Below are 144,179 nucleotides of genomic sequence, written 5' to 3' on the forward strand. Positions count from 1 at the left end.
TGAAAAGATCTATGCACCCTTATGTTCATTACAACACTTACAATATCCAGAATATGGAAACAACCCAAATATCCAATGGCAGATGAATGGGTAAAGAAGATGGGGTACATACATACATACAACATAATAAAATATTACACAGCTGTAAAAAGAGATCAATTTTGAAGCTCACTTAACTTGGATGGAGCTAGAGAAAACCACATTAAATAAAATAAGGAAGATGGAGGACAAATACCCAATGATTTTACTCATTTGTGATACAGGGAGAAAAAAATATGGAATAGCCAGTATTGAATGAGGCAAAACCTTTGGGTTTTGATTGCAAAACTGAAATTATCAAGCAGCAGGGGGAAGGGTTAGGGGATGAAGAGAGCAGGAGAGGTGACACAGGGATGGGGTTGGAGGGGAGAATCTTTGTTATACCAAAGCCATCAAAGTTAATACTATTGAAACCATATTACCTAAACAACACTAAAAAATAAAATCCACTTACTTAGGTTTGTTTGTATGGAGGCATAGGTTAACAGGACATCTGTGTAATGACTGTTGGGGTTTAAGGAGGGAGCACCATTTGCAGAACCAGGAGAATTGGAGAAAATCTACAGGAGGCAGATCCAATGACCAGAGTAAGTGGCCAGCAACCTTGGTGTGCCTGATACTGAACAGTTTCCATCCTAAGACTCTCAGTGTTCAAATTAGGAAACCCTCCTGTAAAGTTGGAATGAGTGAGTCTCTTTAAACATTCATACAGGGGGTGTGCAGGGACTGAGAAGGAAATAAATCATTTCTATATTCTAGCCCTGTGTCGTAAAGGCAGCAACTCAGATAAAGGCTACTTACCCACAACAATGAAATCTTCTCCCACTATGCAGGAGTCCCAAGAGATATTTATTCAAGGTAATTGCTCTGCCCCTAGAAACCCCATTCATTTATTCACTCATTCATTCATCCAATAAGAATGTATGAACCAACAGGCATAGTTTTAGGAGTTAGACCTCTACTGGAGGGGGTGTGCTTTCATTAGTGTGTGTATATGTAAGCGTTATTGGAAATTTTAAACAATGAAATAAATGAAGATGAATCTTGCCAATCAAGTGGCAGAAATAAGAGAGATGAATAAGATAAGACAGAAGCTGGGAGCTTTGGGCTGTGCATTATTAGTGGAGAGTTCTGAAGTGCTTCTCTCAGAGGCAAGGAGCATTACAGGTAGAAGGAGCTGCTGTCACAAAGGCCCTGAAGGTGGAAACCTGACGCTTTTCCAGGAAAAACTCAACAGAAGGCTTTGCCAGCCTAGCAAAGGAAATGAACCAACCACCAAGTCCAAGTTCCATTTTAAAAGACAAGCACAGTTAGATTGCTGGGACCCACAAGGCACTGATCTTAGCTCTTTCAGCTCTCTACACCAAGCTTCACCACCTCTAGCCAACAGGTTGAAGGTCTGAGTTTTCTCTCCTAGTACAACTGGAAATAAATCTGGGAAAGTGACTTGTTTGAGGACAAGCAAGTTTACATTGAAATTATTTATGAATGGACACAGGGGTCAACATATTGTGCCTAGGGGCTGGAGTGATAGCACAGCAGGTAGGGCGTTTGCCTTGCATGAAGCTGACCAGGGTTCAATTCCCAGCATCCCATATGGTCCCCCGAGCACCACCAGGAGTAATTCCTGAGTGCCCCTACAAGTGATCCCTGTGCATCACCGGGTGCAACCCCAAAAAGAAAAAAAGAAAAAAGAAAAAAACCCAAACAACAAAAAAGTTGTGCCTAAAGATGAAGACAGAGTTGTTTTTGAGGTTTATTAGTCTCCCGTGGCAGGTTGCTCAGTCTTTCTGTAAGATGTGCTCTCAGAGCCCACCGCTAATGTACAGGACAACATCTGCAGCCACACAAGCTGAAAATGAAACTGATCCATACGGCGGGTAGCCCTCGTAACCTTTCACAGGTTCCTGACCTGGTGTCAGCTCAGACATTAAGCTGCTACCGGCTGCAGAGGTCCAGCATTTAAACAAGAGTTTAAAGGGCAGAGGAAGCAAGTCAAGTGCAGCTCCAAGTATGCCGACCTAATAAAGGTGGCAGAGTTTGGGGGAGCAAATGCAGCTACAGGTCCAAAATATCCTAAACCTGCCAGCTCTTGGCTTCGACCCCTGGCCCCTGGCCCAGTGACTCACTGAGCATGGGTTCAAAGAACCGCGACGTGAGTGGCGATTCGGGGAAACCCAAAGAGTTAACACATCCACCACGCAGGGGAGGAGAGAAAGACCACACCCCGTGGGCGCGCTGTGCCAACTCCCGGGAGAAAAATTCTATTGGCATCTAGGAGGAAGGGAGCCAGCCCCTGGGCGCGGCCTGCAGGGGGCAGGCGATCTCCCGGGGACGCGGGGGCCAGAAGGCCCGAGCCGGTGCCAGTCCGCAGCCGCCGCTGCCGCCCGTGCCCCGCGAGCCCGAGATCTGCTGCCCCGCCAACATGTGCGCCGCCCGCATGCCGCCCCTGGCGCACATCTTCCGAGGGACGTTCGTCCACTCCACCTGGACCTGCCCCATGGAGGTACTGCGAGACCACCTCCTGGGCGTGAGCGACAGCGGCACGGTAAGCAGGGCTCGGGGTCCGGCGCCCTCCTCCCCCCGTCCCTCCCCCTCCACCCCCCTGCCGCCCCGACGGACGGACAGGCTTGCAGGGGCCGGGCGCGGTGCCCGCACAGCAGTGAGTTGGCTCGGCTGCAGCAGTCGTCGCGGCTGCCCGGGAGTTGAACTTGAGTGCTCGGTGCTGGGGAGACGCGGGGGAGAAGCCGGGCGCGGGGTTCGTGGGCTGGCCCGGGAGGAAAGTGTTCCTAGAAGCCCGCCGTGGAGCACGCACATCCCCCCAACTGGTTCCACCTGTGTCCAGGTTGCTTGGACCCCGGTTCCCTACCTTTCGCGCCCCTTGCCCAGTCTTTAGAAATTGCTTCTAAAATAGGATCTGGCTTCATTCATCTCCGTAGCCTGGCACCGTCTGGAGGCTCCGTACATTTAAATTTATGGGAAAGAAATAACAGAAGAGGGGGCATCGGATCAGCGTTGTTTAGCTCTTTCAGCGCATAGAATCAGAAAAAGCACTGATTTCATTCATCCGATCATTCAATCGGGGCAATTTGCTAAGGATTCAGACTAGTCAAGTTCTAATCCTAGCAAAATTAGTCCGAGAAATGTATGCCCCTTCCCCACACACACCCTTAACGATTTGCATCAAAGCAAGCCGTTCCGTTTTAAGGTGCAAAATGTCTACTACCCCCATAGCTTCTACCTTTCCCTTCCCCAAAGCCGGATTTTTGGTTACCAAAATAATCAAACGACATGGATACCTTTGCTACCTTCTATTTCCTGCTCCATACACACTGCAGTCTCATTAGTTTTAGAAGTGAAAGCCCTTCCATTTTTAAAAGAAAAAATAAAGATGGAGATGGGATATTCTTTTTTAGTGTCTCCCCAGCTACCGCTTTGGTTATCAAAAAAGTACACATATTTGTGATTCGTTGGCTTGACAATACTATTCCTGGCTAAAGAAGCTTCCTGGGCAGTGACAGTTGTGAATCGTGACTCTTATACTTGGGATAACTAAACCTTGTTTTCTTGTGGTGCTTTAAAAAAATATCTCCTCTGTGCATATTCAGGGAGCCTGCTGTTGTGTTTCCTAGGTGATTCAACTCTCAGAGCTCCCACCAATAGGGAGACTCCAGTAAACCCTGGAGCTGATGAATCATTGTTCTGTGCACCTTACCCTCAGGTTTCAGGGAACCCTAAAGCTTTGGACCACTCTGCAGCAAAGGAGCAGAGACTGCTGAGCTGGGGGAAGAGAAGTGTTTGCCTAATCACTGGCAGTGTTTCAATTCTTAGCATTCTTTTCAAAAATATAAATTTCCATATCTAGAATAATAATGAGCAGCATAACAGGAAAGAAAGTATGTTTGAAGGCTGGCTTTAACCAGGAATAAGAAAAGGAAGTAATTTGTCCAAAAGCAAATTACCTTTCCTGGAGTTTGTTCAGAGAAAGACTAAGAGTATCCCGAATGTGCAATTAGTAGTTGAATTCGGGTGTCTATTCCTAATGAAGGAGTGCACCGAAGTTGCAAATTTAACAAACATCCTCTTTCCCACTATCTACCCCAAGATAAAATTAACAAGGAGTCTAATATAATCAAATGGCTTAATTTATAGTATAAAATCCTCTAATCTGTAAATTTATAACTGTTCACTGCTCTCCTTTTTGGTGCAAGGTAATTGATTCCCCACTATGAAAAGGGAGGTCATGTCATAGTCTATGAGTATTACATATATTTCATATATGTTACATATGTATTTATAAAATGTCAACACTTGATTTCCCCATGTTGAAAGTGGAATGCTACGCATTTGAGGTTGTAGGACTAAATATTTTATTTATAAATTTCTGTGGTTCTAAGCAAAATTATGTGGTGAATCTTCATGATCTTTACATTTGTATAGAACTAAAACTATTCTTGACTCTTGGGATCCATCAGAAAAATCTAGAGTTTCCTATTAAAAGTTAGTTCTTTGGTATCATCTTCAAGAGCATCAGTTCATAGACTTGGAGTGGTCTCCAGAAAGCAGGGTTCCAACACAGCTCCTGGGAAACTAAGAAACAGATCACTTTGGATCACACAGACTTTTGGTGAGGACTGTCTACAGGATTGTGATGGAGTCAATTGTGTGAGGTGTAGGAAAGCAATTCTCTGTTTCAAGCCCAAGTTATAGGACTTTCTCTTCTCCGGCCACCCCTTCTCCTCTAGAACACATTCTTCATTGCATGTGATTTAATTTAGAACCATAGAATCATAATGGTATAATTTCTCAATTCAAGAGAATTCAAAATTGACTAATTCAAAATGCTCATCAGTCACCATTTTAGTATTAGGCATTTTGAATTCAAAGGTGGTGTTTCTGCTTCAGTAGCATGTCGTTTTTTTTTCCTAAGCTAGTTTCCAGCAGGCAGAATTCATCTGTAGATATTTAATTAATCCTGAAACTCTGTATACTCAGAAATAACTGTATTGCCTGATTCTTCCCACACACTACAAGGTCAGGTTGACTTTAAAAGAAGTGTAAAAATGCATTGGGTCAGTCAATGCACAGTTACCAGGAAGTAAGATTGAGCAGAAGAATCACATAAAAGCTAGTGTCTTGGTGTAGCAGCCAAGCACTTGAGAAATAGAGATCTGGATTCAAACCTGGGCACCAAGCTGGGGTTATGGCTCAGTAGCAGAGCAATTTACTTGCAGGTTTGAAGCCCTGACTTTGATCTCTGGCACTGAAAAAATAAATAAAACAACAAATCTGGTCTCCACTTTTTCCCGTCCTGATACCATGGAGAAGACCTCAGAGCTGTAATCTCTTTATTTGTAAAATCACAATGCCTTTTGCCAAGTATTAAATGAGATAATGTATAAAAATTCATGGCACTTTGTAAGATAACATTGGTTTGTTCTTTCTTCCTTGCTACAGGGAGCTTAGGTTTATCAGATCACACCCATCACAGTGCTCCTGAGTCACTCCCATTCCTCTGTGCTTATCTGTAACTTCTCTGTGCGCTCTTTCCCCAACTGGTCTATCACCTTTCCCCCCCCCCCTAATAAGACTCTGTTAACTTGTAAGGTCAGATCCTTCTAAGGACACTGAACTTGTATTGTAAGTTATATATTGCCTTTCTCCTCTCCTTATGTCTTTTGCATAGTTTATTTTAAAGCAATGTCCTTTCTGTGTAGACACAGGAAGACAGTTAACATTATGCTTTTGTAACTTGGGAGTTAATTGACTCCGAATAATATTCATTCCCAGGTATCTGCTTTCTTAACTTAAGCCCCAGTCACTCTTAGTTCCTAGCACCCCAAAAGCAGGGTCCTGATGAGGGACTGAATGGACCCAGGGCAAACAGTGAGCTACCCTGGCATTGAAATGGGCCAGGCAAAAGCACCACAATACTTAACTATAGGTTAAGAGCATGGTCATGGACAATTCTGTCATGATCCAAAAAGTACCTTTGAGATTGGGACCCTGCTAGGATTAGGAAAGACTAATCTGGCCTGAGCACTGGCCTAAGATCTATAGTGAGATGGCCCCAGGAGAGCAACCCAATAAGCTTAATGTATCTCTTACTGTGTCCATACAAAGTGATTAATATTATGAATGTTTATATGTTTATTGGATAAGGACAGGAGAAACACACCCCTGGGATTCCGCTCTTGGGTTGGTCATTCTGCTGGATGAGACTCTGTCCTAGAAGAAACTTCCCCTGAGGAAAGTACTTTACCCCTGTTGATTGTGACCACACCTATGTGTAAGCTCCAACCCCTTATGCTTTGGGATTTAACTAAGACTGTAAGAGTGGGCTGGGGGATCCAGAAGGAGAATGAAGTAGAAGGGGAGGCAGAAGCATGAAGGAGAAGTATGAAGGAGCAGGACCCAAGAGGAGGATGGGGGGGAGGGAATTGGGAGAGGCAGAAGCAGAGGGATATTCAGAGGAGAATGAAGAATGGAATAAACTGCAACTGACACAATCCAGCCTGGCCCTCATTTCCTCCTTCATCCACCCATTGCCATCAGCCTCCCCAGGGTGGAGGAATCAGTGTGAGACCACCGAACACAGGCAGCAAGAGATAGAGCACTGTGGCAGCCCTTTCGTAATTTAATTTTTGAAATTACACTGCACTAGTAGATACTTGGCAGATACCATAGGTATTTTGCCCCTTTATATCCTTCTGCTGTTAGCAAATTCTTAACCTGCTGCTTGCTGCAGCACTGTTGCATATTCCCAAATGGTGTCACCAGTGCCAACTAAGAAGTGAAGAAAGATATGGGCCAGGTTGAATTGTGTGGGAAGGGTATATGTGTGTGTGCATATGGGATCTCCATATTTCAGCTGTGCTCATGTCATTGACCCAGTGGAACACAGGGGTGTACCTGTGGACAAAAGAACATTTGCTGCCAGCTTCATTGGCATAGTATTTTAAGTATTTCTCCTAGTATTCTCAATGTTCAGAAGTCTTCCTGTGGATGGGAAAATTACATTTTGAGTTATGTCTTGGGATATGAATTGCATTTAGACACAGTGGTATAGCTGGATTTTGAATTAATACAATAAAAGCCTTATTATAATAGATTGCCTTTCTAATTATGTGTACTATATCTCCCTGAGATATTGTCTCTAATTCAGAGAATTTGCACTTCCATAAGGGAGCTAAGACTTGTACATATAACAAACGCAAACTGACTTTTGGACTAAAACCTTGCTCATTATTGGAAATCCATTGCTGAATATATGAAGTCTTAACCTCACTTTCAAAAAGTTGATAAAGTTAGGGAAGATTTAACAAAAACCTTTGTAACCTATCGAAATTCGAACTGTCTGGTATACAGGGAAAGTTTTCTTGAGTTTGAAATTTTTATCTGAAGGATGAGTAGAAGTTAAGAAATTAAGGCTAGATTAAAGAAACTTCTAGGTAGACAGTATGGGAAGGAATGAGTCAAGGTGCATGAGTCAAAAGTTCCCAGCAAAGGATAACACAAAATAAGACAGGAAAGGCAAACTGGACAAATATGTCATGGAGGGCATTGGAAATAAGGGGAGGATTGTGTCATGATCAAATTTTGCATGCTTTGAAGATCATTTGCACTTCTGTAAAGAATGCAATGAATGATGAGTTTAGTGAGGAATGGAAGTTAGATGGTGTATTGTAGTAGTTTAGGTAAAATAGGATGTGGCTTGGAAGAGAGAAGTCCTGTAGCCTGTTAGTTGCATGAGCTGCTATTATACGTCTGTCACATTTTACCTATGTAGATCTGATCAAGTAACTTAGCATTTATATTTCCAAATTTTCTCGGGTATAAAAATGTAGAACTATTATGATTTACTTCAGGAATTAAAAAGAATTTTTTAAACAGCAGACTCAATGAATGAATAAAGGGCATAGCATAATGCCTTACACATGTTTAATAGCAAATGTTTAATAAACACCATTAGTTATTAGTAATGGGACTGGACAGAGGTGGACAAAACTGGTAGATCGAGGCTGGAATGATAGCACAGCAGATAGGACATTTGCCTTGTACGTGGCCGACCTTGGTTCAATTCCCAGCAACACATATGTTCCCCCAAGCACCACCAGGAGTAATTTCTGAGTGCAGAACCAGGAGTAACCACTGTGCATCACTGGGTGTGAACCAAAAAGCAAAAACAAAACAAAACAAAAAACTGGTATATCAACTCAACTGGATTTGAAAATAGGATTAGAAAGATGCATGTAATTATAGTCATTTGTATGGTGGGACACCAGTTGACTGGTGTCAGGAAAGTCTTAATGAAGGAAGCAAAATTGAGCTACACACTCGAGACATAAGACCTAACTGTGCATAAAAGGACTAAAATAGCCCTGGTAAAGATAAGAATCAGTATTTTTTTAATTCTCAAGAACTGAGAGGAGTGAAAGTTCTATTTCATTTAAAACTGTATCATCATCTTGTTTAGTCAGGAATCCTTATAATCGAATCACAAATTGCAATGCTTCTGTGTCATCCTTCCCTCCTACCCCATCCTTTATCCGTTTCTTTCATTGTTGTTGATGATGTTTTTGTTGTCATGACCAGAGATTGTACACATACCTGACAGTGATGTTCCAATAATTTTAGCCATGGTGTTCACCACATGTACACACCTGGTTGTGGTACTTGTATAGTGAGCTGTAGTGCTCACCAAAGTTTGCATTGCCTTAGTTGTGGTACTTGTCCAAATGTTCACTTGGCTTGCTCTCTTAGTTGAAACATACAAGTTATGGTTGTGGTGCTCTCTGAGGGTCACTCTGATGCTCACAAGAGTTCACACAACTTTTTAGTTTTGTCCTTACTGGGAGTTGTGCCTCTTTTGCAGTGCTTCATACAAACAGCTGCCAGGCTTAAGACAGAACTGTCTGGACCATGCTCAACACATGTGGGAACCCAGGGATTTGAATTCATGACTTAATACTTCTTTTTTAAAAAATATATATTTTGGGCCACACCCCGAAGTGCTCTGTGTTTACTCCTGGAATCTCTTAGGGGAACCTATGTGGTGCCAGAGTTTGAACCCACATTAGCTGCATGCCAGGTAAACTCCTTACCCCCTGTACTATCTTGTCAGTCCCCTGACTCAGTGCTTTGCTAGCAGGTGCTCCAAGTCACTGTGTTATTCCTCTGGAACCTATCCTGTAATCTTGAAGTGGTCACTTGGGCTCTCATCCTTTCTGAAACTGCCAAATAAAAAGATTGGCTTTAACCAGAGATATGATTTATGTATCACATCATTTATTGTCTTGCTTGTCAATTCCTATTTTCTGGAAGGAAGATTCTTTGTTAACCACGCTCACGGCAGACATGCTTGCTGCCATAATATACACCTCCTTATTTACATATTGTGAATTTGATCCACATACTTCATGTGTCCAAGTATATGACACATGGATACATCATGGATTAAGTTAATCATGCTTATCATAATTCCACTGTTAGAATCTTATTTTCTGACAGGATGAGAAATTTTTTCGGAAGCTTCTGAGAAATATTTTCCCCTGTAACAGTTAGACACAGATGCACAAAGTGAAATCCTTTCTTTCTTTGACCCCTCATCTAAGAAGTACAGATAGTGTTGACATTGAGAGTATGAGGAAGAGATTTAAAAGATTTTAGAGGGGCCTATACCTCTTGAAACATCATGAAATAAATACATTAATAATATCACTGGGGGCTGAAACAATAGTATTGGGAGTAGAGCACTTGCCTTGAATGCAGCTAATCTAGGTTTGATTCCTGGCCCTCCCCTGTGGTGCCCTGAGTCTACTGGGAGTAACCCCCGAGCAATGCCAGGTGTGACACCAAAACAAACAAACAAAAAATTAAGAAATCACTGAATAGTTAACTATCCTGAAATTGCTACCAGTTTCATATTTTTTTTTTGGAGGGTGAATATACCTGGTGCTGCTCAGAAGCTACTCCTAGTTCAGTGCTCAGGGATCACTTCTGGTAGTGCTGAATCATGAACTGTGAGGGATTCAACCAGGACCGTTCCATATAAAGCATGTCTTTGGCAAGCATTCTGACTTTATGTTTAGTCATTTATGAAATGATGAGATGTCTTTATTGTCATTTGTCCTAGAAATGATGGTCTAGTTCACATATATTACACTGCTTTTTCAAAAACTACTAGTTTTTGAAATATATTGCTAGATGTCTTCCTCTTATCCTGTATTCTGTATTCTTATTGGTCACAAAATATAATGATCTTTTCAGCCACGCATATTATTAGTCAAACTCATCAATTGCCTTCTGACATTTCTTTGAACCATACCATTTCCTATTGCTATTGACCCTAATTAACCCTTCAGCATCTCTTTCTTAGTATGTTATACTCACTACTAAAAGAAAACACAAGGAAGTGGTGGCAAAACAGTCTCTGTCATAGATTCAAAGGATTATTATAGTCAAAATAATCATCCTTCCTGAAGCACTATACAGATTCAGCGCAGCTCCTATAAAAAATACCCATGACTTTTTTAAAAATTATTTTTAGAGACATAAACCAAACGCTGCTAAAATTTATAAGGGGGTTATACCCCAACCCCAGAGCCAAAGCAATCCTAGGCAGTAGGAAAATGGAAAGCTTCCTCATGCCGCATTTTAAATTATACTACTAAGCTATAGTAATTAAAGGAGTATGATACTGGAATAAAGATAGTCTCTCAGACCAATGGAGTAGAATTAAGAGTTCAGAGGTAGACTCAGTTATATGGATAGCTAATCTTTGATGGAGTATTTAGGTATATGAAGTGGAGCAAGGAAAGACCATCCAACAAATGGTACTGGGAAAACTGGTTATCCACATACAAAAAATGAACTGAGACCACTGTCTTGCACCATACATAAAAATCAAATTAAAATGAGAAACATAGATAGCAAACTCGTTTCCACAAGTTGTAAAGACTCAAAGACCAAACAGACAGAAAATAAACAAATAGAGTTACATTAAATTAATGGGGCTGGAGCAATAGTAGAGCGGGTAGGGTGCTTGCCTTGCACGTGGCCGACCCGGGTTTGATTCCCAGCATATCATATGGTCCCCCGAGCACTGCCAGGAGTAATTCCTGAGTGCAGAGCCAGGAGTAACCTCTGATCGTAGCTGGGTGAGACCCCAAAAGCCAAAAAAAATATTGTTGAAAAGCTTATACATTGGAAAGAACTGATAACTAGAATAAAAAGAAGCCCTATAGACTGGGCGAAAATATTTGCTCACCACTCATCTGACAAAGGGTTATTATTCCAAGATATATAAAACACTTAAAAAACTTAAAAGCAGCAATAACAAAAAATTTGATCAAAAAAGGGAGAAGAACTGAACAGACACTTCCTCAGAGAAGACATATAGATGGCAAATAGTATATGAAAAACTGCTCTCTGTCATGTATTGTCAGGGAAATGCAAATCAAACTAGCAATAAAGAATAAGCTCATGCCAATGTGACTGTTGCACATCAATAACAAATTACTGGCAGGGATGTGGGTAAAAGCAGCCCTCATCCACCATTAGTAGGTCTGTTGACTGGTTCAACCTCTTTGGGAAAATAATCTGGTCACTTTTCAAAGAATTAAAAACTGACTCTAGGGGCAGTGATTCCTTTCCAGCATCTACCACAAGGGCCTCAAAACACTGTTTCAAAAAGACATCTGTGCTTCTGTGTTCATCGCACATTCTTGCCTTGCACACATATATGTGTGTATGTATATATATATATATATATATATATATATATATATATGAATACTAATCAGTGAAAAGAAAATAAGAAATCAAGGGCCTAAGAAATAATACATAGGTTAAGGGGCTTACATATGGTCTCCTAAATTCCACTTGGAATAAGCCCTGAGCATTGCCTGGGTGTGTCCCAACAGGCCCTGACATACCCACCCCCACAAAAAAGGGGGGAAAGCTGAAATTATGCAGTTTGCCACTCTGTGGATAAAGTTAGAGGGTATTATGTTAAATACAGTCATCCAGGAAAAGAGGGACAAATACAAAATGATTGCCTTCTAATGTGGTTTATAAAGAAACTTCGTAAGGCAATAACAAATGGCTAAAGGTAACAGAAACTGAGAATTGGCCTACAGAATTGAGTTACCTAGAGGTGTGTGTGTGGTGGGGGGGAGATGGGTGGTGAATGGGAGGGAACCATGGATATTGGTGGAGGGAAGCTGTCACTCTGCTGGTGGGTGTGACATTATCACAGTATATATGAAGCTCTGTCACTAACTACTGTAAATCACAGTGCTTCAATAAAAATTGGAAAGAGAAAATTGACTTTTATTAGCTTTCTCGCCATCATTCTATCATTTGTTTGTTTGTTTTGGGGACACACCCAACAAAGCTCAGGACTTACTCCTGGCTCTGTGTTCAGGATCATTCCTTTGCAGGGCACAGGGGACCATACAAAGGATCAAAGCTAGGTCAACTATGTGCTAGGCAAGTGCCTGAATCTCTGCACTATCTTGTCAGCCCCATTCTATTATTTCTACTATTTGGGGGAGGATGGGAAAATCAATCTCTTTAGTCTCAGGGGAATATATAGTTCCAGGGATCAAACCCAGGTTGGCTGCATACAAGGCAAGCCCTCTACTTGAATGTACTATTGGGTATACTATGGCTGTGCCCCCACCTCCTTATTCTATTATTTCTGACACATTACTGGTGGTAGTTTTCTCAGAGCATGGGTAGTACTGTGCTCTTTTGCAGCCATCTGAGACTATCGCCTGAAAGATCAGAATGCTTCGTGAAGACTTCATAGGTCTGACATTATTTGTTCCCAGCCTGGTTTTCTAATACTTCTATCTCCTCTATTCTTCTCTCTGTCAAATGGGAGTCGGTGTTGTCATAATTGGCTTACATCACGATGTACCCATGAATCAAGGGATCTCCATTCATGTTCATTTTTCAGTTTTCCAGCATATCATGTCCTTTTTTACCTCTACTTTCCTTCTGTCAATTTCCCAGTCGGAAAAAAATCCCTTTTCACACCCCTTTTCACGATTACAATGAAATATTGCTTTTTCTTCCAAGGTCTGCTTCTCATGCCTCCTTCCCAATGGCTTCTCTGGTCATTGTCTTATAGTTGGAACAAATGTTCTCTTATAAAACCTTGAAATTGTTCACAAATCAATGTTTTCTCGACAGTTAAGTATGACTTCTGGAGTCAGACTATGGCATATTTAAATTCCTATTCTGCAAATGGTTCAATACAAGGGCTCAAGGAAGCCACACTGCATGATCCCTGTGGTGCTGGAGATATCCAGTGGTGTTTGGAAGCATGTAGGAATATACTGGTAATGATTAGTTGGCCATGTGAGGTCAGGGATCTAACCCTCACTGTCTCAGGCCTCAATTAATCAATTGACCATGCTACTAATTTTCAAGGGTATGGCTACATAATTGCTCTTTCAAGCCCATGTTCTCCCTTGAGCGCATCCTTCTCTCTCTGCATTGCCTACTCTGGAGAAGCTTGTGTTCTCTCTTGAATACATGTTCCTCTCTTTGTCTCCCCTCATCTGTTTCCAAGTAAATTTCATTCAATAAAAAGCTACCTCAACCTAAAGGATGACTCCAAGAATTGGAGTGCAGGCTTTGTGTGTAGAAGACCCAGGTTTGATTCCTGGTCTCACCAAGGAGAGTCCCCAAGCACTGTTAGAAATGAGCCCTCACCTGAGTTCCACCAGTTATGGTTGTAAACAGCCATAGAAAAAATCTTACTACAGGTCCCAGCTCTGCCATTCCCTGGACAGGTGTGTGTGCACGCGCATGCATGGCCTGTTGGACCCTCCCACCTAGCGCCCTGGTCCCAACTTTCTAGCTTTCCTGTTGGCTGTCCCAGCTTCGCCCTCCCGTAGACAGGTCATGATCTGTATAACCTATTTATTTGAAGAACACCCTGGCCATCTCAATCACTCTATGCCAATAGTCCATCAGCCTATTCTAATTTCACAAAAACTGTCGGTGAACAATAGAAGCTGTACAAGCCCTTCATAAAGAGAGCATAGCCTCATTCCTCACTAGAGATGCCACATTAACCAGGAGGAGCACCTGAGAGTAAGGAAGTATTCTAGAAGGGGGGAAAAAAACTACCATCATCGACTTAGCTCATCCAGAATCCCCCTGCAGCAAGAGGGAATAGGGATAGACAACTCTACTTCCATAACAATATGAAGAAACAGAGAAAATCCTCACCATGAAGAGAGAATGAAGAAAAGATTCCAGAAACCTCAACAGGGGCTACCCACAAATACGACCTCTCAGATAAAGAATTCAGAGAGGAAATCTTGATGGTTGATGTACTCAAAGGAACCATGGAACAGACATCCAATAAATTAAGGAAGGATATGAATGAAGCATTGGAATGGTCCACCAAGAAAATGCAGGAAGAAATGAGAGCAGAAATTTCAAAGCTACGAACGGAAGTCACACAAATAAAGGAATCGGTAGATAAATTAAAAATCTCAGTAGGTGCCCTCAACAGTAGAATGGCTACAGCCGAAGACAGAATCAAGTGAGCTTGAAGATGAGCTGCAGAAAGCATACAGACAACAAAAAAAATGGCAAAAGACCTCAAAATGACTAGAGCGAATCAGATTCGTAGGGGATGACCTCAAGAGGAACAACATAAGAATTATTGGAGTACCAGAAGCACAGGGAAGTAACCCCAATGAACAAACCACAGTTAAAGACATCGTTGCTAAGAAATTCCAAGAGCTGCAGAAGGCAGGCATCCAGATCCAAGGAGCCTAAAGAGTACCAACAAAAAGATACCTGAATAAAAAGACTCCAAGGCATATCATAGTCAGAATGATGGATGCTGTGAATAGAGACACAATATTGCAAGCAGCAAGGTCAAAGAAGGAAATCACATGCAAAGGAGCACCCCTTAGATTTACAGCAGACCTATCAGAGGAAGCCATCCAAGCCCGAAGACAATGGTGGGACATAGTGAAAAAACTCAACGAAATGAACACCTCACCAAGAATACTTCATTCGGCTAAACTCTCACTCAAACTTGAAGGAACTATACACTATTTCATGGATAAACAACAGCTCAGGAACTTCCAAATACTCAAAACCAACTTTAAAAAAGGACTAAAGGGGCTACTGTGAGACAAAAACCCTACAAGAACAACAAACCCCACGGAAAGATGACACACAACCCCATGACAATAATCTCTCTCAATGCCAATGGTCTAAATGCACCAATCAAGAGACACAGAGTGGCAAAATAGATTTGGAAAATAAACCCAACATTCTGCTGCCTACAAGAAACACACCTGAACAGTCAGAGCAAATACAGACTCAAAGTCAAAGGGTGGAAAATAATCCTTCAAGCAAACAACTCCTTCAAAAAAGCTGGGATGGCCATACTAGTATCCAACATAATAGATTTCAGGTTGAAAAAGATAGGAGGGACAGCGAAGGCCATTTTCTATTTATTAAGGGATATGTACAAGAGAAAGAAATCACACTCTTAAACATATACGCACCTAATGAGCGACCAGCTAAATACTTAAGACAACTGCTAATAGACTTTAAGGAGGACATTGCTAGCAGCACAGTAGTAGTCAGAGACTTCGACACCGCCTTATCATCTCTAGATAGATCTATAAGAACAAAACTCAGCAAGGAAACACTGACTCTGAAGGAAGAAATGGAAGAGAGAGGACTACTGGACCTATACAGGGCTTTACACCCTGAAAAGAAGAATACACATTCTTTTCCAGTGAACATGGAACATTTTCCAAAATAAACCATGTGCTATGCCCCAGGTCCAACTAAACACCAAGATTTATCTGCCTTAGTGGTGAATGAGATCTTGGCCTGCGAGTCCCTATAAGCGGGGATCTCAGGGGTAATATGGCTGTATCCCTCAATCAGCAAACTGCATGGTTATTATATCCTTTCTAGTTACTTGCTATCTTGTATATCCATCATTAGAAGTTACACACGCTCAGGGGCTGGAGCGATAGTGGGTAGGGTGTTTGCCTTGCATGCGGCTGACCTGGGTTCAATTCCCAGCATCTCATATGGTCCCCTGAGCATCGCCAGGAATAATTCCTGAATCCAGAGCCAGGAGTAACCTCTGTGCATTGCCAGGTGTGACCCAAAAAGGTGTGACCCAAAGAGCAAAAAAGAAGTTACACATGCCCATCTGTAACAAAAATATTCTTCCCTTCCACCACAATCCAAATTTTCTGGTTCATGTCCGGGGCATGTTTAAAACCCCATAGTCGTCACCTCCTCTTCCTTCCAGCCCTCAAGTCCACTACCCATCACAGTTTAAGCAAGCTGAAATGTAAATCTGATCACCACGTACTCACGGGATGTATGCTACTGGTTGTGTTAAACTGGGCACCCATTTTTCCATTGCATAGTATCCAGGTAATCTGATAAGGCTGATGAGGATTTGTTCAGTCCCTGAGCCAATGGCCGTTCCCATTTGGCTCCAGATGACAAGAAGCAGGGATATCTTCACATTAGTAGCTGAGTCAGGCATTGTGATGAGTCAGTTTCAGTTTTGGAGGTTGTCGGGTTAGTGGTAGCTTTCCAGTCATTCCATGCCTCTTCCTTCTCCCACGAGCTGGCTCTGCGAACGTGAGAGTGGTGAATCCCCAGACCCATACTGTCCACCTTCAGTGGGGGTTACAAGCATAAGGTCCTTTTGATCTGGGTTCTAAAGTCTTGCTGTTTCATCTCACCCATACCCAGTCTCCCGGCTCAAAGTCATGAGCTGGGTCTTGCCCAGAGATGATGAACATTTTTTTCATGTGCTTATTGACTATCTGACTTACCTCTTTGGAGAAGTTTTTATTTAGACATTCAGGCCAATTTTTGATTGGGTTGTTATTATTGTTATGTTGCATGAATTAGCATATTGGTTGGTTTTAGACTATTTACTACAAAAAATTATGACTTCCTACTGATTAATTATGAAATAAATCTAGCTTGGGTTTTCTTGTTCTCTGAATGATCAAACTTCCATGTTATAATTTTGTGTCTTTTATGTTCTATCTTCACCTTCTGTCTGCTGGATGAATACACCTTTCAGCAGTCAATTTAAATGTCATTTCCTCAATGAAAGTATCAGTGATATTGTTCACAGGCAGGACTGATCTCTGGATCCAGAGCGTCCCATTTCTGGTTGTTGTTCCACATTCATAACAATAACTTCTTGAAACTAGTTAACACTGGATGAATATTTAGGAAAAATGGCATTTTATTTTTCACCATAAGATAACCAGGTTGGAAAAGTTCACTTTAGGAGTCGACAAAATGTACAACTCACTAAAAATATCTTCTAAATAACCAATTGTTTGAATAAGAACTCTGGGTGTTTCTAATCTGGATGCCTAATACAACTAATTTGGCTACTGGGACCTGTAATTAGTTTCATGTTCTAGTGAATAATTAAGAACCACTTTGATCTGACTTTTGTGCCTGGCATTAGACAGAAGTCAGAGGAATCAGTTGAGATGGGAGATGCGTGCTGAAAGTAGATAATGGGCCAAACATGATGACCTCTCAGTATCTGTGTTGCAAGCTATAATGCCCAAAAGTAGAGAGAGAGTATGGGGAATATTGTCTGCCTTAGAGGCAGGGGAATGGTGGAAAAGGAGGGGTATACCTGGGATATTGGTGGTGGGGAATGTGCACTGGTGGAGGGATGGGTGTTTGATCATTGTGTGATTGTAACCCAATCTATTATTTCATGTAACAGTTACATGAAAGCTTGTAACTATCTCACAATGATTCAATAAAATTAATAAAAAATTAAGAACCCTGGAAGAGTAGGTTTTATTTGGAACTCTGAGCCCTCATAAAGTCCTCAAATGCCTTTAAATTGGACTCTGTTAAGAAGTTGAAATAATGGAAATTAAATAGTCCTACTTACTCTCTTTGGCTTTATATTATGATTTTTTAAAGAAGTATTCACATCTTCATGAAATGGTAATTTACTTGAAATGTTTCTTGTAAATTGCCACTTACAGTTTTAATCCTTGTAACATGGTAATCCCTCCATAAAAAATGATTTATTATCCATCTCGTGATCCTTATAGAGCTTTCCTTAGTTCTTTGGCAGCAAAAAAAGGCATTCAACAGTTATTTCTGAAGGAAGGAATGAATAGAATGGTCTGACATATTCCTTATACATGACTCTTTGATTCACAGATACTCCTGGTAGAGTACCCAAGAAAGAGTTAACAGTCTCTACTGATTGTAGATAGTATGTGTGATAATGCAGTACAAATGGTTACATTATTCATGCCCCCCCATACAAGGGGATAGTATTTTTTCCCTTTGTAGTCTTTAACCTCTGTGCGTAGTGGTCTCATGTAAAGTATTAACTTTTTTTTGGATATACAAAACACCAAGATAGCTAATTCCAGGTCCTTACCTCAGTGAAGATACATGAACTTCTCAAGCGGTAGGATAGTGGGAACTCAATAGCTCTTTGTGGGTCTGTATGCTTGAAGCTCCTGAACTGGTTATAGCAGATGAAGAACAAATAGTTAAAGGGCTATAGCAAAAGCGATAAAATTTATGCTGTATTTATACTCAGTCAATAATCAATGGATAAGTAAATACATTTAAAAAATGAAAATAGAGAGTGCCATGAGCATGCAAAATGAAAGAACTTAGCTTATTTTGAGGAGCTGCTTCAGGAATTATAAGAAAATGATATTTGAACTGAATATCTAATGTTCAATGGAAAAATACTAGGCAGAAATAAGGAGGAAAGGCTCAATGACAGGCCCAGGAGAAGCAGGAACTAGGAACTAAATATAGTGGGGATGAAGGAAGTGGTGGTGCAAATATATAAGAACACAAATAAACAGTAGCCTCATAGTCCTTATTATGAGGTTTTGCCCTTTACCCAAGAACAATGGAAAGCCAGTAAAGTGTGCCTGAGAGAGAAAGAGAAGTCAAATTTACGTTGTAAAAATATATAAACAGAAACGGTAAATTGGAAACAGTCTTGAGAAGACAAAGAAAATTGCTGGAAGAGATGACTTGGAAGGCAATTGTGGTAGATCCAACAAGAGACTGGTGGGTGGTGGTAGAGCTGGAGAGAAGTGCATGGATCTGTGAGACAAGAGGCAAAGATCTATGATATTGATAGATGGTTGAATATGCAGGGAGGGGGGCAAGCTTCCCCTGGGTTTGGGGCTTCTGTAACTGGCTGAATATGGTGGCCATCTTTACTGTTAGGAAATAGAGAAAGAGCCTCAGGCAGAGGAGAAATTTTAAAAGTCTGTTTTGGTCATGTTGAGTAAAGTGAGGGTGCACTTGTGACATCCATGAGGAAATAAATGTCAGGTAGGTGTAGGCCTGGAACACAGAGGAAATATTTAAGTAGGAGTTATAAAAACACTGAGAAGAAAACAGGAAGTAGATGAACCTCAGTGATTGAATTTGGAGTAGAAAAGATGAGTATGATGAAAAGGGCAATCCTAAGGTCAGAGGAAAACAATGGTAGGATAATACCAGAGATGCAAAGTTTAGGGCTACTTCAAGATGAAGAGAATAGAGCTGATGTTACTGAAAAATAGAAATAGGGGATTAATAAGAATAGATTTGCCTATTTCATAACCTGATATGATTGTTTACATTAGAAGACTTATTTTGGTGGGAATCAGCTTGGTTTGGATTTTGGAATGGGTAAGAAATGAACCTATTGATTACATCACGGACAAGGATTGATTAAGTGTGTAATATTTTAATATGTCATATGAGAAAAAGCACCTCTAATATTAATAAAATACAAGTAACTCATGTATATTTTATTCCTGTAGCTCTTATGTTATTTGATAACTTTTATATGAGTGTTTGCACTGCTGAAAAAAATTATGTAAGCTTTTTGTCATTGCCCAATTGCAAATATTTTTTGAGTGGATGCCAAAGCATTGACAAACATATATGTCAGAACTTAGCATTAGCTGTAACCATCTTGTTAATTATCTTCCTTATTTCTAAACATAATTTAATATCTGGAAATCTTGGCATTCTGCTGTTTTTATTTTCAGTTGTAGACTGACATAGTCAAGCTTTTCTCTTTGTTGAGATGAAATAAGTAGACTTGTAGTGGTGGAGGTAATATGGTATATAAAGTTGCTGATCTTTATATATGTATATATATATGTACATATCCAGAATATACCTGTATACTTAATGATACAAACCACTAAAAATGTTTTTATAAATGTCAAAATCAAAAACTGGTAAGGCATTATTTCTATGCAAGGTTGAAATTGTTTTTAAATTAAAACAAATAAACAAAAATAGTTTTTTTTATTAAAAAAAGTATTTTTTAAAAAAAGTATTTATTTTTAAAAAGTAGGTTTTTTTAAATTAAAACAAATAAACAAAAGTAGGTTTTTTTAAGACTAGGAGCAAATGTTTTTTAATTTCAAAAATGCAGTTGGGAATGTTAAACCATACTTGCATCCCTGGGATGAATCCTACTTGGTCATAGTATATGATCTTTTTGATGAGTTGTTAAATTCTATTTGCTAATATTTTGTTCAGGATCTTTGCGTCTTTGTTCATCAGGGATATCGGTCTGTAATTCTCTTTCTTTGTGGTATCTTTGGAATACTATGCAGCTGTTAGAAGAGATGAAGTCATGAAATTTGCTTATAAATGGATAAACATGGAGAGAATCATGCTAAGTGAAATGAGTCAGAAAGAGAGGGACAGGCATAGAGGGACTGCACTCATTTGTGGAGTGTAGGGTAGCTCCATGAGGCTGACACCCAAGGACGGTAGATACAAGGGCCAGGGGGATTACCCCATAGCTGGAAGACTGCTTCATGAGCGGAGGAGAAAAGGCAGATGGAATAGAGAAGGGATCACTAAGAAAATGATGCCTGGAGGAACCAGTTGGGATGGGAGATGCATGCCGAAAGCAGATGATGGACCAAGCATGATGACTTCTCAGTATCTGTGTTGCAAGCTATAATTCCCACAAAGAGTGAGAGAGTATAGGAAATATTGTCTGCCATAGAGGCAGGGGGAGGGTAGGAAAGTGGGGGGAATATGCACTGGTGGAGGGATGGGTGTTTGATCATTGTGAGATCGTATCCTAAACATGAAAGCTTGTAACTATCTCATGGTGATTCAATAAAATTAAAAAACTTAAAAAAAATTCAGTTGGATTCTAAGGAAGACTTATTAGACTTTTGTTTTCTCTAAGTTAATTGAGAAAATTCCATCCCCTCCCTCACATTCTCTTTGCATGTTGTATGTATGACTAGACAAATAAGATTTAACCCAGTTGAGAAAACAACATATAAATGAGTCACATTAAGAAAGAAAATGGCTTCTTTTCTGTTGCCGCGCGAGCTCAACCACAGAGGCAACTGAACTCCTTTGGACATGAGCAGCGCCCCAAAAATGCCTCCAAACTGTGTGATTGGAGCTACTGGCCCATGGGCCTCCAGCGGGGCACGGTTCTTCTCTCCAGGCTTCTCCATCATATGAGCACCACGAAAGGGAAGTAAAAGATTGCAGTGATGCAATTACCAAAATAATTTTCCCTGGACTTCATATGGAAATCCCAAACCGCGCGGCTGCTGTCTCCTGATATCTAATATCTCCTGATTGTCAACAACGTGAAAAGGTTCCTTTTCAGCAGATCTTACTGTGGGGGGAAACTCCAAATAATAGTACCGAGTTTTTTTGTTGAAATATTGAAGGTAATCAAAGTAGCAGCTATTTCTTTAGACTGTGAACTAAGCCAAAGCCCCACACTGGCCGAGGTGAGGAAATATCCTTCTTTCTCGGTTCTTTTCCCTTTTCTGGGAGAAATGCGGTGTGGTGTCCACTATATTATGAAGTCTATTAAGCAGGCACGAACTTAGAGGTGCGGGAATGGGAGGGGAAAAAAACAAAAAAAACTATATTCTTGGAACAGTGGGACGCTTGTGAAGTCTCGGGCCAATACCAGCGTATGCTCCGCCGAGACTCGACCCGGGTGGCCACACTTTTGAGTGGCCGCGATGTTGCTGATCAACCAGAACCCGGAGCCTAAATAGACTACTTCCGGTTCCAGAAACTACTTGTAACCATGTCTCTAGACTGAACTAAGCCATAGCCCCACGCCGGCCGAGGACTGGAAATATCCTTTTTTCTCGTAGGACGGCGTGGTGTCAACCATAATATGAGGACTATTCATTAAGCAGGCATGAACTTTGTGGCACGGGAAGGAGGGGGGAAAAACTCTATGTACTTGAAACAACGGGACTTTATATCTCTCCAGTTTCAGCAATGGAAAACTAATTATCAAATGCTGCATGGGCAGTAGGGCTGTCTTTCTTGGGGGAAAACTCCAACAATAGTGAATGTTGTGTTGAAATATGGAATGTAATCAAGGTAAAGTGAAAACTAAGTGAAATTTATCAATTAAGCAGGCAGGGATAGGGGGTGGGGGGCAGGGGGTGGGAGGTATACTGAGGTCTTTGGTGGTGGAATATGGGCACAGGTGAAGGGATGGGTGTTTGAGCATTGTATAACTGAGACATAAACCTGAGAACTTTGTAACTTTCCACATGGTGATTCAATAAAAAATAAATAAAATTTAAAAAAAAGAAATAAAATGACAACCTGTATGTGTATGTATGAATGGAAACCTATCGAATTATTCTTTTTTTCTTTCCGTCTTCCAAGAAGACTTATGCTAGACTTATGCCAATTAAAATGAGGGAAAGGAAAATGATGCATATAATCAATAGAGGAATGAGTGCTTCATAAATGCCAAGTTACTGAACAGTTAAAAAAAGTAAGAAAACAGAACAAAACACCTGGAAAGAAAATGAAATTACATTTGTAAATTTCTTTGAGGTCCCGTCTTCTATGTACACTCTGAATGCCCTTGCTTCTCTCCTTTCCTTATATCTATCCTTTATCTCTCCTTTATCTATCATCCCTTCTAAAAACATCTTGATTATTTTCGTTCTCACTCTTTTCTCCCTTCTCTTGAGCTTCCCAATTCACTCTGCACAGCCACTTTGACATTTAGAAACATGACACCATGTATCTTAGTTTCCCGTATGCATGCTAATTTATCTCCTGTCATAGAACAAACTTCTGAAGGCTGGATGGTACTATTGGAAGTAGCTTTCTGCTAATTCATGGTGTTGCTTCTCTCAGTCTTGCATACAATGCTTTGATTGGCATGCGCACTGTCACAGGTCCTTGGCTTGCACAGGCTCTTGGCATGACTTCACAGATATACCTGGAGGATATAATTTTGTTGAGGTGTGTGTTTTATAGAGATATGCCAAAGTCACAGTTGGTATGTATACTGGTCAGTCTCAATCAGCTGGTTTGTTGTTAGCACCCATGTACAATTTCTAGTCTCTGTTGGATTTGCAGTCACTATCATGAACTATTTGGGTGTATTTTTGTTTGTTTAGGGGGGTCACACCAGTGGTGCTCAGGGCTTACTTCTTGGGTCTGTGTTCAGGGATCACTCCTGGCAATGCCCAGGAAACCATATATGGTGCTGGAGATGGAACCTGGATCACTTGCTCTACCTGAACTCCAGCCCAACAATTAGGTTTTTAATAAAATCTCATAGTGTTCTTGAGTTTGTTAACAAATGAATATTTTCTACTCACAAAGCAATTTCTTTTTACTGGCATTGCTCCTGTCAAGCTTCCTGGGGGCTGGAGTGATAGCACAGTGGGTAGGGCATTTGCCTTGCATGCGGCTGACCTGAGTTCAATTCCCAGCATCCCATATGGTCCTCTGAGCACCACCAGGAGTAATTCCTGAGTGCAGAGCCAGGAGTAACCCCTGTGCATTGCTGGTGTGACCTAAAAACCAAAAAAAAAAAAAGCTCCTTGAAGGATGGGAGAGGTCTTGCCCACATTCTGTCCTCAGGGCGGTGCATATCTCCTGGTTAGTAGAAAATATTTGAGAAATGGATCAGAAAGAAAATAATTATTCTGATGAAGGCAAGAAAAAAATATAGAACTTTTGTTTGTTCATTCTTGGGCTACACCTGGCAGTGCTCAGGAGTTATTTCTGACCCAATGCTGAGAGTCACTTCTGGCAGTGCTTGGGGCAATCATATGCATTCTGGAAATTGAAGCTTAGCTTCTTCCATAAACTGCATGTGATCAGGGGCCCAAACAAGAGTACAGTGGATAGGGCATTTGCCTTGCATTGGTTGATTGGTAGATCCCTGGCATCCTATTTGGTCCGTCAAGGCCAGGAGTGGTCTATGAACTCAGAGCCAGGAGTGAGCCCTGAGTACCTCCAGATGTGGCCTTCAAACCAATTCCCTCCCCCCACAACCTCCTCCCCTGAGAAGAAAAGAAAATATTGTGCTCAGCCCACTGGGTGTGATCTCAGGCCGCAGATAATACTTTTTACATGTTCTGTACTGCTCATATCTTTTACAGATACCAACTTAATCACTCAGTACATTAAAAATCATTATGTCTCTCTTTTGCAGATAAAGAAATGAGTGTCAGAGAGTTTCAAGTTCACTTAATGGTTACATGGTAGAGTTTGGATTTCAATTCAGATGATCTGATTTACTGTCTACATGTTTAGCGGCACTGTTATGCAAGAAATTAAACGCTTTCCTGGTATAAAAATGTTTTGGGGTACATGGAAAGCCTTAGGGTATAGACACCAGTCTCTGCTGCAAAAAAATTTGTTTTCTTTTGACTATATTTTTTGACTTGCTAACAAAACAAAACCTCAAAACACCCTAAGGCATTCTGTCAATTTGTCAGAGAACCTTTTATAGCAGTTCAAAGCACGACATGTACTTTCCAAGATCACCAATTTACTTATTCTTAATCAGTCTTTCAGCAACACTATTAAGTTGTTACATGTCAGAGCTTTTGAGCCAGGTAGGTAAAGACTGGTTTGGGAATGGGAAAAACTAAGTGAGGCTGGCATCTTCACATGGCAGAAAAATTTGTGAGGCCAGTAGCTGTGCTTGATTTGAATTCCTTTTCTTAGCTTTCAGGGTTGAGTTTGTTGTACTAAGCAGTCAGTTTAGTGAAGCTCACAATATGTTGGTCGTGTGAAACCTAATGTCAAGTCTATTTAGAGCCACCAAGAAGAGAACATAAACAAGGAAAGAGAGTGTCAAGTCACGGAGGATATTTCTGGTTGGACTTAGAGTTTATTTTCTTTCTTTATCTTTATAGGGAGCTCCCCAGTGGTGCTCAAGGTCTAGGAGCAGTTCCAGGTGATCTTTGGCTCGGGTGCAATTGTGAATTACTGGTGACACAACCTGGTGATGGCACTTCTTGGGGCCTGCTTGCTGGTGCTGGGGGCCACCAGGGTCACCCCTGGTAGTGCTGCTAGTGAACCTGTGTGATGCTCGGGGATCAATCTCGGGGGTTTTCTCATGCAAGGTGTATGCTCCATTCTTTGTGTTCCCTCCTGCTCCTAAGATATTTTGTTTGTTTTAATTTTTTTTCCGATTTTTGGGCCACACCCAGTGATGCACAGGGATTACTCCTGGATTTGCACTCAGAATTACTCCTGGCGGTGCTTAGGGGACTATATGGTATGCTGGCTGGGAATCACACCCAGGTCAGCCGCGTGCAAGGATGCCATACGTGCTGTGCTATCGCTCCAGCCCCTATTTAATATTTTTGTTTGGGATCACACCCCATGATATTGGAGGTTGCTCCCAGTGTTCACGTGGTGTCAGAGATGTTCACGTAGTGTCACCTGGGTGTTCCACAAGCAAAACATGTATTCTGCCCATCTAGCAGTCTATGGTAATGATCTTGATTTTATTTTTCAAATGTACTTTAAAAAATTAGAATCTCAATCTCACTAGGAGCTAATCTTAACTTTGTACTTTAAAGAAGAATAGAATCTCAATCTCAGTAGAAGCTTAATTTGGCTTCTCTGAACACATTCTTTCTAGATCACTGTCGCTGTCATTGATTTGCCAGAGCGGGCACCAGTAGTGTCTCCATTGTGAGACTTGTTGTTACTGCTTTTGGCATATTGAATACCCCACGGGTAGCTTGCCAGGCTCTGCTGTGCGGGCAGGATACTCTCGGTAGCTTGCCAGGTTCTCCGAGAGGGACGGAGGAATTGAACCCAGGTCGGCCTCATGCAAAGCAAACGCCCTACCCACTGTTCTATCGCTCCAGTCCATTCTTTCTAGATAGCTATCATAATTTCTTGTTCACATTGGCTTTGTGACTAGGCTTTGTAAGCCAAATCTTGGAGTAAAGGCCGTGGTGTGACTTGGTGAAAAAGCCTTCCAAATTATGGGCATAAAGTCTTGGGATTTCTGTATGTAGAAATAAACAAGCCTAAAACATTGCCTTTTCATTCTCATTAAATGCTCTATATGACACTGATTTAATTTAAGAATAAAGACCAGTGCAATCCACTATAATGAGGAATTGTAAAATACTTGTTTTTTCAGAGGAAATTGAGAAAGCTTTGCAATTTGTGTAACAAAAATAAATGGAAACAAAGAAGTTTTTCATTTCACCATATATGATTGGGGTAGGGGAGACAGCATAGTAAGTAGGACATTTGCCCTGCATGTGGTAAAACTGGGTTTGATCCCTGGCACCCAGATGATTCCATGAGCCTTCCTGGAGGGATCCTTCAGCACAGAGCCATTAGTAAGCCCTGATCTCTACTGGGTATGGTCCCACAACAAAAAGAAACAAACAATAAAAACTATTTATGATGGGGAAAATAGTGAATACAGAATATACTCTCTAGCTCTGAGAGTTACATCCCTAGCTCTGAACCCCCAGGAAGATAATAATCTGTTGTTTTATGTACTTGTGCCCATGACCAACTGGAGTGAAGAGAAATGAGTTCTAAATCAAACATACCAAATGAAACATTAAAAACAATTTCCCTTGAGCTGGAGATATTGTATAGGGGTAGTATACAGGACAGGGCACTTGCCTCACATGACCCACTTCAATCCCCAGTACCACTCATCATCATCGAGCACCACCAGGAATGATCACTGAGCACCACCAGGTGTGGCCCAGAAAGCAAAATTAATTATTTTTTCTTTTTAAATATGGGGAAATATGACATCAATGCCATTGTCTGGGTGCCATAAAAATACTAGAAAATTGGATCAGACCCACAGGTTTTATGCTGTACTTATGACTCTCCTTAATTGCCCTTGAGGTCATGGGCTGAACCATTGCATTATATAGATTCAAGGGAAAATGAAGTACATTAGTATCTTTAAACCAGTACAGAACGAGGCTAGGACTTAATTACGGCATTTTTGTGGGCTGTAGAAAGGAATTTATGTGGCTCTCTCGAATCTCCTGAGCACCAGCAAGCTTGGATTAGGGTCTCCTCAAACTGCCTCCTTCGAAGGACCTTCGTTCCTAGTCCAGTTTCTTCTGGGCTCTGGAAGTTTGTGAATGTGGGGAGGAGCCACTCAGCCTGACTTGTCTCTCTGTTTTCCCCGGGTAGAGTTCTGGAAGAAGACTCAGTTTAAATGGTAGACCATCTGCCTAATCAACTCCTGAATGCTCCCCCAGCCCCACCCCATACACCCGTGGCCTCAGGAATAAAGACAGAACAACTTAGGAAAAAAAAAGAAGAGATTTAATTAATTAATAAGAAAAACAGGTTAAAATTGGAATGCCTGTGCTAGAAAAGGCTTGTTATTCATGGGACTGTGGGCTCATTGGTGCGCTCTGTCTGTCTTTCTTTCTAGTCTGTCAAGTTTATGCAGGTGGGTCTCCTGGGAGAATTCTTTTTTAGACCTGTTGGGAGTCACTGTAGCTTTCATCTGTGTTTTCTGCTCCTGTTCCACGTTCAACCTAGAGAGTCTTGTCAAACAAGCACACACAAAACAGCCTTGGTACATTGTCCTGTCATTTTGTAGCTGGAGGGCCCTTCAGATGATCTTGCCCATCTTATTTCTGAAGAGGAAGTCAACATCATTCTTTGGAGCATGTTGCTTTGATCGACTTATGGGTGTCACTCCAAGAGATCTAGACTGTTGAAAGAAGTTGGTCTCAATCTCCACCCAGTTCTAGCCCTTATCTTTGCTTAGCAGACAGTTCAGTAAAATAGTTGTACTTAGGGAAAGAGAGTGAGAGATAAGAGAGTAACTATACCCTTTAAAGAAAGGACTTACACATTCTGATTTAAGATGCAGAACCCCAGAATGGATTGTGCCTACCTGATTTGGGAAGCTGATTTGATAGGTTTTATTGATCTCCACACTGGAGATACTCAGAGGTTACTCCTGGCTTTGCATTCAGGAATTACTCCTGGTGGTGTCAGGGAATCATATGGAGTACTAGTGATCGAACCTGGGTCAGTCGTGTGTAAGGCAAATGCCCTACCTACTGTACTATTGCTCTAGCCCCAATTTGATAAGTTTTATTTTGTTCCTAAGAAGGCTTAGCTTGGGCTGAGAGTTGTTGCAAGTGAGTTGTCAAGGACTTTTAGGCTTGGGGATTTCTTTGGTCACTGCAGTCCTGTCAGGGTACATAATTCCTGTCCATTAGTGATCCCCAGGCAGCCTCTGGTTTTTGCCTTGTGCTGGCAGCATGGTGCACCTTTTAACGTTATAGTTTCTCCAGGCATTTTAAAAAAATTTTAATTTAATCTCTGTGAGATAGTCCTTTACAAAGTTGTTCAGGATTAGATTTCAGTCATACAGTGTTTCAACACCCATCCCTCCACCAATGTCCATTTCCCAGAACCAATGTCCCCAGTTTCCTCCCTATCACCCTCCACTTCCCCCACACCCCAATTAATTTTACCAGACCAAATTCAGGGCACTGATAGGTTCCCACTCTTCCTGCAAGTGCTAGGAAAATGTGTATGTCCTTGTCTTTTCCACTCTCTAGGGTCCTCTCCCTTGTATCCTGGTTCTTAGTTACTCCCAGAAATAGCCAACCTTTCACTTTAGTGTTCACTTCACCTTTTTACTTGTTTTAAGTTGTCCTGTCCCTCCTAGTAAAGACATTGTGTTTATATTGGGAGCCCACCCTGGTAATCTGGAATTGTCTGCCCATATGCATATCGAAATGTAGACATATCTGCAAACTTTCTTTTGCATATCTCCTGAATTTGGGATTTGGACTGTGCTACAATTTACTATTATTCAGACCACCTCATTGCTTTTAGCAGCGGATGGTAACTGCAGCCTAAAGGACGCCTTATTCAGAATGAAGTAAGATCAAACAGGTTGCTAGAACTGAGGGTAAAACCATGCATAAGGTGCTCCGGTTCAAGTCTCCAACACCATAGGATACCATCCTCCTAGTGGGTGGAGTAAATTCCAACTTTATATAACCTTTTTAGTCCTGTCTCTTTTTATCTTTTTATCTGCCTCTTTATTATTGCTTTGCTGTCTTTACTCACTTTATTAGATCCATAAATTAACAAAAAACTCCAAGATTTTTGCAAAGACCCTTCTCAGCCATCTTCTCTTCCCTAGACATGTTGGCCTATCACACTGCGTCCACTTTTACCTCTGCAAGGAGAATGCAATTTCTGCTTCCAGAGCCAGCCATTCTTGAGCTTTAGTCCACACCTGCTATTGAATAGCACACTCTCCCTCCCTCTCTCTCTCTCTCTCTCTCTCTCTCTCTCTCTCTCTCTCTCTCTTTTTCCTCTCTCTCTTTCTGCAAGTATGGTGTACTTTTCTGCAAGTACATCTTGCAGAAATGTGAACCTCACATTTCTCTTCTGTGGCTCCAAAATACCTCCTTTAGCTTTTATAGTTCTTTCCTTTTGTCTTGATTTTCACTCAAAGGCTTACTGTTAATATACTTGTTATGTATATTGGACTGGAGCAATAGGGCAGCAGGTAGGGTGTTTGCCTTGCACATGGTCAACTCGGGTTTGATTCCTCCGTCCCTCTCAGAGAGCCTGGCAAGCTACCGAGAGTATCCCGCCCACACAGCAGAGCCTGACAAGCTACCCATTGTGTATTTGACATGCCAAAAACAGTAGCAACAAGTCTCACAATGGAGTCGTTACTGGTGCCTGCTCGAGCAAATCCATAAACAAGGGGACAACAGTGCTACAGTGCTATGTATATTGTATAATTGTATATATTGTTATAAGTGTTATATGTATTAAAATATTGTATCTGTATTATATATAGCTGTTATAAGTATTATATCTATCAATTATTCCTTGCAGATCCAGTGAAGTACAGCAAATTATGTGAATCCTTCCCTAACTTCTGTTTTTCTTCTCTCTCTACTTTCCTCTGAACTGACCTTTGTGTCCACATTGACAAATCTTTCATATAGTTTAAGGATTTAACACAGAGTTCTAAGAGATATTTGTTACTACTAAACTTTCCTCCCAACTTATCATTCAATCATGGCTTTATAGTATGAGTGTAAGTAAAAAATGGACCTTTACATCCTTGTGGATTTGCCATATTAATGATACAGACATACATATATAAAATGATAATTATGAGTATATTTGAAATTACAACTGTAGTTAAACAATTGCTCAAATTTATATAATGTCTTTGATGTATCTAACATCATCCTAGTACATCTTGAATGACTTATTTAATCTATATTACATTCTCATAATTATGTTCTGTCCTTCACATGTGAAAAAATAGGCATAGAAGTATTTAAGTAACTTGTCCAAATTTATATAACCAGAAATAACTGAAGTCAGACAGCCTGGTTTCAGATTTTATACATTTAAGTAAATTTTGCTTTTTTGTGAGGAGAGGTGTGGGTTTTGGAGCCACATCTGATAATACTCAGGAGTTAATCATGGCTCTACACTCAGAAATAAACCTTGACAATGCTCAGGGGCCCATATGGGATGCCAGGGAGAGAACTCTGCTGGACTATGTGCATGCAAGGTAAACACCCCCAAATGTTGTGTTTTTAATAGGAAAGGGTGCCTGATGCTTTGAGAATCATTAATTTGGGATAGAAAGTATGAACAAGAATGGGGGTGGGGAATTTGAGCTATTCAGGAAAGAATTCCTAAGGACAGCTAAATTGAAATAGGAAAAGATGAGTTGGGTCACTTGGGCAAGTGGAAAGTAAAGGTGTTCCATGAAGAGTAAAGATCCTGTGTGAAGGCCCAGTTGTGGGAATAATAGTATGTCTGTTGAGTCTGGAATGGGATCACTTTGGAGGAGCAGAGAGAGCAAGGAGAAGGGCATGTGAAGACATGGCACAGTTTGAAATGGGAAAGCTGAAGGATAGGTTGGTACCATAGCCCCAAAGATCTTATGACCACAGGAAGTTCCCATAGGATGAAGTTTTTCCTTGATAGTAATGTTTTTCTTGATGTTACAGAAATCTGACCAAGAAACAAATCGGCACTTGGTGAGGTTAGCAGGAGGGCCCCAGTTTATTTACGCATAAGAACTTGAACTGGTGGTTGCCAAGAAGGATCCATCCTCAAATACAGTTCACAAAGAGCTTTTATACTCTTGTTTCAGGCTATGCTGCCTTTAGGGGAAACATTTTCCATTTAACATACACAATAATTGCTAATATATATAATTGGTACATGATTAATACAATTTACTTTGTTTTACGTTCCAAACAGACATATTTCTGTGACCTTGTTCCAGTTCAACTGACCTGATCAGACTTGCTCCCTTTGTGACTTACGACACATTCACCTTTGGCCAGCCCAGCTCCTAGAACAGGTCATTCAGAGGTTCTGGCTCTAATTTTACCATTTCACTAAATACAGTGGTAAGTCCATTGGGATTTTGAGAGGACAGAGAGAGAGAGAGACAGACAGACAGACAGAGACAGACAGACAGACAGACAGAGAGATAGAGCGACAGAGGAGAATTGTAAGAATCAATCAAGACTTGAAAAGGAACTGCTGGACACACTATTTTGGACATGTTGACTTTCTAGTACCTTGTGAAATTGTGAAATAAAAGGTAGCAAGGAACTGAGATATCAAGGAAAATGTTAGTTACATGGATTTGGAGGTTTTTTTTTTTTTTTTTTTAACCAAATCTAGGCTGGGTTTCCTAGTTTGAATGAGCAGTGAAATAAATAGCTTCTTTGTGGAAGGCGTGGAAGGCCCCAGCCCATGTTATTTTTATATTTTGCACATTTGAATGTGGGGCGATTTGATAATATGCCAGAATGGGAGAAATTAAATTTAAATATGTCTTTCTATTTTTTACAATAGTATACCATTGAATAACTTTATTCTTCAGTGATTGGAAATAACCTTCAAAACTTATGTTTTGAACCCATTAAAATGAAACTCAACTCAGGAGGAAGGTACAGTGGATAAGTGCTTGCCGTGCGTGCAGACGCATGGGTTTGATCTCCAGCATCCCATATGGTCCCCTGTGCCCCACCAGGAGTGATCCTTGAGTGTGGAGCCAGGCGTAATCCCTGAGCACTGCCTGGTATGGCACAAAAAACAAAAAACACAAGAAAAGGAAACTCGGAAAAATTAAAAGTAGTATGAGCAGTTTCTTCTTCCTTTTTTTTTTTTTGGTTTGCATCACACCCAACTGTGCTCAGGACTTACTCCTGTCTCTGTGCTCACTGCTCAGTAGACCATAAGGAGTGTCTGGTCAGCTGAGTGCAAGACTGGCACTTTCTATCCTATCTGTCCTCCTGTCCTTCTGATGTCAGTGGGCCCCCATTGGGTGACTTATGTGATGCAGGGAGGAGAGAGACTGCCACTTTCTCCCAATCCACTCTGCCACCCTGAGACCCAGCTGGGAAGACTAGGACTGATAAAGTCTGTGATGAGCCCCTGCTCAGCATGGGCCAGAGCCTCACCAGCTGTGAGTTCACACCTGAGGTCTGCTTGGTCTTCTTGGCACGGGAGTTGATCACCGCCGCTTGATTTCTCGGGGAGCTAGGGACTCAAGTTGGGATGAGGAATTGCTCTTTGCAGAAAAGGAAATATTAGTCCTAGATCTTATCCAGGGTTATCAGGTTCTTCTAAGAGTCTTGCCTTGCAGAAAATAATTTTAGTAGTATATTTGGATGTTTTTAAAGGGGAGGAGGGAGGAGTTGAGGAGAGAGAGAGAGAGAGAGAGAGAGAGAGAGAGAGAGAGAGAGAGAGAGAGAGAACACCCTCAAGAGAGAATGCGGGCTTCTCCAGGGGTGGAGAGAGCTCCTACACACACCCCAGCATTAGATAGGAATGTACAATCTCAAGAGGGGAGATGTGCTCTGGTGCCACATGTACTCAGCCATGTGGACACAGGCAGCACATGGTCTCAGGCAGCTTATTCACACCCTCTCTTTATCAGGGTAGCTTTTATAGGGTTTTTTCCACCCCCATAGTGGGGTTTTCTAGCTAGGTAAGAGTCCATTGTAAGGGTTGTTGCTAAGTGGGTAGAGTTGGGAATGGTCTTCTTTGAAACTCCTTTTCTTATTTATTTCTTTTGGTTTTGGGGTCACACCTGACGATGCTCAGGGGTGACTCCTGATTCTGCGCCCAGGAATTACTCTTATCAGTGCTTGGGGACCATATGGGATGCTGGGGATCAAACCCAGCTCAGCTGCATGCAAGGCAGATGCTCTACCCACTGTACTATTGCTCCCGCCCGAAACTCCTTTACTCGACCTTAGCTCCTGATGGATCTTCTCTTGGAGGATGGATTCAGTCTTCTCTGGTCTGTGATAGCTGAGAGTTAATTGGATTAAAGGAATGAAAGGCCCTTTCTGTGGGAGGGATACAGTCTCTTAGGGTCTGCTGCTAGATAAGATCTTATCAGGTCTTGCTTTCTGTATCCACAAGGGGGCTCAGACTCAGGACTGGTGACTATTACTTCCCAGAAATTTATTCCCATGATGTAGGGGGCCCCTTTCCTAATCTATCTGCCTACATCATTCTCTGCAGTGCCAGAACCATCTTCTTCAAGACTGCAATGTATCTCAGTGTTCAGATAATAAGAGATCATATTACCACTGCAAACAACATGACAAAGGAACCCAAAGCATTAGAATTTATGATCTGTTCCCATCTCTGTGGGTCAGGGATGCAGGAAGAGTTTGGCAGAGTGGCTTGGGCCCAGGACCTCTAGGTCTTTAGTAAGTCCAACTGTTGTCAGGACTGTCGTCCATCTGAAGGCTCAACTGAGGCCGAAGGATCCAAAGTCTAGTTCAGGTTCCATGTACATTGACTCTCAGCTCGACTTAGAGTTCCTTGTTTCTCCCCACCAAGGTGAGCTCCAGGGTTTCTTAAGCATCCTCAGAGCGTGGCTGGAGGTTTCCCTCAGACTAGCTATCCAGTACCAAAAGGATGGTGTTCAGGGGACCATAACAGGGTGCTGAGGATTGAATTAGAGTCAGCTGCATGTGAGGATAGGGCCTTACTCACTGTACTATATCTCCAATCCCGTAAACATATTTTAGGACCCCCCCCCACCTTGAGGTCTGGAATCTGAGAGGTGGATGGGCCTGTCCTCCCCTTTCTCATCCTATATAGGAATTCACTTGTACCACAATATTCTTGTGTCATTCAGCTTCTGCTTGGCACTTCCAAGGGGTTCACTGTGACACTGTGTGTACTTGGTGCTCCTGGCTTGGCATAAGGCCTTTTGGCACTATGAAGGTTCACTACAGGGTGAGTCAGTGGTGTCCCTTTCTATGTTGTTTGAATTGTTAGAAGCTTTTTCTATTCATAAAATTGCAATTGCCAAATATTCTCCTGGTGAAGCTAGTTTTAAAGCTCTACAGCGACACTTTCATGTGAAGATTTTTCTGTGATTTGCAGCAATCGTAGACATCTTAACTTCCTTACCCTTGAGCCCAAACACTATAGGTTACATTTAGATGTTCTTCTCATGGGGCTGGAGCTGTAGTACAGGGGTTAGGGCACTTGCCTTGCATGTGACTGGCCTGAGTTTCATCCCTGAATGCAGAGCCAGTATTTTGTTGTTGTTGTTGCTTATTTATTTATTTATTTATTTATTTATTTATTTATTTATTTATTTATTTATCTTGGAAAGTAGAACATTTTATTGGAAATTGGAAGAGAAAGGAAAGGGAAAAATAGAAAGAAGTAGAAAGAGAAAAGAAAGGAAAGTTCTTCCCCAGGTAGGAAGGAACTTAGTATAATATAGGACTAAGTTCTCTTGTGATTGTTTACGTACATGATTTTCAGAGGTTGGCAAGATAGTAGTGTGTTAAGGTGTGTCCCTGTGTGCAATTAATCTTTGTTCAATCTGTGGATCCACCCTTGGGCATCTCTGAAGGTCTCCACACACTGCCAGGTGATTCTGGATGCCCTGAACACTGCCAGGATGGAAAATTTATGATTCATGTACAAACCAATAGACTCCCTGTGCAGATTAAATAATATATTCCTATAAATTAATTAAAAAGCAAAACACATAAGAATTTTGTATTCTATTATCTTTATCATTAACCTTTCCATATATATGTTAATTTGTCTCTTTTTAAAAAATTTTTATTAGTGAATCACCATGAGGTACAGTTACAAACTTATGAACTTTCATGTTTTCATTTCGTTTACATACTCCACCAGTGCCCATTCTCCTCCACCAATGTTCCCAGTATCCCTCCCCCCACCCCCACCCCAACACTCACCACCCCACCCTGTCTCTGCAGCAGGGCATTCCATTTTGTTCTCTCTCCTGTGGGATGTTGTAGTTTGCAATAGAGGTATTGAGTGTCCATCATGCTTGGGCAGATCCAGTATTAAGCCAGTATTAAGCCCTGAACACAGCTGAGTGTGACCGCCTGAACCAAAAAACAAACAAAAAACTTAGTGAGTAGTAGTTTAAATAGTACTTGCATCTTGCTTCTCATTATATACTGCATAATGTGGAGTCTTGAAAATTGTCATTCTGCTTTATAAATCTGGATCATTTTTTAATATCACTATCATGGAGTCCTCATTGTGTTAAAATATTTTCTAAGAGTTACTTTCCATGCTTTTTTCCTAGTATCACTTCTGAGTGAACTTCAGCAGTTATTTTCATTTAAATTGATAAATTCACCCCTGCTAATTTTCAGCTGTAAATCTGGAAATTCTAGCTCAAACGACAGCATTGCCTATATGCCTGTGTTCAGCGGTGGTTGCAATAGTTCCCTTTATGTTATATTAAAATTTGGTATCATTTTTTAAAATTTTGGGGTCACACCCTGCGATGCACAGAGGTTACTCCTGGCTTTGCACCCAGGAATTACTCCTGGCAGTGCTAAGGAGACCACATGGGGTGCTGGAAATCTAACCCGGGTCAGCCAGTGCAAGGCAAACGCCCTACCCACTGTGCTATTGCTCTAGCGCCTCAAATTTCATTTCTTTGGGTTGTTACCTTTTTTTTAAACCTTTATCATGTTAATTGGTGCATTTTTTCTTTTTTTATTGTACCTTTTGTAAAATGACTTTTGAGTTTATTGATAAGCAGGCAGCAGCTACATGGTTTGTAATTTCTATGTGAATGGAGCACCCAATGCTCAGAGTCTCATCACTAGACTTTTTGTTGTTGTGGCTGTTGTTGTTTTGCATTTTTGGTCACACCTGGCAAAGGTCAGGGATTATTCCTTGCTCTGCACTCAGGCATTGCAACTGGTGGTGCTCAGGTGGGCCATATTATATGCTGAGGACTGAACGTGGGTCAGCTATATGCAAGGCAAATATCCTCCCTGCTCTATTATTGCTCTGGCCTCTCATCACCAGACTTTGGAAGAACTTCTGTGATCTGTCCCTTCACATGATGCTCATTTATTATGTACATAGTGATTTGCGAGTTGGAGAGTTAGAAATCAACTTTGGCCCAAGTAGATAAAGAAAATATGGTGCATACACAATGGAATACTACTCAGACATAAGAAAAGATGAAGTCATTCCATTTTCTGGTACATGGATGGATCTAGAGAGTATCATGCTGAGTAATGTTAGATAAGAACAGATATAGAACAATCTCTCTTATATGTGGATATAAAAAACATAATAATGGAATAACAAATGCCCAAAGAGAATCCAAAGATAATAGAAACAAAGAGCATGATAACTGATCCTTAGCAGGAAGCTTGCTACTGCAGTGGGATGGGCAGCGGGGTTGAGGGGTGAACACTATGACAGTGGTGGAGGGGAAAAAATTTCCAGCCTGTCATGAAGGCAGGCTGGACAGCGAGAGGAAAACTGGGGACACTCATGAAGGGAAGTGGACACTAGTGAAATGATTAGTGTTGGAACATTGTATACCTGAAACTAAATTATAAGTTTGCAACTTTTTATTCATAGTGATTCAAAAATTAAAAATTAAAAACAATTTTTAAAAGAAACCAAGTTTGAATTTATTTTTTGGGGAGCCCACACCCAGGGATACTCAGGGCTTACTCCTGACTCTGTGCTCAGGGGACAATCTTGGCATCTCCAGGAGATCAGATGTGGCACCAGGATTGGCTATGTGCAAGACTAGTGCCTTTTCCACTGCATTCTCTTTCCAGTTCCCCAATTTTTATTTTAATAGTCATATTGGGCTTAAGGTGCTTGCCTTGCACATGCCACCTTTGCTTCAAATCCTTGCACTGACTCACTCCCAAGCACTTCTGGGAGCACAGTGTGAGGAGTGACCACAAAAGTAATAAAATTAGTCTTTTTCAAAAAAGGAATTTTGAGCCAGTAAAAGAGAACAGAGGGTAAGGTACTTGTCTTGCACAAGATTGACCTGGATTTGATCCCTGGCACCACATATGGTCCCAGGAGTACCACCAGGAGTGATCCCTGAAGACGGAGCCTGGAGTAAACCCTGGGCACTGCTGGGTTTGGCCACCTCCCCCATTCAAATAAAAGTGATTTATAATTAATGCATTAGGGAGTGATAGCAGAGCAGGTAGGGTGTTTTCCTTGCATGTGGCTGACCTGGGTTCGATTCCTCAGGCCCTCTCAGAGAGCCTGGCAAGCTACCAAGAATATCTCGCCCACACGGCAGAGCCTGGCAAGCTACCTGTGGTATATTCGATATGACAAAAACAGTAGCAACGTCTCAATGGAGACATTACTGGTGCCTGCTCAAGCAATCAAAGAAAAGTGGGACGACAGTGCTACAGTGCTTTAGGGGCAATGAATTTGAACCAGATTGTGGAGAATTTTTTAAAAATTCATGGTGTTTCAAAAATATGCAATGACTTTTATTTTGACAAACTTGATCTTAATTATGGACAACTATTCCACAATGTATATCTTAAACTCAAGATCCTTTCTTTTTCTTTTTGGGTCACACCTGGCAATGCACAGGGGTTACTCCTGGCAGTGCTCAGGGGACCATATGGAATGCTGGGAATCGAACGTGGGTCGGCTTCGTGCAAGGCAAACACCCTACCCACTGTGCTATTGCTCCAGCTCCTCAAGATCCTTTCTTTCATCAAGTCTCATATATCTTTTTTTAAAGAGTTATAAAATACTTTATTAAATTTACAAAACTACATGAAGAAAACCAATAAGGCTTTACTAAATGACATGAAAACCACTTAAGGGACTGAAGTGATAGCACAGAGGGTAGGGCGTTTGCCTTGCATGCGACCAACCTGGGTTCAATTCCCAGCATCCCATATGGTCCCCCAGCACCGCCAGGAGTAATTCCTGAGTGTAGATCCAGGAGTAACCCCTGTGCATCACTGGGTGTGACCCTAAAAGAAAAAAAAATTTTAAAAAAACACTTAAGTAAATGGTGAAGATGGCATATTTGTAAGGAAAAACTTCAGTATTTTGGAATGCTGATCCTTTCTAATTTACTGTAATTTCTACCAAAATTACATATTTTATGATTTGTTCTCTGGTGAAAGTACAGGGGTAGGTAGTCTAGGTATGGCAGCTTTGTTTTTTTTTTGTTTTGGGCCATACGCGGTGGTGCTCAGGTCTCACTTTTGGCACTGCACTCAAGAATCAGTACTGGTGGGCTTGAGGCACCGTATGTGGTAGTGATTGAATCTTGGCAGCTGAATGTAAGGTAAGCACCCTTCCTGCTGTACTATTCCTGTGACCCTGGTTCGAAATTCTTTAATTCTAACTTAAAACAGATAATTGAGAAATTATTTTTGAATAGAATAGTGAGAAGTAACTTGTAATACCTCAACCATTATTATAATATGATATGATATGATATGGTATGATATGATATGATATGATATGATAATGGAGTAAGAATAATGATTCAGTGATAAGGAATGACAGACTAATCAAGAACTAGCTATGAACTATTGGTTTTCTATTGGGAAAACAGAAAGATCTCATTACCATACATCATCAAAAATCAGTTCCAATGAGATTTAAATTTAAAAATATCTAGAGATGTGGGAAATTTTAAATATCATTGTCTTGCACATTTGTCGTTCTCTTTCTTTTATTTATCTATTATTTTATATAATAGTACCAGTATTATTGTTTGTACTTGCATCTAGTTTTTTTTTCTAAAATATCAAATTTTGCTTCTATTCCTGTTAAGTTTCATCTTGTTAGTCTTAGCCTGTGGCTCTTTCTAAAAAGAACATACTTGATTGTACCATTTAGAGAACAGTCTGTCCCTTCCTGATCATTATCCTTTTCACATCTAGCCCATTAAGAACTCAGCTGGGACAGAGAGCAGTAATATGCCTGGAGCTCTCTCTACTCAACTTCTCTCATCTTATTAATCAGTCCTCTGAGTGGGAATATTCAATTCAGTCAGATATGCATGTTTCCAGCTGTGCTGAGATCCAGCCTGCATTTTTCAAGCTTTTCCACTAAAGTTAACTTAGAGGAGCCATCAGATACCTTTCTGAAATCTAAGCTCACCATATCAAGGGTTGCCTCTTGAAATAGCATTATGATTGCTGTGTCAGAAATTAACACCACCAATAATACCTAATTTGTGGAAGATGTTTATAGTTCATGGAGTATTTTATATCTCCTTTAAAATACTTTCTTATGGTTTTAAATGATGTTGATTGCACTGAAAGGGGATAGCACATTTGTGGATTTTTTCAAATTTGAGTTACAGATGCCTTTTTAAGGCAATGAATTTACACAAATATAGGAAGTGTATGGTGTTAACTGATTTTTAAAACTTCTTTACCCATCTTCTAAGTTTTACTTCTAGTTTTTACAATTTAGGAGAATTGTGAGTTACACCCACTGTTCTTAAAACTTTTTAATGCTATGTCTTAAATACCAGAATTTGCTGCTGAAATAAAAAATAGAATGAAAATATCAAAGTGCACTTTTATCAAAATGTAAACAATGACTTTCGAGCCCTATCATAGAAGAAATTAAGATATGTGTCTCATTCAGATGTGCCTTTTTTTTTTTGGCAGACTATGATGTATTTAGCTAATGAGTTGCCTATTGTTTTGGAAAACAAAGTTAATATGCCATGTATGTACAGTTTTGTTTATATTGTATATTTAAAGATTATGCTAATAACCTATATAATTTTAAGTGACTCGAGGCCTACAATACAGACTGCTACTTAACTAATTCATAAATTCTGAAGAAAAGTCTCATGGCAGAGGATCAACTACCTTGCCTTCAAAATCTAGTTATTTTCTCTCTAAATCTAGTATTAACTAAAATTTCAGAATCTTTTTATAGATTGGTAATATTTAAACCAGCAAATACTTAAAGCTTTATAACTTTTTAATCAGAGAAGTAAGTAAAACTTTTATTTGCCATTTGTACTCCAAAGTGATGAAAAACGTGTTTTCTTGACTATGTGGTAGCAGCAGTTAAGTAGCCAAAAAGCCACATTGTTTATTTACTGGTCTGTGGCCTTTTACTGTGCTTTGTATCAGAGTTCTTAACAAGATTAATAAATCATGCCAGTCTTAATTTTTAAAGGATATTTTAAAAAATATATAAAAATATACTTTCTATGATTGGTAATGTTTTCCATTGTATATTTTTTGCCCACTTTCATATCCCACTTCCTGTATGGTGATGCATGGATTTGCTTAGACTAATAACAAAGCACCCACACTAGGTATTATCTGCAACAATAAAATTTATTTCCAGTTCTGGAGAAACTGAGAGTTAGAGATTAGGTGCAGAGAGAGCTAGTTCTTTAACAAGGTCCCAAAGGAAGAATGTGCTGGGGGCCTGACTAATGATGTTTCTGCATATATAAACTCCCCATGCATGTCTCTGAGTCCAAATTGCTCTTATTCATAAGCACATCGGTCATATTATATTAGAGTCACACTTACTGGTTTCATTATAACTTGATTATATCTGTGAATATCCTATCTGTAAATGAAGTAATATCCTGAGGTACTAAAAGCTTAGAAATTTAACATGTGAATTTGGAGGAGCCTCAGTTCAACTTATCATAGCTTTCCCAAAGCATATTATATGTATTTTAAAGAATGACCCAAACAGGGATGATTAGATAGTATTTTCAGGTAAGATGTTTTCCTTGCACAAAGCCAAGCTGGATTTGTTTCCCAACCCCTAAACCTGAGCACTGCCAGGAGGGGTTCCCTCAGTACGCAACCCTGAGCACAGCCACCTGTGGTCCAAAAACAATCAAAAAATGAGGGAGAGATGGTAGCAGCTAAATTATCCCAGAAAGACCCTGCAGCCACCAGGTCAAGATCTCTGCATCAGTGCTCCATCCACCCACATCCAGCTCTTGCCACTGCCATAGAAATGGCCCAGCTTCAAGAGTGATCTCAGAGAAGCCAGAGGGATACCTGCACTTGAACAACTCAGTTGCAAAGCCCCTGAAGTTAATGGGCACATATGCAACTGCATAACACCTGCAAACTTCACAGAGCTCCCAGCCCAGGGGAAACAAGAAAATTAGATGGCAAAATTGAGCAGAAGCCCACTGAGCTCAGTGAGTGAAAACAATAGCACAGAAGGTCAACTCTCACCTAACAACTCAGTACTCAGACCATGGCTTCAGCAACACCATTAACTAGGTATATGTTTTAATAAGCAATATAAAGTAAATTAATTAGTGCCTACTAAGGGAGCAGGCTTAGGGGGTGAGTGTGAAGCTAAGGGAATTGGTGGAGGGAAGGGCACATTGGTGGTGGAACTGGTGTTGGAATATTGAATAGCTGAGACAACAACCATTGTTGACAACTCTGTCAACAATACAGAGACAACTGTATTGTCAACAGCTTTGTAAATGACAGTGTTTAAATAAAATAATAATAAAAAATCAAAAAGATCAGAATTTAAGGCACTTGACATGTAGCCAACCTTGATTTGATCCCTTGCACTGCAAATGGTTCTCTGAGCATCACCAAAAGTAAATCTTGAGCACCATTTGGTGTGGGTCACATCCCTGTGCCCTCGCCCTTATATATACAGCCAAACAGTAAGTCTTGCCAGCCAGCACCTTTATGCTTGATTGCATTTTTTCTATCAATAGCTATGTGCTGATTCAAATATACTGAGATAAACTTGAGATTAGTTGATATCATCTTTCACTTTGCAAAAGAATGTGTGACCCTTTTCCTAAAATCATTTTCATTTGACCATTTGTGGAATTTTCATTCTGAAGATGTCTTTCATGAGGTAATGAAAGAAATTAGTTGTCTCTTGAATGGATTCAAATGTAATACTCAGCTTTGTCTTAATATTTGTGGTAATTTTTAAAAAATAATTTGATTTTTAAATGATTTTTTATTTGATTCAGTGGTGAATTTGATCCATCTAAGTAATATCCTTATTCTATAAATTGGTAAGGCATCAAAGTGTTCTGATTTTTTTTTGAAGTAAATAGATTTTATTTAGAGGTTTCTGAGGGAAGGAGGAAGAGATAAGTGGGAGAGAGAATAATGAAATAACACGCTCATGAGAGAATGCGGGCTTCTCCAAGGGTGGAGGAAGCCCCTACACAAAACCGAGCTTTAGACACAAAGGTATGAAAGCATGAAAGTACACATCTCAAGAGGGGAGATGTGGGCGACACATGTGCTTGGGTGACACATGTGCTCAGCCACGAGGGCGCAAACAGCACATGGGCTCAGGCAGCATATGCGCCAAAGTGTTCTGATTTTTAAAGATGATTTGTATACCAACAGCCTTTAGGAACTATCAGGGATATATAAAAGTTACTTAGCACATTACTGACATCTTTTTTAGGGGGGTGTGGGATGTTAGGCTACACCTGGCAGTGTTTAGAGGTAACTCCTGGATCTGCCCTCAGGAATCACTTCTGGAAGTGCTTAGGAGACCATATGGGATCCTTGGATTTCTGCATTTGGGTGGTGTCTCAATCTTCTCAATTTCGAGAAGCACAGGATTTGGGATTTGCATGTTGAAGATGTTGGAATATAGATCCAAATATTTTAGGCCTAACATTGGTTTGTCATTTCGCTCTTGCCACAAGGAGCTTAGGTTTATCGGGTCACACCCATAAAGGTGCTCCCGAGTCAATCCCATTCTTTTGTTTATCTGTAACCACTTCTCTGTGCTCTCTTCCCAAACCAGTTAATCAGCTTTTTCCCCTAATTAGACTCTGTTAATTTGTAAGGTCAGATCTTTTTAGGACATTGAGCGTGTACTGTAAGTTAATACTGCCTTTTTCCTCTCCTTGTATCTTTTGAATAGTTTGCTTTAAAGCAATGTCCTTTTCATATGGACAAAGGAAGACAGCTGTTAATATGCTTTTATAACTTGGGATTTAGTTGGCTTCAAATATTATTCACTCCCAACTTAAGCGTTTCTCAACTTAAGCCTTTCTCAACTTAAGCCTCAGTTGTCCTTAGTTCCTAGTACCCCAAAAGCAGGGTCCCGAGGAGGGACTGAAGGGACCCAGGGCAAGCTGTGAGCATCCATATGGGCCAGACCAAAGCACCACGATTCTTAACTATAAGTTAAGAGCTTGATCATGGACAAATGCTATCATGATCCAAAAAGCAACGACGAGATTAGGACTCTGCTAGGAATAGGAAAGACTAATCTGGCCTGAGCACTGTAGTCTGAGATTGAGATGACCCCAGGAAAGCAATTCTATAAGATTAATGCATCTTTTACTGTGTCCATACAAAATGATTAATATTATGAATACTTATATGTTAGTTGGACGAGGAGAGGAGAAAAACACCCATGGGATTCTGCCCTTGGGTGGGTCATCCTGCTGAAAGAGAATCTGTCCTAGAAGCAGCATCCCCTGAGGGAAAGAACTACCCCTATTGATTGTGACCACACCTATGTGTAAACCCCAACCCCTCATGCTTGGGGATTTAACTAGGCTGTAAGAATGGGCTGGGGGATCCAGATCCAGATCCAGATCCAGAGCGAGAAGGAGAATGAAGTAACACCGGGGAGGAAGAAGCAGGAGGAGAATCAGAGGAAAACGGAGATGGGAATGGAATAAACTGCAACTGAGACCAACCAGCCTGGCCCTTGTTCCTTCCTTTGCCTGCCTATCGCCATCAACCTCCCCGGGATGGGGGAAGCGGCATGAGACTACCGAATTCGGGCGGTAGGATAGACAGAGCACTGCTGGCCCTTTTTGTTATTACACAGAAGGGATGTGCCCTGAGCTACTCCAGGGCTGGGCAATGCCTTCTTAAGTTTTGTTATTTCCTAAAAGTACTTTATTTGGGGACTGGAGTGATAGCACAGCAGGTAGGGTGGGTAGGGCATTTGCCTTGCACTCGGCCAACCTGAGTTTGATTCCTCCATCCCTCTCAGAGAGCCCGGCAAGCTACCAAGAGTATCCCGCCCACACGGCAGAGCCTGGCAAGCTACCTGTGGCATATTCGATATGCTAAAAACAGTAACAACAAGTCTTACAATAGAGATGTTACTGGCGCCTGCTCGAGCAAATCCAATGAGCAACAGGAGGACAGTTCTACAGTGCAGTGCTACTTATCTACCTGCAACACAATGACATTTGTTTATTTTGATTTTTCTCGTTTTATGTATATTTTTGGTTTTTCATTTGTGGTGCTTGGGATTAAACCCAAGTCTGTGCTTGCAAGGCAAGTGCCCTATCTACTGTACTTTCACTCCAGCCCCTAAACATTCCTTAATATTCCTCTTAATATTTGTTTGCCCATTATTTTCATGGCTAGATTTAAGTTATGGATGGGGGGGAGTAAGTAATATAACAGAGGTGATTTTGTTCTTGTTATCACATCATATTAGGAGTCTGTGATGTTTATCCCATGACTTGATGTTCACTTGGTTAGTTTACATTTATCAGGTCCCTCCAATGCAATGTTATTGTTTTTTTTCTCTCTAAGTTAAAATTTGTGAAGTATTTGTGAGACAATACTTCAAATGCTATAAATAATCATGCCTTCACTCCTGTGCTATCTGTATTTCAGATTTATCCTGTGCTTGTTGGGGTATAGTTTAATGTACATATATAACATGAACATATACTTGTATGTATGTATATATCTATATCTCCATATATATCAGTATATGTTGTATGTTTATTTTGTATATGTTAAACATTAAAATCCATGAATGACACTAGTATTTCTAATTCAAATCTAATATCAGAGTTTGGTTTTACTCACCTCCCCTTTTCATACTTATAGTTGCCTTTAATGAAGCCAGACTTTCATTAATCACAATAAATTTACATTCCTGTGTGATTTCTACCCCTTGACCCTGGTGACTGTCTCCTCACCAACCAGCCTTCCTGACTTTTTCTTCACCTCAGTTCCCTGGCTCTATTAGACTCCTATTTATGACCATCACCCTCGACCCAGTGGTCCCCAAATTCCCGGCCCCAATATGCCTACTGGTCTAAAATTCAAAAGAAGCTTTTAAAAAAGTCACCAAAACAGTTTATAATGGAAAAAGAAAGGGAAGGTCTATTTTATTTATTTTGGTATGGAAGACTACTAAAAATATACAACATGGCCTTGAATAGGCTTCAGTCTGGAGAGTGGCTCTGGTTGAAGTCTAGATTCACCACCTCCCAGCTCTAGAATCTTATGCAGGTACTTTAAACTCTGTGCCTCTCTTTTCTCAGCTCTAAAATGGGCTAGTAGTTGTGCCTGTCTCCTAGGGTTATTCTGAGCATTATTTAAATGAGTTAATTCATATAAAATTTTTAAGCTGTATATCTGAAATACAGTAAGTATGTTTAAATGTTGTTATTAGATATCCTATAATTTTAAAATGTACTGCTTAAATTTTTTAGTAAAAAGTCATTAAATGCCAGTGAATCATAATGATGCCTTTTGAAAAGATCAAAAGAGGTACTGGATACTTTTTTTTTCTATCAAAAATTTTTTCTTCAGACAAATAGAGATTTTTTCCACTTTTTAAAAAATTGAATCACCATGAGATACACAGTTATAAAGTTATTTATAATTGGGTTTCAGTCATAGGCTATTCCAACGCCCATTCCTTCACCAGTGTACATTTCTCACCTCCAATGTCTCCAATTTCCCTCCTGTTCATTCCCTCAGCCTGCCTCTTTAGAAGATACTTTTCTTCTCTCTCTCTCTGTCTTTTTTTTTTTCTTATTTTCCTTCTAGGCACTGTGGTTTGCAATTCTGTTACTGAAATGGTATCATGATGTCACTTTATTTCCTTTTGACACTCAGTTCTTGTACAAAGTGATCATTCTAACTGTCATTGTCATAGTAGTCTCTTCTCTGTCTTAGCTGCACTTCATCACCAAGTACCCCCCTCCCGCCCACTCCTCCCCACCCCATCCTGCACACACACACTCACATATGTGGCAAGATTTCTACCATGGACCAGTCTTTCTGGCCTCATTTCTATTGTCAAAAAATGGAGTTTTTAAGGCAACCGGGATATACACTTTTCAAAGAATGTTATATCAGGTCCTATAGTTAAAGAAAACAAATTAAAAGTTACTACTAGTTGAAAACCAATCTTAAATTAAAAATAGCTTATTGGAAATAGTAGTGTAAGTCACTAAGATAGTTTTTAAATCAGCTGACTGCCTGATTTTATGTGGCCAGAAAGTCAGTATAGTTTGTATGGTTTTAAATATTGGGCACAAAATAATATTTTATGATAAGCTAAAATTATATAAACTACAAACTTGATTTTTCTATAAAATTTAATTGGAACTGTGTTTGTGTATTGTCTATAACTGCTTTTCCTCTATAATAGCAGAATTCAAGAGTACAGAAGAGATTATTATGATAAAGAAAACCTAAAATATTTATTATATGGCCATTTATACAAAGTTTCCAATTGTGGGCTTATGCCATTAACAAACAGTAAGAATGGTTTAGAAGAATCTGGAAAGATAACTCAAGTGCATTAGATTCTCCTACCTTATCCTGGGTTGCTGGAAAATCAGTGCATCTGGTCTACTTTTTCATCTATGAAATTGGAGTATCAGATGGAAACAGTGAAGCCTGTCAAGCTATCTTTTGGTGCTCTTATAACATAAATTTGTTCAGTTCTGCCTTCACAGCCTCATGGTTGTTTTTTACTTTTTTTGGGGGGAGGGTCAAACCTGCACAGGGGTCACTCCTGGCTTTGCATTCAGGAATTACTCCTGGTGGTGTTCAGGGGACCATATGGGATGCTGGGAATTGAACCCAGGTAGCCGAGTGCAAGACAAACACCCTACCCACTGTGTTATCGCCCCAGCCTCCATGGTTGCTTTTTAAAAGCAATCGTACTTCATTTTCTCTTCCATTAATCTGTATGCTATGAATAGAAGTAATGTCAATTTCCATCTCTATCCAAAAGCTTCAGAAATCTTGCGATATTTTATCTGAAGTATAATTTACAAAATGAGATTTTACAAAATCCATTCAGTACCTGAGTGGCTTTTGTGTAGTGTACTGTGATATATATATTTCCTTGTTTTTCAGTGATTGTACAAAGTCCCCAATAGCAGATTACTCTGCTCCATAGCAACAAGCCTCTTGCCCAAATTTGCCATCTGGTGTTTGAAGCCTCTATCTTGTGAAGATTTTTATTTTTTTTTCATTAGCCGACAGTCATTACTCATCTGATTTTGGTTTTAATATTCCTGACATTCTCATTATTGCTCATCCTAAACTGTCACCGTTTCAAGTAAAAGAACACTTAGAGTTGTTTCCTTAATAGATCTGATATCCTCATCTGGAAAACAAAGGGGCTGGAGAAGGTTCCTATTCATCTACCAATTTTCTTTCCCTGGTATTCTAGGTCCATGAAACCTTTAATGTTGCATGAAAATGGATTCTTTCCTGAATGCACATTTTGCTCTTCCTTGTCTTTTACTTATGTAAAATCTGTTTTTATAAAGAAAGTATAATGCTGTCCTGTACTTAAAAAAAAACAATACAATGTATTAAACATCTAGCAAGTTCCAAGATTGCTAGCTTCATTCCCCAAATGATCATATTTTCTCTTCTCAATAGTCCTGTGAAGTATGTGGTTACTCTCAGCTTCATGCTGGGGAAATCAGTCATGGAGATTGAGACCCATCCAGGGTTTCCTAGCTGTTTTCATGGACCCCCAGACTTCACAAGCCCATGAGATCACTCTATTAATGTGCCATAAGAAAAATTATACAGGTACTAGAAAACTAGTCTTTATATCAAAACCATGGACCGGGCTAAGATTCAAACGTTGGGCAATTATTACATGCAATTACATTCAGTGTTAAATTATCTCATAATACGAGGTAACATTTCTATTCCACTTCTATGTACTCTAGACTTGGATTTCCATAACAGGCAAACAAAATCTCTTATCTACCTGCAATAAAGTGTACTTCCTATAAACAATTGTTTTTAGTAAAATATTAACAACAGAAGATGTCGGTGAGGAAGAAAATGAGCACTCTATTTTCAAGTTTACAGTTTCTCTCATTGTTAACTCCTTTCTGTTAAATTTAGAGAATTTTAAATTCAGACACTATATTCTCAGTTCTAAAATTTGCATTTGACTATCTAAAAATTGATCTTATAGCTCTATTATTTTTTTAAATGATTCTTCAGGGAATCTATTTTATTTTGCTGAGTTTTAGTAGTTTGTAGTTTCCAAGGAATAGCGCATTTTGTAATTTAAAAATTAATTTTAAGTTTTCTATTTATTTTTTTCTGCTTAAATAAGGCTCCTTATGCTCTTCATTTTCTAAATTCTTTTTAAAAAAAAATTTTTTTTTTGCTTTTTTTGGGTCACACCCGGCGATGCACTGAGGTTATTCCTGGCTTTGCATTTAGGAATTACTCCTGGCAGTGCTCGGGGAACCATATGGGATGCTGGGAATTGAACCTGGGTCGGCCCATGCAAAACAAACACCTTACCCGCTGCACTATTGCTCCAGCCCCCATTTTCTAAATTCTTGAGGTGAAAACATGATTATTTGAGAATGTTTCTTTAAAAAAAAACACATTTCTTTACTAATATGTATTTCTTTCTAAAACATTGTTAAAAATCTTTTTTCTCCTCTTCTCTTATTTTCTTCTGTTTATTCTGTTCTGTGCTTTTCTATTCTTTTTCAAATTAATGTTTTTGTGCTTTTGGGATAGATGCCAAGAAGTTGAATCACTAGGTCATGTAGAAGCTCTATTATTAGTTGTTATTGTTATTGTTTTTAATAAAGTCTGCATATTGTTTAAATACTGAACCAAGTGAAATTCTCACTAAAAGTGAAAGAGTTACTATAGAGTTTCAGAAATGAAGAATATTTATGCATTTTTACTTTTCTTTTTTTAAATTTATTTTTTTTTATTAGTGAATCACTGTGGAATACTATGCAGTATCTTTCAATGTAGGTCTTTCTCTTTCTGACTCATTTCACTTACCATGATACTTTCCATGTTAATCCACTTGTATGCAAAGTTCACGACTTCATCCTTTCTAATAGTTGCGTAGTATTCCATTGTGTAGATGTACCAAAGTTTCTTTAACCAGTCATCTGTTCTTGGGTACTTGGGTTTTTCCAGGTTCTGGCTATTGTAAACAGTGCTGAAATGAACATACAAGTGTAGGTGTCATTTCAACTATACTTTTTTGCCTCTCTGCGATATATTCCCAGAAGTGGTATTGCTGGGTCAAAGAAGAGCTCAATTTCTAATTTTTTGAGGAGCATCCATATTATTTTCTAAAAGGGCCAAACCAGTCGGCATTCCCACCAGCAGTGTAGGAGGGTCTCTTTCTCCCCACATCCACATCAACACAGGTTGCTTTTGTTCTTATGGATGTGTGCCAGTCTCTGTGGTGTGAGGTGGTATCTCATAGTTGTTTTGATCTGCATCTCCCTGATGATTAGTGATGAAGAGCATTTTTTCATGTGCCTTTTGCCTTTTGTATTTCTTCCTTGAGAAAGTTTCTGTTCATTTCTTTACCCTATTTTCTGATGGGGTTGGATGTTTTTTTCTTATAGAGTTCAACCAGTGCCTTATATATCCTTGATATCAACTCCTTATCAGCATTTTTACTTTTCTTCTTTGGATCAACAAAGGCAAACCTTGTATTTCTCCCTTTAAACTTGATCCCATTTAGTACCAGATGCCTTTTAAAATTGATTAAATTTGTGGTATAGTTTCTTTAAAAGATTTAGATATTTAGTAAAAGCAAATTACAATAACTCATTAATGTTTTATTCTTTTCTCTTTGTTTTAAAGATAGTGTTTTTAGAAGAATCATCCCAACAAGAAAGGCTGGCCAAAGAATGGTCCTTCAAGCCATGTGAGATAAGAGAATTGAGCCACCAGTAAGTAATAGTTTTCTTTCATATTTCTGGGCATCATGAACTAGTCTCCAATGGTAAGAACCTCACTTGAGAAACAGAGACATTTTTTCCCCCTTTTTGGTCACACCTGGTAATGCTCAGGGTTTACTCCTGCTTTGCACTCAGGAATTACTACAGACAGTGCTTGGGGGATCATATGGGATGCTGGGAATAGAACCTAGGTTGGCCACATGCAAGACAAATGTGCTACCCTCTATATTATTGCTCCAGCCCCGAGAAACAGAGACTTTTATTTAATGTTTTTTAGGCTTTTAAGGGAAATACAAGGTACATAGAAAAGGAAACTGAAGGAATGTTTGAGAACAAGAGACTTCTGTCTCTCCCTAATTTCTTAAACAACTAAGCATTTGTTTTCTATATGTAGGACTTGGATATGGAGGTGAAAATGATCTATCAAGTACTTGCTTTCATGGGGTTTATAGCCTACAGAAATACATAATGTGAACAATTACAGAGATAATTAATCAGAGCATTGATAGTTGTACTTTCTGTTAAGGAAGTGAAGCATTAAGAGGCAGTCTGCTGGAGGAGAGTGCAGGGGCATTTGGGAGCACCAACTGACATCATGGTTTTAGAATTGTCTCCAAAAGCATGTCTGAGCGATGATTTTATGTTCTACCAAGCTACTGTCAACACATTCTTAAGTGTACAAAAATGTGTTTGTTTCCTGTGATTGATCCTCTCTCTTCATAGTCTAATTGATTTCTTCTATAATATGGAAATGCTTTTTACAAATTTTTTATTATGATACTGGGATTTGCAATACAATTTATATAATCTCCGGGCAGCTAGGGTGGCCCTGATGACTGTCCCCCTCGCTGCCCAGGTTGGGTGGTCTCAGGACGCTCGCCCAGCCAGGGCGGCACGTGCCATGGGGAAGATGGAGGAGGAAATGAGGGCAAAGCCAGTTGATTTATCAGTTGCCATTTATTCCATTCTCCCCATGCGCCTATTCCAGTCTCTCTGAGCCCCCCATTCTAGTCTCACACTGCCTCTTATTCCTGGCTTCTCCTGTCTCTCCAGCTCATCTCCCGTGCTCCATCTTGCTCCCCTGCCCTCTGTTTTCTCTCCTCCAACTCTCTTGTCACTTCCCAACTCACCTATTCATGCCTAGCACTCTGGCACAACACTATACCCAGTCCATTAGCAAAATCAACATAAGAAAGCCCTTCCTGACTGTCTATCAGGCTCAAGAACGAAAACACCACCTAGAGGTATTCCTCTTCTCCTTAGTCCAATAACTTAATTGATATCTCAATTATTAGTTATTTTTTGTATTGACACAATAAGAGATACATCGAGGCCAATAGGACAGCTCTCCTGGGAACATCTTGCCATAGACTCAGACTATAGTGCTCAGACCAGATTAATCATTCCTAACCTTAGCAGGGTTCGAATCTAGTTATTACTTTTTTGGATCTTGACAGAATTTGCCCATGACCAAGCTTTTAACTTATAGCTAAGCATTATGGCGCTTTGACCAGACCCATTTCGATGCCAGAGTAGCACATAGCTCACCACTTGCCCTGGGTCCATCCAATCCCTCGTCAGGACCCTGTTTTGGGGAGTGCTAGGAAGTTAGGGAAACTGAAGCTTAAGTTGAGAAAACAGATGCCCAGGAGGTAAATATCATTGGCATATTATATTATAATTATATTATATTAATATTCATTAACTCTCAAGTTATAAAATCATAGCATTAACTGTGTTCTTGTGCCATACAAAAAGGCCATTGCTCTGAATTAACTATGCAAAGGACTTAAGGAGAAGAAAAAAACAATATTTACAAGTCAACAGAACACAAGAAAAGAAGTTACAAATAAACACAAAGGAATGGGAGCACTGTGATGGGAATAATCCAATAAACCTAAGTTTCCTGTGGCAAGGTGGAAAGGACAAACCAATGTTATCCTACAACAATTAATTCTATTTTTCATGACTACATCATTTGAACACCACATCCATCCCCAGCGGGCCTGCTTTCCTCCCTCCACTAGTGTCCCAAAGACCCTTCTGTACCCCCACTCCCATGGAAAAAAATTTTTGTTTGTCTTGAATTATTCCTGACAGAGATCAGAGGACTAATAGGGGATGCTGTGGATTGAATCCAGGTCAGTCACATGCAAAGCAAGTGCCCTACCTGCTGCACTATCACTCCAGGCCCTACCATAGTTTTATACAAAAGTATTTTTTATTGACTGCTGTAATTTAAAGTATTGCTAATGATAGTTTCATGCATACATTGTTCCAACACCACTAGACACACACCGGAAGGCCCACATCCTCCACCAAAATCCCAATGGTCTCTCCCAGCTCCCCATTTCCCTCAGCTCTAGTTCTAGCACCAACTCTTAAAGGCCATGCTTTTGACTTGAGGCCCAGTATGATGTCACCACTCCTTCAAAAATCACTTTCACTCTAAATTCTCTGTAGTTTATGCCATAACTTCAGCCTCACACACTCAAAAAAATTATTTTCTGATTTATTCCTATTCTTTGATTTTTCAAACTCCAAGTAAAAGCTCGTCTTTTGTCTTATATTCATATTTTTTTCACTAACATTTTTATTCAGAAACGTAGAAGATTAAAGGTGTCTCCCAATATATGTGTACCACCATCAGAGACATCTTCCTAAACTTAAGGTTCAACATGTCATAGTTTTATGCCAAAGAAAACCAAAACAGTAAAAAGAATTCTCAAACCCCATCCCTCTGGGATACAAAGTAATAAATGCACTTAATCTACTAAATTAAATATGGTCATGTTTCACTTAACAACAATTTAATGTTCTGAGTACTGTGTCATTGGGAGATTTCATCAAATGTCATAGAGTAATTATAGGAACTGGAGCTATAATCTACTACATGCCTTGTCTATATGGCATTATCTCTTAGACCATCATTGTCCGTGCTTTGTTACTGACTTCATTAAATGACACATGACTGACTGTATTTAGGATCTCTCTTAAAAATCTTTTATTTATTTTAAGTTTTGATTGGGTTAAAAATCAAATCACACCCAGCTGTGTGCAGGATTCACCCCTGACTCTGGGCTCAGCAATTACTTCTGTCAGGCTCAGGGGACCATATGGAATTCTGGGCATTGAACATGGGGCAATCAAGCAAGCAAGGCAAGCACCCTGCCTACTGTACTCTCTCTCTGGCCCAGACCTTTCATATTTCAACAGGTCTCCATCTCTCTTGCTACCTCCTATCCCTCCCTCCCTCCTTTCCTTCCTTCCTCCCTTCCTCCCTCCCTTCCTCCCCCCCTCTTTCTCCTTTTGACACACACACACACACACACATACACACATACACACACACCTTTCCTCATACGTAAGCTTTCAATAATTATAAGTTCTCTAATAAAAGCAATACATTTTATTTCTCTTTGAACTCCCTACAGGCTTAGCATACTTTACTCAAACTTAATAGGTAATTGGGAAATATTTAGCTGAATAATTCAAACTACAAATTTAACTATGTGAAGAAGACATAGCGCTATTCCACTTATGACAGTAAAACTCCCAAAGACCAAAGTCTCCTGCAAAGGTCAGTGATTACAGCTGAGAGGAATTCACACTGTATGTTCCTTTTCTGCACAGCTCCCACATTGTGGACCCATTTTAACATCTGTTTGTTGTACAAGTTACTCTGTTTCTGATTTCCATAGTGAATGAGCTGTTCTGACATAAGGAGAGTAGTGGCTTAGAGTACTAAAGGCAAATTGTCTGGGTTTGAGTCTTGGCACCAGTGTTAACTACATGAAAAAGCAATGTTCAATTTCTGAACTGCCAATTTCTTTTTTGCCAATGAGGATCATTACACTGCATGTCAGTTTAATGTAAGCGTTACACCTTACTGCTCATTTTTTATTATCCTTTCCAATCCAGGTACTGAGCTTACACACATTTACTCAGTCCTCACAACAGATCTCTGGTGCTACTACTATCTCCATCTTACATAAAGGAAAAGTGATTCATGGGGATTAGTTACCATGTTGAAAAATCCTCTCTCTTTCATAGTGGAACCTCAGTCCTCAATTCAAAACCAGGAAGTCTGAGTCAAGACTGAAAGGAAAGAGAGAGGAAAGGAAAAAAGAAACGAGAGAGGAAGAGAGAGGGAGAGAGGGAGAGGGAGAGAGAGAGAAGTAAAGTATTTGCCATAGAGGTAGGAAGGGGGAGAGAGACAGGAGGGACTGGGGACATTGGTGGTGGGACATACACACTGATGAAGAGAGAAAGGTGTTGGAACATTATATGTCTGAAAGTCAATTTTGTAATTGTATATATCACTGTGATTTAAAAAAATAAATAAGTAAAAATTAAATTTAAAAAATGTATGTCTTTAGTCTCTATAATAAACTGTCTCCCACAAATGAAATTTCACAGACATGTGGGCCCAGCTCCCATGCACACACAGTGATATGACATCAGTCACATCACCCAATGTCACCATCCTCATTCTTTTCATTCTAGTTCTCAGCTTTCAAAAGTAAAATGATTATAGCTACCCCCAATGTTGCTTTCTTCCAGTATGTAACTTTCAATTCAACTTCCAGTATGTAACCAATTCAAGTATGTAACTTGAATTGGTATTCTAAGGTATTCTTTTAATGTCAAGTTTGAGTGGAAGCTCCTTACATCATAAGTAAAATAGAAATAGATTAGTAATTACTCAAGGTAATGGCTGTGGTCATGGATACTGCTTTTTAACCACACTCTATGTGAGATCAGACACTTAATAGACACCAGTGAGCAATCAATCCAATTATGATTGAGGCTACAATTTTGCCCATTCTGTTTCTCATCTTCAATCATTCTTGGTGACCTGTGCAATTCCTCAACATTCTTTGAGACATATTGAAGACTTGATCATCTTTTTTCTGTCCCACAACCCCAACTTGTGAGAACAAAGTCATAGGATGAAATCAAAGTTTCACTTGTTGTGATGTATACTTACTTATACTTACTATTGTGTAACTATCACTTTGCTTCTTTGTGGGTTTCTTTGTTAGTTTGTTTTAGAGCCACACCTGGGGCTACACCCTGCTTTGTATTCAGGAATTGCTCCAGGTGGTAGTCTTGGGATCTGTTGTTCTAGAAATCTGCCTCCTACAAATAAAATGACACAGAGAGAATGCCAGAGTCAGAAGTCTTAGGCTCACAAAGCATGTGTTCAGCCCTTTGAACCCTCTTTTCGACCCTCAGTGCTATGCTTCTTTTCTTCAGCTTTGATTAAGGTCACAGCAGCCTTTCCATTGAGGGATGTAATCCTTCTGTAGTGTTTCATTCATGTTTATTCCCTGATCTCTAAATAATAAGAGGATTTACAGTTGTATGATTGCACCAGCTCTAACTTTGTGTGGGGTGAACAATTAGATCATTGTTGAGAGAAAACATGATTTAAAGATATGGAAAATGACTAAAGATGTTATTAAACTTTTTTCCTCTCATCTTAATTTCCAGTGAGTTCTTCATGCCTGGGCTGGTTGATACACACATCCATGCCCCACAGTATTCCTTTGCTGGGTGTAATGTTGATTTGCCGCTTTTGGAGTGGTTGGCCAAGTACACATTTCCTACAGAACAAAGATTTCAGAGCATTGACTTTGCAGAAGAAGTATATACAAGAGTCGTTGTAAGTATCCTACTTGTGAATATTGGTGCACTATGTTCCATTGTCTTATAAATGTTTGCTTCTTGGGGCAAATTTAAATTTATGCACTGTAGCACTGTAGTACTGTCATCCGGTTGTTCATCATTTTGCTCGAGTGGGCACCAGTAATGTCTCCATTGTGAGACTTGTTATTGTTTTTGGCATATCGAATACGCCAGGGATAGCTTACCAGGCTCTGCTGTGCAGGCAGGATACTCTCAGTAGCTTGCCAGGCTCTCCGAGAGGGACGAAGGAATCGAACCTGGGTCGTCCGCCTGCAAGGCAAATTCCCTACCTTCTGTGAGAGAAAGTTAAGATTAGAATAAATTGTGGAGAACTTTTTCCCACTTCTTTACAGTTCAGTGTGTTTGTGACTTTACTACACAGCAAGTTAAGAGCAAAGACAAAACTTGAGTGCGAATTCTTAAATTGTCAATCTAATGGATTTTCATTATTCTTTCTTCTAATTCTGTTTACTTTTATTGTGTGCAAGTGTTTAAGGAGAGTCTCTTGATTTGTTGGCTTTGTGACCATACCTGGTGGTGCCCAGGGGCTATTTCAGGCTATTTACTCAGGGCTTAGCCCTAACAGCACTTGGGGAACCTCCTGCGGTGACAGAGATTAAACCTGGGCTTCCTGCATGTATGTGCCCAGACTGTCAAATTTTCTCTCCAGCCCCCTAAATGTGAGTTTAATTAGCAGGTGTATTCTCCTACCACTACCAATCTAATTGCTGCTCCAGGGACCATATGGAATAATAGCTTTGGAAAATTCTGTGACTCATTTTCCCCATCTGTAAAAAGAGAAAAGAGAGATAATGATAGTACTCACTTCATAGGATTGTTACAATAATTTAACAAGCTAATATTTGTGAGGTTCTTAGAATAGTGCCCAACACATGGACACATAGTGTGGGCTCTTGTGTTTGCTTGTAAAACCACCCATGGAAATTTAAGATTAAAATTTCAAATTAAGTTAGAATAATATCACATTGTATTAGGAGTTCTGCCTGGAGAGAAAATAGAGGGATCCATATGGCAGGGCACGTGAGAATTGGAAGTGCATGAACCACTAGAGGGAACTATGGAGCTAGTTAATCATCGAACTGTGACTCTCCTATGAGACTGAAGCCTCTGAGTTATATCATCTCTTTCAAGAAACTCAGTCCCTTTTTTTCTTTTTAAAATCTTTTTAATTGAATCACAGTGAAATATAGAGTTGTTAGTGATTGGCTTTCAGTTACATAATGTCCAACACCCATCCCTTCACCACTGTACATTTCCCACCACCAATGTCCCCAGTTTCCCTCCCACTACCCCCCACTCTCTGTCTGTGACCTCCCCCCAAACAAAGATAAATTAATAATTAAAATATATTTTAACAATAGCTCTTGCCAAAAATCCTGGTAAGTCAAATTTAGATTATCCTCCTTTAAATATCACAAATTTAGCATGATATTACAGTTGTAAATTGGACTAAACTGAAATAAAGATGCTAGGGAATCTCAGAAATCAATATGCTATACAAACCAGTGTCTTTTAACCTTTTTTTAACCAAGCCCCGTTCTGACCTTGTTTCCTTCCTGTGACCCCTGTTCTACCAATTGGCCCTCTAATCTTATCCTGAGTCCCCATTTATGTGATTCTACCTGTGCTGTGGCCAAATTGCAGCGAAGATCAGGTATGACTCCCAGTTGAGAAATGCTGATGCATTGATGATTATAGTCTAGACTCAGAATCTTGAAATGTCTTGAAATGCTTTGCTCACTGACTTGGATATTGTCGGTCTGATTCTCCCTCCTATCTCATTTGCTGGTCTTTAGGGGTTTATAAAACTTCACTTATACATTTAAAAAATCATTTTCTTTAATGTATAGTGCTTTCACAAGAGATTTATTTTTACATTATAGGAAATTCTCTCTGTTTCTCTCTGTCTCTCTCTGTCTCTGACTCTGTCTCTCTCTCTCTCTTGCTCGCTTGCTCGCTCACTCTTGCCTTCTGTATTCACTTTTGTGCTCCATTCTCAGTCTCAAGTCATTAATTCACCTTACTGTTCAATTAGCAATTCTATTTATCTAAAGGGACTCATTTTAGTTCATTTTCTGTCTCTTGTGGCTAATTTTTCCACCAGTGCTCTTTTAATAAATGTTTGCTTAGAGCCTACAGAGATCCAAGCAGATCCTACCTGTTGGAGGTTGAATTCAATTTATGCCTCTGTGATAATGCTAGCTTTTCTCCTGGATTGTGATTCTGATAGAATCTTTCCTTGAGTGTTGCTCAGAGAATCTGAAACAACTGACTGGCAGCAAGGCATGTGCTGTTTCATGTGCAAAAGTATTTTAACACTTGAAAATATTGGCATAAAATCTATATTTCCAAATTCTCTCAACTATTGGCACTAAGTGGCATCACCGGGATCTCATTTGCTTCTTAAAAAAATGCAAATTGTCTGAAACTGAGTAGGAAATGGCTGTCTCAGACAAAGCATGTTATTCCCTATTATTTTAAGCCTGAATAATTCTTCCACCATGGGAGATTCTCTTCTTTTTTAAAATTTTTATTAGTTTTATTTATTTATTTTAAATTTTGTTGAATCACCGTGAGATAGTTACAAGCTTTCATGTTTAGGTTACAATCACACAATGATCAAATACCCATCCCTCCACCAGTGCACATTCCCCACCACCAATATCCCGGGTATACCCCCCCTTTCCCACCTCCCCCGCCTCCATGGCAGACAATATTCCCCATACTCTCTCTCTCTCTCTCTCTCTCTCTCTCTCTCTCTACTTTTTGGGCTTGCAACACAGACACTGAGAGGTCATCATATTTGGTCCATCATCTACTTCTACTTTCAGCATGCATCTCCCATCCCGACTGGTTCCTCCAGCCATCATTTTCTTAGTGATCCCTTCTCTATTCCATCTGCCTTCTCCCCTCCGCTCATGAACAGCAGAGCTTTTTTTTTTTAGATGGAATGAAAGCCACAGTCTGAGAAGAGAGAAGTTCTGCTCTAGGTCTCTGTGATGTGCGTGGAGCCCAGGTCTTGGTTGGTCTGGCTGAACAAGTGCTTGCCTTATGTGGTCAGAATCACAGAGAAATTGTTAAGTGGAAAGTTTAGTATCTCTGGAACATCAGGAGTGCGTGTATCAGCCTGAAATGTTCCCTGTTGCGAGTGATAAAGATGACCGACTCCCTAGGCCCGAAAAGAACAGATATTGTTTGTTTTAAAGGCTCCCAAACTTCCATGGTTCATGGAGTCCTGACACTAAAAGGAATTCATGATAGTTTTGTTAAGTGGTTAGTTCCAAAGAACTTATTTTATTTTATTTTTTAAATTTTATTAGTGAATCACCATGAGGCATAGTTGCATACTTAAAATTTTCCGTGTTTGCGTTTCAGTCATACAATGATTGAGTACCCATCCCTCCACCAGTGCCCATTTTCCACCACCAATGGTCCCAGCATCCCAGGGGGTGGTGGGAGGGAGATTCTCTTCTAATCTCTTCTATGATTCTTTTTCCCAAGTGTAGTTATAGATTTTTACTTTTACAGAGCTCTTTTCCTCTGATTTCCATGGCATTCTGTTCTTGTTTTGTGGATATCATCTTATTTATTTTATTTATCTTATTAATCTGAGAATACCAATCCTGGATTTTGTTTGTTTGCTTTTATTAAATTTCATTCAGACCATAAAGTTAACCTCTATCCTTCAAGATTTTTCTCTTTCTTTCTTTCTTCCCCTCCTCTCCGTTTTGGGGTCTTCCCTTCCTCTTCTTCTTTTGATAATAGTTTTCCTCCAACACCTGCTAAGCTTGGAGTGAACATTCATATTTAAGTATGATGCTCCACAATTGGAAAATCTGGTGGGGGTAGTGAATTTCATTATGGGGAGAACTGTGAAGGTAGCTAACAGCCTTTGGATCTATAATGTCATTGTGGGGACAATGATCATCCAGGGCTTTGTTTTGTTTTGTTTGTTGGTTTTTGTTTGTTTTGTCTTGTTTTACTTTTTGGGTCACATCTGAGCATCAGATCACTCCTGGCTCTGCACTCAGGAATTACTCCTGGTGGTGCACGGGTGGACCATATCGGATTCCAGGCATTGAACCCAGGTCAGCTGCTTGCAAGGCAACACTGTGCTATCACTCCGGGCCCCCGTCAGGCAGGTTTTCACATAACCCTTAACCCTCTTCCACCTATGCTTTGCCTTATCTTTCAGGACTTGTACCCTCTCAGTGTTAGCTAGTTTTGACAAAAATTTGATCTCTTCTACAAGGAACAGGTTAGGAGTCATTGTGGTGTGCCCGAGTTTCAGATCCTCAATTGCAGAGAGACCAAGTCCACACATGATAATGCAAAAGCAAAGGAACTTTATTACTAGACCAAGCCAGTGCTAGCTGGAATCAGGGTCCGAGACTCATCCAACACAGTGGAGTCTTGACAAGGACCCGACTCCAAATCTCAAGCAGTTTATATAGGGTTCAGAGTTAAGAAGCAATTTATATACTGGTCTATTTTTAGCATTGGCCCTATTACGATGGTGGTCAGCAAGTAGGTAATGGTTAGCAACAGTTTCTAAGGACTGTTGTTCAGTGACCCTTCATGACCGACCTGACCCAACTACCCACTTCCTTATCTAAACACATTACTCAACTGGGAGTCTACCAGAAACTGCAAGTCCTGCTCGACAGAAACTGAAACCTACTTGAGACTTAATGTTAGCTACAGCTTGTCATGGCTGCTGAGGAGCCTGCTTTTGGGCCTCACAATTGGTTGGTTTCAACAAGAAGGAGAAGAATCCCACCTGGGTTTAATGATCTGTATACAGAATTTCAGTCAGTTCCCGTGTTGACAGCTGCTTCTCTCTCTCTCTCTCTCTCTCTCTCTCTCTCTCTCTCTCTCTCTCTCTCTCTCTCTCTCTCTCTCTCTCTCTTTCTCTCTCTCTCTCTTCTCTCTCTCTCTCTCTCCCTCTCTCTCTCTCTCTCTCTCTCTCTCTCTCTCTCTCTCTCTCTCTCTCTCTTAAATCTCTCGGTTGCTTCCAGGTTCAAATCCCTGTTTTTTGTCTTCCAGGAAGACACTGAAATGTTTTCTCTGCTGAAGCTTCCTTTATATTTTTCTTATGGGAAAAATACTATTTAGTGGGGGAGGGTGGAATTTGGGGCCAGACCCAGTGATTCTCAGGGCTTACTCCTGGATCTGTGTTTAGGAATCACTCCTCGCAGTGCTCTGGGGACTATATGTGGTGCCAGGCATGCAGCCGGGGTTGATCATGTGCAAGGAAAACATCAATACCCTTTTTCCCTTAAAAATTGTATTGGGGGGTGTGGCCTGTACCTGGTGTTACTACAGTGTTTCCAAGCTTGATGCTTGGGGGACCATATAGTGCCTGGAACCAAAGCTGAACCTCCTACATGCAATGCGTGCATGCCAGCCCTTTGAGCCATTTCTCTGGCCCTTGTACTCCTTTGTTTTAGTGGGAATTTTCTAAGAAAGGGAGAGAGCTATATATGATTGATCTGTTAGGTTGCACTAGAAGTCTGTTTGAAGAATGTTTTGGAGTAGATAGAAAAATCCCATTTATTCACTTCCAGATGCCGTTAGGTTTGGCTATCCTTAAGTAATCCATAAAAAATAATGAGAGAATTAACATCACATTTTAAGAATTCTGTAACACAGAACTGTGTGAATTTGGGAAATTTTAAGTATCAAATTCTCCTCCAACTAACACTTTTAGATATAAATAGATTTGCCATTTACCTCCGCTGTATTTCTTATCAAGATGGCATAACTTGAAATAAAAGCATTTTAAAATTAAGAACTAGAATTCTATTTTCATCTGTATTTGCCATGTGATTCTTTTGGGCACATACGATTCACGAGTTTTTGTGGTTTATTTTTAGAGGAGAACACTAAAGAATGGAACAACCACAGCTTGTTACTTTGGAACAATTCACACTGACTCATCACTGCTTCTTGCGGAAATTACAGGTGAGGAGATGAAAGCAGGATTTATGGGAACATCGAGTAAAGATGGGCAGACCTTGCCTGGGAACAACACTTGTGAGCAGTCTGCCCTTTAATTGCTAGAATTTGAATGTTGGATTTCTCTTTTTTTGGCTTCTGTTTTTGTACCACACATGGTGGTGCTCAGAGCTTACTCCTGGCTCTGCACTCAAGGGTCACTCCTGGTGGTACTGTGGGACCCTATGGGGTGCGAGGGATCAAATCCGGGTTATTTCTTGCTATTGTAATTTTAAGTGATTTGATTTTTTTAATGATTTCCCTGAAAGACGTGTATAGGTGTGGATTTGTGTATTAATTTAGGACTTTGGGGAATGATTTGTAAATTCTGAGGCAACTGAGGAAACTAAACTCAGGGAAATGTACTAGATGTTGGTAACATGTGAAAGAGAAATTAGTTCTCTGTCCTTGAGGCAGTTAGAATGACTGGTCAATAGCCAACTATATTGATTAGTTGCTTCATGAGTAAATATTACTAGGTACTTGGCTTTGTGCAAAACAACACTCTACCTGGGTAATTTTAGTTCAACTGAAAGCACCCTTGGGATTAGTAATGGTTTCATAGTTCTAGGTGTATAAGTTGAAGGTCAGAGATGTTGTGTAATGTGCTTAAGTCACATAGATGGTGAGCACAATTAGATTTTATATCAATGAACCTAGAATTGATTTACAGAATAGTGCCTAGGGTATAACAGGTGCTCAGTAAAAACAATAGACATTACTACTTCCTAGCCAAAACAGTTTATACCAAAGTCCTGAAGAGTGACTCTTAAAATAAGTATTGCTATTCAGGAGGACACAGAAAGAAGTCAGAAATGGGTCAACAAGAAAATTCATGAAAGAGGACTTTCAACTGGGCATTAAAGGGAAAATTAAATTGGCAAAGATGAAAACAACTTTAAGCTACTTGGGAAGGACTTGGAACAGGTATTAGGGACAGGAGGCTTGGGGAAGCTAGAGGCAGAGTAGTTGAGGGGAGAAGTGAATGAGATGGAAGAAGAGGTTGGACAGATGTGGTAGTTCAGATCAGCTGTTCTTGGGCTGAGAAGTTACTATAGGGGATAAGGTGCTTGCCTGGCATGTGGCTAATCCCGAGTTTATTCTGGCATCTTCAGGGGTAAGCACTGAGCACTGCTGGGGATGGTGACAAAAACAAACAAACAAACAAAAAGCAAAAGAGGCCAGTGTTTCTCTACCTGTGGTCTTCCTGTGGCAACTGTCCATTGGTTGACCTCAAGTCTTCTGTCATGTACCCCCCACTCCCCACCCCTCTCTTACCCATCAATGCAGATTTTCACTTGAAGTCCCTGAGTTATTCTGGGGGCTTCCTGGGAACCATCTGACTTCTAGTTGAGAAATGTTGCTTTAGATCTTGGGGTGATTTGGATACACAGCAAAGATTCAAAGATGGTTTTGAATCAATAAGTTATGTGTTTCAGTGTTTTAAAGAAGAATAATTTAATGACTAGATATTAAAGTGAATTATAGAGGAAAGAGAGAGGCAAAGAGACCTCTGAAAAACTCTTATGACAGATGTGGAAATATTGTCAAAACAAACAAACACTAGAAAAAAATCAATGTTCCATGTAGCTTCAGCTTTCTAGATGAAATAGGATTCCTTTATGTCTACTACTTTGCTTAATGCTGAGAGCTGCTAGAATGTTCCCCAAGATAAATATGACATTTCTATAGCTAAGAATAGTAGGGGGTGAGAGTGATAGTATAGCAAGTAGGATGTTTGCCTTGCACACTGCTGACACAGGTTCAATCTCCATCTTCCCATATGGTCCCTCAAGCACCTACAGGTGTAATTCCTGACTGCAGAGCCAGAAGTAATCCCTGAGAAGTACTAGGTATGACCCAATATTACCACCCCCCCCAAAAAAAATAATAGTAGCAGTTAGGACCGGAGAGATAATACATCAGGTAAGGAGTTTGCCTTCCACATGGCCAATCTGGGATTAATCCTCCAGCACCTACTTTGGTCTGCTGAACCCTGCCAGGAGTACCTGAATAGTGAGCCAGCAGTAAGCCCTGTGTACAGTCCGATGTGGCCCCAGAACAAACAAACAAAAATAAAGACAGAAAAAGCAAAAAGAACTAAAAATAAATAAAGGAAAAACAAAACAAAACAGCAGTAGCATTTTATGTGAATGGACCTGGAGTGTATCATGCTGAGTGAAGTTATTTAGAAGGAGAGGGGCAAACACAGAATGATCTCTCTCATATGTAGTATCCTAAAGAAATGTAGTAGGGGAATGAAAAATGCTTAAAAGGAACAAAAACTGAGAACTGGTCTTCAGTGGGAAACTTAGCACGGGGGCATCAGCGCAATGTGGGGGACACTGGGAATATGGTGGAGGGAAGTGGACCCTCTGATGGAGTGTGTGGTGCTCAACATTTTTTGTATAAACCCTATCAGTAATAATTTTGTGAACCATGGAGCCTAAAATTTAAAAAATATTAAAGAATAACAGTATCTTTTCAAAATTCTGTGTCAGACACTTTATGTACATTATTTGACATATTATTCATACCCTCTTTTAGATAGAATACTAGCATAAGTGGGCTGAGAACTTTAAAAAATTAATATTCAGCATTCTAGGAGTAATTCAACGAATAAAGAGTAAGTGGAAAACCCTTCACTACTGACAGAATTTAGAAGAGCATTATTGTTGCTGCTGTTCTTAGTTTGATGACTTTTACATCCTTACATCTTCATACTGGTTTTTATTTAAAATGTCTTTAAAAGGTTCAGGAAAGGTACTGTTTAGGAAAGAAACATGATTTCAGATGTTTTTTTGTGGTGCCTCACAGATAAGTTTGGGCAGCGTGCATTTGTGGGCAAAGTCTGCATGGATCTGAACAACAGTATTCCAGAATACAAAGAGACCACCGAGGAATCAGTCAAGGAAACAGAGAGGTAGGTTTGCTTTACTTTGTCTATGGACACGTCCTCTGCTGAGCTGAAGAATGTGGAAACGCAGAGCAGATAACACTCAGTTTTGCCTGGAGTGCAAGTCTGTGTTCCTGCATGGGTTTTGCATAATTTTAGGAAAAAGTTCTGATTCTTTAAAAAAAAAATCATTATTGGGGTTGGAGCAATAGGATTCACCTTGCAGAGCCAATCTGGGTTCGATCCCTAGCATCCCATATAGTCCCCCATGAAAGGAAGTAAGGAAAGAAGGAAGGAAGGAAGGAAGGAAGGAAGGAAGGAAGGAAGGAAGGAAGGAAGGAAGGAAGGAAGGAAGGAAGGAAGGAAGGAAGGAAGGAAGGAAGGAAGGAAATAGGAAGAAAGGGTGGGTTATACTTATTGCATATCACATTAGATTTTAAAGCCTCTGGGAATTTATGGTAGGAATCCTAGGTAAAACCATCTGATAAATGAAAGATTCCTTTGTCTGTTTTTTTTTTTTTTACTTTTTTTGGTCACACCCAGTGATACAGGGGTTTATCCTGACTTTACACTCAGGATTTACACCTGGCGGTGCCACGTGCAAAGCAAATACCCTATCTTGTACTATTGCTCTGGCCTTCCTTTGTCTTTTTTTTCTTCTTCTTCCTTTCCTTTTTGTTTTTTGGTGCTCATATTCAGCAGTGCCCATGTACTATTCCTGGCTCTGTGTTCAGGCTGGGAATTGAACTGGGGTCAGCCAGATGCATGACAAACACCTTCCTTTTGTACTGTCTCTCTATAACTCCAAAGATTCTTTTTTTAAAAGTAAATTATCTTCCCTTTTGCTGTTCTGGAGTATAGTCTCATGTCTTCTGTACTTATGTACTTGATTTGCTTCAAGTGAGGGTGGCTTACACCTTCAACTACTTTTGTTGCACGTCATACTATTGCCTTGGATGAGCTTCATTTTTATTCTTTTTACATAATATTCAAGTATTCTACTAAGTGTTTTATTCCCCCTCTGTTTCTTTAATGGTATTTCTATGATACTTTGAGTATTGCTGAAAAGTTTAATGGGATAGCTAGAGATAAATAGAGGACCCATAATTTGCATGGTCACACAATAACCAAAAGATAGAGAAGAAAATTCTTTATATTTATTCCAGTCCTCCCTCCCTTGTATATTCTCTCAGAAATGGGGGCAGACCTACTGCCATGTGGACCTGGAGTGAGGGTTGCACGTACTATTCCCTAAGCATGTATGTGCCATCTGCACAACTTTTTCATGAGTATGTGTCTATGCTCATGGTCAACTTTGATTCTCATTCTATTCTGCAACAAAGGAATGCCAGAAGACAGGAAGTTATAGCTAGCTCATAGTTGCAGCTAGATCACACAGAACAACTTTATAGTCCCTATAGCTCTACCATCATGTAGATATAATTGTTAAGATCTCCAGTCTCCTCAGCATTCACTTCACAACCACCTCCAACTCCTTCCTTCAGCTTTATTCTAACATTCATGCCTAGTAGAATTCTACCATTGCATACAATGATGATCTTGTGTGACTGAGTAACTTACATTCATGGAAATTAGGATAAGAAAGAACCATGGCTTTAAAACACTTCTAGGTGCATAGAAACCCACAACTCTAATATCTACAGAGCATAACATTTTGCAAACTCCCCTAAATTGAGCTTAAACTAGTGCATTGATTTGAGTACTCTGGGAATAATTGGACTAGCCTAGTTGATGTTAGATGATAAAATTCTTTCCCTGTGATTTTGTACTCCATCTCTTGGACTGCAAGTAAAAAGGCAGAGTAATTGCTACTTTTTATTCTTTAATTAGAGGTGGTGAAACGTGTGCAGTTTTGGGAGCATTTGCTTGGAAATTGGGATCATGTTTTACCCTTTCAAAAACTTATTTGAAAAAAATTATTTCACCATTTTAAAAACTAAACCTTCTAACGTCCCAATTATTGCTTTATTTCAGATTTGTGTCAGAAATGTTTCAAAGGAATGTAAGTAAACTTGTGTACATCTTGAATTTGGATTGTCTATGCATTAGCTGAAAGATTAGTTTAGTTGTTTGGTAAAAATGAGTTAGTGTATGTTTGAATTATTCTTTGCATGGATTTTTTTCTAAGAACCTAGAATTATTTTCACAGTGAAATCATAGCTCTGTAGGATCAGGCATTTTTCATTTTTCTCCTGGCTTTACCTCCCTCTCTTCTAAGAGATATTAATTTTGCAGAACTAGTCTCAAGGGAGGGAGGGGATGAATTCATAGATACAGATAGGCTGAAGGGTGTAGGGTGGTGTGTAGCCACATTAGCACCAACTCTGACCTCTTACAGGCCCTGATCTGTCTGAAACATAGATCACATGCAGCCTTCGCACTCAGCCTCGATAAATAGATGTGGCAATATCTGGTGACCTGAGGTACTCAGGTCACCAGATATGTGGTCCCCACAATGTGGCATCCTGGTCTTGAGAAATATGGAGGGAGTGCTATTCCACCTCCAGCCCAAGCCTGCTTTATGTTTCGATTCTGCAAACAAGTCAGACCCATTTTCTTATCATCTTTGTGGCATGATGAGACACCACCAGAAATCTGAACATTTTCATCAGTACAATCTTGGACTAGACAGATGAAGCTTGTTGGATCCATATCCTCACCATTCTTCCCATGAATTCTCTCCTGCTTGGCACCTTGCCATAGGAAATTGCAAAGTCAATCCCTCAGGAAGACAGTTCTTAAGAAGGTTAAGGCACCAACTCTCCTATGTGGAAAAAGGATGAGTGTCTCCCAAGTAGTTTTCCCAACTTTCTCCTTTAAAACTTCTCCTTCTGGGGCTGGAGAGATAGTGCAGTGAGTACGGTGCTTACCTTAAAGTTTATCAATCGGGGTTCAATCCCCTACATCCCATGTGGTACCCCAAGGGTGCCAGAAGAGATTCCTGAGAGCAGAACCGGGAATAACCTCTGAGAACCTTGGGGTATGAGCCCACAAACAAACAAACAAAATACAATTACAGTTTCTCCTCTGTTTCCTAATTTTCTCAGATGACGCAGTCTAGGCCTTACCCAAATCTCACATAGTTATTGGGGTGGGGGGCATGGGTGGGGAAAGGATAATTTGGGATAAGATTGTCTTCCACCAAACTTTGTGCTGTAGAATATACTTTCCTTCCCCTGCCTTGAGCCATTTTCATGTAATTCAGAAATTTCACTGTTACCATGAAGGATTGTCCCCCATCTTGTGAGAGGACAAGCAGCCTAGGAACTGCTGCAGATTCTTTTCCTCCCCACAACTGGCTTCTCTCATTTGTTCTATTAGCAGATAATTCAGATACAAGGCATGCCATTGTAAAAACAGCTCCTATACTTATGGAGCAATTCTCACACTCACTTATATAGCTATAAATTACAAAAGCTGGATTTGAGAAAAATCACAATCTATTTAAGGATAAGTAACAGTCTTTGTGAAGAGAACCATTATTTAGAATAGTTCAACAGGAATGATGGTTGAAATGTGCATGGTTGTAATGAAAACGGCATGGTAGTAAATTGAAATGCTGCATATTCTTGCTATCATAGTTTCTTATCACCTGTCTTGTGATTTCCAGTATTCTAGAGTGAAGCCCATAGTCACTCCACGCTTTTCCCTTTCCTGCTCTGAAACATTGATGAGTGAACTTGGAAACATAGCAAAGACCCATGATTTGCATGTTCAGGTGGGTGTTTTTCTCCTGGTTTTGCAATCTGTCCAGACCTGATATCTCGGTACTGTGAATGTCAGCAGTAATCTCCAGCTCTTCTACATCTCCACTCCAGGTATTGGCTAGTAGGGCAGGAAGGCCCCTTACAGATGCCGTTCTGATCCAGTTCTTTAATTTTTCAGGAAATAAACCTAAGTTTCAAGTTTTTCTCCATCTTTCTTGATCAGACTTGGAAAAATAAGGATGTTGTAAGTGACCAAGCAAGAGCAGCAACCGACTGGTTAATGATTCTCTCCAGGATGCATTTAATGCATTTTCCCCCTATTTTTCTTTTGTTTGATATTTTCTCAGTGTTCCAGTCTTTCATTTTTGAAAGAGCCACCTATTATTTGAAAGGCAAAAAGAACGTAATTTCCACTTTACAAGACACATTAAAAAGCTCTTTTGTTCTGAGTTTCTTAATTTAAGATCTGAAACAAAACAAAACAAAAAGTGTATTTTACTTTGTCATCAAGCTGTTGCAATTTAGGAGTAAAACACTTTAAAAGAGCTCCCAGCTGGGATAGAGTTGGGAATTGGGAGGACCCATTTCCCCATCCAAGCTTCATCACATACTGAACTAGAACTTATGCTTCTGGGAATTGGCTATCATATGAGAAAGGGAAAATCAGAAGAAAGGCAAACTAATGATTCTTTAACTCTAATTTTTTTTTATTGAATCACCATGTGGAAAGTTACAAAGCATTCAGGCTTAAGTCTCAGTTACACAGTACTCAAACAACCATCCCTTCACCAGTGCATATATTCCACCACCAAGAATCACAGTAAATCTCCGCCTCACCCCCCCTACAACCCAGCCCCCCAACCCGCCTGTGTAGCTGATGAATTTCACTTTACTTTCTCTTTACTTTGATTACATTCAATATTTCAACAAAAAAACTCACTATTATTATTTGGAGTTTCCACCCCAAAAGTCAGACCTGCTGGAAAGGAAGCATTTGATAATTTGTTTTCCATTGCTGAGAATGAAGAGATATGAGGTCATATGACCACAATAACGGCCTCAAGGTTTTGGATTTCTGTATTTTAGTATTTTAGTAAATAAGTCCAGAGAAATTTCTGCCTGAAGTTGCATCATTGCTAGCTCGTACCTCTCTGCTAAATTATATTCCACATATGAGTGCAATATTTCCATGTCTGTCTCTTTCTTTCTGACTCATTTCACTCAACATGATAGTTTCCATGTTGATCCACTTATATGCAAATTTCATGACTTCATCTTTTCTAACAGCTGCATAGTATTCCATTGTGTACATGTACCAAAGTTTCTTTAACAAGTCATCTGTTTTTGAGCACTCCATTTTTTTCCAGATTTTGGCTATTGCAAACAGTGCTGCAATGAACATACAAATTCAGATGTCATTTCTACTTTACCTTTTTGCCTCTCCGGGATATATTTCCAGGAGTGGTATTGCTGGGTCAAATAGGAGCTCAATTTCTAATTTTTTAAGAATCGTCCATATTGTTTTCCAAAAGGGTTGAACAAGTTGGCATTCCCACCAGCAGTGAAGAAGAGTCCCTTTCTCCCCACATCTGCGCCAACACCGGTTGCTTTTGCTTTTTTGAATGTGGGCCAGTCTCTGTGGTGTGAGATGATATCTCATTGTTGTTTTGATCTGCATCTCCCTGATGATTAGTGATGTCGAGCATTTTCTCATATGCCTCTCAGCCATTCGGATTTCTTCTTTGGAGAAGTTTCTGTTCATAACATCACCCCATTTGTTGATTGGGTCGGCAGTTTTCTTCTTATGAAGTTCAACCAGTGCCTTGTATATCCTTGATATCAACCCCTTATTGGACAGGTATCAGGTAAATATCTTTTCCCATTCTTTAGGCTGTCTTTGCACTTTGATCACTGTATATTTTGAGGTGCAGAAGCTTCTTAGTTTAAGGTAGTCCCATTTATTTATCTCTGTTTTCACTTGCTTGGCCAGTGTGTGTCAGCTTTGAAGATACCGTTGGCTACAATGTCGTGGAGGGTTTTGCTGACCTTGTCTTCAATGTACCTATGGATTCTGGTCTGATGTTGAGGACTTTAATCCATTTTGATCTGACTTTTGTACATGGTGATAGATGGAGAGCTGAGCCCATTTTTTTTTGCATGTAGCTGTCCATTTTTGCCAGCACTATTTGTTAAACAAGCTTTCCTTGCTCCACTTCACATTTCTTGCTCTCTTATCAAAGATTAGATGATCATATATTTAGGGTGGTGTGTCAGAATATTCAACCCTATTCCATTGATCTGCAGCTCTGCCTTTGTCCCAGTACCATGCTGTTTTAATGACTACTGCTTTGTAGTAGAGTTTGATGTTGGGAAGGTTGATTCCTCCCATTTTCTTTCTCCCAAGAATTACTTTAGCTATTCGTGGGGGCTTATTGTTCCATATGAATTTCAGGAGTGCTTGTTCCATTTCTTTGAAGAATGTCAAGGGTATCTTTATAGGGATCACATTGAATGTGTACAATGCTTTGGGGAATATTGCCATTTTGATAATATTAATTCTTCCAATCCATGAGCAGGGGATATCTCTCCATTTCCTCGTGTCCTCTATTATTTCCTAAAGTAGCGTTTTGTAGTTTTCATTATACAAGTCCTTTACCTCCTTAGTTAAGTTGATTCCAAGGTATTTGATCATTTGAGGCACAGTTGTGAATGGGATTGCTTTTATCATGTCGCTTTCTTCTCTCTCATTATTTGCATATAGGAAAGCCATGGACTTTTGGGCATTTATTTTATAACCTGAAACTTTACTATACAAGTCTATTATTTCTAAGAGTTTCTTGGTAGAGGTTTTAGGGTTCTCTAAGTATAGTATCATATCATCTGCAAATAGTGAGAGTTTGATTTCTTCCTTTCCTACCTGAATGCCCTTAATACCTTTTTCTTGCCTAACCACTATTGCAAGTACTTCCAGTACTATATTGAACAGGAGTGGAGAGAGTGGGCATGTTTGTCTTGTCCCTGATCTCAGAGGGAAGGTTCTTAGTTTTTCCCCATTGAGGATGATGCTTGCCATAGACTTGCGGTAGATGGCTTTAACTATATTTAGAAAAGCCCCTTCTATACCCATTTTGGCAAGACTTTTCATCATACATGGGTGCTGGATTTTGTCAAATGCTTTCTCTGCATCTATTGATATGATCATATGGTTCTTATCTTTTCTTTTGTTGATATGATGGATTATGTTGATTGATTTCCCAATGTTTAACCATCCTTGCAACTCCGGGATGAATCCCACTTGGTCGTGGTGTATGATCTTTTTGATGAGTTGTTACATTCTGTTTGCTAATATTTTGTTGAGAATCTTTGCATCCGTGTTCATAAGGGTATTGGCCTGTAGTTTTCTTTTTTGTGGTGTCTTTGTTTGCTTTTGGTATTTGGGAGATATGAGACTCTTAAACTGTTTCGGATGGTTTCTGTTTTTTCAATTTCCTGTAAAAGCTTGAGAAGAACTGGCAACATGTTCTCTTTAAATGTTTGGAAGAATTCGCTAGTGAATCCATCTGGACCTGGGCTTTTGTTTTTGGGAAGACTTTTGATTACAGCTTCAATTTCCTTGATATTAATACGACTGTTCAGGTATTCCTGGTCTTCTTGGTTCAGCCTTGGGAGATTGTAGGAATCCAGGAATTTATCCATTTCTTCTAGGTTCGCTTGTTTCATGGCATACAGCTTTTCAAAGTAGTCTCTGATAATTTTTTGAGTTTCTTTGGTTTCTGTTCTGATGTCCCCCTTTTCACTTCTGATTCTGTTTTAAGGGTTCTCTCTCTTTTTCTTTGTGAGTCTTGCTAATGGTTTATTAATCTTGTTTACTTTCTCAAAGAACCAGCTCTTGGTTTCATTGATCTTTCAGATTGTCTTTTGGTTTTCCATGTCATTTATTTCTGCCCTAAGTTTTATTATCTCTTTTCTTCTGCCTGGTTTGAGTTCCTTTTGTTGGTCCTTTTCTAAAATCTTAAGCAGTGAAGTCAAGTTGTTTATGTAGCCCCTTCCTTCCTGAGGAATGCTTACAGAGCTATAAATTTTCCCCTTACCACAGCTTTAGCTGCTTCCCACAGGTTCTAGTAACTCGTGTCTTCATTTTCATTTGTTTCCAGGTACCTTTTGATTCCTTCCTTGATTTTCTTCCTGACCCACTCATTGTTAAACATCGAGTTGTTTAATTTCCAGGTGTTTGATTTGGTTTTCTGCATCTGTGTGTGATTAACTTCTATCTTCAGTGCATCATGGTCTGAAAAGATAGCTGATACAATTTCTATCTTCCTGATTCTGTTGAGGTATGTTGTGTGGCCCAGCACATGGTCTATTCTGGAATATGTTCCATGTGCACTGGAAAAGAATGTGTATTCCCTTTTTTTTGGATATAAAGCCCTGTATAGATCTATTAGCCCTATCTCTTCTATTTCTTCCTTCAAAGCTAATATTTCCTTGGTGGGTTTTAATCTTCTTGATCTATCCAGGAGTGATAGGGAAGTGTTGTAGTCTCCATCTTGTTGCTCAAGATGTCCTTCTTAAGGTCTGTTAGCAGTTTTTGTATGAATTTGGCTGGTCCTTCATTGGGTGCGTACACATTTAGGAGTGTGATTTCTTCCTGCTGTTCATATCCCTTGATTAATAAAAAATGGCCTTTCCTATCCTTTCTAATCTTTTTCAACCTGAAATCTATGTTGTCCGATAGTAAGGCCAGCCCAGCTTTTTTGAGAGAGTTCTTTGCTTGCAGCATTGTTTTCAATCCTTTGACTTTGAGTATGTTTTTGTTCTGGTTATTTAGATGAGTTTCTTGCAGGCAGCAAAATGTTGGCTTCAGTCTCAGAATCCATTTTGCCACTCTGTGTCTCTTAATTGGTGAATTTAGACCATTGACATTTAGAGAGATTATTGTTATGGGATTTGCGCCATCTTTCTGTAAGGGTTTTTTGTGCTTGTAGGGGTTCTTATTGTCTTACAATAGCCCCTTTAGTGCTTCTTTTATTTCTTTTTTAATTTTTTAAAATAATTTATTTATTTTTTTAATTAGTGAGTCACAGTGAGGGTACAGTTATAGATTCACACATTTTCGTTCTTGTTTTTCCCTCATGCAATGTTTGAGAGCCAATCCCTCCACCAGTGTCCATTCTCTACCACTTATGAACCCAGTATCTCTCCCACCCCCCTATCCCATCTCCCCCACCCCACTCCGCCTCTGTGGCAGAACATTCCAATTTGTTCTCTCTCTCTCTCTCTCTCTCTCTCTCTCTCTCTCTCTCTCTCTCTCTCTCTCCTTTTGGATGTTGTGGTTTGCAATAGGGGTATTGAGTGACCAAAGTGTTCAGTCTCTAGTCTACTTTCAGCATTTTAATGCTTCTTTTAGGTTTGGTTTTGAGTCTATGAAGTTCCTGAGCTGTTGTTTATCCACAAAATAGTGTATCATTCCTTGAGTTTGAATGAGAGTTTGGCCGGATAAAGTATTCTTGGTGAAGCATTCATTTCATTGAGTTTTTTCACTATATCCCACCACTGCTGTCGGGCTTGGAGGGTTTCCTCTGATAGGTCTGCTGTGAATCTAAGGGGTGCTCCTTTGTATGCAATTTCCTTCTTCACCTTGCTGCTTGCAGTATAGTGTCTCTGTCCATGACGTCCATCATTCTAAGTATGATATGTTTTGGTGTTTTTCTGTTCGGGTCTCCTTAACTGGCACCCTTCTGGCGCCTTGAATCTGGATGTCTGCATTCTCCAGCTCTGGGAACTTTTCAGCAATGATTTGTTTGACTGTGGCTTTTTCGTTGGGGTTGGTTCCCTGTCCTTCTGGTACTCCGATGATTCTAATGTTGTTCCTCTTGAAGTCATCCCCTAGGACCCTGAGTCACCCTAGAGCTATTTTGAGATCTCTTCCCATGGTTTGTTGTTGCCTGTAGGCTTCTTGCAGCTGATCTTCAAGCTCACTGATTCTGTCTTCCACTGCAGTCATTCTATTGTTGAGGGCAGCCACAGAGTTTTTTATTTCATCTACCGAATCCTTCATTTCTTTTTGTAGGTTTTTTATTTCTGCTCTCATTTCTTCCCACATTTTCTCAGCTGTCTGTTGTACTGTTTCTGTCAGGTCTTCCTTTAAGTTGTCAATCTTTCCATTGAGTTCATTGAACATCTTGAGGATTTCAACTCTGAATTCTTTATCAGAAAGCTCAAGTTTGCAGGAAACACCTATTGAGGTTTCTGGACTCCTTTCATCGTTCTTTGCTTGTGGTGGGGATTTGTGCTGTTTCTTCATGTTGTGGTGGTGGTATGGAAGAGGGACCTTCAAGATCCGTATCACTGTTCCCTCTTGCTGTGAAAAAGTGTTCTGGATGGGCTCAGTCAATGGTGCTTGCCTTTTTTTTCCTCTTCTAGAACATGGCCTCCCACTCAGATGTTCCTCTAATCCTTATGTGAAGTTTTGTGTTTTGTTGTCCTACTGTTTACGGATAGCTAGGATGTTACTCTTGGACATGACATAGGTAATGAAGGCTGAGATGAAACAACATATTGATGGATTTGAGTAGAATATCTACAGCTGCGTTAGTGGGCACCGGCCTGAAAAGAGACCACGCCCACTTTTGGCTAGGCCATGGTCACTGACGATTAGGCAACGCCCCTTTCCCCACAATAGCACACACCTGTGCCAGAAGAGAGAATGGCTGCAGTGCTTGGGGGCGGTGTGCCAGCCACTAGGGCGGCCGTCTGGGGGGAGAGGGTCGGCTGGGGTGCTTGGGGTCCAAGGAGCAGGCTGGGATGCGGGAAGGGCGGGTCAAGGGACGTCACAAACCTGTGCTGGAAGAGACAATGGCTGTGGTGCTTGGGGGGGCGGCGTGCCGGCCACTAGGGTGTCAGTCCTGTGGGAGAGGGCCGGCTGGGGTGCTCGGGGTCTGAGGAGCAGGTTGGGCTTAACTCTAATTTTTACATCACTGCCACGGTATCACTGTCATCCCATTGTTCATTGATTTGCTGGAGTGGGCACCAGTAATGTCTCCATTTGTCTCTGTCTGCTAGTATAGCCTGATGGAGTATTGGGGGCTCTTTCAGGATCAGGGGAATGAGGACTGTCATTGTTACTGTTTTTGGCATATCGAGTACACCACAGGTAGCTTGACAGACTCTTCCGTGCAGGCGGGATCCTCTCGGTAACTTGCTCTTCAGTAGGGATGGAGGCTTTTGGGGCGGCCTCTAATCGCCTTTATAGGTGTTCCCAGTCTACTGAATATAAGCTTTTGGTTGACTGGCATGTTGTAATGATCTGCACACTGACAAACATACACCTGCCTGCATCTCTGGGCAGCACCTGGGAAATCTGCAGCCTCAGGCTGATCTCCTTAAGGTTGACGGAGCACGCCTGGAGGTTGTTGACCAGTTGGCAGAGCAGGACCCTATCGTGCCGAGACCCAGGTTACCCAGTGTTTGGCTGAAAGCACCCCACAGTGGATGAGCCACTGCGTGCACTGCCACCACGGCTCTATGTGCGATGGCGCTGATAGTTAAAATAATTCTGTAATTTTATCACTGTAAAACTGTATCACTGTCATCCCGTTGATCATTGATTTTCTCAAGGGGGTGTCAGTAATGTCTCTATTCATCCTAGCCCTGAGATTTTAGCAGCCTCTCTTTACTCATTCTTCCCAGCGGTGCTGCATTGGAGACTCTTTCAGGGTAAGGGAAATAAGACCCATCATTGTTACTGTATTTGGCATATTGAATATGCCACAGAGAGCTTGCCAGGCTCTGCTATGTGGGAAGGATGCTCTCAGTACTTTGCCAGGTTCTCTGAGAGAGAGAACTAGGCTTTAAGAAGTGGTGCAGCCACGAATGCTGCTGCGAGCTTTCTGGAGCATTGTTTTATAGTCTCTGGATGTTCGATGTTGATGGGATTACACAGTGCCAGGGGCAGTTTGTGGGTGTGGCTGCCAAGCTACGGAAAATGGGGGGTCTGGGTGGAGGAGGCCCAATCCCAATTTGAGCAGGCTTGGAGATCTCAGCCCCGGGTCCCACACACCTGGGTTCCTCTGCTGGTTCCTTCATGTGTGAGGCTTGTCCGGACATGTGGAGAGTGACCTTGAGTATGGCCATGGCTGGGATCTGGAGGTCTTTGGCTGCAGGGGCTCTGCTTGGGGTGGGGAGGGAAACTCTACCCGCCCTGCTCTGAGAAGCCCCAGTGGAGACAACCAGGCGAGGGGGCAAGAGACTCTACAATTTTATATCATTCTAAAGTAATTTTATATTTTTTTAGGAGGAAAATTTCGGAGAAAGGGTTGGCTTTGGGGACCACACCCAGTGGTCCCACACATCTTGGGGTGCTTGGGGGAATATATGTAGTGACTGTGATGAAGCCATTGTGCAGCTTACCCCTGCACTATCTCTCTGGTCCCTGGAGGGAATTTTTGTTGCTGCTAATATTTATGTTAGTATAACCTTGAAAGTATGGTTTCACTGTCATTTAAGGGGACAAATAAGATGACAGGAAGAAAAAGAACTCTATTAGCAGCTCCTAGGTCTCATGTATCAGGATATACTCAGATAACTGGAAAAATAGCACAAGGCTTGTCCAAATAGAATCACTGTGGTCATCTGTTGCAATCTCTCTATATCAAGCTATCCATATCTGACTTTCATGGTCTTCAGAGAAAAGACTGTATCATCTCAGTTCTTTTATTTGCTTATTGATTTGTTTTGTTTTTAGGTGCCGAAAAAATAGAACAGTCGGTAGGACACTTGCCTTGCATACAACAGACTCACGTTTGATCCCCAGCATTCCATGTGGTCCTCTTACCACTGCCTGGAGTGATTCCTGAGTGTGGTCCCAGGAGTAACCCCTAGGCATCACTGGATGTGGTCCATAAAAATCCACCCCCGAAAAAAAATTGAAACCAATAGGACTATATCCAACATTGCTCAGAGGCTACTCCTGGCTGCTTGTTTGGGAGTCATTTCCAGTGTTACATCAAGAACATAGTGATCATGGAGATCAGACCCAGTCTTCCCACATTCAAAGAATGTTCCCATGGTCTCATTTCATAAAGTCACCAAGAAACACTGGAAATAAAAGCTTGGGAAGTCATAGCCAGATGTTAGAAAAATGTAGAATCCATTCTCTAATTTATGAGTGAAAAGCAAAGACTTCCACAGTAATTAAGAATATGGTATCTAATGTCTGCAAAATACTGAAACACAGTTTCCTCTTCACCATTTATCCAGAGTCACCAGTTACAGTGAAATTAATCTTTAAGAATTAAATTTAGCTCAAATAACTTGATCCATTATTTTGTGTAACTTCATTAAGAATAGACATAACTATTAATGAGCTCTACTAGAATTTATTGTTAGGAAATTTTAGATTGAACTTTGAATGGCCTATCAGGAGTCAAGCGCTGGGGGAAAATCATCCCAGATAGAGAGGGGAACACCAAGTAATATGTGATTGGAGATCCTGCGTAGGAAGGGAGATGCATGCTGAAAGTAGACTAGAGACTGAACAGGATGACCACTCAATACCCCTATTTCAAACCACAACACCCAAAAGGAAAGAGAGATATCAAATTGGAATGTCCCGCCACAGAGGCGGGGTGGGGCGGGGGGATGGGACTGGGGGGTGGGATGGATACTGGGTTCATTGGTGGTGGAGAATGGACACTGGTGGAGGGATGGGCTCTTACTCTTAAACATTGCATGAGGGAAAAACAAGAACAAAAATGTGTGAATCTGTAACTGTACCCTCACTGTGACTCACTAATTAAAAAACGAATTAAAAAAATAATAATAGTAATAAAATTTTTTTAAAGTTATCTCAGAGCTGGAGCGATGGTATTATTTATTTATTTGTTATTTGGGGGCCATGCCTTGTAATGCCCAGAGCTTTCTCTTGGCTCTGCCCTCAGGGATCACTTCTGGTGAGCTCAGGAGTTGATCATATGGGTTGCCAAGGTTCAACCTGGGTCAGTTGTGTGCAGGGTACATGTTCTACCCACTGTACTTCTCTCCAGTCCCATAACACCTGTATTTTTCAAGTTAATTTCTCTTTCCTCAATGTTCTTGAAATGTGGAGGTTTCTCATCCTGCCAGGGGACTACTTTGTTGCCTTCATAGTAGACTTAACTTTGTAAAAAAGATATTTGATTATTTTCTCCTATGGACCTGAGATCTATCTCAATTTTGAAGCATTTGTGGTCTCACACAAACCTACATGCTCTCTGATAGTGCAGTCAAAGCCTTGGTGATACAACCAGTTTTCAAATTATCTATTACAGAGAGAGATAAAAAGTCTCATCTTGAATTTATACAGTGAATAGTTTGCCTTCAGAAAGTAAGACTTAATGCTTACTAGAAATAACACTTAGTGTTATTAAATATAATACTTAATATTTTCCTTGATGTTCTTGAAATGTCCTGAGGTTTTAATATTATTAAATAATAATAATAAATGTTTACATTTGTTATTATTTGGAGTTTTTTGTTAGTTTGGGGTGTTCAGGGCTTACTCTTGGCTTCAGGGATCACTCCTGGTGTACTCAGGGGACAATAATGGATGCTGGGGATGGAAACCAGGTTGGACTCAGTGCAAGGCAAGCGCCTTAACCTATGTGCTATTGCTGAACCCCAGAAGTGTTTTCATTCTTATGGTATCAAAAATTGCAAACGTTTCAAGTTTACTTACAAGCAGGTGATATGTAGGGGCCACTTACATGGAGCTTCTGCTTTGTTCTTTGTTCTATCTTTTGGAAATTATCTCAGTTTCCTTCATGTTTAATGCAATGTTTCCCAAAGTGGGTGGTATTGCTGCTCTACCCCTGGCTGGAATTACTATGCTGGGTTATGTTAGTAACCTCAGGAGCAATTAGGCATTAGTGGTTGTGTTTTCTGTTTCTTTGCTTAAGAAAAGTACATTTTGGTGTGAGAGGGAGGATCATTGACTGGGTTTCCATATATACATAGATTTTTTTTCCATTCCTTTAAATCCTTAATTCCCAGTGAACATAAAAAGTGGAGAGGAGCTAGAGTGCAGCAGTACAGCAGGTAAGACTTGTAGATGGCCGACCCAGGTTGGATCCCTGGCATCCCATATGGTCCCCTGAGCACTGCCAGGAGTCATTCCTGAGCCAGGAGTAACCCCTGAGTATCACCATGTATGCCTTCCCCCACCAATCAAGTGTCTGTGTTTTAAATGCTTAAAATATCGCTGCTTTTATTCTCTCCCCAGACCCCAGCCTGAGTCTCTCTCTCTCTCTCTCTCTCTCTCTCTCTCTCTCTCTCTCTCTCTCTCTCTCTCTCTCTCTCTCTCTCTTCCTCTTTTTTACTTTTTGAGTCACACCTGCTGATGCACAGGGGTTAATCCTGGCTTTGCACTCAGGAATTACTCCTGGTGGTGCATAGGGGACCATATGGGATGTTGGGAATCAAACCGGGGTCAGCCACGTGCAATACAAACGCTCTACCCACTGTGCTATCACTCCAGTCCCAGCCCGAGTCTCTTGGGGTAGTAATTTTCAGCACTTTTATGTCTGCACACAGTACAGGTCAATGGTTCAGCATTTGAAGCTTTTCAGTTTTAGGTCAATAGTTTTCTCTGGAATAATGACATTTCAAATACAATTTCAAGGGACAGATGAAAAAATTCAATTTTTTCCTAAGAGTTTCAGGATGTATTGCTTTCAATTACCAGAAGTCTAGGTAATTGCTCTTCAAAGTTTCTTTCTTCCCCAGAAATTTCACTTCTTATGGTATCCCAATAACACTTGCTACAGTGTACAGTAGATAAAATCTGTGGCAGCTATGTTTTCCTAGTTTCCCAAAATTGTAACTTAAAAAAATTAATCATCAAGTCTGTAGTTGAATATTTATGCTCAGCCATAGTCAGACCCATAGTCAAGGTCAGTTTTTTGTCTCTCCTCTCCCCTTTCCTCTCCTCTCTCTTTTTTCTCCTTCCCTCCCTCCTCCCTCCTTCCCTCCCTTCCTCCCTTCCTCCCTCCCTCCTTTTCTCCCTTCCTCCCTCCCTTCCTCCCTCCCTTCTTTCCTTCCTTCCTTCCTTCCTTCCTTCCTTCCTTCCTTCCTTCCTTCCTTCCTTCCTTCCTTCCTTCCTTCCTTCCTTCCTTCCTTCCTTCCTTCCTTCCTTCCTTCCTTCCTTTCTCTTCCACACCCGGTTTGCTCAGGGATCATTCCTAGTGATGCTTGGGGGACTATATGCAGGGCTTGAACCTGAGTGTGCCAAGTGCAAGGCAAGCCCCTCTCCCATTGAACTATCTCACTGGTCCCCCCAAGTGCCAGGATACCCTCAGTATGGGGTGTCAAAATGTTTGTGACTCTTGACCTTATGTTATCAGTAGTGTGCCATTTCACATGATGTTTATCTTTGACTTGTTTGACGTAGCAAACAACTTCAAGGTCTATACATGTGGCTACAAATGCCAAGATTTTTTTCTCTTTCTTTCTTTCTTTCTTTCTTTCTTTCTTTCTTTCTTTCTTTCTTTCTTTCTTTCTTTCTTTCTTTCTTTCTTTCTTTCTTTCTTTCTTTCTCTCTCTCTCTCTTTCTTTTTCTTTCTTTCTTTCTTTCTTTCTTTCTTTCTTTCTTTCTTTCTTTCTTTCTTTCTTTCTTTCTTTCTTTCTTTCTTTCTTTCTTTCTTTCTTTCTTTCTTTCTTTCTATTTTTGGGTCACACCCGGTGATGCACAGGGGTTACTCCTGGCTTTGCACTCAAGAATTATTCCTGGTGGTGCTCAGGGTACCATAAGGGATGCTGGGAATCAAACCCGGGTCGGCTGCATGCAAGGAATATGCCCTACCCGCTGTGCTATCGCTCCAGCCTCAAGATTTCTTTTTTTTAAATGGCTGAATCTTAGCTTGTATGCACACATTGCATGTTTATCCACTTATCCATTGATGGACATACTCATTCTATGTGCAGGGCTACTATAAATAATGATGTTATGAACATGGAAATGTATATTTTCTCTTTTGGAATCCATGCCAACCTATGCTCAGGGATTATTCCTGGCTCTGCACTGAAGAATTCACCCTGGCAATGTTCAGGCAACCATATGGGATGCCGGGAATTTAATTCAGGTCTTGTCTTGCTATAGCTGACACGGCCTCAATCCCTGGACCCTCATTTGGTCCCTGGGACCCAGTGAGGAGGAGTGATTCCTGGGCATAGGCAAGTACTGCCAGGTGTGACTCCAAATTTGTATGTCTTGTATACATAAGAATACAATAATAAAAGTAGAAATTCTTGCTATAGTTTAGAATTTTAAAAACATTGGAAGAGCAGTACCGGTTCATAACAGCCATTTCTTTTTCATGTGTATCTTATATAGCTTATATATCTATTTCTCTATACATATAAAATTATTTTTAAATAGGGAGCCGGAGCGATAGTACAGCGGGTAGGGCGTTCGCCTTGCACCTGGCCGACCCGGGTTCGATCCCCGGCATCCTATATGGTCCCCCAAGCACTGCCAGGAGTAATTCCTGAGTGCAAAGCCAGGAGTAACCCCTGAACATTTCTGGGTGTGACCCAAAAAGAAAAAAAAACTAAAATTATTTTTAAATAAAACATATGCAATTTTTGCTGTCTTTATATAGCCAAGTAGAAACCATCCACAAGATGGGGTAGGAATAATAATGTATAATAGTATTTTAATTAAATTTTTAATACTGTTTTTCTCATAGAGCCACATAAGTGAAAATCGTGATGAAGTTGAAGCTGTGAAAAACTTATTTCCCAGTTATAAAAACTACACAGATGTGTATGATAAAAACAATCTTCTGACAAATAAGGTAAATTGTGCATCATGATGTAATTTCTGTAAATTGATGTTTTTAAATGTAAGTTTTTCCATCATAGTCACAATGAGACACATGTATTCCAAACCAGAGGAATGCTCAGACTTGCGTGTTGCATTTGTACAGTTAAAAATGGTCTTGAAGGTGCTTCAATGAGGATGATAATATCATTTTGTCCAAGAACATTTTGTCAGTATCTATTGAAAAATTAAGTTGTGTGCATCTACTTTAATTGGTGACTGTATTTCCAAGAATTTGGCTTTTAAAAAAAGAACAATAAGGCTGTTAATTACATATAAAACTTTAAAATTGGCTCTCAGTGAAAAACTAGTTTATAGAGCACACATTATTAGAATTTTATCTAAGATTCACAAAAAATGAGGTATACGGGCTTATAAAAAAACTGTTTAAATAATATTGTTGGTATTTTGTATGTGTGGAGTATGTCCTCACTTCATGAAAATTAGAAGACCCGCACATTAAAGGTGACTTTTCTATGAGAGAAAGTAAAAAGACTTTTTACTTTTCATCTATAATAACTGCAAAAACTTTTAAAAGGTGTTACTTTTATAATTGAATAATTTGAGCTAGAAAACTTATGGAGAAACTTCATTGCAGTACACCTGTAGTTAACTATACAAACTGTGTGCTGGGTTTAACTATAGAAATACAAATTCTTGGGGACTATGTAATAGAGGTATGAATATAACCAGTTTAAAAGCTAGTACTCTGCATAAATCTTAAGAATGCTACACCATAATTTTCCTCCTCCTTTACAACCGTTTCTACATAATTAAAAATTTATCTTCAATTTTTATGTCTGTAACTTATACACAGGGGTTTCATAGAGAAAATCATAAATGCACTCTGTAAGATGGTACCAGCCAAGTCAAGCTTTTATCTGTCTGCATCTATGATACCATGTTGGTATGAGAATTAATTTAAGCTTGTGTAAGCAGTAAACTCCATGCAGGACACTCTTCTCTCCAGACAGTGATGGCTCACGGCTGCTACCTTTCTTCTGAAGAACTGAACATCTTCAGAGAACGAGGAGCATCAATCTCACATTGTCCCAACTCTAACTTGTCGTAAGCAGATAATATTTAATTGACATATTATGAATGTTCACATTATGAGTGAACAACTGTATACCTTTGTTTTATGTCATTCTTTCAGTATCTCTCTTCTGTAATTTTGTTTGGCTGGGAACTAGAGAGACAGATGCTTACCTGTGGGGTGGTGGAAAGAAAGAGCACATACAGAAAGATACATTTTGAAAAGTTCATTTGCATTTCAAGACCATTGCATCTCAATACATTTTTAAAAAAATTTTTGAGCAAATTAGCACACTGTGCAGCACAAAAGAAAGGATTCAAAACTAATGATACTAAGAATATACAAATAAGCACTGGAATATGTGTTTTAGACACTGATTTTCCATTGCATTCTCTTGTGCAAACTATTGGAAATGTACAAACAAGAACTGGTGCAGGCTACTCAAAATCAACAATCCACATTTTCTGCTGGAAACGTAGGAGGTACTTGTCATATTTTGAATACCCAGATTGCAAAAGCATTATTTATAACTGGTTCATAACTTTTTGCACGATCATAAATGTGTAAGTGAATGAGAAGTAACTTCAGAAATAAAGACATAGGTATAAAAATGTTGCATCTAATTTTAGGCATTGCATAGATCCCATGATGAAGCTTCTTGGATGCTAGTTATTAATCCTTACTTAGGGAAAGAATCTCTCAGTTTTCAGTTTTAGTTGACTCAGAACACAACTTCTTTCCCATATATACAACCTGGGTTTGATCATTTATGTAGAGATCACTTCATTCCACACATTATTTAGCTTCTGCTAGCTTTTAGTATCCTGTGACTATCTTTTTTACTCTTGTTTTAGATTCTTACTGAAGCAGATTTGTGAGATAAGAATTTCTGTACTAGCCATTTTTTCAGGTTGTGAACTCCAGAATACCCTTTAGAGAAAAAAGAGAATGGAAGAAACACAGTAAAGACAGCATCATTAAGCAAGTTAACCACTGTGGACTTTTGGAATTTAATCTTTCAGTGAGCAAACCTCTTTGAGGTTTTTTAATAGAGCAGCTGGATGATTATATCTAAATACATATATTTATATATAGTGAAGGACTACTGTGGGGCTGAAGGGACTGTAATTTCCTTCTGACCTTACCAAATTAGGATAAAGTAGGCACCAGAAGCTCTGAAGAGAACCCCCCTACCCCCACCCCGAGCAAAAATGTGGAAGTCCTAGCAGTTAGGGGTTTTGCCAGTAAAAAACTTGTAATTTTAGTGACAACATGAGAACTATTCACAGTATTATGTTTTTGAAATATTTTCTAGAAGTTTCAAGTTTTCAGGCATAAAGTAGTCACACTTGACCATCTTACTCATGTAGAGATTAGTGACCTTCATTATAGTCTAATGACCAGATAAAGAGATATAGCATGTCTTGGGTTACTTACACATCTGAATTAGACATGATCCAGCTTTTCAAAGGGAGGCTGAAGTTAAGTACTTTATGTGTATTTTTGTTTAAATGATTATTTTCCTTCCCAAACAACAGAGAAGTTTAGGCGTGCATTTTTCAGCAGACAAGACCTCTGCCTTCCCTCAGATGTCTAAGAGTTGCATTGGTTTCCTTTGTCTCTTAGAAAGACAGCACAGCATATCTGATGCTAAACACAGAGTCATGAGGTGAGGAATTCTACCCAGGAATTAATCTAGGAAGCTGCTGTGGAGCCCATCGGCAGCATTTGAACTGTCAGTTCTGAGCTTGCCAGCTTACACCCCATTTTGCAGTTGTATTCCCTTTCCTTTGATTTTGCAAGTCACTGTTCATTCAGGGTAATGCATTCTAGATAGAGAAGAAAGAGAACATCTTATAATTTCTACTTTCTAATACACAAGAATGAACTGATTAAATTATTATTGTTGTTGTTGTTGTTATCATTATTGTTTGGGGCTAAACCTGGTGATGTTCAAGGGTTACACCTGGCTCAGCATTTAGAAATTACTCCTGGCTGAGCTTGGAAGATCACATGGGGTGCCGGGGATTGAAAACCAAGTCGGTCATGTGCAAGACAAGAGCTATACCCACTGTACTACTTCTCTACACTTTAAAGAAATTATTTAAGACTGATAAGACTTTGGAACTCATTGAAAATTTCATTCCTTTATTTTTTCTTGCAAATTTTCCCTGCCTTTCCTTTTGACTCCTACTTTTTTGTGCCTTCCTTAGAATAACTTTGACCCACAGATTCAAGCTACTTTATGATCCTTCTGAACTCTAGGACTTAGATGTTCTGACTTGACTAATATATTTGCACCAACATTAGAACAGATATGATGGGAAATACATTTCAGTGGTATGACCATTTGGGTTGTTAGTGGAGCTTTTCTTTGTTGGAGTCATCTGGATTCCTTGTTTTGACTCTTTCTCTTTCTCTCTCTCTCTCTCCAGGCTAAGCAGTGGCTTTCTCAATGTGCTAGAAGTCCTGAAGCATGATGTGAAGATTGGGCTGGGTACAGGTTAGTAGCAAGCCATTTAGAGCTCTGGCAAAATGGCTTACGTAAACAAATAATCTTTTCTTTTTTTATTGAATCACCATGAAATACAGTTACAAAACTTTCATGTTTCAGATTCAGCTGTACAATTATTGAACACCCATCCCTCCACCTGTGCAAATTTTCCACCCCCAGTGTCCCCATCCCCCCATCCCAGTCCTCACCTTGCCTCTATGGCAGACAATTTCCACGATGCTCTCTCTCTAATTCAGGGCATTATATTTTGTTTGAATTTTCCCACCACCATTCAAGCCTGCCTGCCATTTATTTATTTATACTAGATCATTTATTTTCCATTACTCATTTTGCATACAATGAGAGGTTGCACAGCCGCAAAAGCGGCTGCTCGCTTCTGGAATTCTAATATTGTAAATGGTTGAGTTCCAGAGACATCTCTGTAGGGAGTTAATCTGTTTTGGAATTCAATTGGGAGTTTCTGGACCCGAGCTGTTGCTGCACCAGGATGGCGCCCAGAGGTGGGTTGTGGGCATGACTTCCCACATCAAGAGTGGACGTGGAGGGGCTGAAGGGATAGCACAGAGGGTAGGGCGTTTGCTTTGAACTTGGCCGACCCAAGTTTAATTCCCAGCATCCCATATGGTCCCCTGAGCACTGCCAGGACTAATTCCTGAGTGCAGAGCCAGGAGTAACCCCTGTGCAGAGCCAGGTGTGACCCCCTGCCCCACAAAAAAAAAGACTGGATGTGCAGCCAACTCTGCTGCTATCATGTGGCTTGGAGACTTAGTTCTGGAACCCGCATACCTGGTCCTTGCTTGTGTAAGCTTTTGGTCCTGGGATTCTATCTGGATATGGGAGACTATATCTGCTCCACTGCTGCATCGGGGAAAGCACATAATTTTCTAATGTAACTAAGTTTGGAGTAACAGTTCAATGCAAAAAAAAATGTTATCTGGTAGTAATTCCTTAAGATAATGAAATAGTGAGGTTGGAAGCAGTAATAAAATAGTTCCACATGGGGTCAGAGCAATAATGCTGTGGGTCAGGTACTTGCTCTGCACACTGCTGACCTGAGTTCAATCCCTGGTGCTGGGGACCATTCTCCAATGAACAAGCCTGAAGCAGAGGCAGTGTGAAGAACTAAGAAGAGACTGAAATAAGAAGAAAGAAACATAGGATGGGGGCTGGTATGTCTGTTGGGGCTGGCTAACAGCCTCTCAGACTGAGAGCTTTGACTATCCTCAGGTCACTGTAATTATTGCATATCCAACTAAAAATGTTTGTTGTTCTCCTGATGTTTAGAACCAGTAAACATCAGGAGAACAACAAACATTTTTAGTTGGATTAGGCTTTTACAAATCTGAGGGTGTTGGTTCAACATAAATATAATCACATAAATGTATAGGGCTTGCTTCAGGGGAAATTCTCTAGGAGATTTGCCTCTAGGGAAGCACTCCATCTGTGGGCTCTAGCATTCTGAATTCTGGTTTCCAACACCCTGGCATCAGATGTGGTCCTCCAGACACCAGGAGTAGTTCTTTAGTGTAGAGCCAGGAGTTACTGCTGAGCATCGTGGGATGTGGCCCAAACACCAGAAAGAGGGGCTGGAGCAATAGTACAGTGGGTAGGGTGTTTGCCTTGCATGCTGCTGACCTGGCTTTGATCCCCAGCATTCCCAAGCACTGTCTGGTGTGGTTTCTGAGTACAGAGCCAGGAGTAACCTCTGAGCACCATAGGTTGTGCAGCCTCCCCCCAATATAACTACCAAATACCAGAAAGAAAAAAAGAAACAGTGCCACTATGCACAGTCAATAGGCAAAATCCGGAAGCTACTTGGAAGTGTCCAAGAACAAATGACTGGATAAAGAAACTATGGTGAATATATACAATGGAAAACTACTCAGCTCTAAGAAAAGATAAAAATCATGCAATGTGCTGCCACATGGATGATTCTGGAGAGTATCATTCTGCATGAAGTTAAAAGGAGAGAAACGGACACAGAATGATCTCTCTCATCAGGATATTAATAAAACATAATGGTGAAAAAATGAATGCCCAAAGGAAACAAAGAACTTGAGAACTGGTCTTCAATAGGAAACATACCATTGAAAGGAACTGGGGGACAGGACAGGGAGGAGGCAACATCCATGATGGAGGGAAGTGTTCGCCTGGGAGGAAAGAGGTGGTTTGAAAGGTGGTAAAGTGTTGTTCATGCAATCCTCAGTAACAGTACTGTAAATCATAGTGCAAAAACTTATATTTCAAAAAAACTACTCTCATAGGGGCAAATTGGTGGGTGGGAAACACATGGGGCTGGGAAGAGTGGAGACATTGTTGGAGGGAAGTGGACACTGGTGAAGGGGTTGGTGTTGATGCATGCCTGAAACCCAATCATGAGTAACATTGTAATTTCACAGTGACTAAATTAAAAAAGAAAAAATAATGCCATGGAAGAAGTTTCAATGAGGTTAGGCTGAAAACCATGATCCATGTTTATAGTATAAGAACTGAGCTACGCAACCAGTGCTGGCGCGGATGTAGGGAGAAAGGGACTCTCCTTCATTGTTGATGGGAATGCCTACTGGTCCAACCTTTTTGGAAAATAATATGGGCATTCCTTAAACTAGAAATTGAGCTTCCATATGACCCTGCAATACCGCTTCTGGAAATAGATGCCGAAGGTGCAAAAAAAGCACATTAGAAATGACTTCTGCACCTGTATGTTCATTGCAGCACTGTTCACAAAAGCCAGAATCTGGAAAAAACCCGAGTGCCCGAGAACAGATGACTGGTTAAAGAAACTTTGGTACATCCACACAATGGAATACTATGCAGCTGTTAGGAAAGATGAAGTCCTGAAACTTGCTTATAAGTGGATGGTCATGGATAGTATCATGCTAAGTGAAATGAGTCAGAAAGAGAGGGACAGACATAGAATGACTGCACTCATTTGTGGAATATAAAATATCATAATATGAGACTGACACCCAACGATAGTAGACATAAGGGCCAGGAATATTGTTCCATAGTTGGAAGCCTGCCTCATGAGCTGGGGGAGAAGGCAGCTGGAATAGAGATGGGATCACTAAGTCAATGATGGTTGGAGGGATCATTTGGATGGGAGATGGGTGCTGAAAGTAGGTAAAGGACCAAATGTGATAGCCTCTTAGTATATCTATATTGCAAATCATAATTCACGCCCCAAAGTAGAGAAAAAGTATAGGGGAAGTTGTCTGCCATAGAGGTAGGGGGAGTGTTAGGATAGATGAGGGACTGGGGACATTGGTGGTAGAAAATGTGCACTGGTGGAGGGATGGGTGTTCATCATTATATGGCTGAATCTTAAATTCTCAAAGCTTTGTAACTATCTCACAGTGATTCAATAGGAAAAAAATAACTGAGTATATGTCAGTATAATTTTTTTCAATCCTTTCTTATCTTTCATTTCCATCTTATTCTTATGAGTAGCTTTTAATGTTAGGGTTTATATGCTTTTATTTTCAAAAACTTGGAAACAAATCACAATACTAGCACAAATCACAAATACTCTCTCAAGAGAAATTTACTTGACCATGACTTAGTGAGCACAAGTTGACTCTAATGCCAACAATGAGAACTCTGAGTCAGATTAAGAATTTGTTTATGTTTTTAAGCAGTGTTGAACAAAATGAGATTACAAATCCCACAAGCGGTCTTAAATTCGCTGAAGGGTATTCCAAGCAGCTGTTGAATTAGAGGCCTCTTTTTGATCATTGCACATTGTAATTGTTTTTTTCTTGTGTGCAGTGTTGCTCACTTTGAAAGTGTGAATCAGGCCCAAATGTCTAGGCATCTGCCATGAAACTTCTTTTATTCCTATGTGTAAATGAACTAAAATAAAATTTTTTTACACAGGGCCTAAAAGTTTAATTTTCATTCTCGATGCCTTTATCTTCCTGATATTTAAGAGCTTCAGAAGGTGCGCATTATTAAAGTAATGGTTTTCTTTTCTTTGATAATTCAAGTTTCAGTTCATTTTATACCAAGTAATTTATTTTTGTGACATATAATAGCACAACATGATATGTTAGTATTTTTGAGGAGGCATTTTAGAGTAGCTTTTTGTTTTCCATTTACTTGAATCCCAGGAATTATTATATTTTTAGTTACAATTTCAGTCTTTAGTTACAATTTTCAGTCACTGAGATTGTAGTAATAGCTGATGTGGTCACAAATATTAAGGCAACAGCATACTGTTGTTTTTTTTTTTTTTACTCTCAGAAGAAAACTTAAATAGGGGTTGAAGTGATAGCACAGCGGGTAGGGCCTTGCACGCGGTCAACCCGGGTTTAACTCCCAACATTCCATATGGTCCCTGAGCACTCCCCGAGAAGCGCATTAACTAGGAGTACCCCCTGCACATCACCGGGTGTGACCCTAAAAGCAAAAAAAAAAAAAAGAAAAATCTTAAATGGGTAAGGAAAAATTGACCAATAAATTTTACTATGTACTATAGTTATTCATTTTAAAAAAGGGGTGGGTTGGAGATCTACATCTGGCAGTACTCAGGGGATTACTCCTAGCTCTGCACTCAGGAATCATCTTGGACACCTATCGGGGCTTTGGGGACCATATGTGGTGGCAGGAATTGAGCCTAAATCAGCTGCATTCAAGGCAAGCACACTACCTGCTGTGCTGTCACTCTGGCCCAGTTAGTTAGCAATTTTTTTCTGACTTCATGTAATTTGGTTATAGCTGTCATTTTAAACTTCTCCAGGAAGGCTGCTTGATTTCATTATTCCACTATTTAAATTTCCTCTGGGTTTTACACTGGCTCCATTATTTGTGATAAATTTTTATTTCTTTGTTTCATTGAGTATTATAAATGAAATACTTCAGTAGCTGCCCTGTGTTGTCTTGCTGCCTAGATCTTATGCCCAACTTGCAGCTTGAAGGATATCATCCAAGGATATTTACCGGGAATACTGTGCCCTTCCTTCCCTATTTCCTTTTCTGCTTAATATTTAATTTTTTATGGAGGTAACCTGGTTACAGTAGTGTTTATATTAATGAGTTTGGTATTCAAAATTACTGCATCTCCACCAACACCAAAGGATCAGATTCTTCACCAATGTCCCTCTGTCTCTTCTAGTCCACCCGCCTCTTTCTTTCTCACCTTCAAACTCTCCCACCCCACCAATTTGATAGCCTAGGTTCTGTTGTCAATGTACACAGGTTTGTTGTTGTTGGATACTATCCATCCCCTTGATTAATTTCTTTATATACTACGTGTGAGTGAGAGAATCTGACATTTGTTCTTCCTCTGATTTATTTGCTTCACATGATGTCTTTGATTCAAACCAAGTTGTAGCAAAATTTAATTTTTCTTTTCTTATAATTGTATTTCACTGGAGGTGTCTGATTCTTTATACGCTGACACCCCTCACCCACTTAGATGATTGGAATTCTAGTCTTAACACAGGGTAGAAGCCAAGGTATGGTGAGCAGTAGGTCACTCCTAGAGACTGCCATGGATTCAAGCTTCCCAGAGATTGCAAGTTTCTTAGCTCCATGGGACAAGATCTGAACCTCCCTCTCCTTTAGGATGATTCTGCAGCCTGTAGTTTCCCAGCCACTTTGGGTCATAGTTGATGGCTTAGAGTGCATGCATGAGGAGTGTACTGTGAGCTTGGCTACCATCTCAGATGGTCACAAGCAGACACAGTGAGTTTGATTCTCAGAGCCTTGTCAATTAATAAAAAAAAAAAAGTTCCTGATTCAGTCTTTACTCGGTTCAGTGCTCTGGACTGTAATTTGAGGCAGAAAACACCATTCTTCTCTCTTCTCCATTACGCACTGTTTTATCATTTTTACTTTTTTGTTTTCATTCCCCAGCATTTATGTTATTTAACTAGATTTTCTTAGCAATTATTGAGATAGATTAAGTTATTTCTATTTTATGAGTAAATTATTGTTCATGCTTGCAAAACAACTAATCAAAGTCAACAAAAGCAAAAAAGTCTGAGTCACAATTTAAAACTGGTTTGTATATTATAGAAGTTCATTTTTTCTCTTTCAGTCCACCAACTTATTTGTACAATTATGAGCATTTTAATATTCCATATTCAGAGTATCCTAACTGCATTGCTTTTGTTTTTGTTTCTTTTCCCATTTTTATATAACTATTTTGTAATATAAATTCAATTTTTACGTATTTCCATATCTTATAGTGATTATACATATATATGCCTATATATGCATATATATATATATTTAGGCACTGTAGTCTATAAAACTATTAGTGGTAGGGTCTCCTATCTAAAACATTCCAGCACCATGCCCTCCACTAGAATGCCTCCTTCCCTCCACCATTTTCCCAGTGTCTTCCACGATTCTGTCCAACCCCTCTGGTCCCTCCCATAGTGATAAATCTGCTACTGAAGACAAGTTGTCAGTTTCTATTACCTTTGAACATTTGTTGTTCCCCTACTATGTTTATTTACAGTCTTTATATGAGTGAGATCATTCTATATCTGTCCCTCTCCCTCTGACTCATTTTGCCCAGCATGATACTCCTAGATTCAAGTAACATTGTGTTTATTCTTTCTTCACATTTAACACTTTTTTTGTTCTATCAATAAAGAAGTAAAAAATATTTCAAAACTTAATATATATTGTGATATATATATATATATATAAAACAGTGGGTAGGGTGTTTGCCTTGCACGTGGCCGACCCTGGTTTGATTCCTCCTCCATCCCTCTTAGAGAGCCCAGCAAGCTACCAAGAGTATCCTGCTCACACAGCAAAGCCTGGCAAGCTACCCGTGGAGTATTAGATATGCCAAAAGCAGTAACAACAAGTTTCACAATGGAAATGTTATTGGTGCCTACTCGAGCAAATCAATGAACAACAGGATGATAGTGCTATAGTGCTAAGCAATTATTTTTAAATGTATATACATATGCACTAAAATTATTTATGTATACCAAAAATGACTTTTAGAAGAACCCTGATGTGTGGTATGTTTTTTAATTTTAATTTTTTGGTTTTGGGGTTATGTCAAGTGGTGCTCATGGCTTGCTTCTGGTCTGTGCTCATGGATCATTCCTGGTGGGCTCAGGGGGACCATATGGTGCCAGGTATTGAATCCAGGTTGACTGCTTGCAAGCCAAATGCTATACCTGCTCTTCTATCTTTCCAGTCCAGTGTAGGGTATATTTGGTTAAAAATAAATATATTCATCCTCTGATAAAACATTATAACATACTTGAAATTTATTTATATAAGCAATTTTATTAACTTACATTTACTCTTGTCAAAGGTAGTATTTCAGTTGAATTATAGTTAAGCATTGTATTAAAATCATTAAAAATCTTATTTCACATTAGATGATGCCTGCCAAAATAAAAAATTGTCTATATTAGCATTTTTCTTTTGTTACACTAGCTTTCTGGAATAACCAAGTTCATTTTAAAGCTTTTCTTGAAGAAATTTAAATAAATGGCTTTTTGATCTCCCCAAATTCTCATATGAATTAGAATAGAATCAGTCCAAGTATAGAACTGGAATCTTCTTTTAAATCTAAATAATCTTTATAACAATACAGACAAATTTTTAACAATTTACCTGAGAATTCATGCAATTTTCATACATAAGAGTTTCTAAAAAAAGTCTTCTCTTTGGAAAAGTCCATGTTCTCTCTTGAGCATAATGTCTAAATCTGTTTCTTTCCTTCCTCTCTTTATTTCCACAATAAACTTAAAAAAAATGTAAAAAGGTTTTCTTCCACTCTTCTATCTGGGGACTAAGAGAAAGCTCAGTGACTGGTGCTCAGGAGTGACCCCTGAACACAAAGCCAGGAGTAGCGCCTGAGCATATCTGGTGTGGCCACAAAATGAAAAATCTTAAAGTTTATCTCTTTAGTTTTATTAATAATCTTAATGTTGTACTGGATTGAACAGTGCCCCTTTCCACCAAAAGAACTCACCCAGAATTTATTCCTGTGAATTTAGAATGTGGGTCTTGACCCTAAATCCAGTGATAATGCCCTTCTAAGTGAGAGTGGGAAGGTCATTTGGAAATGAAGTGATTAGTCATGAGCAAGAAGGTCAAGGGGCAGATGAAGGAAGAAGGTCAAGGGGCAGATGAAGGAAGAAAAGCCTTCTGAGAGTGTTTATAGTGTCCATGGTTCTTGCTGACATTACTCGAATAATAGACTTCTGGTCTCCCAAACTGTGGAGAGAATAAATTTATGCTTTTTTTGGTCAACAAATTTGTGATGACTCATTCAGCAATACTAGGAATAAATATAGGTGAAAGAAAGAGAGAAAGGAAGAAAGAGAGAAAGAAGGAAAGAAAGAAAGAAAGAAAGAAAGAAAGGAAGGAAGGAAGGAAGGAAGGAAGGAAGGAAGGAAGGAAGGAAGGAAGGAAGGAAGGAAGGAAGGAAGGAAGGAAGGAAGGAAGGAAGGAAGGGAAGGAAGGAAGGAAGAAAGGAAGGAAGGAAGGAAGGAAGGAAGGAAGAAAGAAAGGAAAACAAAGAAAGAAAGAAAGAAAGAAAGAAAGGAAGGAAGGAAGGAAGGAAGGAAGGAAGGAAGGAAAACAAAGAAAGAAAGAAAGGAAGGAAGGAAGGAAGGAAGGAAGGAAGGAAGGAAGGAAGGAAGGAAGGAAGGAAGGAAGGAAGGAAGGAAGGAAGGAAGAGAAAAAGGAAAGGCAGAAAGGGAAAGAAAAATGATTTCACGAAAGGGAAAAATCTTATTTCAAGAAAAAAAAAATAAGGGGCTGGAACAATAGTACAAACGGGTAGGATATTTTCCTTGCACGCAGCTGACCCGGGTTTGATTCCCAGCATCCCATATGGTCCCCCGAGTACCACCAGGAGTAATTCCTGAGTGCAAAGCAAGGATTAACCCTTGTGCATTGCCAGGTGTGACCCAAAAGACAAACAAATAAACAAACAAACAAACAAACAAACAAATAAATAAATAAATAGAATAAATGCAAGCATATGTTTGGTACTAATCACAGGTGTGGAATTCCTTTAAATGTTAGTATGGTTTTTTTCTATGTTCTTTTCAGTAATCAAATGGGATATTTGATACTCAAGAACAAAGCATAGGGGCCAGAGCGATAGCACAGCGGGTAGGGCGTTTGCCTTGCACGCGGCCGACCCGGGTTCGATCCCCGGCATCCCATATGGTCCCCCAAGCACCGCCAGGAGTAATTCCTGAGTGAAAAGCCAGGAGTAACCCCTGAGCATCGCTGGGTGTGACCCCCCCCCCAAAAAAAAGAACAAAGCATAGAAATGAGACTTACATACCGAATTCTTTTCTTCCTGAGCATATGAAAAGAAAAAATTCTTTTCATCTTTTGACTGTGTTTTTATCTAATATAGATGTGGCTGGCGGATACTCATACTCCATGCTTGATGCAATCAGAAGAGCGGTGATGGTTTCTAATATTCTTTTGATCAATAAGGTAAATGAGAAAAGTCTCACCCTCAAAGAAGTCTTCAGATTAGCTACTTTGGGAGGCAGCCAAGGTAATGATTATTTTATTTCTCTCTTAGGCAATGTATGTGTTCTTAGATACGGTTACTGAAATCATGTGATAGTGGCATCATAATGACATAGATATTAAATATTCATAATTTTTGCATCTCATGTAATATTCCCCAAACTTAACAAGCAAGGTAACTATTCAGATAAGGGGAAGAGAATAATTGCTTCAGGCAGTTCATTGTTATTGACAGAAAAACTGTTCAACACCTCTATTATATCGACGGCTTTAATGAATATTTGCACTGATCATATAAGTACAAGTTTTTGTGGTTTTGGTTTTGGGGTCATACCCAGAAGTTCTCAGGGCTTACTCCTGTCTTTGTGTTCAGGGGATCACTCCTGGTGGGGCTCAGGGGATGATATAGTGTACCAGGAATCAAATCCAGATCTATGGGGTTTGAGGCAAGCACCTGCTGTACTATCTTTCTGACCCGCCCTTATAAGTTCTTTAAAAATTATCTTTTTTACCATCGAGTTGAGTAATGTGATCTCTTTTGCCCCAAGTATGATGATAATAATAATAATGACATTAATAATAATAATAATACAATTATAGTAGTGAGGGATCAGAGAAATAACTCAATGTGCCTGAGGCACATGCATAGGACTCAGCACTGCAGATGGAACCCCAAAAACCTCCAGGAGTGACCCCTTAGCACTGAGCCAGAAGTAGCTCTTTAAGCCAGGTATGGCTCCAAAATCCTAAAATAAATAGCAGTAGTAGTAGTAAAATTAGTTTCACTGAGCTCTAATTATGTCATAAGCACTATGAATTCTATGTATGTCATTATTAAATCCTCACAATTGCTAGTATTAATTCCTTTCACTAGTAATATGCCTGGTGAGACTTACATAACTGTCAAGCTATAGTGTGCCATGATTTGAATACAGAAAACCTGAGGTCAGAATGAAGATCCTTACCCATTATCTTTCACTTTCTTAGGTTCCTACACAAATCCCAATTTGGATTATGTATTTTCATTGGGACATCAAGTTACCTAAATCTTAGAAGGAGTAATATTTGAAACTGTAGTTTGTTGGGGCCAGAGCTATAATATAGTGGATAATGTGCCTGCCTTGCATGAGACCGACCTGGGTTAAATCCCTGGGATTCCATATGGTATCCTGGGCATCACTAGTAGTGATTCCTTCATGCAGATCCAGGAGTAACCCCTGAGCATCTCCAGGTATGACCCAAAAACAAAAACCAGAAGACAAAAAAAACAACAAAAAAGGAAAATGAAATGTATTAATTAATGTACAAATACTGTTCATCAGCTTTTCCTACTTTCACATGTAGTTTCTTCTTTAAATTTCTATTTATTTGGGGGTCTCCAAACTAGTGAGGTCAGGAGGCCTGGAGATCTCTCTTACTGATTTGGGGGTAATGGGTCCTGAGAACCTGGTGCTGCTCTAGCCCCTAGTGTTGCTTGGGAGCCACATCCGACAGGGTTCAGGGGACCATGAATGCTGGGGATTGAACCAAGTGCTTTAACCCCTGTAATATCTCTCTGGACACATGAAGTTTCATAACTGGCTACTTTTTAAAAATTGTTGTTATTTTGTTTTACAATGCCAGGGATCAAACCTATGGCCGCCCACATATAAGGCACGGAATTTTCCCCTAACCTATATTCTCTTGGCCCTCATTTATTGCTATTCTCATGGAAAAATAGAAAGCAGTAGTTGTATTACCTTAAGCAATTTTCATGTGATTGTATAAATGGATAAATATAAATATGGCATATAACCTAAAGTGGATGGTGAGAAATAAAAATATAGATCATGATAGAGCTACAGATTTAGACATAGGTTTATGAATACTCTCTGGGTCTTAGACAATGAGAGTTATGGAGGTTAAGACAATCCCAAACAGCTAAAATCCTGGGGGAAAAATTAGCTATTTTTAAAATATATATATTTTATTTTGGGGGGGGGGGCAGAGCGATAGCACAGCGGGTAGGGCGTTTGCCTTGCACGCGGCCGACCCGGGTTCGTATCCCCGGCATCCCATATGGTCCCCTAAGCACTGCCAGGAGTAATTCCTGAGTGCAAAGCCAGGAGTAACCCCTGAGCATCGCTGGGTGTGACGCAAATATATATATATATATATATATATATATACATATATATATTTTTTATATTTTTTAAGTTGTTCACAATAATTCATTGTATTTAATATTCAAATACCAATCCCACCACCATTGCACCTTCCCACCACCAGAGGAGAAGTGTGAAGATTGTTGTATTTCATCCTGGAGCCATTAAGCACTTGATTACAAACATGTTTGTTAAACCCAATCAAATGTGTGCTACTCTTAGCACATCAGTGATGGAGGTATGAGAGGTCACTCAGGGATTCTAAAATTTAGAATATGATCATAGAGCAGATTCACTCATGGGTGAGGCCTATGTTGTTCTCTTCTGGGAGCTTTATTTCTGAGTCTCTGGATCATGGCTGTTGATTAGATTATACAGTGACAGAGGCAATTGTGGGTGTGACTGCCAAGCTACTGGTAAACTTGGGACATGGGGGAGGAGGCCCATTCCCTCTCCAAATGAGCTTGGAAATTTCAATCATGGGTTCCGCATACCTAGGTTTTTCTGCAGCTTCACTCTTGGGTGAGGCTTGTTTGAGCCTATGGTGTGTGGCTGTGAGCAAGGTGGTGATTTGGTTCTGGAGGCTTTCGGTTGCTGTGGTTCTGTAGGGGGCAGGGAGGAAAACGTAACTCATTTCCCCTCTGAATTGCCCGGTGAAGACAGCCTGGCTTCGGGTCTGTATGTTCTATGTTCTTTTCTTCCAGGAGCTTTATTTCTCTTTAGCTATTTTTTAATGTTCTGGAGTAGGATGAATTTTCTAAAGAATCTTTCAGACTCTGCCAGAGAAACAGTACTGTGATTGACCCTTATTCAATCCACATTTCCATATGGTTCCCCCAACATCCCCAGGAGTGACCCCTGAGCACAGAGCCAGGAGTAGACCCTGAGTACTACACAGTATAGTCCAAAACAAAACACCCACTCACCCCCAAAATAAATAGAATGCTGTAAGAAAAACAACTATGGATCACTTGTTTGCAGTTCCCCAAGTATTATTTCATTTTCTGAAGTTTTAAGTTTCAAATTGGCTTTTTTTTCTTTTGGTGTGTGGGTGTAGGGGGACACCTGGCTTTGTTCAGGGCTGACTCTGCTCTAAGGAATCACTCCACATGGTGCTCAGGGGACAGTAAGGGATAGGGATACCAGGATCAAACCTAGGTCCACCTCATGCAAGGCAAATGCCTTACTCATTATACTATTATTCTGGCCCAAATTAGCTATTCCTTTAACGAGTGTAACATTCCCCCTCCCCAATTTTCACTGTGATTTGGGCATCTAAGTTCAAGAAGTTGTCACATCAATCTCATTTTCACGGTGCAAAGCAGTTGTATTTAAATAGTGCTTTTTTTATTCTAGGCCCTCTGTGAGTTGCCTCATCAGGATCCTGTGTCTGATCAAGACAGCCTGGGGTGCTTACTGAATTTCTACCTTGTTCTGCTTTTAAATTTGTTTCAGAGCTACTGAACTTTCTTTTATGGAATTTCTGCTCCTTATCTTGTGTTTGTACAAGAGTCTGAGAGAAATGAGATGAATAGATCCTGAGTATAGCTTCCCAGCTTGCCACAGCCTTTAAATTCACTTTCAATGAAATAAAGATATGAAAAGTCACCTTCACAGAGCTCACATTTGCTCCAAAGGCAATAAAAATTAATATCCTGAAATTCACTTGAATTGTTTAGCAACCTGGCAATATTCTGAATTCAGATTAATTTATAAATTCACTGACTGTGGGACCAGAGCAATAGTACAATGGCTGGGCATTTGCCATGCACACAGCCAACCTGGGTTCAATACTGGGCACCTTTTATGTGGTCCCTGAGTTCACCAGGAATAGTCTCTGTGTGCAGAGCCAGGAATAAGCTCTGAGCATGGCCAGGTGTGGCCCCCAAACCAAGTAAATAAATAAATGTATTTATTTATTTTTGTTTTTTCGTGTCTTTTTTGATTCGTTTATGATTGCACTCCTCAAGTCCTAAGAGTCCCAAAAAGGTATATAGATATATATCTATATATAAACATATATAGATATATGTATATCATTAATCCTGATCTATTATACACAGTTTTATATTGACATATCATTAAAAACTCATATTTGTCTTGTTTCTTTGTCAAAGACAAAAATAGAAGTAGACTTGGTGAAGAAGGAAATTTCCAGTCATTTTTCTCTTGCATTCAGTCTTTTCCAACCTAATTAGTAAAGTCATCTAATTGCTTTTAACATTTCTAATTATTTATGCAGCTCTTATTTTCTATAAGAAATTTTTAGCTAAAAAATATCTTTTTTTCTGAGAATAAAAGGGTTGCCCTTTAAATAACCTTTAATAACAAGTGAGATTTCCAAGTAAGAGCTTGCCAAAGCACTGGAAATCCATCCATATATAGAAGGATAATGTAGCAGATGCTGTCTAACTGGGCTATGTGATCTAATGTTTTTATATTGGACTGTATTTTAAAGTAACAGGATGTAACAAACACATGTAAAGATTCAGATCAATAATGCTATAATATAGTTCACTTTCATTTTATGCATACTTCCATTTGGTATTTCAGTGTAAACTTTACTCAGATTATAGGTTTTAAGGAATTTCAGTTCACTGTTTTCATTGCCAGAAAAACTATCCCATAATTTGAAGCTAAAGCATAAATATGAGAAATATTCTTTCTTGAAGCCCAACATTTATTTAATATGAATTCTAGTTAAAAGATGGATCAAGTCCTAGACATTGTTGATCTTGGCTCAACTTTAGAAAACAACTCTCTGGCATCCAGAAAATCTCCAGTGTTACAAAGAAATTGGTTTTCTTTAGAAAACATTGGGATTTTGCAGTTACAACTTTGTTTACTTTCAGAACTGAAAACTTTCTATTCTGAGTAATTAAACTAAGGGATTTATGATGGACAGACTGCTTTGGCAAATATGCACATGGATGAATTTTTGATTTGAAGGTCATTTTGTTGCCACAAAAATAGATTTTGTAAGCTATTCCCTGCAGAACAGAAAGTAGTTGGGAAAATGAGATTGGAAAAAGAAGAAAAATATGATGTCAATCATCATATTTCTTAGAAGGATGAATAAAATATCATAGACTGGACTATGCAGAACACTGACAGAGTTGAAATAGAAATGCACCATCAGAATTATGATCATGGCGATAAAGGGAACCCTCTTATTCTCAGAGTTCTCTTTTCCTGTGCTTTGCTTCCTATAAGTAGAAGCCTATGACCTATTGCAATGAGACCTTTCTGCTTCACTCTTAACGATACTAATTTTTTTCTAGTGACATGTTGGCAGATTATGTCTTTGAAAACTGGGACATTGGCGTGATATGATGGTTTATAGTACTGACTTGTTTATTCATGTATTCCACTCTATAGCTTTAGGGCTAGACAAAGAGATTGGAAATTTCGAAGTGGGCAAAGAATTTGATGCTCTCCTGATCAACCCCAAAGCTTCTGACTCTCCCATTGACATGTTCTATGGAGATTTTATTGGTGATATTTCTGAGGTATGTAAAAGAAGATAGCCAAAGAGTATTTATTTCTTGAAGTAGTCATAGTATATATACTATAGGGAAGAAAGGGACTGGATACAATACAGGGACCAAGGAGCTTGCCTTGCTTACAGCTAACCCTGGTTCGACACTGAAGCACTGCAGGGAGTAACTCCATTCCACCAGCACTGCTGATTTGATTCACTCCCCCACCAAAATATATATAATTTTGTTTGTTTCTTTGTTTATAAGCCATACCTAGTAATGCTCAGGGGTTACCTCTGGCCAAATGGGATAGAGGGGATCAAACCTTGGCTGGCCACCTGCAAGGCAAGTGGTCTTTGGGCTGTACTATGTCTCCAGCCAAAATAAAATATAAAGAAAAAAGGTTGAATGTTTTCATGGAATGCAGAAAAATCTTTTTAAAAAAGCTAGATATTTTTGAACCATAATTTCCATGATAGCAATGTTAGCATAATGGTATTAAACAAATATTTGTATTTTGAGCATATTTGAATATTCAGACTATGAACAATCATAATAAAACCAGCTGAATATCTTTGTGCTATGTAGTATGGAATTAAACACTTTCATACACATCGTGTGTGTTTAACAGATCAGAACAACTATGAGAGGTAGATGCTATTGATACTACCCTATTAATTAGTGGCAGTAAGACACAAGAGGAGGCAAAATGATTTACCAAAGGGCTCATACTCATAACTATTAGTCAATCACAGGACTTTCTGACTTCTAGACTCCGAATTCTTGATCATCCTGGTTCAGGAACTGGAGAGATAGTTCAGCAGGCCTCCTTGCTATACTCTTTGCGTGTGACCAACTTGATTCAGTTTGAATCCTTGTACCACATATAATTTCCTGAGAACCACCACCAATCTCTGAGTACAGAGCCACCAGAAGTAAACCTTGAACACTGACAGGTGTGTCCCCCAAACAAAACAAAAAATAAGCAAATGTACTTATTTTTGTTGTTTTAATAACAATTTTATAAGATACTATTTTTCCTTTAAAATATTATCATTTATAAATTTACCAAATCAGGAGAGAATTGTAATACTAAATATACTATGATGAGGTTGTTAGAAAAAATATGTATAATTATTTCATTGTTACCATTTGGTATTTTCATATTACTTAAACACATCTTTTACACCTTAATTAGACTGAATTTCTGGGGGATAGGACTCAACTCAGAACTCCTTCCAGTTATTTTTCCTTCTATACCTCTAGGAATGTTTGAATTACTTTATTAAATTAATTTATATTAAATGACAATAATTTATTAATATAACTGTATATAAATATTTATATACTGAGAATTTTCCAGTGAATAAACATTTGTAAAAACCAGTATTTTTTTGGGGGGGGGGCTGGAGAGATAGCACAGCGGGTAGGGCGTTTGCCTTGCACACGGCCGACCCGGGTTCGAATCTCAGCATCCCATATGGTCCCCTGAGCACGGCCAGGGGTAATTCCTGAGTGCAGAGCCAGGAGTAACCCCTGTGCATCGCTGGGTGTGACCCAAAAAGCAAAAAAAAAAAAAAAAACCAGTATTTTTTATAAAGAAAAATTTTTTATTATTGTTTTGCTTCTTAAGCCTACACCCCATAAGGGACTACTCCAAAGTCTGTGCTCAGGGATCATTTCTGGTGGTGTTCCAGGAACCATATCTGGTGACAAGGGTTGAGCCAGGGTAGGCCATGTGCATGGCAAGGGCTTTAACCATCAATTGGACTCTCTCTCCAGCCCCAAACCATTTCTTTTCATTAGTAAAAGTAGATTTTGCCACTGAGAAATATATTTATGAGCTTGCTAACCACTGTTGACTCTGAATTTCCTTTTATAAAAATGTAAAATATTTGTTCTCTTTTTCACTCATTTTTTTAGGCTGTTATACAGAAGTTCCTCTATCTAGGTAAGTATATATGTCTTTCTATGTCAAATGAAGTCTTTCTATGTCTCTTTGGTTTAATTTTTGTAGTGATTTATTCATTTGTTGAACCCCCACATGTGATCATTTGCTCATATATATACATAAATATACATATATATATAATTTAGTTTATAAACCCCTAGCTGTGTGGGTTCAATCCTGGCTCTGCTCCAGGATCACTCTTGGTGGAACACAGGACCACATGTATTGTCAGGGATCCAACAACCCAGGTCTATTGTGTGCAAGGCCAGCGCCTTGTACACGGTACTATCTCTCTTGTTCATAGAGTTGCTTTTAATATTCCTCATATCAAACTTGTTTATGGCACAACACTTAAAGGTATTGTTTGAAATGTCCATATTCTAGAACTTATTTCCATAGATCCTAAAATAAAAATCATGAAAAAGTGAAGTGAAGTTCTATGTCCCTTCCTCTTACACTCTTAGCTCCAGTCTGCCCTGGTATGTGATGCTTGTGACAAATATGTGTGGCATGTCACTATACATACTCTTTAGTGCAATACTATTAAGTTCCATAGCTACAAGAGACCTATGAAAGTTCAGGGTCTGGGGTAACTTGAGAGAAACCTTTTTTGTACTCATCTCTCCACTCTCATTCTGATTCTGGAGTATTAGGATAAGTTTTTTCTTCCTGATTAATACTGGAAAGGGAATCCACTCACTTGGGTTGAAAGAACAGTAGTAGGTACCAATTTTATGTAATTTCTGCCTAGATATAGAATTCAGAACACAATCTTCAAGTTAGATGTATTGTCTTCTCTTGCTTATGTCACCCTGTCCAGATTATAATACATTGAGGAGAAAAGGGCATCTTTTTTTGTTTTTCTTGTCTTAAACTTTGTTTTGAAATTTCTGTTAGTGACAATTGAAATACGTACCATCACAAGTGCATTTTATAAATGATTTATTATTTTTTCTTTCAGGAGATGATCGTAATATTGAGGAGGTTTATGTGGGCGGAAAGCAGGTGGTTCCATTCTCAAGCTCTGTGTAAAACCTTAGGTATCTCCAAGTTCTCCTGGGATAACGTGATTCTGCATCTCTCTTGTGCCCAGGCAGAGTTCGAAAGTCAAAAAAACAGTACCTTGTTCTTGGGGTGACAATTTCTTTCTGTGTCTAGTTAAAGTATTCATCTGACAAATCATTTGAGGGAAGCTCTAACAATCAACTCTGGTTGGGAGGATTCAAAATCTCTCCCTTTTGAGCTGTTCAGATTTACTTTCAGCTCAAACATAAGGGACATTACTGGTGGTTTTCTTATAGACTGAGGTAAGATTGATTTCATATTCAAAACTGTGGAGAGAAAAATATTGCTATATGGTTAGATATTTTGATCTAATACTAATAAAAAATCAGAAAATGAATGAATGAGTATAGTTTTATGAGGAAAAAGAGTTCAGACTGTCAACAACTGTGGAAAATCACTTCAGATTATTCTGGTAAATTGTCTACTGAGCAAAATAATTAAGAGAAAAAGGAGAGAACTTGCTGAAATTTAAAATGTTCCAAGATGGACCTTGTGTTCTGAAAGTTTACACTTAATGGAATTTGCATATTACAGCTGTGTTATTGTTGTACTTTGCCTTCTTTGGGGATGAAATGTCAGAAATTGAATGCCATATACTTCCTTAACATAGTTCTATGCTTCAAAGTGTTTGACAGAAGTTGGGTATTAAAGACTTAAAGTCTCTTAGGAATATTATTCATATAACTACATAGCATAAATAGTTGTATTTTTGTGTACTTTAAAAAAACTCACTTCCTAATCATGCTGTATTAGTAGTGCTTCAGTTTTGCTAGAACACAGATGAATGCTGCCCCACTGTTGTGTAGACTGGAATCTTCAGAAACTGAGGCAAACACTGGGAATCCAGGGACTGTCAGTATGAAGAAAAACTTGCTGTAATGGCCTCTTCTCCCTAAGAACTTGATCCAAGTTGCTGGAAATTTCATACTCAAAAATATTAGAATTTTAAAATGAAAGATAAATATTATTAAAGAAATATTTAAAAATAAACCCTGCACATTGAAATAATTCTATTTTCTCATTTTATCCTATTATCTTTCCAACGCCTATTAATTTTTAGGACTTTAGAATTTTTGGATGATGGAAATTATAAACAGGTCATACTTAATGCACATATGAGTGGGACATCATCATGCTGGACATCTAGGAATGTTCACAAAGCAGAGAATATTTTTATGTTCCCAGCTAATAAGTATGCTTCTTACAACCAAGAATTAAAACAAAATTATGAATTTGTGAGACATCCTGAAATAGTAGTGATGTAAATGTTATTTAAACCCTTTACCCTTTACCTCACTTGAGTCCAAATACTACACACCAGCAACAAAAGAAACAAGGTTTTTTTTAGTCTAGAGCATTACTTGGATCTAAGGCTTAGGTATGACTTGTTTATATTACCAAACAGTGAAGACTTTCAAATAATATTGTTGATTTCATATTTACAGAAATAAGAACACAAATTCCCATCCCTTATTGTTATATTTTATTCCCACATAGGCTATTGAGTAATCATTTGCATATTCATTTCAGGCTTTTTCCCTTGTTGGAAACACTCTTAGCTTAGTATAAACTACATCTAGAGATTAAGCAAAATTTTGGTTATTTGGTCACACAATACCCAAGGTTTTGTATTGTGATAGAGTAAGTAATTTAGTTGAATCTTAGTTGACTCCAGTCTCTGTCTTGCCAAAATTTCTAATTCCCGAGCCCTGTAAAAGATGCCTTTCCAAATTTCTCCCTTTATTTCTATAGTGTCAGCAAGTCTTTTCTGCCCTCTCACACAGTCACTGCCAAATGAACTTGGTTATTTGGTACTTAACCCAAATAAATGTCTACTCCACTAAATGATGAATCTGGATGAGAAGTGCAAGATCCACTAATAATCGTTGCCAATCTTTGCAAGATCCTACACTTTTAATTCCCTTAAGGGTATAAATTTTGATGTTGAACATCAGTTTTCATGTATACATAAGTGTAGCATCAGAAGCAGAAGAATGGCCATATATAACCAATCTGACAAACCTAGTATGACCAATCTGACAACCCTAGTAATATGTAAAGACTTTATCTATTCTACTAAAAATGGAATGTGTCAAAATGTTTACATGTATTTTTGATCCCACTTGCATTCACTTCTGACTTGTTTTACTTCTCAAGTGCAATATTACTGAATGTTGCATATGATTTTTGCAGTATTTCTATACATGTGACTAGATGTTCTGCACTTTAAAATGTTGCCTTTGACTAATGAGGTTTGACTTTAAATTGTGGAGCGCAGTATTCAAACTAATATTGCCACTTTATGTTTGAAAGTTTTTCTCTCTGCCTAGAGACAAATATTTATAACTATCAGATCCCTCACTCTATTCTACAATGTTTCACTTATGTTTCATGGTATTTTTAATGGAATACACTTTGTAGGTAAAGGTGTAATCAACTAGTGTTGACTATCAGTCACTTAAAATGCTTTTAAAATAAAAGCAGACTAATTCATTCAAAAAGGAACAAAGTACAATATCAGGATCTGCAAGATTGTCGAAGTAATTGCAAACAGAGGTGGAGGAGCCTGCTCCCTTGGTAATTCTTAACTTTGAATCTTCTCTTGCTAAATTCTCAAATGTTTTAGAATCAAGAGAATATCTTGGAATGATCTCCATTCATGCCAGAAGGAGGTCTTCCTAGGATAGTATTGAACATTAAATCTCTCTGAATCTCTTGTTTTCTTCCATGACAATTGTGAGAGGTAGAGAAAGGAAATATGTAGAAAACTCTTGTTAGGTTTGATTGATTGATTGAGTGAGTGTGTGTGTGTGTGTGTGTGTGTGTGTGGTGGCAGAGACAAGCTCAGGGCCTCACACATGCAACAACGCAAACAATATTGTTGAGATATATCTTCAGCCCAACTTGGCTGACTTTGCAGTGAGCCCTTAAGTACTATTATTGGCATAACTGGCTAAGTCAGAGAGGAAACAATGAACCTAAGATGCAGTGACATATCCTGGATCTTCTGTCCCTTCCAGTCTCTTCCTATTTTTAATCTTAGCAATTCAGAATCACATGCAGCAAAGGCTTTAAGGCAAGCTGGAAGGTATACTGGATCAATTCTGCCTTGTAATTATATATGGCTGATACCAGAATTGGATGTTTTTTGCAGCCTACTGAGCATTTTTTATGTTGATAATGTCAGAAATATTCACATGTGTAACAAGTGTTCTGATTAATAAAAGATAGATTCAGAAATGTGTTTGGGGTAATGTCTTGAAATAATGTTCTAATAATTGAAAAAAGTTTAATGGTTTGTTTTCTGATTAAAGGAAACATTTGCAGTTTCAAATGTTCTAATTACCATTTTGAAACTCAACAATCTCTAAAGGAAAATCATGGCAAGAAGTCCACAAATGAACAGACACCTTTACAAAGTAGCAGGCATGTTTCTGTCCGCAGGCTTATTTCAACTCCTTGTGAGCAATAGAGTGAAAAGTTAGTTTGTGGGTCTAGTCCAAATTTATTGAATGCAAGTCAAAGACATCAATGATGAAATGAAGCAAAAATCCTAACAGCACTTTCACATTCCAACAGTGTTAAAGCTATTAGAATGACCTGTTCAGAGGCATTGATTCACTAGTCTAGTTCCTAGCTCAAAAACATGTCAGAAAACATTATTCATAAAAACCTCTTTATATCGTTGCTAAAGTCCTGATTGTGTTATTAACAATATATGTGTATGTATCCACGGGGACATTTTTCTCAATATTTGTGTAATTTGCTTATTGTTCTTGTGCTAAATGAGCTTCTTTGTGCTTTAGACAAAAATAAATGAGACGTGTTGTTATTTTGTTGTTGTCAGTTCTTTCTTTTAACATGAAACAATCCCCACACAAAAACCCACAATAGAACAGCCATGAACCAATATATATCACCCATCCTATGATAGTCACTATGTGTATTTTTATATGACCCTTAAATTCTATACTATTGTAAATGAATAGGAAAAAAATTAAATGAGGAAATTATTGGCATAGATCAAAAGGGAGTACCCTGCCACAGAGGCAGCGTGGGGTGGGGGGGAGATGGGATGGGGGGGAAGGATACTGGGTTTATTGGTGATTGAGAACGGGCACTGGTGGAGGGATGTGTTTGTGAACATTGTATGAGGGAAAAACAAGTTCTAACATGTGTGAATCAATATCTGTACCCTCATGATGATTCACTAATTAAAGAATAAAATTTAAAAAATAATAAAAAATAGCATAGAAAATAATAGAGGGGGAAAAGTTAATTCATAGCATTTCCTTTTTTTTCTTTTTTGGGTCACACCCAGCAACGCACAGGGGTCACTCCTGACTCATGCACTCAGGAATCATCCCTGGCAGTGCTCAGGGGACCATATGAGATGCTGGGATTCGAACCCGGGTCGATCGTGTGCAAGGCAAACGCCCTACCCGCTGTGCTATCACTCCAGCCCCAATTCATAGCATTTCTTTAGAATCCAATTGGTATTTGTTTTAATTTTTGCATAGTTAATATTTCATATTTTTAAACCACAACCCAAATTGGGAAATGTACTTTACATCAAGAATTAGATTGCTCCTACATATGTGACTGTGTATTTAAAACAAAAATGTCATCAAATGATACTTTTCCTGTGATGTTCTGGGCTAGTTTCTGGTCTCTCTTGTCCTATTCTATTAGATTTTTTTTCTATGCTAATAATTTCCCAAATTGGTTTCTTAGACCTCTAATGGCTCTTGTAGAAACATCAATGTGAGATAATTCCCATTATTTTCTGCATCCTGTATTTTGAGTCTCCATGGCTCTGTTCTGTGGTATGGATGTGAGTATAAGTGGTATGAGTACCTTTCTTAGAATCCCAGGGGCTAAATAAAATAACCTGGGACCAGAGTGATAGTATAGCCAATAGAGCATTTGCTTTGCATACAGCCAACCCAGGTTCAATTTGCCTTGGTATGGTTTACCAAGCCCTTCCAAAAATTATTCCTGAGTGCAGAGCAGGAGTAATCCCAGTATATTGCCAGATGTGGACCCAAACCAATACATAAATGAATAACACATAGATGGCACCTAAGAGTGTATTTGCTAAGAGTGTATTTGAAACACATTGATAATCCACTTTATGATGTTTTAAAAGTAAATATAGACTTAAAATAAATACATGAATATTTTTATCAGTTTTTTTAAAGAATATATAGTAAGGGCTGGAGAGATAGTACAGCTAGTTAAGCACTTTTTTGCCTGCCACCAAATAAATAACTCAACCCTTGGCAACCCAGATGACCTCCTAAGCACTGCCAAAGGTGATTTCTAAGCTTTGCTGGCTGTGGTCCCAAATCAAAACAACAACAACAAAAAATACCAAAACCCAAAAAATAAAATCTATAGCAAATGATTGAATTTGTATCAATTGACTATACAAAAATGTTCTATAAAGACTATAATTCTTGCCTTGCATGTATAAGTTCATACATGCCTTGCATGTATGGGTTCATTTCCTGGCATTGCAAAATAAGACTATAATCCACTATAAGGATGTTTCAATACCATTAAGCTCATTGCTTTTTAATTTATGATACAACACTATGAGAGAAGTAGATATGGTTTATAAATCCACTATAATTATTTTAATTTTTTGTTTGTTTGGGGGGCCACCTCTGGTAGTGCTAAAGGCTTATTTTTGGCTCTGTGTTCAGTGATACCTCCTAGCATATCTCAGGGAACCATATGGGGTGCCAGAATAGAACTCAGGTTAGCCATGTGCAAGATAAACACCCTTCTTTTTCTATTATTGCTCTGGTCCTTGCTATCACTAGACTAAACCAGTGTTTCTCAACCTTTTTCCAATTGTAGCCCCCTACCTTGATCCGCTCCTATGGGTCCTACCAGTGGGTCCCCTAGTCTCATGCCATGGCCCCCCCCCCCGTGGTTTTCACCTATGACCCCTTGGAATATCCTGGGGAACTGTTGGCAACCAGCTAAAAAGTGCTGTTGTAAATACTTAGTAAGTAAGCACCTTCCTCCCCCTCAAAGAGCAACTTGTTTAAATACACAGAAGAGAATTTTCAGATGTACAACTCAACTTTAATGTATGCCTAATTTGCGCATTGTGGCATATGGTTTGCAAAACCTAATTTATCGCCGTGTTAATTATTGCACTACATTCAGGATTTAAGTAAAAATAAGGGTTAGACATAAAATAGCTTCTTGCCAAAACAAGGGATATAGGGACTGGAGTGATAGCACAGCGGGTAAGGCATTTGCCTTGCATGCAGTTGACCCGGGTTTGATTCCCAGTATCCCATATAATCCCCTAAGCACCTCCAGGAATAATTCCTGAGTGCAGAGCCAGGAGTAACCCCTGTGCATCACCAGGTATGACCCAAAAAGCAAACAAGCAAACAAAAAAAAACCCAAAAGATATAGTACAGTGTTTTGAAACTCCATAAAGAGCAGATTCTCCATCTTAGGGATTTACCCATACCTCAGCCTGAGATATGTATCCTCTGTGTGTGTGGGGGGGGGCAGACATGCATGTGTGCACATACACATTTATATTCTCTCCTATTTCTCAAAGTAAAACTCTGTTATAGAAAGAAAATCAATGAAAGAGGTCCTATAAATTGCTGTCATGACAAAAAGGACTTTTTAGATGATCTTTTTAAATGTAATAAGCAAGTCAGAGAGAGGCTAGGGGTTAAGATACACACCTTGCTTTCAGCTGATCCCAGTTTGATCCCTGACACCCTACATATAGTCCCCCAGTTGCCATCAGGATTGGTCTCTGAGCACAGAGCTCTGAGCGCAAACAGTTGTAACCCCAAAACCAAAAAGAAAAGGCAGGGTGGATGAAGCAAATAAGAAAAATATTACCTGTTCTTTAAAGCAATCCAACAGTACTTTTTTTCTACTAATTCAGACTCATCCCCTTTGCCATCAAGTCTTCCTACACAATCACTATAAAATTATACTGAATTTGTCATACTTCTGTGTTGCATGAACGTTCGTGCAGTTGGAGGCACTGAGGCAGCTTGAAGGGGGAAAATGTTCAGCTTCATCCAAACCAGTCAGGACATACGAGAAATCTTGCCCATTTTCATGGGTCCCTATGTTCCTGTCTGTGTTATGGTACAGTTTACATGGGCTCACCCTGATAGCTCAGTCTAGCCCCAACATTTATGCTTTTCATGCTTCTAGAATAGCTGAGTATTTTGGGGTGGGAATAGATGCATTCTGTGCATTCTCTGTGGCCAAATGTTGTTGGAAAATACTGACAAAAAAACCCTCATTTTCCCAAGGTGAAAGTGATAAAAGAATAGGGACTGGAGCGATAGTATAGTGGACAGGGTATTTGCTTTACAACGCAGCCAGCCCTGGTTCCATCCCCAGCACCCTAGATGGTCCCCTGTGCTTACCAGGAATGACCTCGGAGCTCAGAGCCAAGAGTATATATTGAGCAGTTCTAGGTGTGCAACCCCCCAAAATATAAATAAATAGAAAAGAGATAAAGGAAATAAGAACACATGTCATTGACTTTTGCAGTTCCCCATAATTTCTTGAATTGTCTAGATTATGGACCTACAGAATCTAGGGAATTGAACACGAATGGATTTCCCTATTTGTAGAAAAAGAGCTGGAAGATATAGCAGTAAATAATCTAACATTAAGAGAAATAAACGTCCTGAAGTAGCATAAATAGTATTAAATTATTTGTAGGCTGGAAAGCTCTCCGTGGCATATTCTATATGTCAAAAACAGTAACAATAACAGGTCTCATCCCCTGGCCCTGAAAGACCCTCCAATCTTGGGAAAGACAAATAAGGAGAGGCTGCTAAAATATCAGGGCTGAGAGGAACAGAGACATTATTGGCACCCACTCAAGTAAATTGATGAACAACTGGATGACCATGACACTGACAGTGAAATAGTCAGATGGTGCAGTTATCATACACTTGCTTGAAAATGGAAACTTGTAGCTTCACCATGAATTTAATTTCTGTCCTTTTCTTCTTGGGTTTTCTCCATATAAGATTTTACTGTCATTAAATTAAGTTGAAACCTGTCATTGTCACTGTCATCCTGTTGATCATCAATTTGCTCGAGCAGGCCCAGTAACGTCTCCATTCACCCTAGCCCTGAGATTTTAGCAGTCACTCTTTACTCGTCCTTCCCAAAGATGCTGCATTAGAGGCTCTTCAGGATCAGGGGAATGAGACCCATGATTGTTACTGTATTTAGCATATGAATATGCCATGGGGAGCTTGCCAGGCTCTCCTCCGTGTGGGCAGTAAACTCTCTGTAGCTTGCTAGGTTCTCCAAGAGGGAGAACTAGGCTATCAGAGGTTGCGTGGCCACATTGAGGCCATGTGCTTCCAGGAGCTTGGTTTTATAGTCTCTGGATGTTGGCTATTGGTGAAATGACATGACGCCAGGGGTAGTTTCTGGGTGTGACTGCCTAGCTACTGGAAAATAGGGAATCTGAATGGAAGATGCCCAGTCCTGATCCAAGCAGCCTTGGAGATCTTGGCCCCGGGTCCCGCACACCTGGTTCCTCTGCCAGTATATATATGTGTATATACATGTATGTATGTATATATATTTATGTACATATATATGAGAGAATGAGAAAGAAAGAGATGGATAGAGAGAGATAGAAGGAGAGAGAGAGTACATTATGAATGCCTTTAAAGGTACAAATGACAATCCTGGTTTTTGTGAGGCAAAAAAAAAAAATCACCAGTTTATTCATTTGGTCTATACTGTTCAGTACTTTAAGGGTACCCCAGGCTCAAAGCAGAGGGATTGCTTCTAGTGTGCTCAGAAGACCATGCAGAGCCCAGGATTGAATTGGGGGATTCAGCATGGAAAGCGTGAGCTCCAGTTCATTAAGCCGTGGTGTCTCTTGCTTCCAAAATATCACTCTTGATGACTCCAAGTAAAAAAAAAAACTCAGACCAGAAAAGATCAAGATCAGAGGAGGAGGATTTTGTGTGCTTTGTTGATGTTGCAGTAACTTTGTATGCCAAGAGCACAAACACTAACATTACTACAAATCATATACTTAAGAAAAATGGAAAGAAATTATTTGAAAGAATTAAATGTGAAATACTAGTGATATATTTTCTTTTTTAAAATTTAAAAGGGTTGGGGGATGACTCCCAAGCAGTGTAGAGAGGGCCTGGGCACTGCTCCCAGAGATACTCAGTTTGGCTATGAGTGCCTAAACCTTCAGTGCTGAGCCTGGCAATGTGGTGCAGCTGTGGCTCAACGCTTTGGCTCACCAAAGGCCACAGGAGACCAAACATGGTGGGGCCCAACACAGGACCTCTGCATATAAAGCATGTGTGCTAGCTCTTTAAGTCAACTCAGGGGTTCTATTTCCATTGTTGTTGTTTGGGGACCACATCAGATGGTGTACAGGGCTTACTCCTGGTCCTGGCAGGGTTTGGGAGACCTTGTAGGGTGCTGGGAATTGAACTGAGTCAGCCATGTACAAGGCAAGCTCCCTACCTGCCGTACTATATCTTTGACCACCACTTCCATTTTTCTGTTTGTTTTTGTTTTTCAGGCTTGGGAGAGCATATGGGGTGCCAAAGATTGAACCCAGGCCAGCCATATGCCAGGCAAATGCCCTACCTGCTGCACTGCCCAGCTATTTATATTTTTATAACTGTTAAAGAGACATGACAAAAATAGCAAAATAGCAATGTCAAGAGTTCTTCAGTAAATGCAGAATTTTTTTAAGCCGCAACCTAAATATGAATAACCAAAGGAAGCATGGAAGTGTTTCTCTGTCCCTCTCTGAGTCCTGTCTCTCTTTTCCTCTCCCACACACTTCTCTCTCCCTTTTTTTCCTCTCCTCTCCCCTTGTCTGTTTTGGAATACTGAGAGACTTTAAACAGCTCTGCTGTTTTGCTTTTATTTCTTTTTCACTTTCTTGGAAAAGTTTATTCCACTCCAAGCTGAGATGGGGAGAAATATAGGACAGCTGTGTACTTGTAAAGCATTTTGAAAACCTTTATAGCACAGTGCATGAAGGGATAGAGGCTAGAGAGCCTTCTGTTATTTCCAAGGATCAATTAGGGAGCTCAGAGAAAAGCAAGTGCAAACACTTCTTTCAATTCCCGAACACACCTTTCTCTCTGGCAAGACTAGGAAATATGAATCAGGCTTGGCAAATTTTGTATCCTGGATTAATTTACAGAACCACAACAAATCCTGCAGCATCGTTAACATGTTCTGGCATGTTGCAGTGGCATGTGATGCAGCCAGTAAAATCTCACAGAAATGATTCAGTAGGGCGGGCATCTAGGGAAGCTGTGGAGTTTAGGTTGTTCGTGGCTCTTGTTTTGATTCTATTGTTTTTATGAGTAACAGAGAAATATATTCAGTCATACATATTTTCACAATTTTATTTTTAATGTTTATTGCTATATTGTCATTGTTTAGGCAATAAGGTTATGTAGTGTTGAAGATCTTGGTATTAATATGCAAAGTTACTTCTCTCATCTCACCACCAAGTGCCCAATCCCTATATTACCTCCAGTTCAATGTTCCTCCCCTCATTATTTGTCCATTGCCAGTTATAGCTTTAGTGCATCCTGTAACCTACCTTAGCACCACCAATAGGCTCAAGAACCCCCACTGATATTCCCAGTTTCTTCCCTGGTGCCCTATTTGTGCCCCCATAGCCTAGGATTCTCAGGTCTATATTCTATATTCTAGAATATATTCTATATTCTAGTATCCAAGGTTTATTATTGATATTGTCCATATCCTTAGTATATTTTTTTACGTCCCACAGATGAGTGAGATCATTCTGTATTTGTTCGTCTGCCTGTGGCTTATTTACTCAGTCTGAGACCCTCCGTGTGGTGGCTGCATAGTATTAAATTGTGTTGACTTTGTTTTAAACACAGTGACCAATTTCTGTGATTTTTAATACAATTACATAACCTGTAAGTGAATTATTTATTATTAGAATTTAGGGGCTAGCTCCTGTGAGACTCAACTGCGGAACAGCCTCTTTGGCTCTTTACATTGCTAGGTCATGCATAAAAGTAAGTGGCTTTCAGCAGGGGAGAGGAGTAGAAGATAACTTTTGCGTGACACAGAAGAGACTTAAACAGACTTATGGTCTTAGAAGGCTTTTTAATTTTTTTTAATTTATTTTATTGAATCACCAAGTGGAAAATTACAAAGTTCTCAGGCTTATATCTCAGTTACACAATGCTCAAACACCCATCCCTTCACCAGTGCCCATATTCCACCACCAATAAAAACAAAAACAAAAGCAAAAACAAAACAAACAAACAAAAAAAAACAGTATACATCCCACCCCTCACCCCCCAACCCACCCCGTACGTGAGTGATAATTTCACTTCCTTTTCTCTTTACCTTGATTACATTCCAGATTTCAACACATAACTCACTATTGTTGTTAGAGTTTCAAAACAGACACTCACTATTTTTGTTGGAATTTATCCCCTAAGAATACAGCTCTATTAACAGGGAAATATTTGATAATAAGTTTTCCACTGATGAGAATGAAGAGATAAAATGTCGCGCAGCCGCGGTAGCGGCCGCGCGGTTTACAATTTCTGTATTATAGTAATTAAATCCGGGAAGATTTAAGTTTGAAAATGAATCATTTCCCTTCCTGGAACAGCATGTAGCCAAAGTTAGTTCACAGTCTCCATACATGGGTGCAAGCACTTGCTGGAACCCCAATTCCTAAAGCTGTCTCTGGTTCCCGCTTGTTCCACATCCACCGGCTCTGCAGAGGCATGGGCACCCGGACCGAAAACCCGGCCGGCCAGAGCCGAGCACCGGCCCCGGCTGGGGCTGCCCCGGTATCCCGAGGCTGTTTCAAGTTCAAAGCACACATTTTTTTTTTTCGCGCCAAAAGTTCATACCTTCTCAACGGACCCACAAAATGTCGGACCGGTTTTTTAAATTTTTTAAAATTTTATTGAATCACTGTGATATAGTTGCAAGCTTTCATGTTTGGGTTACAGTCACACAATGATCAAGCACCCATCCCTCCACCACTGCACATTTCCCACCACCAATATCCCGGGTATACACCCCCATTCCCACCCTGCCCCTGCCTCCATGGCAGACAATATTCCCCATACTCTCTCTCTACTTTTGGGCATTATGGCTTGAAACACAGACACTGAGAGCTCATCATGTTTGGTCCATTATCTACTTTCAGCATGCATCTCCCATTCCAACTGGTTCCTCCAGCCATCATTTTCTTAGTGATCCCTTCTCTATTCCATCTGCCTTCTCCTCTCTGCTCATGAAGCAGTCTCTTAGCTATGGGGCAATCCCCCTGGCCCTTGTATCTATTGTACTTGGGTGTCAGCCTCATGTGATGTTATTCTATACTCCACAAATGAGTGCACCCTTCTATGTCTGTTCCTCTCCTTCTGACTTCATTTCACTTATTATGATATTCTCCATGTCTATCCATTTATGAGCAAATTTCATGACTTCATCTCTCCTAACAGCTGCATAGTATTCCATTGTTTAGATGTACCAAAGTTTTTTTTAACCAATCATCTGTTCTAGGGCACTCCGGTTGTTTCTAGATTTTGGCTATTGTGGACAGTGCTGCAATGAACATTTAGGTACAGATGTCATTTCTACTGTGCTTTTTTGCATCCTCGGGATATTTTCCAAGAAGTGGTATTGCAGGGTCATATGAAAGCTCAATTTCTAGTTTTTGAAGGACTGTCCGTATTGTCTTCCAGATAGTCTGACCAGTTGGCATTCCCACCAACAGTGAAGCAGTGTTCCTTTTTCCCCACATCCACGCCAGCACTCATTGCTTTTGTTCTTTTGAGTGTGTTCCAGTCTCTGTGGTGTGAGATGATGTCTCATTGTTGTTTTGATTTGCATCTACCTGATGACTAATGATGTGGAGCATTTTTTCATGTGCCTTTTGGCCATTTGTATTTCTTTTTTGAGGAAACTTCTGTTCATTTATTCTCCCCATTTTTGGATGGGGTTGGAGGATTTTTTTATGCAATTCTACTAGTGTCTTGTATATCCTGGATATTAATCCCTTATCAGATGGCTATTGGGTAAATATTCTTTCCCATTCTGTGGGCTCTTTCTGTATTTTGGTCACTGTTTCTTTTAAAGTGCAGAAGCTTCTTAGTTTAATGTAGTCCCATTTGTTTGTGTTTGCTTCCACTTGCATGGTCTGTGTTGTTTCATCCTTAAAGATGCTTTTAGCTTCAATGTCATGGAGAGTTCTACCTACATTTTCTTCTATGAACCTTATAGATTCATGTCTGATATTGAGGTCTTTAATCCACTTTGACCTGACTTTTGTGCCTGGCATTAGACAGACGTCAAAGTTCAGGTAGCTATCCAGTTTTCCCAGCACCACTTGTTGAAGAGACTTTCCTTATTCCACTTCACATTTCTTGCTCCTTTGTCAAAGATTAAGTGGCCATATATTTGAGGGTCTGTGACAGGATATTCAATTCTGTTCCATTGGTCTGCAGGTCTGTTTTTATCCCAATAGCATGCTGTTTTAATTACTACTGCTTTGTAGTAGAGTTTGAAGTTGGGGAAGGTGACACCACCCATCTTCATTTTTCCAAGGATTGCTTTAGCTATTCGTGAGGATTTATTGTTCCATATAAATTTCAGGAGTGTTTTGTCTATTTCTTTGAAAAATGTCATGGGTATCCTGATAGGGACTGCATTTAAATTTGTGTAGTGCTTTGGTCCGTATTGCCATTTTGATCAATATCCCTATCGTGGACAGGGATAATTAACATTCTCCCTATCCATGAGCAGGGGATGTGTCTCCATTTCCTAGTATTCTCTTTTATTTCTTGAAGAAGTGTTTTGTAATTTTCCTTGTATAGGTCTTTCACCTCTTTGGTTAAGCTGATTCCAAGCTACTTGATTTTCTGAGGTACTATTGTGAGCGGGATTTTTTTAAATGTATCTTTCTTCTCTTTCATTATTTGTATATATTTGTATATAAGGAAGCCATGGGTGTTGATTTTGTAGCCTGCCACTTTAGTATATCAATCTATTGTTTCTAGGAGCTTTTCTATAGAGTCTTTAGGGTTTTCCAAGTATAGTGTCATATCATCTGCAAAAAGTGATAACTTGACCTCTTCCTTTCCTATCTGTATGCCATTGATATCTTTTTGTTGTCTAACTGCTATGTCCAGGACTTCCAGCACTATATTGAATCGGAGTGGTGAAGGCGGGTAACCTTAGCTTGTGCCCTATCTTAGAGGGAAGGCTTTTAGTTTTTCCCCCATTGAGAATGATACTTGCCGTAGGCTTTTGGTAGATGGCTTTGACTATATTGAGGAAAGTCCTTCGATGCCCATTCTACTGAGAGTTTTCATCATAAACGGGTGCTGAATCTTGTCAAACGCTTTCTCTGCATCTATTAACATGATCATTTGGTTTTTATCATTTCTTTTATTGATATGATGAATTATGTTGATAGACTTACGAATGTTAAACCATCCTTGCATCCCTGGGATGAATCCTACTTGATCATAGTGTATGATTTTTTTGATGAGTCATTGGATTCTATTTGCTAATATTTTGTTGAGGATCTTTGTGTCTGTGTTCATTAGGGATATTGGTCTGTAATTCTCTTCCTTTGTGGTATCTTCATCTGCTTTTAGTATCAGGGTGGTATTTGCTTCAGAGGAACTGTTTGGAAGTGTTTTTGATACTTCAATTTCCTGGAAAAGCTTAAAGAGGATTGGGAGTAAGTCCTCTTTAAAAGTTTGGAAGAATTCACTAGTGAATCCATCTGGGCCAGGACTTTTGTGCTTAGGGAGACTTTTTATTACCGTTTCAATTTCCTTGATGGTGATAGGTCTGTTCAGGTATTCCAGGTTTTCTTGGTTCAGCCTTGGGAGGCCATAGGAGTCTAGGAATTTTCCATTTCCTCAAGGTTTTTGTGTTTCATGGCATAAAGATTCTCGAAGTAATCTCTAAGGGTCCTTTGTATTTCTGTAATTTCTGTTGTAATGTCCCCCTTTTCATTTCTGATTCGGTTTATTAGGGTTTTCTCTCTTTCTTTTTTTGAGTCTTGCTAGAGATTTATTGATCCTGTTTATTTTCTCGTAGAACGAGCTCTTGGTTTCATTGATCTTTCAGATTGTTGTTTTGGTTTTCATCTCATTAGTTTCTGCTCTGAGTTTTATTATTTCCTTCCTCCTGTTTGGATTGGGCTCCTTTCGTTGGTCATTCTCCAAGGTCTTAAGCTGTGAGGTTAGGTTACTTTTGTGGGCTCCTTCCTCCTTCCTGAGGAATGCTTGTAGAGCTATGAACTTTCCTCTTAACACACCTTTGCTGTGTCCCATAGGTTTTGGTAACTCATGCCCTTATTGTCATTCATTTCCAAGAATCTTTTGATTTCCTCTTGATTTCCTTACTAAGCCACTCGTTGTCCAATTGTGAGCTGTTTAATTTCCAGGTGTTAGATTACGTTTTCTGTTTGTGTGTGTGATTTATTTATAATTTCAACGCATCATGGTCTGAGAAGATCGTTGATAGAATCTCTATCTTCTTAATTTTATGGAAGTATGTTTTGTGGCTCAGCATGTGGTCTATCTTAGAAAATGTTACATGCACACTTGAGAAGAATGTATATTCAGCCTTTTGAGGATGAAGTGTCCTGTATATATCTACTAAATCCCTTTCTTTCATTTCTTCCCTCAAATGCAGTATGTCTTTGCTAAGGTTAAGTCTGATCTATCAAGAGGTGACATAGCGGTGTTGACGTCTCCCACTATTATTGTGTTGCTATCAATGTCTTTCTTCAAGTCTATGAGTAGTTGTTTTAAGTACTTTTCTGGTCCCTCGTTAGGTGCATATATATTTAGTATTGTGAGTTCTTCCTGTTGTACATATCCCTTTATCAATAAGAAATGACCTTCACTGTCTCTTGTGACCGTCTTCAGTCTGAAATCAATGTGGTCTGATACTAAGATAGCTACCCCAGCTTTTTTATGGGAATTGTTCGCCTGTAGAATTGTTTTCCAGCCTTTGACTTTGAGCCTGTGTTTGCTCTGACTGTTGAGATGTGTTTCTTGCAGGCAGCAGAATGTTGGGTTCAATTTTCTAATCCATCCTGCCACTCTGTGTCTTTTAATTGGTGCGTTTATCCCATTGACCTTGACAGAAATTACTGTTATTTGGTTTTGTCCCATTTTTCTGATGAATTTTGGTGTATTTTAAGGTTCTGTCTTGTCTTAAAGTAGCCCATTCAGTTGTTTTTGTAACCATGGTTTTGAGTCTATGAAGTTCCTGAGCTATTGTTTATCTGTGAAACTGTGTGCTGTTCCTTCTGTTATGGATGAGAATCTATCCAGGTAAAGTATTTTTGGTGAGGCATTGATTTCATTGAGTTTTTTTTCACTACATCCACCCAGTGTTTTCGGACCATGAGGGTTTCATCAGACAAGTCAGCCCTGAATCTTAAGGATGCTCCTTGATAGGCGATTTCTTTCTTTGATCTTGCTGCTTTCAGGATTTTTGTCTCTATCTAAGGTTTTGGTCATTTTGATCAGGATGTGTCTTGGGTTATTTTTATTTGGATTTCTTCTAGCTGGTACCCTTTGGGCCTCCTGAATGTGGTCGCATGTTTTCTTCAGCTCTGGGAACATCGTAGCAATGATGTCTTTGACAGTTTCTTCTTCATCAGGGTTTTCTTTCTGTCCCTCTGGGACGCCAATAATTCTTATATTACTCCTCTTGGCTTCATCACGATCTTTTCTTGCCATCTGTTCCCGGATTGTCAGTCTCTTTTCCATTTTCTTTTCTTTTCTAGAGAGTCTCTGGACTTCATCTTCAAGCTCACTGATTCTGTCCTCAGCAGCTGTTACTCTGCTGCTGAGGCCGTCCAGTGAGTTTTTTAATTCGCCTACCAGGTTTTTCAGGTATGACATTTCCGTTTGTATTTTCCACATCTCAACCTTCAAATCCTCTTGTATTTTATTGGTATTGCTTTCCATTGTTTCTTTTAGCTCCCTAAACATCCTCAGTAGCTCCCTTCTAAATTCCTTGTCAGAGAGGTTGTATAGCACGTCATTGCTGTTGGGGTCTTCTGGGCTAGCCTCTTCAACAAGTAAGCTTGGTGGCAATCTACATTGCTTTACCATTGTGACCTATGTGGCTCAGCCCTTCACACTCACTGTTACTATTCTGTTTATGATGCAATATTAATTTAGGTTGGCTTAATGAGATATTGGCTAATGTGTTTCTGTTGGTTAAGCTAACTGGGTGAAAGTTCCAGCTAAGAGAGTAACTTCTGGTTCTTGTGGGATATGGAGGGGAGAGAATAACTCGTGGCCATGTTAGCAGCCGAGGCTCCAGGCAAGAGCCCTGACCTGTGCTAGTAACTGGATAGGGTGGCAGAGAGTGCACGGAACGTTTCAGCTTTGGATGGGGTCAGTGTCCCTCAATTCCCGTCCCCCACAGACCAGGGGTGAAACCCGGCTTTCCTGGGAACTGATTAAAAACACGGCTCCAGGCAGGAGCCCTGATGCAGGCGGGTACCTGGATAGAGTGGCAGAGGGTGTGAAGATACCCCTTTCAAAAGGAAGGGTGAGGGGAGACCCAGAAGGTCCAGTGGCTTCCCGTCACAGACCTTGTGAGCAGAATTTTACATTCAGATGCTTTAGGCCCAACACTCCTTCTGTCAGCATCGATGCAGATACCCAACTGCCATCCAGCTGCCTTTCCCTCCTCCACCTCCTAGTGCCACCCTGAGGTGAAGCCCTCCGCACCAAACACTGTGGCACTGAAGTCAAACTTCCTGGAGTCACCAGCTATGACCTGCTGGGCAGCTCTGAGTCTCACACTCTCAGATCCTCAGATAAGACTAGACAGGTGTGAGCTGTGTTAGGATCCAAAGTCAATAGGTCTTTGGAAGTTTGGGGGTATTTTGCTCATTTCTGATATATATATATATATACATATATATATATATCATAAACTCAGTTCTTTGATACAGGCTGGCTTTAGACATTGATGTAGTAGAGACTCCCCTTTCCAAATATTATCCTGCATTCTGGAGTAATATGAAGACAGTCTGCCCACACCTCCACTCTGACTCTGTTGAGATCTTTTGGGGGGTACAAACCTGCTCTCTGAGCTTGGCTTTACTATCTTGCAGTTTCATCATGTTTTCTCTGCTTAGATTATTCAGTCTCTCTATAGTTTCAGAGGACTTCTCTTCTCCACTTCTTCAGCAAATTCACTCAGTTGAATCAGACCAACTTCTCTCCAGCTTAGGTTGGGGTGTGAGTCTTTTGCACATCCGGAGAGATGACACAGTGGAAGGCTGGGGTCAAGGTGCTCAGGAGACATGGGAACTTCTCAGTCTGAAGGGAGGGAGCTCAATATATATTTTTATAATGTAAATGCACCCATAAAATGTGAACTTCACAGAAAATCTACTTTTGAGGCCAGAGAGATAGTACAGTGGGTAAAGTGTTTGCCTTGTATAGAGCTGACTCAGGTTTGATTCCAGAACCCCGTAAGGTCCCCTGAACCCACCAGGAGTGTTCCTTGATTGCAGAGCCAGGAATAAGCCTTGAGCACCATTGGCTATGGCCCCCATCCCACCACCCAAATAAAGAAAATACTCTCAAATATATATTAGAAATTGAAAACACTTCTTTTAAATTTTTTTACCAAATTTTAATTGAAGTATCATGATAAACACTGGTATTAATATTTTTGTTTTATACCATCTGCACTGGAGTATCAATTCCTTCCCACCTTAGGTCCTGTACCCTTCCATTTTGGCTAACTTAGTTCTTTGGGGGGGGGAGCTTGGGTGGTAGACACAGCCAGAAGTGTTTAGGGTTTACTTCTGGTTCCGCACTCAGGGATCACTCCTGGCAAGCTTGTGGGAACATATGTGAGAACAAGCTGGAGATGAAACCTGGGTTGTCTGCATGCAAGGCAAGTGCTCTACCTCACTCTATCTCTCTGATCCTCAGTTCACAGTTCTGCTAGCACTTTTGCAGAGTATATTTTCATTGAACATTGTCTGATTTCTTGCTTTTACTTTATACTTCACAAATGAGATCATTCAGTGTTTGTCTTTTCCTTCTGACTCGTTTCACTTAGTATGACACTCTCCAATTCCAACCACCTTGAAAAAAATGCAAAGATATCATTGTTTCTTTTACTTGAGTAGTATTCTAATATTTATATATACCATAATTTCTTTTTTTGGCCCAGTGGTACTCAGGGCTTACTCCTGGATCTGTGATCAGGGATTAATCTCGGTAGGTTCGAGGGACCATTACGGGGTTTGGAGATTGAACCTAGGTTGACTGTTTACAAGACAAATGCCCTACCCACTGCACTTTCTGGCCTTTTCATAATTTCTTTATCCCTCTTCTGTGCTGTGATATTTGGCTTGTTTCTGGATTTTAGCTATTGTTAGCAGTGAACATGGATGTACATATAAGTTTTTGAATGGTTTTATGTTCTTAGAATATATACTTGGAATGAGGTTTCTGGGTCATATACAAGGTTTATGTATATATTCATTTTTTTAGAAATTAAAGACACTATAGAAGCTGACCCCTTCACCTACTAATGACCTACCTGTGTTGTATGCCACTCAACTGACTTAGAAGGTGACACTCCACAGGGTCCCTTGTTCGCCCATCGGATAATGATGATTTGAGGTGTGAAGCAGTGATCCCATTGGATACATGGATGCTGGATGAGAATCTTCCCCACTGGCCCTGGGACACTCCCAGACAGTTCAGTGTGTGAATGCTTGAACCACGGACAAGTCTTTTTTGGGCTCTCTGGTGTATGTTCTCCTATAGTTCTTAGATGACAGTCAAAATACAGTAAGGCCAGGAAAAGCTGAAAGATTATCATTATGTTACCTTATATTTGTTTCAATAAATGTTTGTCAATTTTAAAACAATGCAAAATAAGAGAGAAAGAAACAGCCCCGCCAAACAAATATAGTAACTATCACCCTGAACAAAATATAATCAAATGTCCCATTCATTTAATTCTAAACTCATTGGTTATCTTATTGAAGCTGACTCTTTGTAACCACTTCTCTCTTTTCTAATGTTTTAGCTTGATTTATTCTGTTTAAAATATTTAAGATGTTTTTCATGGTTCAAACATTTCTAAAATCTATTCCAAGTTTTCAGTTGTTAAAAAATATTGTAAATTGTATTTTCTCTCCAGGAAGCACAAAGGCACTGTTGAACAGAAACTTCAAAAGGGAAGTTACTTGCTCTATTCAGTATATGATGATGTCATTTGCCCCCACTCCCCCCATTGAAAAGACTGGGTAAGACTTTGGACTTCATCCAAGCTGGACCAATTCAATGATTACTTCCTGAATTCAGATTCAGAACTCAGATAACCACAGAATCAACTCTGGTTCTCCTATTCAGAGGTTGGAATATATGAGTATGTATTTCCACTTGGTTGGTCAGAGCCAGTAATGGGTCAGGTGAGTAAGCAGATTCAACCTGCAGAGACAAATAGGAGAATAAGGTACAACTGTATGGAGAAGCAAAGGACTTGATCACAGAGTCCCAGGGAAGGAGAGAAATTGGGTAATACCTAGGTAAGTTAAGGCTCCCAGAGTCTGTGTGTGGCTTTCTTGTCATTGTCACGAGCTCCAGAAATCTATCACATTGAATCTTCTTTAAAGACACCTGTATTTTTTGCTAGCCACATAACTGTTGAATAAAGTCTCAATCATTGAATAAATGTTATTTTCTTTCTATCTTGGACACCCCTTGCAGTGTTTAGAGCTTACTACTGGCTCTGTGTTCAGGGATCACTCCTGGTGGACTTGGGGGACCATACGATGTATCAGGGACTGAATCCAGGTTGGATACATGCAAAGCCAACACCCTATCTGACACCCTATCCGTTGTATGATCACTCCTGCCCCTGTTATCTTTCTCAGTCAGTTACAACTTTGGAAAGCAGGCAAATCTTATTTTTTTTGAGTAAGGGGTCACACCTGGTGATGTTCAGGGCTTACTCCTAGATCTGCACTAAGAATTAATCCTGGCAGTGCTTAGGGGACCATATGGGACCTATAGCAAATACCTTACTTGATAGATGATCTTTAAAAGGCAAATCAAATTTTGTTGATTTACCATTGTTCTACACCATTACAAAATTTTATAGTATTTGTGTCTTTTTTTTATCAAAGTTCTAGTTCCATCACTATGCAAATAGCCCCATCTACTCATTCCACCCATCATCCTTCTGTTTGTCACTGAGCCTGAGTTATTTTTTGTTGTGTTTTTCCAGTTTGTTTACTCTGATTATTATTCTATGTATGAGTGAAACCAGCTGTAGTCTCTCACTTTCTGACTTATTTTTCTCTGTTTAATCACTTCTGTTTTCATCTGTGTAGGTGCAATGGACAGAATTTCCATCTTTCCCTGTAATTGAGTATTTTAGTAAATATACATGTATGCATGTATAGTATATATGCCCCAACTTTAAAAATATATAGGCATTAGTTCACAGGCATTTAGTTTGTTTTTGTATTCTGTCTATTGTAATAATACAAGGTAAAATCCAACATTGATGAGATGAAGCAATCCTTTCTTAGATCAGACAACCAGTTGGTCTGACTATTGATTAGTGTTCTTTATAGGATTGTCCTCTGTGTGCTAGTAATCTGGAGATGGTGAGTGATTTCTGAAGCAGGGTGTTGCCAGCTTTCCCAGGGTTCCGCTCTCCAGATATCTCTATCCAAATCATGTCTATCACTGCTTTGAAGAGTGATACTTTCCACTGGAAAACTTTCCAGTCCAAGTTTTCCTTTAAAACTGTGAAAATTGAAACACAGGTTGAAGTTAAAAACACCAATACCTGGTATGTGCTCATGTCCCAAACATGGTTCCAAGAAGTTCATTGAATCAGTTTATTTCATCTTAACAAAAATCTAATAAGAAGGGAACATCATCATCTTAATTGCACAAGAAATTCCATAATTGTTCCACAACTGTGGAACAATTGTCAAGATTTTTAAAGAAAGGATTATAGACTAAATCCAGTGTCTGCAAAGATTTTTTTCTGGACAGGCTAAATATATAAATACATAAATCAGTGTTTTATGCTAATTGGTGGAGTCCTTAGAGCATCCCAAAACTTTTTAACACAACTATTCAACTCTATTTTTGCAACACAGAAGCATCGATATACCATGTACCAACTCTGACCATCCATTGCTCTATAAAAACTCATTGGAGACTGATATTTGCACATTATAACTTTCCCATATAAATTTGTTCTCCAAATTTTGAAAACATTCCAAGCTTGAAGGTTTTACAAAAGAGCCTGTGCATGTGATTTGACCCTCAGCCTGTGGCTTGCCAACACTTTGGTGAGATAACTATTGGTTATTATAGTCTGGTTATATTAGGAAATGCCCTTGCTCTCAGAAAACACACTTGAAGGTATGTGGACATAAAGTCTTATCCTTCTTTCAGGGTATCTCTGGTAGTTTGGCTTTCATATCTCTACTGACTACTGATGAGATCTTTATTTTAAGTCGATCTGGTTTCATTCTAAGACAATAACTCATCAATTAGAAAAACTTTTTCTCTGATTGAAATAAAACATAATTCCATGGAACCACCAACCAGGATAAACATAATAGTCTTAAAGAATTAGAACTTTGTGTGTGTGTATGTATGTGTGTGTGTGTGTTTGCAAGCTATAAAATTGACATTTTGGTAATATTTGGTGAGATTACAGGAGCAATGCAGTAGAGCATGTTTAACCAGTGCGCCACCTCGTGGTCAAAGCTTGAACGGACGGCTCTCTCTCCTTTCAAAAGGGTCAATTTCCTTGCCAAAAATGGGGGGGGGGGGGGCGGCGGGGGGGAGGGGCAGGGTGAGAGGAAACTGGCGACATAGGTGGAAGGTAAGGGACACTGGTGAAGGGATTGGTGTTGGTTAAGTGTACACCTACAAATCACAAATCCTTGTAGCTTTCCAATATACGGTGATTCAATTAAAAAGAAAGTTATTCAAAAAGAAAAAAGATAAGGGCTGGAGAGATAGACCGGCTTTGGCACCTCAAGGCTTCCTGAGCATTGCCAGGTGCAGCCCTGGAGACCCCTATGGTCCTGGGCATGGCCCTACAGGCTCCCCAGCGTTGCTGTGTGTCCCTGTTTGGTCCCCAAAAGGCTGCTGGACAGAGCAGCACCACATCCCCAGTCCTAGTGAGAATCCCTTGGGGCTCACCACACTTCCCCTCAAACAGAAGACAAATTATTTTTTACACTGACAGAGGAATAGAATACACGATTATAGAAACAGTTTAAAACAATAGAAAAACTTGAAGAAACTTTCTCTAGCAGAAAATTGGACACGTTTTCCCTATGCATGGATATTTATAATTTATTTGGGGTGAGGGTTGGCCCACACCCGACTGTGCTCAATGCTTACTCATGACTCTGTGCTCAGGGATCACTCCTGGCTGTGCTCAGGAGAACTTTTGGAGTGCTGGGGATTGAACCCTACGAGGCAAGCGCTTTGCCTACTGTACTCTAGATCTCTAGATCCCAATAATAATTTCTTAAATGGAATCAAGATATTCTAATGAGCCAGGAATAAATAAATTTATATTTTTAGTAAAAACAAATTTTTTTCAATTTTCTGTTGTCAATGAAGACAGTTTCACAAGAAAAACATTTATAAAAATAATGAAATCTTGGGGCTAGTGCCATAGTACAACAGGTAGGGCGTTTGCCTTGCACGTGGTTGACCCTGGTTCTATTCCCAGCATCTTGTATGGCCCACCAAGAGCTGCCAGGAGTAACCCCTGAGCATCGCTGGATGTGAACCCAAAAAGAAAAATAACAACAACAGCAATAATAATAATAATGAAATTCAAATTTATTTGCTTGAGTCACTAGTTCTTAGAAGATAAAAGGCAAAAGATTTGTCCATCAGTGAGGAATCTTGTTAACATAAACACTGAAAAATGTTTTCACCATTGCATAAAATTTTATTTAAGGAATAATAATGTAATTTTATTTGGAAATTTTATTTTAGTTGGAAAAACAAACTACTTTTATTTTATTTGGAACGGACTACCCCTGGTGGTAGTTACGGGAACATACAGTACTAGAAAGCTAAACAGGGCCTAGTATAGAACACATGGCTCAGTCCATTGAATTTTCTCCCTAGCCCAAAACTGCTTTAGATATTAACCAAGTAGGAAATTTGGCCACAGAGCTTAAAGCTTGGTACTTATTAAGATTCCAGTGGCTACAAGCCTGATTCAAGCCATAATCCTTGCTCTCGATTATGGTAACCAATTACCAATTTTCAGGCTCTTTGTCCAAATTAGCTAGTTAAATGATGTTCCTAGTAAGAAAATTGGGAAGATAGGACCATACTGGCCCTAAAAAGGAAGAGAAGAGTTATATCTTAAAAATATGGAACCTCAGGTTTAAAGGAGATTTGAAGATTATCCTGCCTGGCCAGTGTGCTGATGCTTGCATCTCTTCAGTAGTATCTCTAATAGTGAATAATCAGCTTTACTTGAGCCCTGAGAGCATTGGAAGTTTCCAGGCTCCATCCCAAAACTCATGCATTCTTGAACTATTCTTGAAAGTTAGAAACAATCTTGGAAGCCAATGAAACCATATTTCTTGCAACCACCATCTCTATCCCCGATTCCTGGTCCACACCCACCCATCAGTAAAAAAATAAGAGTGTCTGTCTCCATGTGAAAGTCTTCACATACTTGAAAACAAGACAGTTACTAGGTCCCCTGAAGCATTTTTCTACCAAATACAGGAAAATTTCATATTGATTTTTAATATCCATCTAAACTTTTTATTATTTCTCACATATTCATGTGGGTACATAATCTATAGAGTCATACATCTCATCATATTTATTTTTTAAGTTTTAAATTCAACGACTCGGTGCTTCTTATACCTCCTAATGAATTATGTGGTACTGGAGTCACTCCATCCTTTTAACATGACTTGGTTTTGGGATCTAAATTTTTTGAGCCCACCTAACTTCGTGCCATCTTTAAGTTTGATGAGCTTATCTTCCTTCATCTATAGCAGACCACAGCCACTTGTCAGAGATTATTCCAGCCATATTTAACCTTTACTACAGCTTTGCTATTATGTGGTTATTAAGTGGCACCTTTGAAGTAGTGGTTTTAAGAGTAAGATTGCAATTCTACATACAACGGGGGGAAAAGAAGAAAAAATACCAGACATCTAAGCTTGTCTTCTGAATGGGTCTCAGTGAACCATGAGCCTGCGTAGTTCAAACACTCATCTAATTGTGGTGGGACTCTGATTTATTTGACTAGAGGAGTAGAACAGAAACCACACTGTGCTGTTTGGGACACTAAAATATGAGGAAGTTTAGATTCATCTGCTTACATGCTTTCTGGAGTTCCTAAATCACAACTTTTTCCCCCACTGTATAAATGGAATTTATTGATACACCATTAAGTGAGTTTATTGACAAAACAGTTTAAGGCAGCATTCACAGCTATACAACAATTCATTTTGCAAAAACTATACTAAGTATAGGTTCTAAGTGTTTAGTTAGACCATTAAAAAGTTACTGCAAGTAATATTTAGAATATTTTTACCACTAACAACAGTGTATATTATTTCTGATGATTTCCTTTTCAAGAAAGCAATTAAAGATTACAAACATAGTTAGAGAATTCTTTCTGAGACTTCAACAAGAAACTCAATCATATGATTAGCATTAAGGAATATTTTGCTGGCAGGTTCATCATATGACAGGCATTAAATACACTGTAGCACTGTAGCACTGTCGTCTTGTTGTTCATCATTTTGCTCAAGCAGGCACCAATAATGTCCCCATTGTGAGACTTGTTGTTACTGTTTTTGGAATATCGAATATGCCATGGGTAGCTTGCCAGGCTCTGCTATGCAGATGGGATACTCTTGAAGCTTGCCAGGCTCTCCAAGAGGGACGAAGGAATCAAACCAAGGTTGTTCATGTGCAAGGCAAACACCCAACCCGATGTGCTATCGCTCCATGCTTTGAAAAGTGAAATCCCACCGGTGTTGGCGTGGATGTGGGGAGAAAGGGACTCTCCTTCACTGTTGGTGGGAATTCCAACTGATTCCGCCATTTTGAAAAACAATATGGGCGATTCTCAAAAGATTAGAAATTGAGCTCCCATTTGACCCAGCAATACCACTTCTGGGACTATATCCCAGAAAAGTATAGTAGAAATGCAAAAAAGTATAGTAGAAATGGCATCTGCACTTGCATATTCATTGCAGCACTATTTACAATAGCCAGAATCTGGAAAACAACCCGAGTGCCCGAGAACAGATGACTGGCTAAAGAAACTCTGGTACATCTACACAATGGAATACTATGTAGCTGTTAGAAAAGATAAAGTCATGAAATTAGTATATAGATGGATCAGCATGGAAAGTATCATGTTAAGCAAAATGAGTCAGAAAGAGAGAGACTGACACAGAAAAATCGCACTCATGTTTGGAATATATAGTAACAGAATGGGAGACTAACACCCAAAATTATTAAAAATAAGTATTGGGAGGATTACTCCACAGCTTAGAAGCTGGCCTCACATACTGAGGGAATAGGCAATTCAGTTAGAGAAGGGATAACTAAGTAAATGGTGCTGGGAGGATCCACTCGGGATGGGAGAGTAAAAAGGAAAATGCCTGCCATAAAGGCAGAAAGTGGAGTGGGGTGAAGGGTGGTGGGAGGGATACTGGGGACATTGGTGGTGGGAAATGTATATTGGTGAAGGGATGGGTGTTCGATAATTGTATGACTTAAACCCAATCATGAAAGCTTTGTAAATGCATCTCACAATGGTCAAATAAAATAAAATAAAATAAATAAGTTAATAAATAAATAAATGACTGGACAAGCATTCCTTGTAGTTGGACATGACATATTTTCTCCAGTTTTTAGGCAGTAGTGTGCAACTGAGAGCGTTCTATACAATGTGTTAATGCTCTCTCTGTGTTCCCCTCAATCCTTGGCCAATGGACCATTAACACTTGCTTTTTGCAACATGGGAAGATTAGATAGAAGACAGGAGGTTACTGAATTTTGCCTCTGTTACAGTTGCTGCCGCTGCCCTGACAATGCTCAGGGCTTACTCCTGAGACTCTATGCCTAGGAATTACTTCTGGCGGTACTCAGGGTACTATATAGGGTGCTGGGAATGGAACCCTAGTTGGTCTTATTCAAGGCAAGCTCCTACCTGCTGTGCTATCTCTAGGGCCACTTTATATGCTTCTTTATTGCTGGAATTGACTGCTGTGAATGTCCAATGATTGTAACCTCAAATCTAAAATTTCAAGTTCTTTCTTTGTCTTGTCACTGACACAAATTTCTGTAAACTTTTCATTAGAGATGACACAAATCATCTTGGCATGTGCATATATACATACAAATTTAACAAAGGAGAAAAATGTAAAGGAATACTCAATAATTTGAACATTGTTCTCTTAGAAAGGAGGGACAGACAGGTGGGCAAGAGCAAGAGCCTTAAACCCAAACTAAATAAGTTACAGGAAAAATAAAAGAAAGAAAAAAAGGAAAGGGAAATAAAACTCAATGATCTAGGTTAAATGTTACTTCTTGGTGCCCTTCTATTGAATAATTCAACTGGTCATGAAAGTGACTTGTGTCCCCTTTCTAAGACAAGACTGACAATTAAAATACTGTAATTATCATTATGTGACTGAGAAAGGCACTATCAAAAGTGTGTTACAGCAAATACGCAAATCAGAGCACATGAATGTCTCACTATCAATTAGGACCTGATACAATGCTAAAGTGAATAAAGATCATTAAGTTGATTAGTCTGTGAGTTAAAAAAAAGAAAACATTTGATTTGTATCTGAAAGTTTTAAAGTGCCAGACTTGATGCCTGCATAGCGACAGAATCATTAACAATGTCACTCATCCTAGTTCGATGAATTTTTCAGGCATCTTGCTGTGGCCCTAGTTGAAAACAACGTCAACTCTGTTGTATTTATTTTTAAAAATAATTAATATTATTCAAGTGCCATGATTTATATAGATATTCCTAGCTGAGTGTTAAACAGGCAGTGTTCCAGCACCCATCTCACCACCAGAGTCCACTTCCCTCTTCCAGGCTTCCCAGCCTGCCACCTTGATAGGTACATTTTTAAATTTTGTTGTTGAAGTTTAGATCTCATGTTTTCAGTGTTACTAATTCTGTATTTTGTTTTTCTAAAATCACTATCTTCGGGTCCAAAAACATGCTTGCACATCTGCTAATTTGGGACTTTTCCCCTGCTAATCAAAAGAAGAGTTGATAAATATAGTATGTTTAATTTTATTTTTTGGAGGGGGCAGGGATTTTTGAGTCACACCTGGAGATGTTCAGGGTTACTCTTGGTTCTGCACTCAGAAATTACTCCTGGTAGTGCTCGGGGAACCATATGGGATGCTGGGAATCAAACCCAGATCAACTGCATGCACTCAACTGCAATTAACTCTCCCTGCTCTACTAGTGCTCCAGCCCCTAATGTTTGTTTATTTTGATGAAAGTTGTTCACTACATTTTGAGGATTGATATAGCCTAAAAAAATAACTGTTTAAGAGAAATAAAAAACAACACAACTGATGTTCTAGTGACTTGTAGACAGATCTGAGTTTATTTGGAAACATAGGAATATACAATGTCTGAATCAAAGCAAGGCATGGAATTTGTCCTGATTAGAATTAATTGCTTCAAGCATTAAAAAGTGGTGTTTGGTAATTTAAGGGCAGCTATCAAAAAAACAGAAACAATAAGCCTCTGGAAAGTTTCCATATCTTGGCTATGGCACTAAGTGCTGGAATGAACACGGATGTGCATATGTCCTTTCAAATTAATATTTTGGGGGTAAATGATAAGAAGTGGTATCAGTCATATGGGAGTTCTAATCTTATTTTTTTTATGAAACCTGCATATTGCTTTCCAGAGAGCTTGTACTAGTTAACAGTCCCACCTACAGTGAATTAGAGTTCCTTTCTCACCATATTCTCTCAACACTGGTTATTTTCAGACTTTTAAATATACGCCATTCTCATAGGTATGGGATGATATATCTCATTCATCCACAGAACTGAGTTTGGTGGGGTGGGGGAGGGGTCTTAGAGACATTGGTATAGAGAAGTGGGCACGCTGGTGGCAGATGTGATGAGACTGAGTATGCATAAATTGATTATTAATTGTTTAGGGACTGGAGCTATCCAGGGCCAATCTCTCTCCAGCCAATCTCTCTCAGGCCAATCTTTCTCGGGCCAATCTATCTCAAGTCAGTCTATCTTGGGCAAATCTATATTTGGCCAAACCATGTTGGACCAATCTCTCTTGGGCCAATTTTTCTTGACCAATCTATCTCAAGTCAATCTATCTTTGGCCAATCTATCTCAGACCAAACTCTCTTGGGCCAATCTATCTTGGACCAATGTACTTTATGCCAAAATATCTTGGGCGAATCTATCTATGTTGTGTTTATCCTGGGGAAATTTATCTTGAGTCATTCTCTCTTAGTTCAACCTTTCTGAGGACAATCTATCTGCATCCAATCTATCTCAGTCCATTCCATCTCGGGCCAATCTATCTTGGGCCAATTTATATTGGGTCAGTCTATGCTGGGACAATCTATCGTGGGCCATCTATATTGGGCAGTTCTATCTTGGGCCACTCTGAGGACAAACGATCTGCAGTCAATCTATCTTGGAACAAACTTTCTTTGGCCAATCTATCTTGGGTCAATCTATCTGGAGTCAAAATATATTGGGTCAATCTTCCTTAAGCAATGTATCTTGGGCCAATGTACCTTGAGCCAATGTATCTTGAGCCAATATGTCTTCAGTCAAGCAATCTTGGGCCAGTCTCTCTCGGGCCAATCTATCTCTGGCTAATTTATCTCCAGTCAATCTATCTCAGACAGTCTATCTCCTGCCAATCTATCTTGGGCCAATCTATATTAGGTCAAACTATGTTGGACAATCCTTCTCAGGCCAATCTCTCTCAGGCCAATCTATCTTGGACCAATCTATCTTGGGCCAGTCTATGTTGAGCCAATCTATTTCAGGTCAAATGCTCTCGACCAGTTTATATTGGGCCACTGTACCTTGTCCCAAACTATCTTGGGCAAATCTATCTGGAGCCAATCTATGCTAGGACTATCTATCCTGGGGCAATCTATCTTAGGGCAATCTATCTGAGAACAATCTATCTGTTCTCAATCTATATCAGGCCATTCAAGCTCTGGCCAATCTATTTTGGGCCAATATATCTTGGGTCAATCTATGCTGGGCCAATCTATCCTGGGCCAATCTGTCTTGCTCCATTCTACCTTGGGCCACTCTTTCTGAGAACAATCTATCTGCAGCCAGTGTATCGTGGAAAAATCTTTCTTTAGCTGATCTATCTTAGGCCAATCTATTTGGAGCCAATATTTATTAGGTCAAACTATCTTGGGCAAATGTATCTTGGGTCAATCAATCTGGGTCCAATCTATCTTGGGCCAATCTATCTGGGACAAGATTATCTGGGGCCAATCTCTTTTGGGCCAATCTATATTTAGCCAATCTCTCTTATGAAAATATGTCTAGTGACAATCTATCTTGGGTAAACATTTTTGGACCAATCTGTATGGGGCAAATTTATATGGGAGCAATCTCTCTGGACCAATCTATCATGGGTCAATGTATCTTGGGCCAATATATCTTGAACTTGTCTATCTCAGGCTATACTGTACTGGGCCAATATATACTGGGCCAATCTATCTTGTCAAATCCATCTTTGGCCAATCTATTTTGGGCCACTTTACCTGTGCTAATCAATCTTGGTCAACTGTATCAGGGTACAATCTATGCTGGGAAAAATGTATCATGGTGCAATATATTTTGGCCATTCTACCTTCGGGCAATCTATCTGAGGACAATCTATCTGCTGCCAATCTATCTGGGACCAATATATCTTGTCCAAACTATCTTCGGCCAAACTATTGCAGACCAATCTTTCTCGGGCCAATCTATCTGGGCCCAATCTATCTCAGTCCAATTTATCTTGGGCAAATCTATCTCAGGCAAATCTATCTTGGGCCAATATATCTTAGGCTAGATATTCTTGGTCCAAACTATCTTGCCAAATCCAAGTTTGGCCAATCTATCATGTGCCAATCTATCTGGAGCCAACGTATAATGGATTGAACAATATTTGGGCCAAACTATCTGGGCCACTCTATTTGGGAATAGTCTATCTGGGGCAAATCTCTTTTGAGAAAATATACCTTGAGCCAATCTATCATGGGTAAATATATCTAAGATCAATCTATCTTGGTACAATATATCTTCAGCCAAGGAATATTGGGCCAGTCTATCTGAGGCCAATATATCTCGGGCTCATCTACCTTGGGCCAATCTATCTCACCACAATCTATCTGGGGACAATCTACCTGAGGCCAATCTATCTTGGGTCAATTTATCCTGGGCCAATGCCTATGGGGCCAATTGCTCTTATATTGGCCCATCTATTTGGTGCCAATCTATCTGGGCCAATCTATTTGGGGCTAATCTATGTAGGTTCAATCTATCCTGGGCCAGTCTATTTAGGCCAATCTATCTGTGTCCAATCTATCAGGGGTCACTATCTTAGGTAAATCTATTTGGGGCTAGTCTCTCTGGAGCTAATCTATCAGGGGTCATTCAATTTGTGTCCAATCTATCTTGGGCCAATATAACTTGGGCCAATGTATATTGGACTAATCAATCTTGGGCCACTGTATCTTGTGACAGTACATCTTGGGTCAATCTATCTGTGGCCTATCTATGCTGGGACGATCACTCCTGGGGGAAATCTATCTTGAGCCAATATATCTGTGGCCAATATATCTGAGGGAATCTATCTTGAGGACAAACTATGTTTGGCCAAACGATGTTGGACCAAATGTTCTTGGGCCAATCTATCTCGTGCCAATTTATTATGTGCCAATATACTTTGGGCGAAACAATCTCATCCACTTCTCTCTGGGACAAATCTACACTGGCCAATCTACCTTAGGTGGATCTATCTGGGGCTAATCTTTCTTGGGCCAATATATCTTGTTCCAATCTATTTCTGGTGAATCTATCTCTGGTTAATATATCTTCAGACATTCTATCCTGGGCCAATCTATCTTACGCCAATCTATCTGGGGTCAATCATTCTTGGGTCAATCTATCTTAGACGAAACTTTCTTGGGCCAATCAATCTTGAGCAGCTATCTTGGGTCAATCTATCTGGGGTAAATCTATGTTGGTCCAATCTCTCTGTGACCAATATGTCTTCGGCCAATCTATCTTGGGCCAATATATCTGTAGCAATATATATTGGATCAAACTAACTTGGACCAATCTATCTTGTCCCAATCTATGGCCAATATGTATTGGGCCGATCTATCTGGGCCAATGTATCTTGGGCCAATCTATCTGGGGCCAGTCTATCTGGGGACAAACTCTCTTGGGCAAATCAATCTTGTGTCAATCAATATTTGGCTAGTCTATCTTGGACTAATTTCTCTTGGGCCAGTAAGTCTTGTGCCAATCTATCTTTGATTAATTCGCCATGGGATAGTGTATTTGAGCCAATGAATCTCTGGTCTCTCTATCTTGGGTCAATCTACTTTATCCAACCTATCTTAGGCTGTTCATTCTTGGGCCCATCTATCTTCAGCCAATCAATCTACTGCCAATCTATTCTGAAAAATTTATACAGGGCCAATTTATCTAGAGCCAAACTGTCATTGGCAAATCTAACTGGGGCCAATCTCTCCTGGGATAATCTCTCTTAGGCCAACCTATCTTAGGCAAATCAATCTGCATCCAATCTAATTGGGGCCAATTTATCTTATGCTAATCTGGAGCCAATCTAATTTGGGCCAATATGTCTGGGGCTAAACTCTCTGGGGCCAATGTATCTTGGTCCAGCCCATGTGGTGCCAATCTATCTTGGAACAATCTATCGTAGGCAAATGTATCTGGGTTCAATCTATCTTGTACAATATATTTTCAACCAAGCAATCTTGGGCCAATCTATCTGGAGTCAATATATCTTGGGTTCATCTACTTCAGGCCAATCTATCTCGGACCAATCTATATGGGGACAATCTATCTGGGACCAATCTATCTTGGGTCAATCTATTCTGGGTCAACATATATGGGGCCAAAATATCTTGGTCCAATCTATATTGGCTAATCTATATGGTGCCAATCGATCTGGGCCAATCTATGCGTGTCCAATCTATCTTGGGCCAATCTTTCTGGACCAATATATTTGGGTCTAATCTAGCTGGAGTTAATCTATCTTAGGCAAATCTAACTGGCACCACAGTCTTCCTGGATCAAAATATCTAGGGCCATTTGGGGCCAATCTATCTTGGGTCAATATAACTTGAGCAAATCTATATTGGATTAATCAATCCTTGACCACTGTATCTTGTGAAAATCTCTGTCCTAGACATAGAAGGACTCAATCATTTGTGGAGTATAGAATAACATCACATGAGGCTGACATCCAAGGACAGTAGATACAAGGGCTAGGAGGTTTGCCTCATAGCTGAAAGACTGGTTCATTAGCAGAGGAGAGAAGGCAGATGGAATAGAGAAGGGATCACTAAGAAAATGATGGCTGGAGGAATGAGTCAGGATGGGAGATGCATGCCGAAAGTAGATAATGGACCAAACATGGTGACCTCTCAATGTTTGTGTTGCAAGTTATAATGCCCAAAAGTAGAGAGTATGGGGAATATTGTCTGCCATGGAGGCAGGGAAAGGTTGAGAAAGGGGGGGTATAATGGGGATATTAGTGGTGGGGAATGTGCACTGGTGGGGGGATGGATGTTTGATCATCGTGTGATTTAACCTAAACATGAAAGCTTGTAACTATCTCATGGTGATTCAATAAAATTTTAAAATAATTAAAAAAAGAAAATATGTGTCCAATCTATCTGTGGCCAATATATCTGTTGCCAGTCTATCTGTGAGAATCTATTTGGGGCCAGACTATCTTTGGGCAAACGATGTTGGACACAACTATATCGGGCTTATCTATCTCAAGCAGATATATCTTGGTCCAATCTATCTCGATCCATCTATCTTGGGCCAATCAATATGGAGCAAATATATGCTCTGTCAAACTATCTTGGGCTATTCTATCTGTGCCAATTTATATGGGGCCAATCTATCTTGGGCCAATGTATCTGGGACCACTCTATCTTGGGTCAATCTATCTGGGGCCAGTCTATGTGGATCCATATATCTTTAGCCGATCTTTCTTTTGCCAATCAATGTTGTACCAATCTATCTCAGGCCAATTTCTCTTGGGCCAATATATCTTATGACAATCTATCTTGGACCAAACAATCTGAGACAAAACTGCCTGGGCCAATTTATCTGGAGACCAACTAACCTGGGCCAATCTATCATGGCCAATGTATCTTCATACAAACTATCTCAGACTTGTCTATCTTGGACCAACCTATCTTGGGCTAATCAATCTTGGTCCAATCTATCTTTGAACAATATATCTAGGGCCAATCTTCTGAGCAATCTATCCTGGACAAATCTATATTGAACCAACTTATCTTGGGCAAATCTATCTGAGGTTAATCTATCTTGTGCTAATCTATCTTGGGCCAATCTATCTGGGGCCTATCAATCTCGGGCTAATCTTTCTGGAGCCAGTTTATCTTGGGCCAACCTATCTTGGGCTAATAAATCTTTTTTTTTAATTTAATAGTTTATTTTTAATTAGTGAGTCAACGTGAGGATACAGTTACAGATTTATACATTTTTGTGCTCATGTTTCTTCCTTACAAAGTTTGATAACCCATCCCTTCACCAGTGCCCATTCTCTACCAAAAGTAAACCCAACATCCCTCTCCCCCCTCCCCAGTCCCGTCTCCCCCCACCCCACACTGCCACTATGGCAGGGTATTCCCTTTTGTTCTCTCTTTCTGATTAGGTGTTGTGGTTTGCAATAAAGGTGTTGAGTGGCCATTGTTTGGGCTAATAAATCTTGGTCCAACCTATCTTTGGCCAATATATCTACAACCAATCTGTTCTGAGGCAATCTATCCTGGGCAAATCTATCCTGAATCAATCTATCTTGGGAAAATGTATTTGGGTCCAATCTCTCTTGGGCTAATCTATCTTGGGTCAATCTATCTGGGGCCAATCAATTTCAGGCTAATCTCTCTGTGGTCAACTTATATTGAGCCAAACCATCTGCGTCCAATCTATCTTACGTTAAATAATCTGGGGCAAATCTATCTGGTGCAAAACTATTTGGCATCAATTTATCTGGGTATAATCCATATAGGGCCATACTATCTTGGGTCAATATATCTTGGGACAATTAATCTAGGGCCGATCAATCTGGGACCACTCTATCTTGGGTCAATTTATTTGGGGTTAGACTATGCCAGTACAATCTATCCTGGGCCAAACTATAGTGAGACTCTCTTTGGCCTCTCTGAATACAATCCCCTGAGACCAATCTATCTGGGGCCTATCAAACTTGGTTCAATCTATTTTTGGCTAAACTATGTTTGAACAATTTTTCTCATGCCAGACTATATCAGGTCAATCTCAAGCCAATCTATCTTTGGCCAATATATCTTGGGCCTACCTACCTTGGAAAATTTATTTTGAGCCAATCTATCTAGGTCCAATATATCTGGGGCAAATATATCTAGGATCAATCTATCTTCGGCCAATCTATAATGGGCCAATCTTTCTTGGTCCAATCTATTTGGGGGCAATCTATCTTGGGGAAATTTATCTGGGATCAATCTATTTGGTGCCAGTCGCTTTGTGGCCAATCTATCTTTGGCAAAACTATCTTGAGCCAATCTATCTGGAGCCAATATATTGGCTCAAACTATCTTGAGCCAACCTATATTCTTCCAAAATATCATGTGCCATTCTATCTTAGGCCAATTAATCTTGAGCCAATCTATTTTGGTCAAAAATATCTTGTTTCAATAGATCTTGGGCCAATATAACGTGGCCTAATCTGTTTGAGGCCAATCTATCTGGCACCAATCGATCTTGGGTCAGTCAACATATCTTGGAACAAACTATCTCGTGCCTGTCTATCTTGGGTCAATATATCTTGGGCAAATCTCTCCTGGGCCTATCAATCTTGGACTAATCTATCTTTGGCCAATCTAGATTGGGCCAATATATCTTAGGCCAATCTATTTGGGAATCAATCTATCTGGTGTCAACTTTTCTGGGCCAATATATCTAGGGCCAATCCTTGTGGGGCCAGTCACTCTGTGGCCAATCTATCTTCAGTTGATCTATCATGGGCCAGGATATCTTACGCCAATATATCTGGAGTCACTCTATCTTGGGCCAGTCTTTCTTGAACCAAACTATCTGTGCAAGTCTTTTTTGGGCCAGTATACCTTAGGTGTGTAAAAATAAAAAGAAAAAGCGCGGGCGAGGGAAGAGATACCTCACCGCACCGAGCCAGGCACAGGGCCTAGGGCAGCAGCTGTCTCTCCCGCCACCCGAGTTCGGTAGCCTCCAGCCGCTTCCCCCACCCCGGGGAGGTTGATGGCAAAGATGTGGCAGGCGAAGGAAGGAACGGAGCCAAGATGGTTGGTCTTCACTTGCAGTTTATTCCAATCTTCCCTCTATACACTCTCCTCTGGAACTCTCCCTCTGCCCCCTCATACCGCTACCTTAAATCTCCCCGTCCCCCAGCAGCCTGGGGCTTATCTAAAGGTGTGGTTACAATCCATAGGGGGTATAGTTCTATCTCTTAGGGGAATGCCTTCACTAGGACAGAATCTCTCTTTCAGCAGGAAGACCCACCCAAGGGCAGAGTCCCATGAATGTGTTTCTCTTCTCCTCAGCCAGCAAACATATAAGAATTCATAATATTAATCATTTTGTATGGACACAATAAGAGATGCATTAAAGCTTATAGAATTGCTCTCCTGGGGCCATCTCAATCTCAGACTACAGTGCTCAGGCCAGATCAGTCTTTCCCATCCCTGGCAGGGTCCCAGTCTCATAATTACTATTGGATCATGACAGCATTTGTCTATGATCAAGCTCTTAACTTATAGTTAAGAATTAGGCACTTTGGCCAGGCCCATCTCGATGCCAGGGTAGCACATAACTCACCGCTTGCCCTGGATCCTTCCCGTCCCACGTCGGGGACCCTACTTTGGGGTGCTAGGAACTGAGGGCAACTGAGGCTTAAGTGGAGAAAGCAGATGCCCAGAAGGGGATATCGAGGCCAATTAAGTCTTAAGTTTTAAGAACATAATATTGTCTTCTTGTGTCTATACAAAAAAGACATAGCTTTAAAGTAAATTATTCAAAAGGCATAAAGAGGAGAGAAAGGCAATGTTATAATATTCAGTGTCCTAGGAAGTTCTGACCTTACCAATTAACAGAGTTTGATTAAGGGAAGAGCAGATAAACTGGTAGAATTGGTTACAGATAAACAAAAGAATGGGAGTGACTCGGGAGCACTTTGATGGGTGTGACTGATAAACCTAAGCTCCTTGGGCAAGGGGAGCAAGGACGAACCAAAGTCAGGCCTAACATATTTAGAGCTATATTCCAACATCTCCCCCTTTTCTGTTTACAAAGCGCCAAAGATCATAATAGTTCTGATGGGTCATGGATTTAGTATCAACTACTCTTTTACGAAGGAGGCAGAATCCTAAAATCAATAGAATGAACATGATCAATAAAGCTGTACCAGCACTACTGATAGCATGGGTAATGCTTTGCCACCATGACCTAGGGTCAAGACCCTGTAATGCTTCTGCAATACCCTGGGCTAAGTTTTCATATTGAACCCCTGGGAGTTTATCCTTAAACACTCGAACAATCTCATTCTGAAGGGCGAGAGTGTCTAGAGACATGTTTCCTTTCAAATCTTGCAAATGGTATCTAATTTTTTCCCAAGTATAAGTGGACCCATTATATCTATGGGGGGTAATACAGAAAGAGGAACTATTCCAGTCACAAAACAGTTTCATTTGTTGCTCTAAGATATCAACCCGGTCCTGGACCCAAAGTAACGCTTGTTGTAAAGTGTCCAATCGTTGTTCAACATCATGGTTGACAGTGGCCTGCATTGTCCAAAGGTGGTGGGAGTCATTCTGCCATGTTTTGACGAAATCGTGTGTCTGGACCGAGGTTTGAAGAGCTACTCCTGCAACAGCAGCGGTAGTGGTTACAGCAATGAGTCCTAGGACAGCTGCGATCAGGAGCCCAAGGAATCGTCGGGAATGCCGGAGCAGTCGTGTCACGATTTCAGTCACGAGCCCTTCAGCGGGGGAGCGTTTATCTTGGGCTAATCTATCTTGGAAATCTATGTCAGGTCAATCTATCTGGGGCCTATCTATTTTGGCTCAATCAATCACTATCAAATATATCTGGGCTCATCCTTGTGGAGTCCAATCTATCTTGAGAAATTCTAATGTCAGCCAATCTATCTGAGGTCAATCTACTTTGGGCCAATCTAACTGGAGCCAATATATCTTGGGCCAGGATTTCTTGGCCTGATATATCTTTGGAAAGTCTTTCTTGGTCCCATCAATCTTTGACCAATATATTATCAGCCAATCTATTTTGAGGCAGTCTATCCTATGCCAATCTATCTAGAGCCAATCCATACTGGGAAAATGTATCTGGGGCCAATCTCTCTTAGCTGAAACTTTCTGGACCAATTTTCCATGGGTCAATCTACCTTGGGCCAAACTCTCTCAGGCGATTCTCCCTGGGGACAATCTATCTTGGTCAATATATCATTGGCCTATCAATCTCCACCAATCTGACTGCCTGGGGCCAGTCTATCATGGGCCAATTTATCTTGGACTAATATATCTTTAGCCAATCTATCTGGGTCAGATTATCTTGGGCGAATCGATCTTGTGCCAATGTATCTTGGGCCAATCTTTCTTGAGTTAATTTATAATTCAACAAATATATCTTGGGCCAACTAATCTTCAGCTAAGCAATATTGGGCCTATCTCTCTCGTGCCAATATATATTGGGCTCATCTACCTCGGGCCCACTCTATCTTGGGCCGAACTATCTGAGACCTATGTATCTTGGTCCAATTTATCTTGGGCCAAACTACCTGGGGCCAAGCTATTTTGGGCTAAAATACCTTGGGCCAATCTCTCTTAGGCCAATCAATCTGGGCCCAATCTACATGGCACAATCTATATAGGGTCAGTCTATCTGAAGCCAACATATTAGTGAGCAATCTATCTGGGGCTATTCTATCTTGTGCCACTCTATGTTGAGCCAATCTATCTTTGGCCAAGCAATCTTGGGCCAATCTATCTCTGGCCAATCTATATCTGGCTAATTTATCTGGCCAATAATCTTGGGACAAACTATCTTGGGCCAATCTCTGTTGGGCCAATATCCCTTTGGTCAATCTCTCTTCTCCCAATCTCTCTTTGCCCAAACTATCTTGGCCAATATTTGGGGTAAATCCATATGGGGCAATCTACCAGTGGCCAAACTAAATGGAACCAATCTATAAGGGGCCAAACTATCTGGTGC

The 144,179-nt window shown here is 39.8% G+C and overlaps 1 protein-coding gene across 1 annotated transcript; it reads left to right on the forward strand.

Moving 5' to 3' along the window:
- The first annotated feature begins 2,312 nt into the window (after positions 1-2,312).
- GDA (guanine deaminase) lies at positions 2,313-108,352 on the forward strand. Its single transcript, XM_004600110.2, has 14 exons — positions 2,313-2,587; positions 50,568-50,656; positions 56,162-56,333; positions 62,254-62,341; positions 65,192-65,297; positions 67,266-67,293; positions 68,902-69,009; positions 82,720-82,827; positions 83,824-83,921; positions 86,325-86,392; positions 95,760-95,906; positions 101,404-101,534; positions 103,428-103,455; positions 104,417-108,352. Exons 1-14 carry the CDS (start codon positions 2,465-2,467, stop codon positions 104,485-104,487), a joined length of 1,365 nt encoding a protein of 454 aa, XP_004600167.1. The 5' UTR covers positions 2,313-2,464; the 3' UTR covers positions 104,488-108,352.
- The last annotated feature ends 35,827 nt before the right edge of the window (positions 108,353-144,179 follow it).

This window comes from Sorex araneus, chromosome 1 (genome assembly GCF_027595985.1).
Source record: "Sorex araneus isolate mSorAra2 chromosome 1, mSorAra2.pri, whole genome shotgun sequence".
In the NCBI taxonomy this organism is placed as follows: domain Eukaryota; kingdom Metazoa; phylum Chordata; class Mammalia; order Eulipotyphla; family Soricidae; genus Sorex; species Sorex araneus.

Excerpts from the sequence above, each read along its gene's own strand:
- GDA (XM_004600110.2), top strand. The coding sequence starts at position 2,465 with ATGTGCGCCGCCCGCATGCCGCCCCTGGCGCACATCTTCCGAGGGACG. Across the intron at positions 62,342-65,191 it reads GCTTCTTGCGGAAATTACAG|ATAAGTTTGGGCAGCGTGCA; the intron begins GTGAGGAGATGA and ends GGTGCCTCACAG. Across the intron at positions 86,393-95,759 it reads GAAGATTGGGCTGGGTACAG|ATGTGGCTGGCGGATACTCA; the intron begins GTTAGTAGCAAG and ends TATCTAATATAG.